At 50.1% G+C, this 127,765-nt stretch overlaps 3 protein-coding genes and 1 long non-coding RNA gene across 7 annotated transcripts in view; 1 reads left to right on the forward strand and 3 right to left on the reverse strand.

The window, feature by feature from the left end:
* Positions 1 to 38,846: 38,846 nt before the first annotated feature.
* LOC119927242 lies at positions 38,847 to 41,047 on the reverse strand. The gene is made up of 3 exons (XR_005450394.1): positions 40,335 to 41,047; positions 39,921 to 40,064; positions 38,847 to 39,615 (listed from the first exon to the last, which is right to left on the reverse strand). It is a non-coding gene; the product is annotated as an uncharacterized LOC119927242 (long non-coding RNA).
* A 15,415-nt stretch (positions 41,048 to 56,462) lies between these two features.
* On the forward strand, positions 56,463 to 98,519 carry FBXO41 (F-box protein 41). 4 transcript variants are annotated; one of them, XM_038745303.1, is made up of 12 exons: positions 56,463 to 57,211; positions 58,300 to 58,510; positions 60,016 to 60,092; positions 61,378 to 61,730; positions 67,901 to 68,142; positions 70,367 to 70,482; positions 73,479 to 73,631; positions 77,947 to 78,042; positions 82,690 to 82,808; positions 93,657 to 93,815; positions 93,994 to 94,109; positions 98,154 to 98,519. In XM_038745303.1, the coding sequence occupies exons 1-12, from the start codon at positions 56,463 to 56,465 to the stop codon at positions 98,214 to 98,216; spliced, it is 2,454 nt and encodes an 817-aa protein (XP_038601231.1). In that variant the 3' UTR covers positions 98,217 to 98,519. The 4 variants fall into 4 exon arrangements, with proteins under 4 accessions (XP_038601231.1, XP_038601234.1, XP_038601232.1 ...); XM_038745306.1 differs by having other exon boundaries at positions 93,680 to 93,815; XM_038745304.1 differs by having other exon boundaries at positions 70,421 to 70,482.
* Positions 98,520 to 104,829: 6,310 nt separating this feature from the next.
* Positions 104,830 to 118,765, reverse strand: CCT7 (chaperonin containing TCP1 subunit 7). The gene is made up of 12 exons (XM_038744950.1): positions 118,660 to 118,765; positions 112,892 to 113,045; positions 112,678 to 112,784; positions 111,143 to 111,268; positions 110,613 to 110,665; positions 110,336 to 110,507; positions 110,090 to 110,254; positions 109,808 to 109,996; positions 108,248 to 108,345; positions 107,985 to 108,117; positions 105,339 to 105,545; positions 104,830 to 105,168 (listed from the first exon to the last, which is right to left on the reverse strand). The coding sequence occupies exons 1-12, from the start codon at positions 118,663 to 118,665 to the stop codon at positions 104,950 to 104,952; spliced, it is 1,629 nt and encodes a 542-aa protein (XP_038600878.1). The 5' UTR covers positions 118,666 to 118,765; the 3' UTR covers positions 104,830 to 104,949.
* A 4,554-nt stretch (positions 118,766 to 123,319) lies between these two features.
* Positions 123,320 to 127,765, reverse strand: part of LOC119927206 (proline-rich protein 36-like) — a 4,555-nt gene continuing 109 nt past the window's right edge. The window contains exons 1-3 of the mRNA XM_038745731.1: positions 126,911 to 127,765; positions 124,220 to 126,822; positions 123,320 to 124,090 (exon numbers count right to left, since the gene is read on the reverse strand). The exon at positions 126,911 to 127,765 is cut by the window's right edge and continues 109 nt beyond it. Of these exons, the coding sequence (XP_038601659.1) occupies positions 123,320 to 124,090; positions 124,220 to 126,822; positions 126,911 to 127,765 (4,229 nt within the window). The remainder of the gene's footprint in view (positions 124,091 to 124,219; positions 126,823 to 126,910) is intronic.

A 127,765-nucleotide genomic window follows, 5' to 3' on the forward strand; every position in this document is an offset into this window, starting at 1 on the left:
AGGTTGCTGAGGCGCAGAGAAGTGAAGTGACTTGCCCAAGGTCACACAGCAGACATGTGGCGGAGCCGGGATTAGAACCCATGACCTCGGACTCCCAAGCCCGGGCGCTTGCCGCTGAGCCAAGCTGCTTCTAACAATTATTAATCCTGGAGTTATTCCCAATCCTAACCTTAGTCCAGGAGAGACCCCAATTCCTAACCCTGGATCCTAACCAGAGTCCCAGAGCAACCCCCAATCCCACCCCCTGATCCCAACCCTACGTCCCAGAGCGACCCCTGATAATAATAATGGCATTTATTAGGCGCTTACTGTGTGCGAAGCACTGTTCTAAGCGCTGGGGAGGTTACAAGGTGATCAGATTTTCCCACGGGGGGGCTCACAATCTTCATTCCCATTTTTCAGATGAGGGAACTGAGGCCCAGAGAAGTGAAATGACTTGCCCAAAGTCACACAGCCGACAAGTGGCAGAGTTGGGATACAAGGTGATGAGGTTGTCCCACGGGGGGCCCGACCTCTGATCCTAACCCTAGCCCTGAAACAGCTCCTAATCCTAACCTTTGACCCTAATCCTAGTCCTGGAGCAAATCCTGATTCATTCATTCATTCATTCAACCGCATTTATTGAGTGCTTACTGTGTGTAGAGCACTGTACTAAGCGCTTGGGAAGTACAAGTCGGCAACATATAGAGACGGTCGCTACCCGACAACGGGCTCACAGTCTAGAAGGGGGAGACAGACAACAAAACATGTGGACAGGTGTCAAGTCGTCAGAACAAATGGAATTAAAGCTAAATGCACATCGTTAACAAAAGAAATAGAATAGTAAATATGTACAAGTAAAATAAACAGGGTAATAAATCAGTAGAAACATCTATACAGGTGTCGTGGGGAGGTAGGGCCGGGGGGATGGGGAGGAGGAGAGGAAAAGGGGGGCTCAGTTTGGGAAGGCCTCCTGGAGGAGGTGAACTCTCAGTAGCGCTTTGAAGGGAGGAAGAGAGCAAGTGTGAGCCCCGCGTGGGACAACCTGATTACCCTGTATCTCCCCCAGTGCTTAGAACAGTGCTTGGCACATAGCAAGCGCTTAACAAATACCATAATAATAACAATAAACAAATACCATCATTGGTATTATTACCCCAGCAGCCTCCGGGGCAGCAGGACCAAGCTCCGCGGGCAGGAAATCCACATTCATTCATTCATTCAATCGTATTTATTGAGCGCTTACTGTGTGCAGAGCACTGTACTGAGCGCTTGGGAAGTACAAGTTGGCAACATCATCATCAATCGTGTTTATTGAGCGCTTACTGCGTGCAGAGCACTGTACTGAGCGCTTGGGAAGTCCAAGTTGGCAATATATGGAGACGGTCCCTACCCAACAACGGGCTCACAGGCTAGAAGGGGGAGACAGACAACAAAACATGTGGACAGGTGTCAAGGCGTCAGAACAAATAGAATTAAAGCTCAATGCACGTCATTAACAAAAGAAATTGAATAGTAAATAGGTACAAGTAAAATAAAAATGGTGATAAATTTGTACAAGCATATATACAGGTGCTGTGGGGAGGGGAAGGAGGTAGGGCGGGGGGGGAGAGGGAAAAGGGGGCTCAATCTGGGAAGGCCTCCTGGAGGAGGTGAGCGCTCAGAAGGGCTTTGAAGGGAGGAAGAGAGCTAGTTTGGCGGATGTGCGGAGGGAGGGAATTCCCGGCCAGGGGGAGGACGTGGGCTGGGAGTCGACGGCGGGATAAGTGAGAACGAGGTACAGTGAGGAGGTGAGCGACAGAGGAGCGGACTGGACTGACCCTAATCCTAGTCCTGGCACAACCCCCGATCCCAACACTAATCCGGTCCACCCCGATCCTAATCTTTGTCCTGGAGCCCCCCCTTATCCCAACCCCTGATCCTGAACTTTAAACCTGAAGCAACTCCTAATCCTAACCCCTGCTCCTAGGAAGCATCGCCTAGCCCCAACCCCCTGATCCTAACCCAAATCCTGAAGTTGCCAACTTGTACTTCCCAAGCGCTTAGTACAGTGTTCTGCACACAGTAAGCGCTCAATAAATACGATTGATGATGATGATGATGATGATGAAGTGACCCCAGATCCCAATCTGGAGCGGCCCCTAATCCTAACCTTCGATCTTCACCCTAGTCCTGGAGTGATCTAGTCAGAACAGTGCTCGGCACAGAGTAAGCGCTTAACAAATACCATTATTATTACTATTATATCCCTTATCACAAACCCTGATCCGAGTAGAACTAGATGCCAAAGTACATCACTTATTTTGATCTGCTTTTCACGTGGATTCAGTGCTCAGTATTGTATTTTCAAAGTGCGTTTTTTTTTCCCCTCAACGACTCCCAGTACATTATTCCAGTTTTACCAATGAAAAGAACTGAGTTACAGAGAGGTTGTGACTCCGGGCTGCCGACTTTTCATTTTAACATTGGGGAAAACATTGCGGGAGGAGGGAAGGGGGGAAACTAGCATGGAAAGAGAAGATGCTTCTCCTCCATCACTGTTCCTTGCTGAGGGTGGGTGGGTTGAGGGAGAAAGGGTGAAAGGACAGCACTCCCCGACCACCCTACCACGAGCCTTCTTGACTGTGAGCCCGCTGTTGGGTAGGGACCGTCTCTATATGTTGCCAACTTGTACTTCCCAAGCGCTTAGTACAGTGCTCTGCACACAGTAAGTGCTCAATAAATACGACTGAATGAATGAATGAATGAACTTTAGCCTGATCCCAATCCCCTGACCCTAACTCTACTCCCGGCAGAAATCCTGATCCTAACGCTAATCCTGGAGTGATCCCTGATCCCAACCCCTGCTCCCGAACCTTAATCCTTAATCAGAGAAGCAGAGTGGCTCAGTGGAAAGAGCCCGGGCTTTGGAGTCGGAGGTCATGGGTTCAAATCCCAGCTCCGCCAATTGTCAGCTGTGTAACTTTGGGAAAGTCACTTGACTTCTCCGGGCCTCAGTGACCTCATCCGTAAAATGGGGATTAAGACTGTGAGCCCCTCATGGGACAACCTGATCACCTTGTAACCTCCCCAGTGCTTAGAACAGTGCTTTGCACCTAGTAAGTGCTTAATAAATGCCATTATTATTATTATTATTATATTTTAGACTGTGAGCCCACTGTTGGGTAGGGACTGTCTCTATATGTTGCCAACTTGTACTTCCCAAGCACTTAGTACAGTGCTGTGCACACAGTAAGCGCTCAATAAATATGATTGATTGATTGATTATTATTATTAATCCCGGAGTAATTCCTAATCCTAACCCCTGCTCCTAAGAAGCGTCCCCTAACCCCAACCCCTGACCCTAACCCTAATCCTGAAGCGACCCCAGATAATAATAATAATGTTGGTATTTGTTAAGTGCTTACTATGTGCTGAGCACTGTCCTAAGTGCTGGGGAGGCTATAAGGTGATAGGGTTGTCCCATGTGGGGCTCACAATCTTAATCCCCATTTTTTACAGATGAGGTCACTGAGGCACAGAGAAGTTAAGTGACTTGCCCAAAGTCACACAGCTGACAAGCAGCAGATCCTAACCCTAATCCTGGAGTGACCCCTGACCCCATCCCCTGACCCCAACCCTAGCCCTGGAGCAGTTCCTAATCCTAACCTACTCGGAGAAGCAGCATGGCTCAGTGTCAAGAGCCCGGGCTTAGGAGTCAGAGGTCATGGGTTCTAATCCTGCCTCTGCCACTTAGCTGTGTGACCTTGAGCAAGTCACTTCACTTCTCTGTGCCTCAGTGACCTCCTCTGTCAAATGGGGATGAAGACTGTGAGCCCCACCTGGGACAACCTGATGACCTTGTATCTCCCCCAGTGCTTAGAACGGTGCTTGGCACATAGTAAGCGCTTAACAGTCACCAACATTATTAACCCCTGATCCTAACCTTAGCCCTAATCCTGAACCCTGACCCTAATCCTACAGGGAACCCTAATAGTTGACCTTTGATCAAAGGTTAATCTTTGATCTTTGACCCTAACCCTAGCCTACAGTGAACCATAATTCTGCCCCTGAAGCCTACCCCTAGCTTGAACTCATATCTTGGAATGAATGAATCCAAATCCTGGTACTTGATAATAATAAGTATAATAATTATATTATAATAATAATTATTATTTTATTATATTATAATTATAGTATTTGTTAAGTGCTTACTGTGTGCCGGGCACTGTGCTAAGCGCTGGGGTTGGGCACAGTCCCTGTCCCACATGGAACTCACTGTCTCGATCCCCATTTAATAGATGAGCCTGACTGTGACTTAGAGCCTGATTTAGACTGTGAGCCCACTGTTGGGTAGGGACTGTCTCTATATGTTACCAACTTGTACTTCCCAAGTGCTTAGTACAGTGCTCTGCACACAGTAAGCGCTCAATAAATACGATCGATTGATTGATTGATTGATGAGACCCAGAGAAGTGACACGACTTGCCTAAGGTCACACAGCAAATAAGTGGCGGAGCCGGGATTAGAAACCTACCTTGCCCCTAAACCCTTTAGAGAATCCTATTCCTGACTCCTTATCCCAATCCTAGAGCCAACCCTAATCCTTCCCTTTATTTTTTAAATCGTATTTATTGAGCGCTTACTGTTTGCAGAGCCCTTGACCCAAAAGTGAACCCTAACCTGCCCCTGGATCCTAAAACTGGCATGAACCCAATCCTAAAGCAAACTCTAATCCTGACCTCTGACCCTACCCCTAGAACAAAACCTGATCTGACCCTAACCCTAGAGCAAACCCTAATCCTGACCTTTCATTCATTCAATCGTATTTAATGAGCGCTTACTGTATGGAGAGCGCTGTTATAATAATAATAATAATGGCATTTGTTAAGCGGCGCTTACTATGTGCTGGACACTATTAAGCACCTGGGAGAGTAATAATAATAATAATAATAATGGTGTTTGTTAAGCGGCGCTTACTGTGTGCCGGTCACTGTATTAAGCTCCTGGGAGAGTACAATACAACAAGAAACAGACACAATCCCAGCCCTCAATGAGCTTACAGTCTAGATGGGGCGACAGGCATTAATGTAAATAAATTACCGTTACGGACAGGAGGAATCTCCGTTCTAATCCCAAGCTCTGCCGCTTGTCGCCGTGTGACTTTGAGTGAGTCACTTAACCACTCTGTGCCTCAATTTCCCCATCTGTAAATCGGGGTTAAGACACCTGCTTTCCCTATCTATGAGATCTGTTAGTTCATTCAATGGTCTTTGTTCAGCATTTACTGTGTGCAGAGCACTGTACTAAGCGCTGGGGAAAAGTACAACAATAACCCCAACCCTAGAGCAAACCCTTATCCCTGACCTCTGACCCTAACCCTAGAGGGAACCCTAACCCTAACCCTTGACCCCTGGAAAAAGACCCATTCTTGACCCTTGACGTTAATCATCGAGTGACCTCTCACACCCTTCTGGAGTTTTGACCCTGACTTTTGTCTCCTGGTTGCTTTGGCACCCTGCCCCTGTGGGATCTACTGGGTTTGGGATATAGGATGTTGGGGAGAAATTGGAGCCGGAAGTTCTGGGACAGGAAGCGGGAAGATGGGAGAGGGCGGGAGTGACAGAAAGCATCCGTCTAGTTAGCACAGATCAACCCCCTTCGCCTAATCAGGCAACAGGGAGAGTGAAATTCAATCAATCAATCAATCATATTTATGGAGTTCTTACTGTGTGCAGGACACTGTACTAAGCACTTGGGAGAGGACAGCACAACAACATAACAGACACATTCCCTGCCCACAACGAGCTTACAATCTAGAGGGGGAGACAGACATTAATATAAATCAATTAATTATGGATAAGGGCTGTGCGGCTGGGGGGGGATGAAGAAAGGGAGCGAGTCAGGGCAACGAAGAAGGGAGTGGAAGGAAAGGAAAAATGGGGCTTAGTCAGGGAAGATCTCTTGGAGGAGATGGGCTTTGAATAATAATAATAATGATGATGGCATTTATTAAGCACTTACTATGTGCAAAGCACTGTTCTAAGCGCTGGGAAGGTTACAAGATGATCAGGTTAGACTGTGAGCCCACTGTTGGGTAGGGACTATCTCTATATGTTGCCAACTTGTACTTCCCAAGCGCTTAGTACAGTGCTCTGCACACAGTAAGCGCTCAATAAATACGACTGATTGATTGATTGATCAGGTTGTCCCACAGGTGACACTTTGTATCCTCCCCAGCGCTTAAAACAGTGCTTTGCACATAGCAAGCACTTATCAAACACCAACACTATTATTATTATTATTATGCAGTGGCAGATGGGCAACCATTGGAGGTTCTTGAGTATGGGAAACACGGACAGAACGTTTTTGTGGAAAAATGATACAGGCAGCAGAGTTAAGTACGGACCGGAGTTGGGAGAGACAGGAGGCTGATGCAGTAATCCAGGCGGGATAGGATGAGTGCTTGAATTAACGTGATAGCAGTTTGGAGGGAGAGGAAAGGACGGATTTTAGTGATGTCGTGAGGGTTGAACTGACAGGAGTTAGTGATGGACTGAGTACGTGGGTTGAATGAGAGAAAGGCGTCAACGGTAATGTCAAACTTATGGGTTTGTGAGGCAGGAAGGATGGCAGTGCCATCTACAGTGATGGGAAAGTCAAGGAGAGGACAGGGTTTGGGTGGGAAGACAAGGAGCTCCGGTTTGGACAGGTTAAGCTTGAGGTGACGGGAGGACATCCAAGTAGAGATGCCTTGAAGGCAGGAGGAGATGCGAGCCTGGAGAAAGGGAGGGAGAGCAGGGCTGGAGGTGGAGATTTGGGAATCATCCACCCAGAGGTGGTAGTTGAAGCCGTGGGAGCGAATGAGTTCTCCAAGGGAGTGGGTGGGACCTTGAGGGACCCCCACAGTCAGGGGATGGGAGGCGGAGGAGGAGCCCCCGAGGGAGAATGAGAATGAACAGCCGGAGAGATAAGAGGAGAACCAGGAGAGGACGGTGTCAGTGAAGCCAAGGTTGGAGAATATTTCCAGGAGAAGGGGTGGTCGAATCAATCAATCAATCAATCGTATTTATTGAGTGCTTACTGTGTGCAGAGCACCGTACTAAGCACTTGGGAAGTACAAGTTGGCAACATATAGAGACAGTCCCTACCCAACAGTGGGCTCACAGTCTAGAAGGGGGAGACAGAGAACAAAAGCAAACATATTAACAAAATAAAATGAATAGAAATGGAGAGAGAGAAACAGAGAGGGGGCAGAGAAACAGAGAGACAGAGAAAGAGAGGAAGAAATAGAGAAATGGAGAGAAAGAGAGAGAAACAGAGAGGGGGCAGAGAAACAGAGAAAGAAAGAGAGGAAGAAATAGAGAAATGGAGAGAGAGAGGGCAGAGAAGCAGAGACAGAGAGACAAACAGGCAGAGACAGAAAGAGAAAGAGACAAACAGGGAAACAGAGACAGTGTTGGAAGCAGCCGAGAAGTCAAGGAGGATTAGGATGGAGTAGAGGCCGTTGGATTCGGCAAGAAGGAGGTCGTCGGTGACCGCTGAGAGGGTGGTTTCTGTGGAGTGAAGGGGATAAAAGCCAGATTGGAGGGGGGAAAGGAGAGAATTGGAGAAGAGGAACCTGAGACAGTTGTAGATGACTCTCTCCAGGAGTTTGGAAAGGAAAGGTACGAGGGAGATGGGGCGATAACTGGGGGAGCTGTGAGGTCAAGGAAGGGGTTTTTTTAGGATAGGGGAGACGTGGGTGTGTTTGGAAGCAGCGGGGAAGAAGCCATCGGAGAGCGAACGGTTGAAGACGGCAGCCAGGGAGGGGGCGAGTGTTTTGATAAGGGGTGAAGGAATGGGGTGGGATGTGCAGGGGGAGTGGGGGAATTTTGAGGGAAGGCAGGAGATCTCCTCTAGGGATTCTGCTGGGAAGGATGGCAGAGTTGAAGAAAGAGCAGGAGGAGGGAGGGCCTGGGGAGATTTTAGGGAGAGGTGACGAGAAACGTTCCCCTGGGGGAAACTGCCCCTATTTCAGAAAATGGGAGTGGGAGGATAGAGTGAGGTGGCAAGAGGGAGGCCGCCTGGCCTGGTGGAAAGAGCATAAGCCTGCAAATCAGAGGCTCCAGTCCTGGTTCCAGCTGCGTGACCCTGGGCAAGTCACTTCACTTCTCTGGGCCTCGGTTCCCTCAATTGCAAAATAATAACAATAATGATGATGGCATTTGTTTAAGCGCTTACTATGTGCAAAGCACTGCTCTAAGCGCTGGTGGGGGGGTACAAGGTGATCAGGTTGTCCCACTGGGGGCTCACAGTCTTTATCCCCATTTTCCAGATGAGGAAACTGAGGTTCAGAGAAGTGAAGTGACTTGCCCCAAGTCACACAGCTGACAAGCGGCGGAGCCGGGATTAGAACCCACGACCTCTGACTCCAAAGCCCGGGCTCTTTCCACTGAGCCACGCTGCTTCTCTATGGGGATTCAATACCTGTCACACTTAATTACTTAGACTGTGAGCTCCACGCGGGACCTCATTATCTCGAATCTACCCCAGCGCTTAGTACGGTGCCTGGCTCCATAATAAACGCTTAAATACCACAGTTATTCGCAATTATCATCATCGTCACAGTCATGGATGTCAGAGGTCATGGACGTCAGATAGCTTGATAAATGCTATCATTATTATTATTATTATTAGCTTGTATCTACCCCCATACTCAGAACGGTGCTTGGCACAAAGTAAGCACTTAAATATCACAATTATTATTATTAGGTGATGGCAAAGGCACTCGGCCCTACCCTCTCGGGATCGGCTCCGACCCAGGCGGGCTGGGAAACCCCAGGGCACCCACAGTTCCCACATAATAATCATAATTAATAATAATTACGGTATTTGTTAAGCGCTTACTACGTGCCAGGCATTGCATACAAGCAAAGCGGGTTGAATAGTAATATTAATAATAATAATAATGTTGGTATTTGTTAAGCGCTTACTATGTGCCAAGCACTGTTCTAAGCGCTGGGGGAGATACAAGGTTATCAGGTTGTCCCCCGTGGGGCTCACAGTCTTCATCATTCATAGGAAGCAGCATGGCTCAATGGAAAGAGCCCGGGCTTGGGAGGCAAAAGGTCACGGGTTCAAATCCCAGCTCTGCCAATTGTCTGCTGTGTGACCTTGGGCAAGTCACTCAACTTCTCTGTGCCTCAGTTCCCTCATCTGTTAAATGGGGATGAAGTCTGTGAGCCCCACGTGGGACAACCTGATCACCCTGTATCCTCCCCAGTGCTTAGAACAGTGCTTGGCACATAGTAAGCGCTTAACAAATACCATCATTATTACTATTATTATTAACTTCTCTGTGCCTCAGTTCCCTCATCTGTTAAATGGGGATGAAGACTGTGAGCCCCACGTGGGACAACCTGATCACCTTGTATCCTCCCCAGCGCTCCTAACAGTGCTTTGCACATAGTAAGTGTTTAATAAATACTGTTATTATTATTATTATTGCAGGGGTGAAGACTGTGAGCCCCACGTGGGACAACCTGATCACCTTGTGTCCTCCCCAGTGCTTAGAACAGTGCTTGGCACATAGTAAGTGCTTAACAAATACCATCATTATTACTATTATTATTAACTTCTCTGGGCCTCAGTTCCCTCATCTATTAAATGGGGATGAAGACTGTGAGCCCCACGTGGGACAACCTGATCACCTTGTATCCTCCCCAGTGCTTAGAACAGTGCTTGGAACATAGTAAGTGCTTAACAAATACCATCATTATTACTACTATTATTAACTTCTCTGGGCCTCAATTCCCTCATCTGTTAAATGGGGACGAAGACTGTGAGCCCCACGTGGGACAACCCGATCACCTTGTATCCTCCCCAGCGCTTAGAACAGTGCTTGGCACAATTAAGCACTTAACAAATACCATCATTATTACTATTATTACTAACTTCTCTGGGCCTCAGTTCCCTCATCTGTTAAATGGGGATGGAGACTGTGAGCCCCACGTGGGACAACCTGATCACCTTGTATCCACCCCAGCACTTCTAACAGTGCTTTGCACGTAGTAAGTGCTTAATAAATACCGTTATTATTATTATTATTACGGGGGTGAAGACTGTGAGCCCCATGTGGGACAACCCGATCACCTTGTATCCTCCCCAGGCTTAGAACAGTGCTTGGCACAAGTAAGCGCTTAACAAATGCCATCATTATTACTATTATTATTAACTTCTCTGGGCCTCAGTTCCCTCATCTGTTAAATGGGGATGAAGACTGTGAGCCCCACGTGGGACAACCTGATCCCCTTGTATCCTCCCCAGTGCTTAGAACAGTGCTTTGCACATAGTAAGTGCTTAATAAATACCGTTATTATTATTATTATTACGGGGGTGAAGACTGTGAGCCCCACATGGGACAACCCGATCACCTTGTATCCTCCCCAGCGCTTAGAACAGCGCTTGACACATAGTAAGCGCTTAACAAATACCATCATTATTACTATTATTATTAACTTCTCTGGGCCTCAGTTCCCTTATCTGTTAAATGGGGATGAAGACTGTGAGCCCCACGTGGGACAACCTGATCACCTTGTATCCTCCCCAGCGCTTCTAACAGTGCTTTGCACATAGTAAGTGCTTAATAAATACCGTTATTATTATTATTATTACGGGGGTGAAGACTGTGAGCCCCATGTGGGACAACCTGATCACCTTGTATCCTCCCCAGCGCTTAGAACAGCGCTTGGCACATAGTAAGCACTTAACAAATACCATCATCATCATTATTATTATCCCCTTTTATAGATGAGGTCACTGAGGCCCAGAGACATGACTTGTCCAAGTCACACAACTGACAGGTGGCGGAGCCGGGATTAGAACCCAAGACCCTCTGGCTCCCATGCCCAGGCTCTACCCACTAGGCCTCACTGCTTCGCTGGTCCCCAGAGTGGCTTTCTCTGGGCTCCATCCCCGTCATGGTCTGCCTCTCTGTTTCTCTCTGACCGCTTTTTCTTTCCATTTCTGTAGCCATCTCTCCTCCCGTGGGTCTCCCCTCTTATTTATCTTACTCGTACATATCTATTCTATTTATTTTATTTTGTTGATCTGTTTGGTTTTGTTCTCTGTCTCCCCCTTCTAGACTGTGAACCCGCTATTGGGTAGGGACCGTCTCCTTAAGTTGCCGACTTGGACTTCCCGAGCGCTTAGTACAGTGCTCTGCACACAGTAAGCCCTCAATAAATACGATTGAGTGATTGATTGATTGATTGATTCTCTCCCTCTCCTTCGCCCCATCTCTCTCCGGGGCGGATTCAGTTGAGCATTTTTAGAGCCGCCGTTCCCATAACAACCAAGCGAGAGCCTTAGAGTTGCCAGTAACCTTATGTTGGTATAAAGCACACACCCACACGCATGTAAGTGTGTGCTTTCACAGAAATGTACCGTCTTAATAAATAATAATAATAACCATGGCATTTACTAAGCGCCTACTCTGTGCCGGTCACTGTTGTTACAAGGCGATCAGGTTGGCCCACGGGGGGCTCACAGTCTTCATCCCCATTTTCCAGATGAGGAAACTGAGGCCCAGAGAAGTGACTTGTCCAAAGTCACCCAGCTGACAAGTGGCAGAGCCGGGATTTGAACCCACGACCTCTGACTCCCAAGCCCGGGCTCTTTCCACGGAGCCACGCTGCTTCTCTAAGCCAGAGGTAGTTCCACATACATGCACACAAACCTGTATATATGTTTCTACAGATTTATTACCCTATTTATTTATTTTACTTGTACATATTTACTATTCTATTTATTTTGTTAACGATGTGCATTAAAGCTTTTAGCTTTAATTCTATTTGTTCTGACGACTTGACACGCGTCCACATGTTTTGTTTTGTTGTCTGTCTCCCCCTTCTAGACTGTGAGCCCGCTGTCGGGTAGGGACAGTCTCTATATGTTGCCAACTTGGACTTCCCAAGTGCTTAGTACAGTGCTCTGCACACAGTAAGCGCTCAATAAATGCGATTGAATAAATGAATGAATATGGGCCAAATCCTGTTCTAAGCACTGAAGATGATAATAATAATAATAATAATTCTGGTATTTCTTAAGTGCTTAGAACAGTGCTTTGCACATAGTAAGCGCTTAATAAATGCCATCATCATTATTATTAAGTGTTTATTATTGGCCAAGCGCTGGGATAGATGATAATAATAGTAATAGTAATAATTGTATTTGTTAAGCGCTTACCATGGATGAATGAATAAATGAATCCCCATTTTACAGATGAGGAAACTGAGGCATAGAGAAGTGAAGTGACTTGCCCAAGGCCAAACAGCTGACAAGAGGTGGAGGCGGGATTCAAACCCACATCCTTGGACTCCCAAGCCCGTGCCTTTCCATTAAGACACACTGCAGGGCTCACTGTGCGCCAAGCACTGTTTTAATGTGAGTCCGTTGTCGGGTAGGGACCGTCTCTGTATGTTGCCAACTTGTACTTCCCAAGCACTTAGTACAGTGCTCTGCACACAGTAAGCGCTCAATAAATACGATTGAATGAATGAATGGATGAGACTGTGAGCCCACTGTTGGGTAGGGACCGTCTCCGTATGTTGCCAACTTGGACTTCCCAAGCGCTTAGTACAGTGCTCTGTGCACAGTAAGCACTCAGTAAATACGATTGAATAAATGAATGAATATGGGCCAAATCCTGTTCTAAGCACTGAAGATGATAATAATTCTGGTATTTCTTAAGTGCTTAGAACAGTGCGTTGCACATAGTAAGTGTTTAATAAATGCCATCATTATTATTCTTAAGAGCTTATTGTTGGCCAAGCGCTGGGATAGAGGATAATGATAGTAATAATAATAATTGTATTTGTTAAGCGCTTACCATGGATGAATGAATAAATGAATCCCCATTTTAAAGATGAGAAAACTGAGGCATAGAGGAGTGAAGTGACTTGCCCAAGGCCAAACAGCTGACAAGAGGTGGAGGCGGGATTCGAACCCACATCCTTGGACACCCAAGCCCGTGCCTTTCCATTAAGACACACTGCAGGGCTCACTGTGTGCCAAGCACTGTTCTAATGTGAGCCCGTTGTCGGGTAGGGACCGTCTCTGTATGTTGCCAACTTGGACTTCCCAAGCGCTTAGTACAGTGCTCTGCACACAGTAAGCGCTCAATAAATACGATTGAATGAATGAATGAAGACACACTGCAGGGCTCACTGTGTGCCAAGCACTGTGCTAAACCTTGGGTGCAACCAGTTCCACTTAGAGGAGCGGCGTAGCATAGTGGGCAGAGCCCAGGTCTGGAAGTGAGAAGGACCTGGGTTCTAATCCCGGCCTTGGCACTTAATAATAATAATAATAATACTAATAATGGTATTTGTTAAGCGCTTACTATGTGCAAAGCACTGTTCTAAGTGCTGGGGAGGTTACAAGGTCATCTGCTGTGACGCCTTGGGACAGCCACTTAACAGAATAATAATTGTGTATATAGAATAAGAGAATAATAACTAGAGAAGCAGCGTGGCTCAGTGGAAAGAGCCCGGGCTTTGGAGTCGGAGGTCGTGGGTTTGAATCCCCGCTCCGCCGCTTGGCAGCTGGGTGACTTTGGGCAAGTCACTTCACTTCTCTGGGCCTCAGTGACCTCATCTGTAAAATGGGGATGAAGACTGTGAGCTCCCCGTGGGACAACCGGATAACCTAGTAACCTCCCCAGTGCTTAGAACGGTGCTTGGCACGTAGTAAGCGCTTAACAAGTACCATCATTATTATTCTTCTCTGTGCCTCAGTGACCTCATCTGTAAAATGGGGATGAAGACTGTGACCCCCCATGGGACAACCGGATCACCTAGTAACCTCCCCAGTGCTTAGAACGGTGCTTGGCATGTACTAAGCGCTTAACAAGTACCATCATTATTCTTCTTCTCTGTGCCTCAGTGACCTCATCTGTAAAATGGGGATGAAGACTGTAAGCCCCCCGAGGGACAACCTGATCACCTAGTAACCTCCCCAGTGCTTAGAACGGTGCTTGGCACATAGTAAGCGCTTAATACTAATACCATTACTATTAATTGCGGTATTTGTTAAGCCCTTTCAATGTGCCAGACACTGTACTGAGCGCTGGGGCTGAGACAAGCAAACTGGGGCTCCCAGTCACAATCCCCATTTTCCAGATGAGGGAACTGAGGCTCAGAGAAGTGAAGTGACTTGCCCAAGGTCACGCAGCCGACAAGCGGAGCAGCCGGGATTAGAACCCAGGCCCGGGCTCTATTCACCCATTCATTCAATCATATTTATTGGGCGCTTACTGTGCGCAGAGCACTGTACTCACCACATCCCTCCCAACGGAGCCCACTGTTGGGTGGGGATGGTCTCTATCCCAAGCGCTTAGTCCAGTGCTCCACACACAGTCAGCGCTCAATAATCAATCAATCAATCAATCGTATTTATTGAGCGCTTACTGTGTGCAGAGCACTGCACTAAGCGCTTGGGAAGTACAAGTTGAAATATGAATGAATGAACAAGTGACCCGTGAAAATCCTCCCACCCCACCCCGAGCCCGTCAGTCAGCCAATTATACTTATTGAGCACTTACTGTGTGCAGAGCACTGGACTAAGCGCTTGGGAGAGGATGATACACCAATAAACAGACACGTTCGCAGCCCACAACGAGCTGACGGCCTAGAGAGAGGGACAGATATGGATATAATAATAATAATAATAATAATAATAATAATAATAATATGAATGGTATTTATTAAGCACTTACGTTTGCAGCCCACAACTAGCTGACGGCCTAGAGAGAGGGACAGATATGGATATAATAATAATAATAATAATAATATGAATGGTATTTATTAAGCACTTACGTTTGCAGCCCACAATGAGCTGACGGCCTAGAGAGAGGGACAGATATGGATATAATAATAATAATAATAATAATAATGGTATTTATTGAGCACTTACGTTCGCAGCCCACAACGAGCTGACGGCCTAGAGAGAGGGACAGATATGGATATAATAATAATAATAATAATAATAATAATAATACGAATGGTATTTATTAAGCACTTACGTTCGCAGGCCACAACGAGCTGATGGCCTAGAGAGAGGGACAAATATGGATATAATAATGATAATAATAATAATAATAAAGACAAATGGTATTTATTAAGCACTTACGTTCGCAGCCCACAACGAGCTGACGGCCTAGAGAGAGGGACAGATATGGATATAATAATAATAATAATAAGACGAATGGTATTTATTAAGCACTTTTACGTTCGCAGCCCACAATGAGCTGACGGCCTAGAGAAAGGGACAGATATGGATATAATAAAAATAATAATAATAATAATACGAATGGTATTTATTGAGCACTTACGTTCGCAGCCCACAACGAGCTGACGGCCTAGAGAGAGGGACAGATATGGATATAATAATAATAATAACAATAATAATAATAAAGATAAATGGTATTTATTAAGCACTTACGTTTGCAGCCCACAACGAGCTGACGGCCTAGAGAGAGGGACAGATATGGATATAATAATAATAATAAGACGAATGGTATTTATTAAGCACTTTTACGTTCGCAGCCCACAATGAGCTGATGGCCTAGAGAGAGGGACAGATATGGATATAATAATAATAATAATAATAATAATAATAATACGAATGGTATTTATTAAGCACTTATGTTCGCAGGCCACAACGAGCTGACGGCCTAGAGAGAGGGACAAATATGGATATAATAATAATAATAATAATAATAATAATAATGACAAATGGTATTTATTAAGCACTTACGTTCACAGCCCACAACGAGCTGACGGCCTAGAGAGAGGGACAGATATGGATATTATAATAATAATAATAATAATAATAATAATACAAATGATATTTATTAAGCACTTTTACGTTCGCAGCCCACAATGAGCTGACGGCCTAGAGAGAGGGACAGATATGGATATAATAATAATAATAATAATAATAATAATAAGACGAATGGTATTTATTAAGCACTTTTACGTTCGCAGCCCACAATGAGCTGACGGCCTAGAGAGAGGGACAGATATGGATATAATAATAATAATAATAATAATACAAATGGTATTTATTAAGCACTTACGTTCGCAGCCCACAATGAGCTGACGGCCTAGAGAGAGGGACAGATATGGATATAATAATAATAATAATAATAATAATAATAATAATAAAAGACAAATGGTATTTATTAAGCACTTATGTTCACAGCCCACAACGAGCTGACGGCCTAGAGAGAGGGACAGATATGGATATAATAATAAGAAGAAGCAGAAGAATGGTATTTATTAAGCACTTACTACGTGCGAGGCTGGGGAGGATACAAGCAAATTGGATTGGACACATTCCCCGCCCCATGTGGGGCTCACAATTCCAATCCCCTTTGTCCAGATGAGGGAACTGAGGCCCAGAGAAGTGAAGTGACTTACCCAAGGTCACACAGCAGATAAAGGGCGGAGCCGAGGGCTGGGAAGGGGGATGAATAAAAGGAGGAAGATACCAACAGCAGGCCATGCAGAAGAGTAGAGCGTGGTTGAACAGTAATAATAATGATAATAATGACGTTACTAAGCGCTTACTATGTGCCAGACACTGTACTAAGCAGCAACAAAGGCGGGGAGTGGGGCGTATAAACCTTGGCTGAAGGGGAAGGGAGCAGGGGGTAGGAATCAAGGCCCCAGGTACCAAGCCAAAGGGCATTTTGAGTCAGTCAATCGTATTTATTGAGCAATTACTGTGTGCAGAGCACTGTACTAAGCGCTTGGGAAGTACAAATCGGCAACACATAGCGTCCGTCCCTACTCAACTGAGCGCTTACTGTGTGCAGAGCACTGTACTAAACACTTGGGAGAGGACAATAACCCACTGTTGGGTAGGGACCGTCTCTATATGTTGCCAGCTTTTACTTCCCAAGCGCTTAGTACAGTGCTCTGCACACAGTAAGCGCTCAATAAATACGATTGATTGATTGACAATATAACAGCACAAACGACATTCATTCAATCGTACTTACTGAGCGCTTAATGTGTGCTGTCTGCTAGACTGTGAGCCCACTGTTGGGTAGGGACTGTCTCTATATGTTGCCAGCTTGTACTTCCCAGGCGCTTAGTACAGTGCTCTGCACACAGTAAGCGCTCAATAAATACGATTGATTGATTGATTGATTGCTGTACTGAGCATTTGGGAGAGGACAATATGACAATAAAGAGACACACTCCCTTCCCACAGTGAGCTTACAGTCTAGAGCATCTGGTCCCTGGCTTCTCCTTTTTTTCTTAGTGTTTGTAAAACACTTACTATGTGCCCGGCACTGTACTAAGCGCTGGGGTCGATACAAGCTAATCGGATTGGACACCGTCCCTATTTTACATGGGCCTCACATTGTACTTCCCAAGCGCTTAGTAGAGTGCTCTGCACACAGTAAGTGCTCAATAAATACGATGGAATGAATGAATGAATAAGAAGAAGAAGAAGAAGTCTTCATGCCCATTTTTTACAGATGAGGGAACTGAGGCCCAGAGAAGTGAAGTGACTTGTCCAAGGTCACGGAGCAGACGAGTGGAGGAGCTGGGATTTGAACCCATGACCATGAGAAGCAGCGTGACTTAGTGGAAAGAGCCCGGGCTTGGGAGTCAGAGGTCGTGGATTCTAATCCCGGCTCCGCTACTGCTCAGCTGGGTGACCTTGGGCACGTCACTTCACTTCTCCGTGCCTCAGTGGCCTCATCTGTCAAATGGGGATGAAGACTGTGAGCCCCATGTGGGACAACCTGATCACCTAGTAACCTCCCCAGCTCTTAGAACAGTGCTTGGCACATAGTAAGCGCTTAACAAATACCACAATTATCATTATCACTATTATCCTGGCTCTCGCCAATTGCCAGCTGTGTGACTTTGGGTGAGTCACTTAACTTCTCTGTGCCTCAGTGACCTCATCTGTAAAATGGGGATTAAGACTGTGAGCCCCACTTGGGACAACCTGATCACCTTGTAACCTCCCCAGTGCTTAGAACAGTGCTTTGCACACAGTAAGCGCTTAATAAATGCCATTATTATTATTAATATTATTACCCCAGCGATTGGAGAAATGCTTGGCACACAGTAAGCCCATGATAATAATAATAATAATGATGGAATTTGTTAAGCACTTACTATGGGCCAAACATTGTTCTAAGCACTGGAGTAGATACTAATAATAATAATAATAATAAAAATAATAATAGTGGCATTTGTTATCTACCCCGTCGCTTAGAACAATGCTTGGCCGATAGTAAGCCCTAAAATACCGCAATTATTATAATCTACCCCAGCGTTTAGAACAGTGCTTGGCCTATAGTACGTGCTTAAAAAATACCACAGTGTCCAGCGCTTAGAACAGTGCTTTGCACATAGTAAGCGCTTAATAAATGCCATCATTATTATTATTATTATTTACCCCAGTGCTCAGAACAATGTTTGGCCCATAGATAGTGCTTAACAAATACAGTGATTATTATTACTATCATCATCAATTCCAGTGCTTGGCCAATAATAAGCGCTTGAGAAATACCAGGATTATTATTATTATTGTTGTTGTTATCTTCTTCAGTGCTTAGAACAGGAATTAGCCCATGGTAAGTGCTTAACAAATACCACAATTATTATTATCATTATTATTATTATCTACCTCAGTGCTTACAACAATGCTGGGCACATAGTAAGTTCTTAACAAATACAATTCTTCTTCTTCTTATTCATTCATTCATTCCATCGTATTTACTGAGCGCTTACTGTGTGCAGAGCACTGTACTAAGCGCTTGGGAAGTCCAAGTTGGCAACATATAGAGACGGTCCCTACCCAACAGCGGGCTCACAGTCTAGAAGGGGGAGCTTCTAGAATAAGCGCTAAAATACCACAATTATTATTATCTGCCCCAGAGCTTAGAACAGTGCTTGGCACATAGTAAGTGCTTAACAAATACCACATTTATTGTTATTAACATTACTATTATTATTATTATCTACCCCAGGACTTAGAACAAAGCTTGGCCCATAGTAAGTGCTTAACAAATACCACATTTATTGTTATTAAAATGACTATTATTATTATTATCTACCCCAGGACTTACAACAAAACTTGGTACATAGTAAGTGCTTAACAAATACAATTGTTATTATTATTATTATCTGCCCCAGTGCTTAGAACAGTGCTTGGCCCATAATAAGCACTTAACAAATACCACACATTATTATTATCATTATCTACTTCCAGAGTTTACAATAGTGCTTAGTCCATAGTAGGTGCATAACAAATGCCACAATTATTATTCTTGTTATCTACCCCAGAACTTAGAACAGTGCTTGGGGCATAGTAAGCGCTTATTATTTTACTTTTACATATTTATTCTATTTATTCTGTTAGTATGTTTGGTTTTGTTCTCTGTCACCCCCTTCTAGACTGTGAGCCCACTGTTGGGTAGGGACCGTCTCTATATGTTGCCAACTTGTACTTCCCAAGCGCTTAGTACAGTGCTCTGCACACAGTAAGCGCTCAGTAAATACGATTGATTGATTGATCGATTAACAAATACCCAATTACTATTATTATCATCATCTACATTATTGCTTAGAATGCTTGGCACATAGTAAGCGATTAACAAATACCACTATTACTATTATCATTATGTTTATTATCTACCCCAGCACTTAGAACAGTGCAGGCCCGTAGTATGCGCTTAAGAAATATTACTATTATTATTATTATTATCTACCCCAGAGCTTAGAACAATGCTTGCCCCATAATAAGCAATTAAATACAATTATTATTAGTAGTAGTAGTAGTATTACCTACCCCAGTGCTTAGGACAGTGCTTGGCCCATGGTAAGCACTTAAATATATGTTTGTACATATTTATTACTCTATTTATTTTACTTGTACATATCTATTCTATTTATTTTATTTTGTTAGTATGTTCGGTTTTGTTCTCTGTCTCCCCCTTTTAGACTGTGAGCCCACTGCTGGGTAGGGACTGTCTCTGTATGTTGCCAACTTGTGCTTCCAAAGCGCTTAGTACAGTGCTCTGCACACAGTAAGCGCTCAATAAATACGATTGATGATGATGATGATTATTATTATTATTGTTATTATTATCATCTACCCTAGCGCTTACCCTAGCTTACTTAAAACTTGTACTTCCCAAGCGATTAGTACAGTGCTCTGCACAGAGTAAGCGCTCCCCCCTCCTAGGCTGTGAGCCCGCTGTTGGGTAGGGACTGTCTCTATATGTTGCCAACTTGTCCTTCCCAAGCGCTTAGTACAGTGCTCTGCACACAGTAAGCGCTCAATAAATATGATTGAATGAATGAATACGATTGATTGATTGATTGATTACTTAAGGGCCCACAGTAAGCCCTTAACCAATACCACAATTATTATTATCTGCCCCAGTGCTTAGAGCAGTGCTCGGCCCTTATAGTAAGCGCTTAAATATCACAATTATTATTATTATTATCATCTACCTCAGTGCTTAAAACAGTGCTTGGCCCATAGTAAGCACTTCAATAGCACAATTTATTATTATTATTATTATTATTATTATTATTATTATTATCTACCCCACTTCCAACAGTGCTTGCCCCAGAGTAAGCGCTTAACAAATACCACAATTATTATTATTATCATTTATTATTATTATCTACCCCAGCACTTCCAACAGTGCTTAACAACTTACCACAATTATTATTATCCACCCCAGTGCTTAGAACAGTGCTTGGTCCATAGTAAATGCTTAATACAATTATTATTATCATCATCCATTCCAGGGCTTAAATCCAATTATGATTATCTATCCCAGTGATGATGATGATGGTGGTGGTGGTAATTTTTAGGCACTTAACTATGTGCCAAGCACTGTTCTAAGCGCTGGGTTAGGTTGTCCCCCATGGGGCTCTCAGTCTTCATCCCCATTTGACAGAGGAGGTCACTGAGGCCCAGAGAAGTACCTTGCCCAAAGACACACAGCTGAGAAGCGCTGAGGACAGTGCTTACGACAGTCCTTGTCCCATAGTAAGCGCGAAACAAATCCAATTATTATTATTATACCCACCCCAACTTTTAACAAATCCAATAATTATTATCATTATTATTATATCTACCCTAACTTTAAACAAATCCAATTATTATCATTATTGCATCTCCCCAACTTATAACAAATCCAATTATCATTATTATTATAATCCAATTATTATTATTATACCTACCCCAACTTTTAACAAATCCAATTATCATTATCATTACATCTTTCCCAACATTTAACAAACCCAATTATCATTATATCTACCCCAACTTTTAACAAACCCAATTATTATTATTATACCTACCCCAACTTTTAACAAATCCAATTATCATTATTATTACAATCCAATTATTATTATTATTATACCTACCCCAACTTTAAACAAATCCAATTATCATTATTATTACATCTTTCCCAACTTTTAACAAACCCAATTATTATTATTCTATCTACCCCAACTTTTAACAAATCCAATTATTATTATCATTATTACATCTCCCCCAACCTAACAAATCCAATTATTATTATTCTATCTACCCCAACTTTAAACAAATCCAATTATTATTATCATTATTACATCTCCCCCAATTTTAACAAATCCAATTATTATTAGTATTATTCTATCTCCCCCAACTTTTAAAAAATCCAATTATCATTAGCATTATTACATCTATCTCAACTTTAAAATAAATCCTATTATTATTATTATTATATCTACCCCAACCTTTAAAAAATCCAATTATCATTATTATATCTTTCCCAATTTTTAACAAATCCAATAATCATTATTATCATTATATCTACCCCAACTTTTAATAAATCCAATTATCATTATTATTACATCTTTCCCAATTTTTAACAAATCCAATAATCATTATTATTATATCTACCCCAACTTTCAACAAATCCAATTATCATTATTATTCCATCTACCCCAACTTTTAACAAATCCAATAATCATCATTATTACATCTCCCCAAACTTTTAACAAATCCAATTATCAGCAGCATGGCTCAGTGGCAAGAGCCAGGGTGTGGGAATCAGAGGTCGTGGGTTCTAATCCTGCTCTGCAACCTGTCAGCTGTGTGACCTTGGGCCAGTTACTTCACTTCTCTGTGCCTTAGTTCCCTCATCTGTAAAATGGGGATAAAGACTGTGAGCCCCACCTGGGACAACCTGATCACCTTATATCTCCCCCAACGCTTCTAACAGTGCTTTGCACATAGTAAGTGCTTAATAAATACCGTTATTATTATTATTATGGAGGTGAAGACTGTGAGCCCCACGTGGGACAACCTGATGACCCTGTATCTCCCCCAGCGCTTAGAACAGTGCTTGGCACATAGTAAGCGCTTAACAAATGCCATTATTATTATTATCATTATTATTATTATTATTATTATCATGGGGATGAAGACTGTGAGCCCCACGTGGGACAACCTGATCACCTTGTATCTCCCCTAGCGCTTAGAACAGTGCTTCACACATAGTAAGCACTTAACAAATATCATTATTATTATTATTATATCTCCCCCAACTTTAAACAAATCTAATCATCACTATCATTATTTAATATGTCCCCCAACTTTTAACCCATCCAATCATCACTATCATTATTTAATATCTCCCCCAACTTTTTTAACCAATCCAATCATCACTATCATTATTTAAAATCTCTCCCAACTTTTAACAAATCCAATTATCATTATTATTTAATATCTCCCCAACTTTTAACCCAGCCAGTCACTATTATTATTTAATTTCTCCCCTAACTTTTAACAAATCCAATCATCACTATTTATTCAATATCACCCCCATCTTTTAACAAATCCAATCATCACTATCATTATTTAATATCTCCCCCAGCTTTTAACCAATCCGATCATCACTATCATTATTTAATATCTCCCCCAGCTTTTAACCAATCCAGTCATCACTATCATTATTTAATACCTCCCCAACTTTTAACAAATCCAATTATCATTATTATTTAATATCTCCCCAACTTTTAACCCATCCGGTCACTATTATTATTTGATATCTCCCCCAACTTTTAACAAGTCCAATCAGCACTATTTATTCAATATCTCCCCCAACTTTTAACAAATCCAATCATCACTAACATTATTTAATATCTCCCCCAACTTTTAACACATCCAATCATCACTGTCATTATTTAATATCTTCCCCAACTTTTAACCAATCCAATCATCACTGTCATTATTTATCTCCCCCGCCTTTTAACATATCCAATTATCGTTATTATTTAATATCTCCCCAACTTTTAACCCAGCCAGTCACTATTATTATTTAATATCTCTCCCAACTTTTAACAAATCCAATCATCACCATTTATTCAATATCACCCCCATCTTTTAACAATTCCAATCATCACTGTCATTATTTAATATCTCCCCCAACTTTTAACAAATCCAATCGTCACTATGAGTATTTAATATCTCCCCCAACTTTTAACAAATCCAACCATCACTATCATTATTTAATACCTCCCTGAGCTTTTAACAAACCCAATCATCACTATGATTGTTTAATATCTCCCCCAACTTTAAACAAATCCAATCATCACTATCAGTATTTAATATCTCCCCCAACTTTTAACAAATCCCATCGTCACTATGATCATTTAATAGCTCCCCCAACTTTGAACGAATCCCATCATCACTATGATCGTTTAATATCACCCCCAACTTTAAACGAATCCCATCATCACTATGATCGTTTACTATCACCCCCAACTTTAAACAAATCCAATCATCACTACGATCATTTAATAGCTCCCCCAACTTTTCACCGATCCAGTCCTCACTACGATCATTTAATATCTCCCCCAACTTTGAACAAATCCTATTATTCTTTAATATCTCCCCCAACTTTGAACCAGTCCAACGACGATGGTGCTGATTTCTGCATCCCTCCGAGGCCTGCCCATCATAGGCCCGTTAACAACGGGTACCATTTATTCATTCATTCATTCATTCATTCATTCATTCATTCCACCCATCATATACGTTGCGCTCTTACTGTGGGCAGAGCACTGTACTAAGCGCTTGGGAAGGACAAATTGGCCACGGAGAGAGACGGTCCCTGCCCAACAGCGGGCTCGCAGCCTAGATGCCTATCATTTTTATTATTATTGATGATGATGATCAGAGCTATTCTGCTCTCCCCCCACCCTTCAGTCTAGACGATTCTCGTTTTTATTATTATTTATGATGATGATCAGAGTTATTCTGCTCTCCCCCCCCCTTCCTGAGGCCTCAGTTTCCCCGTGTGTCCGGCCCGTCCGTTTATTTGGGGGGGCCCAGGGGTCACCAAAGGTCACCTCCTCCCCCGGCTGCAGGGAGGGAGCGGGCCTGGAATGCGGAAAGCCACCCCTCCTTTCTCCTCCCGGAGGTGCGAAGCCCTGCGCTGAGCGCTGGGGAGGGGACAATGCCACCCGCCCCCTCCCCTCAATTGCAGGGACCGGGTGGGGTTTTCCACCAGGCCCCCCCAAACGTCCAGCCTGTCCTCCCCCCTTTCCCCGGGACCCCCTCCCCCAAAAAAGGGGGGGAAAAGAGAGGGGGCAGGGGGGCATCGGGATGAGAGGGGGGGTCCTGGCATCCAGGGGAGGGGGGTGGTAAAGTGAGGAAGGGGCTGGGAGTTTGGGGACGGTCCCTAAGGCGGGGATGGGGAGGGGGCTTGGGGAAGGAGGAGCCAGGCCAGCACAGCCAGCCTGGGCAGCCCCCCTCCCCTCCTGGCAGCCCCCCACAAATCCCCTCCAGCCCGGGCAAGGAGCTGGCCAGGGAGCTGGGGAGGGGTCTCCTGCAGGTGATGCTTTTTTTGGGGGGGGGGGCGGGGCTGGGGGGAGTGGACTGAGCGCCCCTAGACTCCTCCTCCCCACTGGCTAGGCCTCCCCCCCCCCCCAAACCCACCATCCAGGCCTGACACTGAGGCTGGGAGCAGGGGGGAGGGGAATTGGGGACCCCCCCACACCCCTCCCCTGATCCCAGGGAGGGGGCTAGCCCCCCCCCCCCCCAAGCCCCTCGGCCTCTTGGAGAAGGAGCAGGAATCCGGGGCAGGTAAGGAAAAAGGGGGGATGGGGCACTGGGTGGGGGGCGGGGGGCAGGAAAAGGGAGGATTCGGGCCTGCTGGCAGAGGGGACCCCCGCCCCAATTCCGCCAGCCTCTGCTTCCTCCCCCAGGGTGGGGGGCCCGCTGGCCGGTGGCCTGCCAGCTGCCAGGCCCGGTGGCCCCCCAAAGCCATCCCCGGCCGGGCCCTCGGGCACTGAGCCCGGGGAAGGGGCCCCAGCCATGGGGAGGGAGGGACGGAGGGAAGGAGGGAGGGAAGACGGAATGCGTGTGTGCATGTGGCTGGCTAGGTGTGGGTACCGACGTGTGCATGGGTGGGTATTTGTGGGGATATGTGGGCATATGTGGGCATATGCGGATCTAAGTGGGTGGATGTGTGCATATGTGGGGATATGTGGATCTAAGTGGGTGGATGGGTGCATGTGTGGATAGAGGTGTGCATGTGTGGATGTGGGTGGGTATGTGTGCACACGGGTGGGTATATGTGTGCATATGTGGGTATATGTGGGTATGTGTGTGCATATGGGGGTATATGTGGACATATGTGGGTATATGTGTGTGGGGGGGGTGGGTATATCTACATATATGGATATATGATGTGGGTATATGTGTGCATGTGTGGGTATATCTGCATATATGGATATATGTGGGTATATGTGTGCATATGTGGGGTATGTGTGCATGTGTGCATATGTGGGTATATGTGGACATACATGTGGGTATATGTGTGCATGTGTGGTTATACGTGCATATGTGGATATATGTGTGCATGTGCGGCTATGTGCGGGTATATGTGGATATGTGTGGGTATGCATGTACATGTGGGTATATGTGGATGTATGTGTGCATATGTGGATATATGTAGGTATGTGTGCGCATATGTGGGTATATGTGCATATGTAGCTATATGTGGATATATGTGTGCATATGTGGATATGTGGATTAGAGAAGCAGCGTGGCTCAGTGGAAAGAGCCCGGGCTTTGGAGTCAGAGGTCATAGGTTCAAATCCCCGCTCCACCAACTGTCAGCTGTGTGACTTTGGGCAAGTCACTTCACTTCTCTGGGCCTCAGTTTCCTCATCTGTAAAATAGGGATTAAGACTGTGAGCCCCCCCGCGGGACAACCTGATCACCTTGTAACCTCCCCAGCGCTTAGAACAGGGCTTTGTACATAGTAAGCGCTTAGCAAATACCATCATTATGATTATTATATGTGGGTGTATGTGTGCATATCTGGGTATAGGTGGGTATCTGGGTACATTTGTGGGTATATGTGTGCAGAGAAGCAGCGTGGCTCAGTGGAAAGAGCCCGGGCTTTGGAGGCAGAGGTCATGGGTTCAAATCCTGGCTCCGCCACTTGTCAGCTGGGTGACTTTGGGCAAGCCACTTCACTTCTCTGTGCCTCAGTGACCTCAACTGTAAAATGGGGATTAAGACTGTGAGCCCCCCGGGGGACAACCTACTCACCTTGTAACCTCCCCAGCGCTTAGAACAGTGCTTTGCACATAGTAAGTGCTTAATAAATGCCATTATTATTATTATATGTGGATACATGTGGGTATCTGTGCGCTTATATGGGTATCTATCTGTGCGCATATGTGGGTATCTGTGCGCCTATGTGGATATGTGTGGGTATATGTGTGTGGGGGTGTACCCCTAGTAGTCTAGAAACTCCCTCCCTAGTGGGCTTGGAAGGCGGACACTCACCTCCGGCATGCGTGCGTGCACACACACGCTTCATTCTTTAAGTCGTATTTATTGAGCGCTTACTGTGTGCAAAGCACTGGATTCATCCCTTGAGGGTATCTGGGAGTCAGAAGGACCTGGGTTCTAATCCCGGCTCCACCGTGTGTCTGCTGCGTGCCCTTGGGCGAGTCACTTCTCTGGGCCTCAGTTAGCTCATCTGGAAAATGGGGATGAAGACTGTGCACCCCATGCTGGGGGGGAGGGACTGTGTCCAACCTGATTACCTTGTGTGTAACGCAGCGCTTAGAACAGTGCCTGGCACATAGTAAGCGCTTAGCAAGTACCATGGAGATGCAGCGTGGCTTAGTGGAAAGAGCCCGGGTTTAGGAGTCAGAAGACCTGGGTTCTAATCCCGGCTCCACCATTTATCTGCTGTGTGACCTTGGGGAAGTCACTTCACTTCTCTGGGCCTCAGTTCCCTCCTCTGTAAAGTGGGGATGAAGACTGTGAGCCCCACGTGGGACAACCTGATGAAACTGTGTCCACCCCAGCGCTTAGAACAGTGCTCGGCACATAGTAAGCGCTTAACAAATACCATGATTATTATTATTATTATCTGGGGTGGATTTTGTCAGCTGACCCAGATGCAGGGGGATGCCTGAGATGCCAAGGGGGTTCACGCTAAACACGTAGATAATAATAATTATGGTACTTGTTCTAAGCGATGGGGTGGATAATAATAATAATAATAATTGTGGTACTTGGTGAGCGCCTACTATGTGCCAAACACTATTCTAAGCACTGAAGTAGATGCAAGTTAATCAGGTTGGACACAGCCCCTTTGCCAGGTGGGGCTCACAGTCTTAATGCCCATTTTCCAGATGAGGTCACTGAGGCCCAGGGAAGTGAAGTGACTTGCCCAAGGTAACACGGGAAACATGTGACGGAGTGGGGATTAGAACCCAGGTCCTTCTGACCCCCAGGCCCGGGCTCTCTCCACTTAACAGAGCAGAGCCCCAGGAAACCTTGGGTAGGGACTGTCTCCATATGTTGCCAACTTGTACTTCCCAAGCGCTTAGTACAGTGCTCTGCACACAGTAAGTGCTCAATAAATACGATTGATTGATTGATTGACTGGGGGAAGGGGCTTCCTATACCCAGAATCGGGGTCTCCCCCACCCCATGACAAGCAGGGGCCACCAGTCATGAGTAGAGAAGACAGAACTTAATAATAATAATAATTATTATTATTATAATAACAATAATAAATAATAATAATAGTATTAAGCACTTACTATGTGCCAAGCACTGTACTAAGCGCTGAGGTAGATCCAAGGTCATCAGGTTGTCCCACATGGGACTCACAGTCTCAATCCCCATTTTACAGATGGGGTCACTGAGGCCCAGAGGAGTTAATAATAACAATAGCGGTATTTGTTTAGCGCTTACCATATGCCCAGCACTCTTCTAAGCGCTGCCGTAGATACAGCGTCATCAGGTTGTCCCACGTGGGACTCACAGTCTTTATCCCCATTTTACAGACGAGGAAACTGGGGCCCAGAGAAGTTAATAATAATAGTAATAATGATGGTATTTGTTAAGCGCTTACTATGTGCCAAGCACCACTCTAAGCGCTGGGATAGATACAAGGTAATCAGGTTATCCCACGTGGGGCTCACAGTCTTCATCCCCATTTTACAGATGAGGGAACTGAGGCCTAGAGAAGTTAATAATAATAGTAATAATGATGGTATTGTTAAGCGCTTACTATGTGCCAAGCACCGCTCTAAGCACTGGGGGAGATACAAGGTGATCAGGTTGTCCCACGTGGGACTCACAGTCTTCATCCCCATTTTACAGATGAGGTCACGGAAGCACAGAGAAATTAAGTGACTTGATAATTATGGAGTTTGTTAGGCGCTTACTAGATGCCAAACACTGTTCATTCATTCATTCATTCATTCAATCATGTTTATTGAGCGCTTACTGTGTGCAGAGCACTGTACTAAGCGCTTGGGAAGTACAAGTCGGCAACATCGCGAGACGGTCCCTACCCAACAACGGGCTCACAGCCTAGAAGGCAGAGACGGACAACAAGACATGTGGACAGGTGTCCAGTCATCAGAATAAATAGAAATAAAGCTAGATGCACATCATTAACAAAATAAATAGAATAGTAAATGTGTACAATTAAAATAAATAAGAGTAATAAATCTGTACAAACATATATACAGGTGCTGTGGGGAAGGGAAGGAGGTAGGGATGAAGAAAGTGAGCCCCACGGGGGACAGGGACTGTGTCCAACCCGATGACCTTGTAGCTACCCCGGTGCTTAGAACAGTGTTTGGCACATAGTAAGCGCTTAACAAGTCCCAGAACTATTATGATTATTTTTAGATCTGTCTTCCGCTTTCACTGATGACCACACGTAGACGAAAGACAATCAGAAATCTGCTCAGGGTCAACGCGTACAGAACTTCTGCCACCAAATCCAACTTCCTGGCACAGCGAGATCAGATAAGGCGTCTCATGATCCATCAGTTATTTATTTATTAAGGGGCAGCACTGGGTGGAGGATAGAGCCCGGGAATCGGAAGGTCCTGGGTTCTAATCCCGGCTCCACCACTTGTCTGCTGTGTGGCCTTGGGCAAATCACTTCACTTCTTTGTTCCTTAGTTCCCTCATCTGGAAAATGGGGATTGAGACCGTGAGCCCCACGTGGGACAACCTGATCACCTTGTATCCGCCCCAGTGCTTAGAACAATGCTTGGCACATAGTAAGCGCTTAACAAATACCATCATTATTATTATTATTAACAACTTCTCTGGGCCTCAGTTACCTCATCTGTACAATGAGGATCGAGAGGAACTGAGGCCCGGAGAAGTTAATAATAACGATACTAATGATATTTGTTAAACGCTTACTATGTGCCAAGCATTGTTCTAAGCACAAGTGTAGGTACGAGGGAATCCCCCCGTGGGGCTCAAAGCCTTCATCCCCATTTTACAGATGAGGTCACAGAGGCCCAGAGAAATTGACTTGATAACTATGGAATTTGTTAGGCGCTTACTAGATGCCAAAAACTGTCCTAAGCATTTGATGGGGATGAAGAAAGGGAGCCCCACGTGGGACAGGGACTGTGTCCAACCTGATTAACTTCTATCCGCCCCAGTGCTTAGAACAATGCTTGGCACATAGTAAGTGCTTAACAAATACCATTATTATTATTATTATTATTATTATTAACTACTTCTCTGGGCCTCAGTTACCTCATCTGTACAATGAGGATCGAGAAGAACTGAAGCCCGGAGTAGTTAATAATAACGATACTAATGATATTTGTTAAACGCTTACTATGTGCCAAGCATTGTTCTAAGCACTAGTGTAGGTACGTGGGAATCCCCCCGTGGGGCTCAAAGCCTTCATCCCCATTTTACAGATGAGGTCACAGAGGCCCAGAGAAATTAAGTGACTTGATCATTATGGAATTTGTTAGGCGCTTACTAGATGCCAAAAGCTGTCCTAAGCATTTGGTGGGGATGAAGAAAGGGAGCCCCATGGGGGACAGGGACTGTGTCCAACCTGATTAACTTCCATCTGCCCCAGTGCTTAGAATAATGCTTGGCACATAGTAAGCGATTAACAAATACCATTATTATTATTATTATTATTATTGTTATTATTAACAACTTCTCTGGGCCTCAGTTACCTCATCTGTAGAATGAGGATCGAGAGGAACTGAGGCCCGGAGAAGTTAATAATAATGATACTAATGATATTTGTTAAACGCTTACTATGTGCCAAGCATTGTTCTAAGCACTAGTGTAGGTACGAGGGAATCCCCCCTTGGGGCTCAAAGCCTTCATCCCCATTTCACAGATGAGGTCACAGAGGCCCAGAGAAATTAAGTGACTTGATAATTATGGAATTTGTTAGGCGCTTACTAGATGCCAAAAACTGCCCTAAGCATTTGATGGGGATGAAGAAAGTGAGCCCTATGAAGAATGTGAGCTTGGCACACAGTAAGCGCTTAACAAATACCATTATTATTATTATTATTATTATTAACAACAACAACAACAAGGAGATTAACTTCTATCTGCCCCAGCGCTTAGAACAATGCTTGGTACCTTCTCGCTGGGCCTCATTCTCGCCTGTCCCGCCGTCCTACCTCTGGCCCGGAATGCCCTCCCTCCTCACATCCGCCAAACTAGCTCTTTTCCTCCCTTCAAAGCCCTACCGAGAGCTCACCTCCTCCAGGAGGCCTTCCCAGTCTGAGCCCCCCCCTTTTCTCAGCTCCCCCTCCCCATCACCCCGACTCCTTCCCTCCGCTCTACCCCCCCCGCCCCACAGCCCTTGTGTAGAGATGTTCATATTTATTATTCTATTTCTATATATTAACGTGTATTTATAATTCTATGTATTGATATTGATCCTACCGATGCCTGTTTAGTTGTTTTCATTCATTCATTCAATCGTATTTATGGAGCGCTTACTGTGTGCAGAGCACTGTACTAAGCGCTTGGGAAGTCCAAGTTGGCAACATCTAGAGGCGGGCCCTACCCAGCAGCAGGCTCACAGTCTAGAAGGGGGAGACAGACAACAAAACAAAACATGTGGACAGGTGTCAAGTTGTCAGAACAAATAGAATTAAAGCGACTATGTGCAAAGCACTGCTCTAAGCGCTGGGGAGGTTACAGGGTGATCCAGTTGTCCCATGGGAGGCTCACAGTCTTCGTCCCCATTTTAAGATGAGGGAACTGAGGCCCAGAGAAGTGAAGTGACTTGCCCAAAGTCACACAGCTGACCATTGGCAGAGCCGCAATTTGAACCCATGACCTCTGACTCCAAAGTCTGGGCTCTTTCCACTGAGCCATGCTGCTAGGAGATTCATTCATTCATTCATTCATTCAATCGTATTTATTGAGCGCTTACAGTGTGCAGAGCACTGTACTAAGCGCTTGGGAAGTACAAGGTTGCAACATATAGAGACGGTCCCTACCCAACAGGGGGCTCACAGTCTAGAAGGGGGAGACAGACAACAAAACAAAACATATTAACAAAATAAAATAGAATAAATATGTACAAATAAAATAGAGTAATAAATACATACAAACATATATACATATTTACAGGTGCTGTGGGGAGGGGAAGGAGGTAAGATGCAGGGTATGGAGAAGGGGACGAGGGGGAGAGGAAGGAGGGGGCTCAGTCTGGGAAGGCCTCCTAATTTGATGAGAATTACTAGGATTACTAGAATTAATAGAAGGCTTCCTGTTTTGATGCCCATCTCCCCCCTTTTAGGCTGTGAGCCCACTGTGGGCAGGGATTGTTTCTCTTTATTGCTGATTTGTACTTTCCAAGAGCTTAGTACAGTGCTCTGCACACAGTAAGCGCTCCATAAATACGACTGACTCAATGAATGACCCTTAGTAAGCGCTTAAATACCATAATTATTATTTTTATAGAGCACTGTATTAAATGCCTGGGAGAGGCCCATATAGCAGAGTTGGTAGATACATTCCCTGGCTACAGTCTAGAAGATTATTAATAATTAATAAAGATTCCTGTTAATAATAGAATTAAGATCTCTTCCTGCTCCTCCCCGAGATCCGTACAACGTCCCAGAGTCGTTAATCGTTATCGTCATAAGCCTTGTGGTATTTGTTAAAGGCTTATTCGTTCCATTGTACTTATTGAGCCCTTATGGTGTGCAGAGCACTGTACTAAGCGCTTGGAATGGGCAATTTGGCAACAGATAGAGACAATCCCTACTCTGTGCAAAGCCCTCTACTAGGCGCTGGGGCAGACACAAGATAATCGGGTCTCACCCAGGGTGAGAGGGAGAAGGGATCCCGACTTCCCATTTTGCAGGCGAGGAGACAGAATTACGGAGAAGGAAAACGACTCACCCAAGGTCACACAGTAGATAAGCGGTGGAGCCAGGATTAGAACCCAAGTCCTCTGACGCTCAGGCCCGTGACCTATTCCACGAGGGCATGCGGCTTTTCCCTCTTCTCCCCTCTTCTCATTCATCTCCCCATTTGTAGAGAGATTCCCTCCAGAGTCCAAAGTTGGGGGAACTGGGGGTGTTTATTAAAAAATAATAATAATGGTATTTAAGCGCTTTCTACGTGCCAGGCACTGTACTAAGCGCTGGGGTGGATACAAGCAAATTGGCCACAGGTCCTGTCCCACGTGAGGCTCGCAGTCTCCATCCCCATTTTCCAGATGAGGGAACTGGGGCCCAGAGAAGTGAAGAGACTCGCCCCAGGTCACACAACAGTCGAGTGGCGGAGCAGGGATTAGAACCCAGGACCTCCCGACTCCCGGCTGTAGCCACTAGGCCATGCTGTCAAGCCTGGAGCAGATTGAGGCGGGGATCACAAATTCATTCCATCTTATTGATAATTTACAGCGTGCAGAACACTGTACTAAGCGCTTGGGAGCCAGCAGGTCATTGGTTCTCATCCTTGTCTGCTGTGTGACCCTAGGCAAGTCATTTCACTTCTCTGGGCCTCAGTTACCTCATCTACAAAATGGGGATTGAGGCTGTGAGCCCCACGTGGGACAGGGACTGTGTCCAACTCCATTTGCTTATAATAATAATGACGGCATTTGTTAAGCACTTACTATGTGCAAAACACTGTTCTAAGCACTGCTGAGGTTACAAGGTGATCAGGTTGTCCCACGGGGGGCTCACAGTCTTCATCCCCATTTTACAGATGAGGGAACTGAGGCTCAGAGAAGTTAGGTGACTTGCCCAAGCTCACCCAGCAGACACGTGGCAGAGCCGGGATTAGAACCCATGACCACTGACTCCAAAGCCCGGGCTCTTTCCACTGAGCCACACTGCTTCTCACCCCCTTGCTTAGTACCACGCCTGGTACGTAGTAAACGCTAAATATTTTTGTTTTTATTTTTTAAAACAATATATCAAGACACATTCCCGGCCCCCAACGGTCTGCAGAGCAATTTGAGGAGGACATTGATTGGCACCTCAAATTGTGGAATTTATTAGACTCTAACTTCATAATAATAATAATAATGGTGTTTGCTAAGTGCTTACTATATTCCAAGCACTGTTCTAAGCACTGGAACACCGTTCTAAGCGTTGGCAATAATGATGGCATTTGTTAAGCGCTTACTATGTGCCAAGCCCTGTTCTAAGCACTGGAACACTTTTCTAAGCGCTGGCAATAATGATGGCATTTGTTAAGCGCTTACTATGTGCCAAGCCCTGTTCTAAGCGCTGGGGTAGATACTAGGTCATCAGGTTGTCCCACGTGGGGCTCTCAGTGGGCAAGGGATATGCCTACCGACTCTGTTACACTGTGCTCTCGCAAGCGCTTAGTACAGTGCTCGGCGCTCAGTAAATACCACCGATGGATTAGCAGACACCAACAGCCACAGGAAAGTCTTGGGTGGGAGCAAAGGAGATCATCCCCTTGATCTGGTCTCAGATTTTTTTTTTTTATGTCATTTATTAAGCTCTTACTGTGTGCAAAGCACTCTTCTAAGCGCTGGGGAGGTTACAAGATGATCAGGTTGTCCCACGGGGGGCTCACAGTCTTCATCCCCATTTTACAGATGAAGTTAACTGAGGCCCAGAGAAGTGAAGTGACTTGCCCAAAGTCACACAGCAGACCAGAGAAGCAGTGTGGCACAGTGGAAAGAGCTCGGGCTTTGGAGTCAGAGGTCATGGGTTCAAATCCCAGCTCCACCAATTGTCAGCTGTGTGACTTCGGGCAAGTCACTTCACTTCTCTGGGCCTCAGTGACCACATCTGTAAAATGGGGATGAAAACTGTGAGCCCCCACCATGGGACAACCTGATCACCTTGTAACCTCCCCAGCGCTTAGTACAGTGCTTTGCACATAGTAAGCACTTAATAAATGCCATCATTATGATTATTATTATTACGTGGCGGGGCCGGGATTAGAACCCCTGACCTCTGACTCCAAAGCCCAGGCTCTTTCCACTGAGCCACGCTGCTTCTCTAATCTCATGCAGATTCATCCCCAACTTGGGGTCAGTGGGTGTTGGAAAAAGTCCAGGCTGCTTCTCCAGTAAGCTAATGGCTTCTTGCCCACATCCTGGAATATTCATTCATTCGATCGTATTTATTGAGCGCTTTCTGTGTGCAGAGCACTGTACTAAGCGCTTGGAAGGTACAGTTCGGCAACAGAATAAGACTTATACCCTGGTGAAGAGCCCGGGCTTGGGAGTCAGAGGTCATGGGTTCTCATCCCGGCTCCACCGCTTGTCAGCTGTGTGACCTTGGGCAAATCACTTCACTTCTCTGGGCCTCAGTGACCTCATCTGGAAAATGGGGGTGAAGACTGTGAGCCCCACGTGGGACAACCTGATTGCCTTGTATCTCCCCCAGGGCTTAGAACAGTGCTTGGCACATAGGAAGCGCTTAATACAAGCATTATTATTATTATGTCACTGACACTTGTTTTAATTTGGACCCCAAAGGGGACACTAAAACTGTGAATTGTCACAAGGTCCGTTTTTAGTATTTTCCCATATTTGCTAAGCCTCGACTATGCGCCACACACTGTTGTCTCTATATGTTGCCAACTTGCACTTCCCAAGCGCTTAGTACAGTGCTCTGCACACAGTAAGCGCTCAATAAATATGATTGATTGATTGTAAGCGCTGGAGTAGATGCACGTTTTATCATGTTGGACACAGTCCCTGTCCCACGTGGGGCTCCCACTCTAAGTCAGAGGAAATAAGATTGAGTCCAGTGCTCCGCACGCAGTAAACGCTCAATAAATACGATTGATTGAATGAATGAACGGAGTCCCCGTTTTACAGTTGAGGAATCTGAGGTAAGATGTTAGTTTTGTCATGATTAGAACCCAGGACTTCCGACCCCCAGACCCCTCCCCTTTCCACTAGGCCACGCTGCTTCTCTGTTTGGCCTGAAAGTTGCCCTTTCGAGGATGGTGGGCAGGAGGAATTAAGGGATCAGGCTGCGAAGGAGCGTGGGCTAGTGGAATAATAATAATAATGATAGCATTTATTAAGCGCTTACTCTGTGCAAGGCTCTGTTCTAAGCGCTGGGGAGGTTACAAGGTGATCAGGTTGTCCCACAGGGGGCTCACAATCTTAATTCCCGTTTTACAGATGAGGGAACTGAGGCCCAGAGAAGTGACTTGCCCAAAGTCACCCAGCTGACAATTGGCGGAGCCAGGATTTGAACCCACGACCTCTGACTCCAAAGCCCGGGCTCTTTCCACTGAGCCACGCTGCTTCTCTAAATCAATCATATTAATTTATTGAGCACTTACTGTATGCAGAGCACTGTACTAAGCGCTTAGGAAGTACAAGAGGCAGGGCCTGCGAATCAGAGGACCTGGGTTCTAATTCCCGCCCCGCCACTCGCCTGCTGGGTGAGCTTGGCCTGGTCATTTGACTTTTCTGCGTGCTTTGGTTTCCTCATCTGTAAAATGGGGATGGAGCCTCTGAGCCCCACATGGGGCAGGGACTGTGTCCAACTCTATTTAAATCCACCCCACCGCTTAGTATAGTGCCTGCCAGATACTAAGTTCTTAAATACCATTGTTATTAAGTCTTCTAATTATTAATAAGAATAATAAAATGGGGATTCAATACCTGTCCCCCCTCCATCTTCTACCGTGAGTTCATTCATTCAATCGTAAATAAATAGAATAATAAATATGTACAAGCATCTCCTCCAAGCAGCATGGCTCAGTGGAAAGAGCCCGGGCTTTGGAGTCAGAGGTCATGGGTTCAAATCCCAGCTCAGCCAATTGTCAGCTGGGTGACTTTGGGCAAGTCGCTTCACTTCTCTGGGCCTTAGTTCCCTCATCTGTAAAATGGGGATTGACTCTAAGCCCTCTGTGGGACAACCTGCTCACCTTGTAACCTCCCCAGCGCTTTGCACATAGTAAGCGCTTAACAAATGCCATTATTATTATTATTACAAGTAAAATAGAGTAATAAATCTGTACAAACATATATACAGGTGCTGTGGGGAGGGGAAGGAGGTAGGGCAGGGGGGATGGGGAGGAGAGGAAAAAGGGGGCTTAGTCTGGGAAGGCCTCTTGGAGGAGGTGAGCTCTCAATAGGGCTTTGAAGGGAAGAAGAGAGCTAGCTTGCAAGATGAGTTTTGTTTATGATGTGCATCTAGCTTTAATTCTATTTGTTCTGACTTGACCCCTGTCCACATGTTTTGTTTTGTTGTCTGTCTCCCCCTTCTAGACTGTGAGCCCGTTGTCGGGTTGGGACCGTCCCTATATGTTGCCGACTTGAACTTCCCAAGCACTTAGTACAGTGCTCTGCACACAGTAAGTTCTCAATAAATACGATTGAATGAACGTGAGTGCTTACTGTGTGCACAGCACTGTACTAAGCACGTGGGAAAGTACAAATGACATTCCCCACCCCACAGTCTAGAAGGTGGGGAGGGAGACATCAATATAAATAAAATTTCACATGTGGACAAAAGCGGTGTGGGGGAAGAGCCAAGGGAGCAAGTCAGGGCGACGCAGAAGAGAGGGGGAGATGAGGAAGAGCGGGGATTAGTCTGGGAAGGCCTCTTGGAGGAGACGGGGCTTCAGTAAAGGTTTAGAAGGTGGGGGAGAGTCATTGTTGGTCAGATTTGAGGAGGGAGGCAGGGCCCGGGCTAGGGGCCAGTGAGAAGGTTAGCACTAGAGAAGCCAAGTCTGCGGGCCAGGTGGGAGAAGGAGAAAAGGGAGGTGAAGTTGGAGGGGGAAAAGTCGATGGACAGCTGTCAAACCAATGCTGAGTAGTTTGATGCCAAGGTGGATGGGTAACACTGGAGTTTTGGGGAGGGGGGTGGGCCGGTGACACATCCTGAACCTTTCTGTAGAAAAATGATGCGGGCAGCAGAGAAGAGGGAGACGTAGGAGGCTGGGAGGACGCAAAGAGGCCAATGCAGTAATCCAGGTGGGAGAGAACGAGTGGTCGTATTAACGTGGGAGCAGTTCGGATGGACAGGAAAGGGGGGCTTTTCAGCGATGTCGTGAAGGTAGGACTGACGGGATTTGGTGACTGAGTGAGTGTGGGTTGAATGACGGAGGGGAGTCGAGGATGGCACCAAGGTTGAGACGGGAAGGATGGGGATGCCGTCTGGGAAAGTCAGGGCCAGGAGGGGGTTTGGGTGGGAAGAGAAGGCGGATACGGGATTGATATACCTGGCCCTTACCGAGCACTTCATACCACAGTTACTGTGACGATTATTGTTAGAAAAGGGGGAGAACACAGAGAGCCAGAGAGATTGAGGGCCACCCTTAAGGTCACGTAGTATGGCCTTGGGGATGAAGAATAGACCCAGGATCCAGAGCATCATGGGTTCTCATCCCTTATCTGCTGTGTGACCTTGGGCAAGTCACTTCATTGCTCTGGGCCTCAGTTCCCTGGTCTGTACATGGGGGCTAGGGAGTGTGTCCAACCTATCTTGTTTCTACCCCAGTGCTTAGAACAGTGCCCGCCACGTAGTCGGATTTAATAATTAGGATATTTGAAGTGCTTACCAATTGACTCACCTGGCATAAGTTCTAGTCTGAGCCACTGCCTCTTCTGAACGGGGGCTGCCCCTTCCCTGTCTCTTGGGCCTAGAGGGTCCTCCCTCCCACCACAGCCTGCCAAACTTTATAAGGGCAGGGAGAAATCTGAAGCTCTCTGGCCAAATGGGAGCCCCATGATTCTGGGCCATTCCTCTGGAGACCCTCGGGTGGGGTAGGGGGGAGATGGAAGGAGAAAAAGGGAATGTCATTACCCCATCCCTTTGTACTCTGAAGACTCCAGACCCCTTACCCTAACTGGGGGAGGCTGAAGGAATGAGATGTGGGTGGTAGGAGGGAGGGTACTAGATTGTCAATGTACAAGTTACAAGCCAGTGGCAACGGTCCTGCTTTGAGAACACAGCTGGGGCCCCCAAATTATAACCCTCCTGTGGGCCAGAGGCACCTGCCAGGGGCTCAAGGAGTTGCAGGAACCATGAAGACTGTATACATTTTATTCCACACAGATGCATTTGGCCTTACAGAGCCCAGGCAGGGGAGGGGACAGTAGGGAAGGGGCCCAGACTGTGCCATTTCCATTGGTAGGGTGGGGGAATATACCACTTTGCATCTTCCCACTCTAGGATTTGTTGTTAGTCCTGTCCCCCCATCATTCTGCTCGTCCAGGAGGGATGGAGGACATAGGGGAGTCACACAAGCATACAGATAGACACATACACACGCCCCCGACTGCACCTGTCCCTGTACCCCGCTCCCCCAGGGGCACCCCCCTCGGCCGGGAAAGGGAGTCTGTACTCTTGAAGCCAGAGTAGGCCCGAAAACTCCCAGCGGACCCGGGCAGGCTGAAGTCGCACTGTCTACAGAATTAAGGGCCCCGGCACGACTTCACACCTGCGCCTAAGATCCACGGAGTACAGACCCCAACTCTAGACCCCTGTTTCCAGAACCCTTTACCCGTCCAAAGAGGGGCGGCCCCCTGACCCTGCTCTGGTCCCGGCCCTCGCACTCACACAAGAAACAGACACACACCTCCATCACCTCCTGGAGTTGCAAGAGACCGGTTTGGCACCCATGATGCAGTGTTTGACCCTTGCCCCCCAAAGGAAATGGCATCGTCTGGAGGGAGGGGATACAGTTGTGGGCTGGGGGGCGGCCAGGGGGCAGCAGGCTGGTGGGAAACGGCCCCAGTCCAGCATCCGTGGTATTTCTGGAGGGGCTGGTCAGTCCTCCGTTATCCGTGGGGTCGGCTGGTCCGGGCTGTGCTGGGGCTTCCTGGGGAGGGATGGGACCCTTGGTTGGCTGATGAGGTCTATCCCGGCCCGCCCAGAGGGAGACAGCTAAAGAATTGGGGGTGGGAAGGCTTGGATGGATCTCCCGTGGGGAGCCAATTCCTCCAGCCCGGGAGCAGGACATTGGATGTTGGGTAGGAGCCCGCTCAGGGGGCACTAGTGGGACACGTGGGATTTGGTCCCTGCTCTCATTTGTCGGCTGCAAGTTGTGTGTAGATGTAGCAGAGGAGAAGGATCCCTTTGCTCTACTCTCTCAACCGCTCAGTATAGTGCCCTAGACCTAAGTACCTGATAAATACCGTCGATTCCTCCCACTTGTGCTGGAGTTAGGGCGTGACACTGTCCGCACCACGATGTCCTCGGGAAGACAGGGATGGACCAGGGGGCCGGGTCTCTCACGCTGCATCTGAGGCTCAGGCTCGTTCCTTGGCCCTAAGGAGACACCACATCAGGTCTCAGGGTAGCCCCGCTCTTCCCCCCTGATTGGGTCAGGGGGTGCTGGGGCCTGGGCCCACCCCCACCCATGCCCCCACCCCTGCAGCCTCACTCAGGCCAGAAGGGAGAGAGCAAGAAAGACAGACACAGGACGGAGCAGGTGCCACTCACACGCCCTGTAGGGAAAGCTCTGGCTAAACAAAGCAGGGAACCCCAACAAAGTCTTAGCCCCTCCAGCTCTCCCCATCCAATTCCCCAGGATCTTACCTCTGAGCTGAATTGTCTGGGAGTCTTCTCCAGTGGTGCAGAAAGAAGCTGGGCCTTTTCTCCTCCTGCAGCTGAGGCCCTAAACCCTTACCTTGTGGCAGTTGTCTGGGAAACTTCTCCAGGGGAGCAGAAAGAAGCTGGGCCTTTTCCCCTTCTGCAGCCGTGGCCCTAAACACTTACCTTGTGGCAGTTGTCTGGGAGACTTCTCCAGGGGCGCAGAAAGAAGCTGGGCCTTTTCTTCTCCTGCATCCACAGCCCTAAACACTTACCCCGGGCCAGTCTGTTTCTTCACCCCTACCCCTCCTCATTCATTCATTCAATCGTATTTATTGAGCACTGACTGGGTGCAGAGCACTATACTAAGCGCTTGGGAAGTAGAAGTTGGCAATATACCTGTCCTCCCCCTCTCCCCAACAAGAAAGCCAGATGAGGACCTCTGCGCTCCGTTTCGCCTGATTTGAGCGAGACCACACCCCCTAAAAAGCACCCTCTTTGGCAAGTTGGGTGGAGGAGACAGTCGCTGCCCCCTGGGAGCTTACAATCTAAGTCAGTCAGTCGGTCCATCATATTGTGATGATAGTGAGGTCATATTGTGACCTCATATTGTGTGCAAAGCACCGTACTAAGCCCTTGGCAGAGTAAACCAGAACAGGGTAGCAGACACATTCCCTGTTCACGACAAGCTTATAGTCAAGGAGGGCGAAGCAGCAGCTTTGGAATAAGTTGGTACAAATGCTTCAAAGAATTCAACAAGGCCTAGCACGCATGGCCCCTGTTGGAGAGGTTTCCAGTTTTCCGCGAGACATTAGAATTGAGTTACACAAGGTTAGAATGGCATATACAAAGTCAGTACATGAAGCTGTACTCTGTAAATACACAGTAAACTTGAATCGGCAGTACAAGTAGGTAAAAAAACAGCAAATCGGTAAATCGAGCAAAGACAGCAGTTGTGTTCATTGAACGCTGATGGAGCACTGTATTAAGAGCAGTATGGGAGGAGAGGCCTCAATTGCTAAGGATACCCGTTTTCAGTTAATCGTATTTAGCCAGCACAGATTTTAGGCAGAGCGCGCTATAACCGTCGACAGATTCCATGTTCACTGGGAGTTTACAGTCTAGAGGGGGATACCCGTTTTCAGTTAACCGTATTTATCCAGCACATATTTTAGGCAGAGCACACTACAACCGATCAACCGATTCCCTGTTCAATAGGAGCTTACAGTCTAGATGGGGAGACAGACCTTCACAGCAATAAGTTACACCCATTTAACTAGGAGCCATGATGAGTCGGAGGAGAAGTCACCTGGAAATATTCTGCAGGCTGAGTTCCAGCTCAAGGAGAGATTTGCACTTGGTACCTCAGTCTCTCAGGTGTTCAATACTCTGTTCCACACTTTAGTACTCAGGAAGGTACCGTTGGTGACCATTTCTGCTGCTAAAACCGGGTTTGTGGTGCTCTAATAATGATTGTATTAAGTGCACTGTGCCAAGCACTGGGAGAGATACAAGGTAATCAGGTTGTCCCCCGTGGGGCTCACAGTCTACATCCCCGTTTTACAGATGAGGGAACTGAAGCCCAGAGAAGTCAAGTGACTTGTCCAAAGTCACCCAGCAGACAAGTGGCAGAGTGGGGATTAGAACCCCAAGCCTGGGTTCTTTCCACTAAGCCACACTGCTTCTCTGTTCTGCTTCTGGCAGGTGTATTTACCGAGCACAGAGCACCGTAATAAGCATTTGGGAGAGCGCAATATAACCACCGGGGCATTCTGTGCCCACAGTGAGTTTATCGTCGACTCCACACAGTTGGGGCTGCTGAACCCCAACTCAAGGCTGGGGTTTTGGGAGCTCCACGCAGGTCCAGTGGAGACTTGTATCTTGGGGTACAGGAATTGGGAAGCCCAAAAGCTGGCGCAATCCTGCCCCAAAGGGCTTCCAGTTTAAGAGCCCTTGATGGGCACACGACGGAACTGCCACCCCATCCCACCTCTCCCCCAAATTGGCAGGGCTCAGTTACAACGCACCATCCAATGAGGATGGCGAAAGGCAGGGTGGACGTTTCCTGCAGATGAGGCCTGGAGGGGACCCCCTTTCTGGATTATTTGGGGGCGCAGGGGGCATGAGCCTGGCAGAGGCAGCCCCTCACCTGCCAGCACATTTGGGGTGCAAGGACGCGTGTTGAGGCTGTGGAAAGTCGCTGGACTTTGGTGACTTTATGGTTTAGGGGGAAAAGAACTGGATAATTGGGGGCTGGCCAGAACACAAAGAGAAGAAGGACACAATGACACAGACAGACAAACACTTACAGTGAACATGCACCCCCATGCACCCCATTGATTTTGTCCCATCCCTTTCCCCTCATCTCTGGCTCCAGAGCAGCAATCATCCCTCATGGCATCAAAACCTTTCCCCTTCAGAATTATTTTTTTATACCAAGCAGACACTTCCCTCCCTGCATCCCAGCCAGCAAAAAACCAAAACCTGGGCAGCATGGGCACACTAGGGCCAAACCAGAGACTGGGCTACAAACGCTGTTAACCACACACATCGGTGGCCACTCCGGCTATCTCCTATCTTCCCCCACCCTCGTCACAATGCTTCACACATAATAAACACTTAAATACCATCATCAAAGCAGTATGGACAAGCCAATATCATGAAACACATTCCCCAAGAGACCCTCAACCCTCCCCCAAGCCCACCCTCCATTAATACAGTCAGCAATGATTAGCCAACCCCAGTATCCACCCCAACTTTTCCCCCCTCCCTGCATAAATTGGTAAGTAGATACTGATTATCCCCACCCTAGATTATCAACCCAAGTCATTGATATTAAAACTCAAGCAATCATATTTACCAAGTACTTAGTAAAGGCAGGGCGTGGGTGAGCACAATTTAACTCCCACCTGCGGTCCCCCACAGGGTCACTAATTATCCCAGACTTAGAACTCTCCTCCACCCCACCCTCCACTTTAAACCCTCAAAGCCTGCCCATTTCTCAACTCCCTCAATTATCCTAATCCTCTAGTTTGGGAGCTCCTAGGGGGGCAGGGATTGTCTCTTCTCCAGCGCTTAGTACAGCGCTCTGCACACAGTAAGCACTCAATGGAATGATTAATAAAGTCACCAAGTATCCCAACCCTAAGCACCCCCATAAACCAAACCCCACGCACTAAAGTCATTTAGAGCCACCCATCTAAAGCCGACTGCTCCCCCAAGCCACCTTATCACCCCTGTAGTCAAAATATCAAGCGCTTAATACAGTTCTCAGCACACAGTAAGCGCTCAATACGATTAAAAGAAATGAAAACCAATTAGCCCAGCCTAAAATTACCTAAAAGCATCAACTCAAGGGCCCCCTGAGCCTCCAAAACCAACCGGCATCAACCATCACAGCTTAACAAAAGATAAGATAACCAAGGGGACAATAAAGGCCCCACTTACCTCACCCCAAGAGGGGCCAGCTCTGTCTCCTATACACAGCCTGAAGCAAAAAGTGAGCCCGGGCCCTTTATTTTATAGACCAGAGAAAATCCCAAAGGCCTCTGGGGCTTTAAAGGGGGGCAGTGCCACTTACCCCATTGGAGGAAACCTCGTGGAGAAACTGGATTTCTCGTGGGTTGGGCTGGAAGGTGAGGGAAGAGGCTATTAAGGAGAAGGGGATTTGCAGCTGCCCATCGTTAAAAGGATCTGGAAAAAAAAAATCCTTAATTAGAGACACCTGCAGCCCACTCACCGACTCCACGAGGAAAGGGTCTAATGAATAATAGTGATGATGATGGCATTTATAAAGCGCTTACTATGTGCAAAGCACTGTTCTAAGCACTGGGGAATTTACAAGGTGATCAGGTCCAGGGCTTTCCCAGCGCCTAGTACAGTGCTTTGCACCCAGGAGGAGGGTCAATAAATAAGAATGAATGAGAGAATGAATAAATGAACGAATCAGTCCCCACTGTCCCCTTCACTCTGTCTCTCCTTTTTAATGGTATTTGTTAAGTGCTTTCTGTGTGCCAAGCACTGGGCTGGACGCCACTGTGGATACCATTCATTCATTCATTCAATCGTATTTATTGAGTGCTTACTGTGTGCAGAGCACTGTACTAAGTGCTTAGGTAGAACAAGTTGGGAACACAGAGAGACGGTCCCTACCCAACAGCGGGCTCACAGTCTAGAAGGGGGAGACAGACAACAAAACATATTAACAAAATAAAATAAATAGAATAAATATGTACAAGTAAAATAAGAGTAATACGTACAATTCAATCGCATTTATTGAGGGCTTACTGTGTGCAGGGCACTGTACTAAGCGCTTGGGTAGTACTAGTTGGCAACACAGAGAGACGGTCCCTACCCAACACAGGGCTCACAGCCTAGAAGGGGGAGACAGACAACAAAACAAAACATATTAACAAAATAAAATAAATAGAATAAATATGCAAATAAAATAGAGTAATAAATACGAACAATTCATTCATTCAACTGCATTTATTCATTCATTCGTATTTATTGAGCGCTTACTGTGTGCAGAGCACTGCACTAAGCGCTTGGGAAGTACAAGTTGGCAACATATAGAGACGGTCCCTACCCAACCGTGGGCTCACAGTCTAGAAGGGGGAGACAGAGAACAAAACCAAACATATTAACAAAATAAAATAAATAGAATAAACATGTACAAATAAAATAGAGTAATAAATACATACAAACATCTATACATATATACAGGTGCTGTGGGGAGGGGAAGGAAGTAAGGCAGGGGAGATGGGGGGAGAGGAAGGAAGTCAGTCAGTCAGTCGTATTTACTGAGTGCTTACTGTGTGCAGAGCACTGCACTAAGCGCTTGGGAAGTACAAGTTCAAGTAGGTTGGACAAGGTCTCTGTCCCATGTGGGGTTCACACTCTTGTTCCTCCATTTTGTAGATGAAATGACTGAGGCCCAGAGAAGTGAAGCGACTTGCCCAGGGTCGCACAGCAGGCGGGGTTTGGAACCCAGGTCCTCTGACTCCCACGCTGTCTCTGCTAGGCTGCGCTGCTTCTCTCCTCCCTGCTTCTGTTCCTTTCAATCAATCAATCGTATTTATTGAGCGCTTACTGTGTGCAGAGCACTGTACTAAGCGCTTGGAAAGTACAACTTGGCAACATATAGAGACAGCCCCTACCCAACAGTGGGTTCACAGTCTAAAAGGGGGAGACAGAGAACAAGACCAAGCGTACTAACAAAATAAAATAAATAGAATAGATATGTACAAGTAAAAGAAATAAATAAATAGCGTAATAAATACGTACAAACATATACACATATATACAGGTGCTGTGGGGAAGGGAAGGAGGTAAGATGGGGGGGATGGAGAGGGGGACGAGGGGGAGAGGAGGGGAAGGACTGTTGGTGTAAGAAATAATTAGAGGAGGCCAGGTTTGGGGGGGCTCTTAATCCAAGACCCTGGGGAGAGTGGAGGGAAAAGGCAGGGAAGGTGAAAAGGACAGGAAAGAAGGGCGTTAGGGTTGCCGTGATGGCCCTTGCAGATCTTGGACCGTCAGATAATAATAATGGTATTTGTTCATAATAATAATAATAATAATGGCATTTGTTAAGCGCTTATTATGTGCAAAGCACTGTTCTAAGCGCTGGGGGGGCATACAAGGCGATCAGGTTGTCCCATGTGGGGCTCACAGTCTTCATCCCCCTTTTACAGACGAGGGAACTGAGGCTCAGAGAAGTGAAGTGACTTGCCCAAGGTCACACAGCAGACATGTGGTGGGGCTGGGATTCGAACCCCTGGCCTCCGACTCCAAAGCCCCTGCTCTTTCTACTGAGCCACGCTGCTTCTCTAAGCGCTTACTTGGTAGCCAACACTGCACTAAGCCCCGTTGCCCAGGGTGTCACGCGTCTCATGGAACACTTTTTTTTAATGCTATTTAATAATAATAATGATGATGATGGTATTTGTTAAGTGCTTACTATGTGCAAAGCACTGTTCTAAGCGCTGGGGGGATACAAGGAAGCGCTAGCTGTGGGTTCGACACTGCTCTAAGCGCCGGGGTAGGTACGAGTGAATTAGGCCAGACAGTTCCTGTCCCATATGGGGCTCACAGTCTGAGTAGGAGGAAAACCGAGGCCCAGAGAAGTGAATCCTCTTGCCCAAGGTCACACAGCAGGTGGAGCCGGGATTAGAACCCAGGTCCTCGAACTCTAGCCACTAGCCCACGCCGCTTCCCCGGCATCTACCCCAAGGCCTCAGGACCCCGCTGGTATAATAATGATGGTATTTGTTAAGCGCTTACTATGTGCCAACCACTGTACTAAGCACTGAATCATGGGGTGCACAGTTTTCCCAGGGATTGAAGCCCCCTGGGTAGGGACTGTCTCTATCTGTTGCCGAATTGTACTGTCCAAACGCTTAGTACAGTATCAAGCGCTTAGTACAGTGCTCTGCACACAGTAAGTGCTCAATAAATACGATTGATTGATTGATTGATTGGAGGAAACCTCGTGGAGAGACTGGATTTCTCGTGGGTTGGGCTGGAAAGTGAGGGAAGAGGCAGAAGGCTGGTAAGGAGAAGGGGATTTGCAGCTGCCCATCGTTAAAAGGATCTGGAAAAAAAACCCTTAATTAGAGACACCTGCAACCCACTCACCGACTCCACGAGGAAAGGGTCTAATTAATAATAGTGATGATGATGGCATTTATAAAGCGCTTACTATGTGCAAAGCACTGTTCTAAGCGCTGGGGAATTTACAAGGTGATCAGGTCCAGGGCTTTCCCAGCACCTAGTACAGTGCTTTGCACCCAGGAGGAGGGTCAATAAATAAGAATGAATGAGAGAATGAATAAATGAACGAATCAGTCCCCACTGTCCCCTTCACTCTGTCTCTCCTTTTTAATGGTATTTGTTAAGCGCTTTCTGTATGCCAGGCACTGGGCTGGGCGCCACTGTGGATACCATTCATTCGTTCAATCGTATTTTTTGAGCGCTTACTGTGTGCAGAGCAATGTACTAAGCGCTTGGGAAGTACAAGTTGGCAACATGGAGAGACGCTCCCTACCCAACAGTGGGCTCACAGTCTAGAAGGGGGAGACAGAGAACAAAACCAAACATACTAACAAAATAGAATAAATAGAATAAATATGCAAATAAAATAGAGTAATAAATACGTACAATTCATTCATTCATTCAATTGTATTTATTCATTCATTCGTATTTATTGAGCGCTTAGTACAAGCGCTTGGGAAGTACAAGTTGGCAACATATAGAGACGGTCCCTACCCAACCATGGGCTCACAGTCTAGAAGGGGGAGACAGAGAACAAAACCAAACATATTAACAAAATCAAATAAATAGAATAAACGTACAAATAAAATAGAGTAATAAATACGTACAAACATCTTTACATATATACAGGTGCTGTGGGGAGGGGAAGGAGGTAAGGCGGGGGGGATGGGGAGGGGGGAAGAGGAAGGAAGTCAGTCAGTCGTATTTACTGAGCGCTTACTGTGTGCAGAGCACTGTACTAAGCGCTTGGGAAGTACAAGTTCAAGTAGGTTGGGCAGGGTCTCTGTCCCACGTGGGGCTCACACTCTTGTTCCTCCATTTTGTAGATGAGATGACTGAGGCCCAGAGAAGTGAAGCGACTTGCCCAGGGTCGCACAGCAGACGGGGTTTGGAACCCAGGTCCTCTGACTCCCACGCTGTCTCTGCTAGGCCGTGCTGCTTCTCTCCTCCCTGCTTCTGTTCCTTTCAATCAATCAATCATATTTATTGAGCGCTTACTGTGTGCAGAGCACTGTACTAAGCGCTTGGGAAGTACAAGTCGGCAACATCTAGAGACAGTCCCTACCCAACAGTGGGTTCACAGTCTAAAAGGGGGAGACAGACAACAAAACAAAACATATGAACAAAATAAAATAAATAGAATAGATATATACAAGTAAAATAAATAAATAGAGTAATAAATATGTACAAACATGTACACATATATACAGGTGCTGTGGGGAAGGGAAGGAGGTAAGATGGGGGGATGGAGAAGGGGACGAGGGGGAGAGGAGGGGAAGGACTGTTGGTGTAAGAAATAATTAGAGGAGGCCAGGTTTGGGGGGGCTCTTAATCCAAGACCCTGGGGAGAGTGGAGGGAAAAGGCAGGGAAGGTGGAAAAAGACAGGAAGGAAGGGCGTTAGGGTGGCCGCGATGGCCCTTGCAGATCTTGGACTGTCAGATAATAATAATAATGTTATTTGTTAATAATAATAATAATGATGGCATTTGTTAAGTGCTTACTATGTGCAAAGCACTGTTCTACGCGCTGGGGGGGGACATACAAGGCGATCAGGTTGTCCCATGTGGGGCTCACAGTCTTCATCCCCCTTTTACAGACGAGGGAACTGAGGCTCAGAGAAGTGAAGTGACTTGCCCAAGGTCACACAGCAGACATGTGGCGGGTCTGGGATTCGAACCCATGGCCTCCGACTCCAAAGCCCCTGCTCTTTCCACTGAGCCACGCTGCTTCTCTAAGCGCTTACTTGGTAGCCGACACTGCATTAAACCCCGTTGCCCAGGGTGTCACACGTCTCACGGAACACTTTTTTTTAATGCTATTTAATAATAATAATGATGATGATGGTATTTGTTAAGCGCTTACTATGTGCAAAGCACTGTTCTAAGCGCTGAGGGGATACAAGGAAGCGCTAGCTGTGGGTTCGACACTGTTCTAAGCGCCGGGGTAGATACGAATGAATTAGGCCAGACAGTTCCTGTCCCATATGGGGCTCACAGTTTGAGTAGGAGGGAGAACCAAGGCCCAGAGAAGTGAATCCTCTTGCCCCAGGTCACACAGCAGGTGGAGCCGGGATTAGAACCCAGGTCCTCGAACTCTAGCCACTAGCCCACGCCGCTTCCCCAGCATCTACCCAAAGGCCTCAGGCCCCCGCTGGTATAATAATGATGGTATTTGTTAAGCGCTTACTATGTGCCAACCACTGTACTAAGCGCTGAATCATGGGGTGCACAGTTTTCCAGGGATTGAAGCCCCCTGGGTAGGGACTGTCTCTATCTGTAGCCAAATTGTACTTTCCCAACGCTTATTACAGTATCAAGCGCTTAGTACAGTGCTCTGCACACAGTAAGCACTCAATAAATACAACTGATTGATTGATTGACTGGAGGAAACCTCGTGGAGAGACTGGATTTCTCGTGGGTTGGGCTGGAAGGTGAGGGAAGAGGCAGAAGGCTGGTAAGGAGAAGGGGATTTGCAGCTGCCCATCGTTAAAAGGATCTGGAAAAAAACATCCTTAATTAGAGACACCTGCAGCCCACTCACCGACTCCACGAGGAAAGGGTCTAATGAATAATAGTGATGATGATGGCATTTATAAAGCGCTTACTATGTGCAAAGCACTGTTCTAAGCACTGGGGAATTTACAAGGTGATCAGGTCCAGGGCTTTCCCAGCGCCTAGTACAGTGCTTTGCACCCAGGAGGAGGGTCAATAAATAAGAATGAATGAGAGAATGAATAAATGAACGAATCAGTCCCCACTGTCCCCTTCACTCTGTCTCTCCTTTTTAATGGTATTTGTTAAGCCCTTTCTGCGTGCCAGGCACTGGGCTGGGCGCCACTGTGGATGCCATTCATTCATTCAGTCGTATTTATTGAGTGCTTACTGTGTGCAGAACACTGTAACACTGTACTAAGTGCTTGTGTAGTACATGTTGGCAACAGAGAGAGACGGTCCCTACCCAACAGCAGGCTCCCAGTCTAGAAGGGGGAGACAAACAACAAAACATATTAACAAAATAAAATAAATAGAATAAATATGTACAAGTAAAATAGAGTAATAGGTACAATTCAATCGCATTTATTGAGCGCTTACTGTGTGCAGAGCACTGTACTAAGCACTTGGGTAGTACAAGTTGGCAACATATAGAGACGGTCCCTACCCAACAGTGGGCTCACAGTCTAGAAGGGGGAGACGGACAACAAAACAAAGCATATTAACAAAATAAAATAAATAGAATCAATATGCAAATAAAATAGAGTAATCATCATCATCAATCGTATTTCTTGAGCACTTACTGTGTGCAGAGCACTGTACTAAGCGCTTGGGAAGTCCAAGTTGGCAACATATAGAGACAGACCCTACCCAACAGTGGGCTCACAGTCTAAAAGGTGGGAGTCCTGCTTTCCCCTCCCGGGAAGCCCCCCCAACCTCTTCTCTTCTTGGTGGGATTTATTAAGCGCTTGCTCTGGGCCAAGCACTGTATTAAGTGCCCGCTTTGTGACCCATTTGGGGCTCACAGGCTAAGCGGGAGAGAGAACGGGCAGTTCTTATTCATTCATTCATTCAATCGTATTTATTGAGCGCTTACTTTTTTTTAATGGCATTTATTAAACGTTTACTATGTGCAAAGCACTGTTCTAAGCGCTGGGGAGGTTACAAGGTGATCAGGTTGTCCCACCGGGGGCTCACAGTCTTCATCCCCATTTTACAGATGAGCTAACTGAGGCCCAGAGAACTGAAGTGACTTGCCCAAAGTCACACAGCTGACAATTGGCAGAGCTGGGATTTGAACCCTTGACCTCTGACTCCAAAGCCCGGGCTCTTTCCACTGAGCCACGCTGCGTACTGTGTGCAGAGCACTGTACTAAGCGCTTGGGAAGCCGAATTTGGCAACACATAGAGACGGTCCCTACCCAACAGCGGGCTCACAGGCTAGAAGGGGGAGACAGAGAACAAAACCAAACATACTAACAAAATAAAATAGAATATGTACAAATAAAATAAATAGAGTAATAAATATGTACAAACATATATACAGGTGGTGTGGGGAGGGGAAGGAGGTAAGGGGTCCGCCCCCCAAGAAAATATCTGGTTCCCCCTTTTCCTGGTGCGCTGGACTGAACGTGATCCGTGGTGGTCCATGGGGAGACCCCCAGCCACGGGTCTGGTGGATGGGAGAGATTTCAAAGGGTTCCCTAACCTAGGTAATAATAATAATAATAATAATAATAATGGCATTTATTAAGCGCTTACTATGTGCAAAGCACTGTACTAAGTGCTGGACTAGGTGTGCTAGGTGTGCTCTATGCTGTGCCGAACACCTCCGTCCAGCATTTCCCATGGAACAGCGTGGCTCAGTGGCTAGAGCCCGGGCCTGGGAGTGAGAATGAGCTGGGTTCTAATCCCGGCTCTGCCCTGGGTGTGACCTCGAGCAAGTCACTTCACTTCTCTGGGCCTCAGTTTCTTCATCCGGAAAATGGGGATTAAAAGTGTGAGCCCCACGTGGGACAACCCGATTACCCTGTATCCACCCCAGCCCTTAGAACAGTGCCGGGCACATAGTAAGTGCTTGCAAATACCATCATTATTATTATTATTATTATTAATCCCGGCTCTGCCACATGTCCGCTGTGTGACCTTGGACAAGTCACTTCACTTCTCTGGGCCTCAGTTTCCTCATCCGGAAAATGGGGATTAAAAGTGTGAGCCCCACGTGGGACAACCCGATTACCTTCTCTCCACCCCAGCCCTTAGAACAGTGCCGGGCACATAGTAAGCGCTTAGCAAATACCATCATTATTATTATTATTATTAATCCCGACTCTGCCACATGTCCGCTGTGTGACCTTGGGCAAGTTACTTCACTTCTCTGGGCCTCAGTTTCCTCATCCGGAAAATGGGGATTAAAAGTGTGAGCCCCACGTGGGACGACCCGATAACCCTGTATCCACCCCAGCCCTTAGAACAGTGCCGGGCACATAGTAAGCGCTTAGCAAATACCATCATTATTATTATTATTAATCCCGGCTCTGCCACATGTCTGCTGTGTGACCTTGGGCAAGTCACTTCACTTCTCTGGGCCTCAGTTCCCTCATCTGTAAAGTGGGGATGAAAACTGTGAGCCCCACGTGGGACAACCTGATCACCCTGTATCCACCCCAGCACTTAGAAAGTGCTCGGCACATCTCCCCCTTCTAGACTGTGAGCCCGCCGTTGGGTAGGGACCGTCTCTAGATGTTGCCAACTTGGACTTCCCAAGCGCTTAGTACAGTGCTCTGCACACAGTAAGCGCTCAATAAATACGATTGAATGAATGAATGAATAGTAAGCGCTTAACAAATACCATCATTATTATTATTAATCCCAGCTCTACCACATGTCTGTTGTGTGACCTTGGGCAAGTCACTCCACTTGTAAATCTATATACCTAACAAGATGTCTGCTTGTTTTGTTGTCTGTCTCCCCCTTCTAGACTGTGATCCCACTGTTTCGTAGGGACCGCCTCTATTTGTTGCCGACTTGTACTTCCCAAGCGCTTAGTACAGTGCTCTGCACACAGTAAGCGCTCAATAAATACAATTGAATGAATGAATGAATGAACTTGTCTGGGCCTCCGTTATCGCGTCTATAAAATGGGGACTGAGACTGTGAGCCCCACGTGGGACAGGGACTGTGTCCAACCTGATTCACTTTTAACTTGTATCCCCCCCCCCACCAGCACTTAGAACAGAGCTTGGCACATAGTATGCGCTTAACAAGTACCATTATTATTATTATTACTATTTTTATTATTGTTGCTATTAACTCACACGCCCCCAAATGTCGAGTCCAGTAACAAAATCAAGTCACAGGAGCACAGGGCTTATTATCGCAAAACTAATACAGAGAAGCAGTGCGGCTCAGCGGAAAGAGCCCGGGCTTCGGGGTCAGAGGTCGTGAGTTCTAATCCCGGCTCCGCCACTTGTCAGCTGGGTGACTTTGGGCAAGTCACTTCACTGTGCCTCAGTTGCCTGTAATAATAATAATAACAATAATGGCATCTATTAAGCGCTTACTATGTGCAAAGCACTGTTCTAAGTGCTGGGGAGTTTACAAAGTGATCAGGTTGTCCCACGGGGGGCTCACGGTCTTCATCCCCATTTTACAGATGAGGGAACTGAGGCCCAGAGAAGTGAAGTGTGCAATGGGGATGAAGACTGTGAGCCCCACGTGGGACAACCTGATGAACTTGTATCTCCCCCAGCGCTTAGAACAGTGCTTGGCACACAGTAAGCGCTTAACAGATACCATCATTATTAATACAGAGCTGTGTGGTGGAGGACAGATAATGTCCATTGCCCCCAAACGGCGCTCAGACTCATGGGAGTCAGAGGTCATGGGTTCAAATTCCGGCTCCGCCAATTGTCAGCTGGTGACTTTGGGCAAGTCACTTCACTTCTCTAGGCCTCAGTTCCCTCATCTGGAAAATGGGGATGAAGACTGTGAGCCCCACGTGGGACAACCTGATCACTTTGTATCCCCCCAGCGCTTAGAACAGTGCTTTGCACATAGTAAGCGCTTAACAAATGCCGTAATTATTATTATTATTATCCCAAAAGGTGGGCGACGGAGCCAGCGATTGTCCGAGTTGGATGTGAGGTTCTTTCGCACCGACCACAGAATCCAATAACAATTATGGTATTTGTTAAGCGCTTTACACAATCCCTTACCCCTGTGGGGCTCACATCTCAATCCCCATTTTACAGCTGAGGTAACTGAGGCCCAGAAAAGGGAAGTGGCTTGCCCAAGGTCCCACAAGCAGACAAGCGGAGGAGCCGGGATTGGCTCCAGTTTTCTTAACCGGCGACAGGACGGGGCAGAAACTGGTGGCAGGGGACCGGCGTGGCTAGAGCGTGATTTAGGAAAATCAATCAATCAATCAATCGTATTTATTGAGCGCTTACTGTGTGCAGAGCACTGGACTAAGCGCTTGGGAAGTACAAGTAGATTCCCGCAAAATGGAGGCCGAAAACAAAATGGAGTCCGACCGGTTAAGAGTTAGTCTCCACACCCCGTCGGACTCGCCGCCCGAGAGGGAGGGAGGTCGGGTCTTTCATCCCGGTTTTACCGGAAAGGAAACTGAGGCACGGAGCCGTTAAGGGGACAAGCGGTAAAGCCAAGATCAGAGTCAGGAGTGGGAAGAGCGCGGGCCTGGGTTCTAATCCCATTGATTGACTGATTGGACAAGTAAGTGATTCTGAGAGGTCCAAGGGACCCTAGTTTAATAAGTGTAGTGGCATTCATTAAGCGCTTATTACATGTCAAGCACCGTACTAAGCCCTGGAATAGAAGCATGATCGCCAGGTCCAACATGGGGTTCACATTCTAGACGGTGAGCCCGTTGCTGGTAGGGAATGTCTCCATCTGTTGCCGAATTGTACTTCCCAAGCGCTCAGTCCAGTGTTGTGCACACAGTAAGCGCTCAATAAATACGATTGAATGAATGAATGCTGGGTTTTTTGACTCCCAGGGCTGTGTTCTTTCTGCCAGGCCACCCTGTTTTCTGCGTTTGTGTTTTAAATGGTATTCGTTAAGCGCTTACTCTGTGCCGGGGTAGAGCTGAGCCAGTCAGGTTGGACACAGTCCCTGTCATTCATTCATTCAATCGTATTTACTGAGCGCTTCCTGTGTGCAGAGCACTGGACTAAGCGCTTGGAAAGTACAGTTCGGCAGCAGACGGAGACGATCCCTACCCAGCAATGGGGTCACGGTCTAGAAACCCCATGGGTCTACCAACCTTCATCCCCGTTTGACAGATGAGGTCACGGAGGCCCAGAGAAGTGAAGCGACTTGCCCAAGGTCACACAGCAGACAAGGGGCGGAGCCGGGAGGAGAACCCAGGTCCTTCTGGATCCCGGGCCCGGGCTCTCTCCGGGCCACGCTCTCGAGAGAGACGGGATTGAAGGGAGGGGAAGGAAAGGGACCGTTGCCAAAGAATTCAGTCGTATTTATTGAGCGCCTACTGTGTGAGGAGCACCATACTAAGCGCTTGGAAAGTACGATTCGGCAACGGATAGAGACAATCCCTTCCCAACAACGGGCTCGCGGTCTAGACGGGGGGAGACAGAAAACTAAACAAAACCAGTAGACAGGCCTCAGTAGCGTCAAAATAGAGAAATAATATTATAGACCTATAATAATAATAATAATGACGGGATTTGTTAAGCGCTTACTGTGTGCCAAGCCCTGTTCTAAGCACTGGAGGGGGATACAAGGTGATCCGGTTGTCCCACGCGGGGCTCACAGTCTTCATCCCCATTTTCCAGACGAGGGAACCGAGGGCGAGAGAAGCGAAGTGACTTGCCCCAAGTCCCACGGCTGACCGGTGGCGGAGCCGGGATTAGAACCCACGACCTCCGACTCCCAAGCCCGGGATCTTTCCACTGAGCCGCGCTGCTTCTCGATATACGATGTAATAATAATAACGATGGCATTTATGAAGCGCTTACTACGTGCAAAGCACTGCTCTAAGCGCTGGGGAGGATACAGGGTGATCAGGGTGTCCCACGGGGGGCTCCCAGTCTTCATCCCCATTTTCCAGATGAGGTGACTGAGGCACAGAGTTGGGACTTGCCCAAGGTCACGCAGCAGACACGTGGGGGAGCCGGGATTTGAACCCACGACCTCCGACCCCCAAGCCCGGGCTCTTTCCACCGAGCCACGCTGACCATCATCATCAATCGTATTTATTGAGCGCTTACTGTGTGCAGAGCACTGTACTAAGCGCTTGGGAAGTACAAGTTGGCAACATATAGAGGCGGTCCCTACCCAACGGTGGGCTCACGGTCTAAAGGACCAACGGCGGAGCCGGGATTAGAACCCACGACCTCCGACTCCCGAGCCCGGGATCTCCCCACCGAGCCGCGCCGCTTCTCGATACGCGGCGCGGGTAGGCGAGAAGCCGCGTGGCTCGGTGGGAAGAGCCCGGGCTCGGGCGTCCGCGGCGGTGGGTTCGAGTCCCGGCTCCGCCAGCGGTCAGCTGGGTGACCCTGGGCCGGTCGCTTCACTTCTCCGGGCCTCGGTCCCCTCATCCGGAAAACGGGGGTGACGACTGATCAGCCGGTGGCCTCCCCAGCGCTTGGAGCGGTGCCCGGCGCAGGGTGAGCGCGTAGTAAACGCCACCATCGTGATCGTTGACGGTATACACTGTGGCTGTCTATCTTGTCTTCCAGGGATCCGCCCGTGCTCGTCGGGGGGCCGGGCCCCCGCCATGAAGGCCGGCCCCGGCCGGCCCCCGGCCGCGTCCCCCTCGGGGCCCCCAAGGGCCGGGCGGTCCCGGGGCTGAGCCGGGGGGCGGTGGGGGGCCGGGCCGGGTGGGGGGCCATGGCCTCGCTGGACCTCCCCTACCGCTGCCCCCGCTGCGGGGAGAACAAGCGCTTCCGGAGCCTGTCCTCCCTGCGGGCCCACCTGGAGTACAACCACACGTACGAGACGCTGTACATCCTGTCGAAGACCAACAGCGTCTGCAACGCGGCCGTGTTCCCCCTGGGCCCGGAGCCGGCGGCCCTGCTGGCCCCCGCCGGCCGGCGCGACGTCTTCGAGAGCACCTCTTTCCGGGGCAAGGAGCAGCCGGCCCCGCGCTTCCCGGGGGACCTGGTGCCCGCCTGCGAGGAGCTGGGGGACCCCGGGGGGCCCGCCCGCTACGCCCTGCGGGAGCTCGAGGTGCCCCTCGGGGAGCTCTTCGCCCGCAAGGCCATGGGCTCCGCCCCGCCCGCCCCGTCCTCCTCCCCGCCGCCCGCCGCCTCCGGGGACGCGGCCTACGAGGAGGGCCTGGCCCGGCTGAAGATCCGGGCCCTGGAGAAGCTGGAGGTGGACAGGCGGCTGGAGAAGCTGACCGAGGAAGTGGAGCAGAAGATCGCCGCCCAGGTGGGCCGGCTGCAGGCCGAGCTGGAGCGCAAGAGCGCCGAGCTGGAGAAGGCCAAGCAGGAGAGCCTGCGGCTCAGCCGGGAGAAGGAGGAGCTCGAGGACCGGGCCACGGAGCTCTCCCACCAGGTGGACGTCAGCGTGGAGATGCTCGCCTCCCTCAAGCAGGATCTGGTGCAGAAGGAGCAGGAGCTCAGCAGGAAGCAACAGTGAGTCCGCCGCCGGCCGGGCCGGGCCGCTCGCTCGGATCTGGTGGGCGCTGCTTCCCGCGGGGCCGGGCGCCGGGGCGACGGGTCCGACGGGACGGACGGCGAGCCTGCGGCCCGGAGCGGGGAGGCGGACCCGTTCCCGGCCCACGGCGAGCTGACGGTCTAATGACAATGTGCAGAGCACTGTCCTGAGCGCTGGGGAGGCGACGAGGTGATCGGGTTGGCCCACGCGGGGCTCACAGTCTTCCTCCCCATTTGACAGATGAGGGTACTGAGGCCCAGAGAGGTGCCCAAAGTCACCCGGCTGACAGTTGGCGGAGCCGGGATTTGAACCCCTGACCTCTGACTCCAAAGCCCGGGCTCTTTCCACTGAGCCACGCTGCTTCTCTAGAGGAGGGGGGGGCCCGCTTACAGTCTAGAAGGGGGCGTACGGCGTAGAGGAGGGGGGTGCGTACGGTCTAGAAGGGACCGTACGGTCTAGAGGGCCCGGAGGCAGAGGGATGGATGAGATAATAATGCTGGTATTTGTTAAGCGCTTACCGAGTGCTGAGCGCCGGGCGGGATACAAGGTAATCAAGGTTGTCCCACCTGGGGCTCACGGTCTTCGTCCCCATTTGCCAGGTGAGGGAACTGAGGCTCAGAGAAGCAAAGTGACTTGCCCAAAGTCCCACAGCTAGGTGGGGGAATCGGGATTAGAACCCACGACCCCCGACTCCAAAGGCCGGGCTCTCGCCACCGAGCCGCGCTGCTTCCCGGCCCCTCCGAACTCGGACGTCGGCGCGGGCCGGGTCTGGGGGCTCCCCGCCCTGGGGCAGGATGGGCAGAAGTCCCGGCCAGCGGTCGGGATGAGGGGGCGGTTATGGGGGATGATAAGGATAATAAGTACGGTGTTCGTCAAGCGTGCGCGCTCACTACGTGCCGCCGGGGTGGACACAAGGTCCCCGTCCCAATCCCCGTTTTCCAGACGAGGCCCGAGGTCCGCGATGGGAAGCCACGCCACCGCCCCGCCGGGCCCCGGGGAGGGAGGGCGCGTTCCCCGCTCGCCGTGACCCCCTTCCCTGACCCCCCCTGTCCCGCCGGCGGCTCAGGGAGGTGGTGCAGATCGACCGGTTCCTGAAGGAGACGGCCGCCCGCGAGGCCCAGGCCAAGGTGAGGCTGCAGCAGTTCATCGAAGAGCTCCTGGACCGGGCCGATCGGGCCGAGAAGCAGCTGCAGATCATCAGCAGCAGCTGCGAGACGACGCCCAACGGCAGCCTCGGCAAGGCCAGCCTCCCCGGGGCCAAGGCCCCCGGCCGGACGGTCAGTCGGCCCGCGCGGCCCGTTCATCCAGCCCCGACCGGGTGCAGAGCTCCGTACTGAGCGCCGGGGAGGGTTCGATACGACGGTGAACAGAAACGTCCCCGGCCCGCAGCGAGCTGACGGCCTAGAGGGGGAGGCAGGCCCAGAATATAAATAAATAGATAATAATAACGGCATTTATGAGGCGCTTACTATGTGCCAAGCACTGTCCTGAGCGCCGGGGAGGTTACACAGGTGATCAGGTCGTCCCACGGGGGGCTCACAGCCTTCAACCCCATTTTCCAGGTGAGGGAACTGAGGCGCAGAGAAGTGACTTGCCCAAAGTCACACAGCTGACGAGTGGCAGAGTCGGGATTTGAACCCATGACCTCTGGCTCCAAAGCCCGGGCTCTTGCCACTGAGTCACATTGCTTCTCTTCTCCGTACTGAGCGCCGGGGAGGGTTCGATATGACGGTGAACAGAAACGTCCCCTGCCCGCAGCGAGCTGATGGCCTGGAGGGGAAGGCAGGCTGAGAATGTAAATAAATAGATAGTAATAATGGCATTTATGAAGCGCTTACTATGTGCCAAGCACTGTCCTGAGCGCCGGGGAGGTTACAAGGTGATCAGGTTGTCCCACGGGGGGCTCACAGTCTTCATCCCCATTTTCCAGATGAGGGAACTGAGGCACAGAGAAGTGACTTGCCCAAAGTCACGCAGCTGACGAGTGGCGGAGTCAGGATTTGAACCCGTGACCTCTGGCTCCAAAGCCCGGGCTCTTGCCACTGAGCCACGCTGCTTCTCTTCTCCGTACTGAGTGCCGGGGAGGGTCCGATACGACAGTGAACAGAAACGTCCCCTGCCCGCAGCGAGCTGACGGCCTAGAGGGGGAGGCAGGCCCAAAATATAAATAAAGAGATGACAGATGGGTACGTTCGGTGCGGTCTGTCGTTATATAGTACGCTCCCAAGCGCTCAGTACGGTGCTTGGGCACGGTTCCGAGCACCGGGGTAGATACAAGTTCATGGGCCACGTTCCCACCCTTAATCCCCATTTTACGGATGAGGTCGGCGAGGCCCAGAGGAGTCAAGCGTCACACGGCAGGCACGTGGCAGAGCCGGGATTAGAACCCAGCCCCCGCCGGGGCCCCGCATTTCGGTCAAACGACGCTCGAGCGATAGTATTTATCTGCAGTGGGCTGAGCGCTTGGGAGAGCGTAACGCGGGAGAAACAGCGGACATGTTCCCTGCCCACGGGATTCACGGTCCAGGTGGGGGACGGGCTAGAGTTAGAATCAATCAATCAGTCATATTTATTGAGCGCTTACTGTGTGCAGAGCACTGTACTAAGCGCTTGGGAAGTCCAAGTTGGCAACATCTAGAGACGGTCCCTACCCAACAGTGGGCTTACAGTCGGGAAGCCAGGAGTCCTGCTTGGGCAGGCCGGTGGGATCCAGGGGGGCGGGGGAGAGGGGACGGGAGAGCTCACGGGCCTCTGTCCCCCCCATTCCTCGCCCCTCGGACAGCGAGATCGGCACGCGGGCCCAGTCGTCGCTCACAACACCTACGCCGTGTCCGTCCACCGATCCTCCTCCAGCACGGGGTAAGCTCTGACCGCCCCCGACCGTCTCTCCCGACGGCTCCCCGCTCCTCGGGTCCATCCTCCGCAGGGGGGACGGTGTCCCCCCGCTCCCCGGTTGCGGGGGCGACGCCACCGGTCCTCCGTCTCGCCTCAGACGTCGGGCCGGACCCCCATCCTCGCTCCCGCGGGGTCTCCGACCGAGGCCGAGACCGGAGAAACTCCCAGATCGGGCCTGTCCACTCCTTCCCCTCTCTCGTTTCTCCCCATCCTTTCATTCATTCATTCGGTCAGTCGGATCCATCGAGCGTCCACGGTGTGCGGAGCGCTCAAGTGTGCGAGTACAATCAATCAATCGTATTTATTGAGCGCTTACTGTGTGCAGAGCACTGTACTAAGCGCTTGGGAAGTCCAAGTTGGCAACATCTAGAGACCGTCCCTACCCAACAGTGGGCTCACAGTCTAGAAGTACAATAAACATTCCCCGCCCCCAACGAGCTTACGGTCCAGAGAAGCGGCGTGGCCTAGTGGATCGAGCCCGGGCCCGGGCGTCGGGAATGCCGGCTCGGCCGCCGGGCCGCTGTGTGTCCTCGGGCGAGTCGCTCCGCCTCTCTGGGCCTCTGTTCCCTCGTCTGTAAATTGGGGATGAAGAACGTGAGCCCCACAGGGGACACAGCCTGCGTCCACCACCGCGGAAGGAGAGCGGGGTGTTCTGGGAGCGATGGGTCGGAAGTGACTCGACAGCGTAAGGAAAGACTGCAGTGCTTGCACATCATAATAATAATAACGGTATTTGTTAAGCGTTTACTATGTGCCAAGCGCTGTTCTAAGCGCCGGGGAGGTTACAAGGCCATCAGGTTGTCCCACGGGGGGGGGGGGGGGGGCTCCTGGTTTTAATCCCCGTTTTCCAGATGAGGGAACTGAGGCCCAGTGGAGTGAAGTGACTGGCCCCAAGTCACACAGCTGACAGGTGGAGGAGCCGGAATTTGAACCCGTGACCTCTGACTCCAAAGCCCGGGCTCTTTCCGCTGAGCCACGCTGCTTCTCCGAGAAACGAGCACCATAATCCTCTGGCCTGTAAGCGGGATCGTGGGCGGGGAATGGCTCTTTAGTGGTTGTATCGGCCTCTCCTGAGCTCTTGGCCCGGTGCTCAGCGCACGGTAAGCGCTCGATAGGATTGACTGAACAGCGGGGTCTCTCCGGAATTGGGCGGTGGGAGAGGGATCCCTCCGGCCTGTCCCCTTCTCCTTCCCCCTCGGGCCCCTGGCTGGCCAGCCTCGTGTCTCCCCGCTTTGCCCCCCACGTCCAGGGCATCCAGCCGGCTGAAGACGGCCTCTCAGAGCTCCGGCGGCTACGACAGCGACAGCGCGGAGCCGTTCCCCTCGGAGGAGGCCGGCGGGACCCCCTACCCCGGGGGTCCGGGCCGGGCGGAGGGGGGCTTCGAGCGGCCCCCGGCCCCGCACAGTTCGGGGCTGAGGCGCCAGGCCATCCAGAACTGGCACCGCAGGCCTTACCGCCACAGCACCGAGGGCGAGGAGGGGGACGTGTCCGACGTGGGGTCCCGCACCACCGAGTCGGAGGCCGAGGGCTGGGAGCAGGACGTCTCGGCCGAGGCCCGGACCCCCGGCCCGGTCCGGGACTTCGGCGGCTGCCGGCTGTCGGGTGAGACCCCCGTCCGGGGGCTGGTCTGGGCGGGGGGCGGCGGGCGACCGCGTCTCCCAGCTGGGCCGATCCGTCCCCGGTGACCCGGAGGCTGTCCGGTTCTGGGGGCCTTCCCGGACCCCGGGGGGGAGCGGATTAAAGCCCCCGGAACAGGTGAGGAGCGTCCCGTCCCCAGGCTGTCCCCCCAAAACCGCCGCCCCCGCCGCGTCTCTGACCGGACTGGGTTGGAAAGACCCAAAATCGGGTCTGTTCGCCCCGTTGGCCTTGGACGACCCGCCTCCAATCCCTTCCACATCACCCCGCACTGATTTGGGGTGCAAGGGCCTCGTTAGCCGTCTCCGGCCCACGGGAGCCCCGTCCTAAGGGGAGAGTTGAGGTTTAATCAGTCAATCGGATTTATTGAGCGCTTACTGTGTGCAGAGCACTGTACTGAGCGCTTGGGAAGTACAAGTTGGCAACATAGAGAGACCGTCCCTACCCAACAGTGGGCTCACAGTCTAGAGGACTTCAATGATTTACCTCCGGGGAGGGGCGGGGTGCGTCTTTAAGTGTGCGCACCAGCTTCTGCCACTTCGGGGACCCTCCTCTGGCCGACCGAACCCCCGAGGAACTGCAGTGGGCCGGACGGCTTCATCTCATTCATTCATCGTTCGTTCGTTCGGATTTATTGAGCGCTTGCTGTTCGCAAGGCACTGTAATAATAATAATAATAATTTTGGTATTTGTTAAGCGCTTACTATGTGCAGAGCACCGTTCCAAGCACTGGGGAGGATACAAAGTGATCAGGTTGGCCCATGTGGGGCTCACAATCTTAATCCCCACTTTACAGATGAGGGAACTGAGGCACAGAGAAGTGAAGTGGCTTGCCCAAAGTCCCACAGCTGACAAGCGGAGGAGCTGGGATTTGAACCCATGACCTCTGACTCCCAAGCCCATGTTCTTTCCACTGAGCCACGCTACTGTACTAAGCGTCTGGGAGAGGACGACAGAACAATGAACAGATACATTCCCCGTCCGCAATGAGCTCCCCCCAACCGGGACTCCCGATTTTCCAGGCTGTGCATTAGCTGGTCCCCTGGGCCACCGTGTTCACCTCCCACAGCCAACAATAATAATAATAATAATGGTATTTGTTAAGTGCTTACTATGTGCAAAGCACTGTTCTAAGCGCTGGGGGATACAAGGTGATGAGATTGTCCCACATGGGGCTCACAGTTTTAATCCCCATTTTACAGATGAGGTAATTGGGGCACAGAGAAATTAAGTAGCTTGCCCAAGGTCACACAGCTGACAGGTGGCGGGGTCGGGATTCAAAACTGTGACCTCTGACTCCCAAGCCCAAGCTCTTTCCACTGACTAGGAGAAAGGGGGAAGCAAAGGGAGTCATGTGGCTCCGAGACGGGGCTGGCCAGTGGGCCTGGGGCAAGCTCTGGGCTCGGAAGGAGTTGGTCAGTCGTATTCATTGAATGCGCTTACTGTGTGCAGAGCACTGTACTAAGCGCTTGGGAGAATCAGTCAGTCGTATTTATCGAGGGCTTACGGTGTGCCGAGCACTGGACTAAGCGCTTGGAAGAATCAGTCGTATTTATTTAGCGCTTACTGTGTGCAGAGCACTGGACTAAGCCCTTGGGAGAATCAGTCAGTCGTATTTATCGAGGGCTTACGGTGTGCTGAGCACTGTACTAAGCGCTTGGGAGAATCAGTCAGTTGTATTTATTTAGCGCTTACTGTGTGCAGAGCACTGGACTAAGCCCATGGGAGAATCAGTCAGTCGTATTTATCGAGGGCTTACTGTGTGCCAAGCACTGGACTAAGCGCTTGGGAGAATCAGTCAGTCGTATTTATTTAGCGCTTACTGTGAGCAGAGCACTGGACTAAGCCCTTGGGAGAATCAGTCAGTTGTATTTATCGAGGGCTTACTGTGTGCCGAGCACTGAACTAAGCGCTTGGGAGAATCAGTCAGTCGTATTTATTTAGCACTTACTGTGTGCAGAGCCCTGGACTAAACGCTTGGGAGAATCAGTCAGTCGTATTTATCGAGGGCTTACTGTGTGCAGACCACTGGGCTAAACGCTTGGGAGAATCAGTCATATTTATCGAGGAGCGCATACTTTGTGCAAAGCACCGTACTAAGCGCTCGGGAGAGAACAACAGACACATTTTTTGCCCACTACAAGCTTGCAGTCTAGAAGGGGAGGCGGACGTGAATGTAAATCAGTAAATGACGGATCCGGACGTAAGTGGTGTGGGGCTGAGGGGGGGGGAATCATCATCATCAATCGTATTTATTGATGATGAAGAAAGGGAGCAAGTCGGGGCGACACAGGAGGGAGGGGGAGAAGGGGAAAAGAGGGCGCAGTCAGGGAAGGCCTCCTGGAGGAGATGGGCCTTCAGAAAGGCTTTAAAGAGAGCGAGAGTCGTCGTCTGTCAGATTTGAGGAGGGAGGGCGGTCCAGGCCAGAGGCGGGACGTGGGTGGGGGGTTGGCGATGAGATGGACGAGATGGAGGCCCAGCGAGGAGGTTGGCGTTAGAAGAGCAGAGTGTGGGGTGGGGGCTAAGTTATAGTAGGAGAGCAGAGGGCAAGGTGATGGACCGCTTTAAAGCCAATGGTGAGGAGCTTTTGTTTAATACAGAGGTGGGTGGGCAACAACTGGAGGAGCTTGAGGAGTGGGGAGACATGGCCTGAACATTTTTGAAGAAAAATGATGCGGGCAGCCGAGTGAAGTCGGGACTGGAGTGGGGAGAGACGGGAGGCAGGGAGGTCGGCAAGGAGGCTGATACCGTGATCTAGGCGGGAGAGGGTGAGTGATTGGATTAACGTGGGGTCGGTTTGGATGGAGAGGAAAGGACGGATTTTAGCGATGTCATGAAGGTCGAACTGACAGGATTGAGTGATGGATTGAGCATGTGGGTTGAATGGGAGGAGTCAAGGATAACGCCCAGGTCACGGGCTCGTGAGACAGGAAGGATGGGAAAGTTGGGAAGGATGGGGTTCGCGTCGGAAGACGAGCTCTGTTTTGGACAGGTTAACTTCGAGGTGACGGGAGGACACCCAAGTGGAGATGTCTTGAAGGCAGGATCTCTGGAGGGAGCCGTGAGGTCAAGGGAGGGTTTTTTTAGGATACGGGAGACGTGGGCGTGTTTGAAAGCAGCGGGGAAGAAGCCATCGGAGAGCAAACGGTTGAAGATGTCGGGAAGAAGGGAGGGGGCGAGTGTTTTGATAAGGGGTGAAGGAATGGGGTCGGATGTGCAGGTGGAGGGGGCGGATTTTGAGGGAAGGCAGGAGATCTCCTCTAGAGATTCTGCTGGGAAGGATGGGAGAGTTAAGAAGGGGCTGGATGGGGGAGGGACTGGGGAAACTTTAGGGAGATCACACCTGATGGCGTCAATTTTCTCGACTAGATGGTCATTAGGGGGAGGGATGGGGCGGGGAGAGGCGAGGCAGGGGGCCTGAGGAGGGAGTTAAGCAACAGGAGGGCATGGGGGGCAGTAAGGATGGAGAAATCATTTTTCCTGGCAAACTCGAAGTGGGCAAAGGCGGCCTGATATTTAGATTTCCGCCAGCAGCCCTGGGCCGCTGGAGCACGGGGCCGAAGGAGGCGGATTGCGCGGGCGATCCGGGGCTGTGGGTACGAGATGGCCGAAGGATAGGGGGGCGAGTGAGTCGAGTGCGGTGGAGCGGGTGGCGTTGAGAGCATCCGTCTGGTCATCGAGGGTGGGTAGTTTGGGGGTGGAGGCCCAGCGGGGCGTGAAAACCGGATGGAGGTCGGAGGTCTCTGTCGGGGAACGGCACGGATTTAAGGGGAGGAGGTGTGAGGGAGAGGAGACAAGTGAGGAGGGTGAGGCCGGATGGGGGGATTTCAGAGTGGGCCAGGGGAGAGGTGGTGCAGTGGTTAGAGATCGCGTGCGTGCCCCAAGTTGGTGAGTGGGCGAGGAGGAGTTCGTACAGTAGGGCAGTGGCAGTGAGGAGTGACAGAAGGCGGGCAACAGAAGGGTCGTCGGGAATAGCTACGTGAAAGATGTCGAAGTCGATCATTTCTCTGCCGTGTGTCCCTGGGCCGGTCACTTAATACTAATAATGATGGCATTGGTAAGCGCTTACTATGTGCGAAGCACCCTTCTAAGCGCCGGGGGAGGTTACAGGGTGATGAGGTTGTCCCACGGGGGGGGCTCCCAGTCTTCATCCCCATTTGACAGATGAGGGAACTGAGGCCCAGAGAAGTGAAGTGACTCGCCCAAAGCCACCCAGCTGACAATTGGCGGAGTTGGGATTTGAACCCACGACCACGGACTCCAAAGCCCGGGCTCTTTCCATGGAGCCATGCTGCTTCTCTGGGCTTCGGTTTCCTCATCTGTCAAAGGCTGCGGGCCCCACGCGGGACAACCTCATCACTTTGTAACCTCCTCCGGCACTTAGAACAGTGCTTTGCACATAGTAAGCTCTTAACAATCATCATCATCAATCGTATTTATTGAGCGCTTAAGAGCACTGTACTAAGCGCTTGGGAAGTACAAGTTGGCAACATATAGAGACAGTCCCTACCCAATAGTGGGCTCACAGTCTAAAAGATGCCATCCACCCCAGCGCTTAGTACAGTGCCTGGCACACAGTAAGCGCTTAACCAATACCACAGTCATTACTATTATCATTCATTCGTTTATTCATTCAATCAGATGGATTGAGTGCTTACTATGTGCAGAGCACTGTACTAAGCGGTTGGGAGAGTACGATACAACAACAGACACATTCTCTGCCCCCGACGAGTTCACAGTCTACTCCCCAAGGATCAATCAGCTTGGCTCAGTGGAAAGAGCCCGGGCTTGGGAGTCAGAGGACGTGGGTTCTAATCCCGGCCCTGCCACTTGTCTGCTGAGTGACCTTGGGCAAGCCACTTCACTTCTCTGGGCCTCAGTTACCTCTTCTGTAAAATGGGGTTGAAGACCGTGAGCCCCCCGTGGGACAACCTGCTGGCCTTGTATCCTCCCCAGCTCTCAGAACGGTGCTCAGCACATAGTAAATGCTTAAAAATCCCATCAGTCACCATCATCATGGGGATTGTGAGCCCCACATGGGACAACCTGGTCGCCTTGCATCCTTCCCAGTGCTTAGAACGGTGCTCAGCACATAGTAAGCGCTTAACAAATCTCATCAATCACCATCATCATGGGGATTGTGAGCCCCGCATGGGACAACCTGGTCACCTTGCATCTTTCCCAGCCCTTAGAACGGTGCTCAGCACATAGTAAGCACTTAACAAATCTCATCAATCACCATCATCGTGGGGATTGTGAGCCCCGCATGGGACAAACTGGTCACCTTGCATCCTCCCCAGTGCTTAGAACGGTGCTCAGCACATAGTAAGCGCTTAAAAATCTCATCATTCACCATCATCATGGGGATTGTGAGCCCTGCATGGGACACCTTGCATCCTCCCCAGCGCTTAGAACGGTGCTCAGCACATAGTAAGCGCTTAACAAATCTCATCAGTCACCATCATCGTGGGGATTGTGAGCCCTGCATGGGACAACCTGGTCACCTTGTATCCTCCCCAGTGCTTAGAACGGTGCTCAGCACATAGTAAGTGCTTAACAAATCTCATCAGTCACCATCATCATGGGGATTGTGAGCCCTGCATGGGACACCTTGCATCCTCCCCAGCGCTTAGAATGGTGCTCAGCACATAGTAAGCGCTTAACAAATCTCATCAATCACCATCATCATGGGGATTGTGAGCCCTGCATGGGACAACCTGGTCACTTTGTATCCTCCCCAGCGCTTAGAACGGTGCTCAGCACATCGTAAGCGCTTAAAAATCTCATCATTCACCATCATCATGGGGATTGTGATCCCTGCATGGGACACCTTGCATCGTCCCCAGTGCTTAGAACGGTGCTCAGCACATAGTAAGCGCTTAACAAATCTTATCAATCACTATCATCATGGGGATTGTGAGCCCTGCATGGGACAATCTGGTCACCTTGCATCCTCCCCAGCGCTTAGAATGGTGCTCAGCACATAGTAAGCGCTTAAATACCAAAGTTATTATTATTATTATTGTTACCATCAATCCTTCACTCTCCCCGGAGGCTGCCCGAACCTCCCTCTCCAGCCCTGTCCCACACCCCGCCGGTCCTTCCCTCCCCCCGGACTGACCGTGCCCGTCCCGCAGCCCGCTCGGACGGGGGCAGCTCCAGGGGCCCGCGGCCGGAGTGGGGCGGCCCGTCGCCGTCCAGCGAGGTGATCAGCCCCGAGATCCTCAAGATGCGGGCCGCCCTGTTCTGCATCTTCACCTACCTCGACACCCGGACGCTGCTGCGGGCCGCCCAGGTGTGCAAAGACTGGAAGTTCGTCGCCCGGCACCCGGCCGTCTGGACCCGCGTCCTGCTGGAGAATGCCCGCGTCTCCTCCAAGGTGCCACCTCCTCTTCCTCCTCCTCCTCCTCCTCGTCCTCCTCCTCCTCCTCCTCCCTGGGACCGGGGCTGGGGGAAGAGACGGGGACCTCCGCCCGAATCCCCTCCCCGGCCGCCCTCCGTCTTCCTGTGGGACTGGCCGCCGCCGGGCCCCGGGGTGGGCACTGGTGGAGGGAGGGAAGGAGGAGAAGATGTGGTCCTTTCATTCAATCAATCAATCAATCAATCGTATTTATAGAGTGCTTACGGTGTGCAGAGCCCTGGACTAAGCGCTTGGGAAGCACAAGTTGGCAACATATAGAGGCGGTCAATCAATCAATCATATTTATTGAGCGCTGACTGGGCAGAGCACTGGACTAAGCGCTTGGGAAGTACAAGTTGGCAACATATAGAGACGGTTAATCAATCAATCAATCGTATTTATTGAGCACTGACTGTGTGCAGAGCACTGGACTAAGCGCTTGGGAAGCACAAGTTGGCAACATATAGAGGCGGTCAATCAATCAATCATATTTATTGAGCGCTGACTGGGCAGAGCACCGGACTAAGCGCTTGGGAAGCACAAGTTGGCACCATATAGAGACGGTCTATCAATCAATCAATCCTATTTATTGAGCGCTGACTGTGGGCAGAGCACTGGACTAAGCGCTTGGGAAGTACAAGTTGGCAACATATAGAGACGTTCAATGAGTCAATCGTATTTATTGAGCGCTGACTGTGGGCAGAGCGCTGGACTAAGCGCTTGGGAAGCACAAGTTGGCAACATATAGAGACGTTCAATCAATCAATCGTATTTATTGAGCACTGACTGTGGGCAGAGCACTGGACTAAGCGCTTGGGAAGCACAAGTTGGCAACATAGAGAGACGGTCCCTACCCAACGGTGGGCTCAGCCCTCCAATTTGATGGGAAAGGAAGGGGACTCACAAACGCACAGACACACACGCTTCATCCTCCACCCCCAGGAGGGAGAGACAATGGGACGGAAGAGGAGAATAATAAATAATAATAATAATAATAATAATGGTTGTGAGCCCACTGTTGGGTAGGGACTGTCTCTCTATGTTGCCAACTTGTACTTCCCAAGCACTTAGTACAGTGCTCTGCACACAGTAAGCGCTCAATAAATATGATTGAATGAATGAATTTATTAAGCGCTTACTACGTGCAAAGCACCGTTCTAAGCGCCGGGGAGGTTACAAGGTGATCAGGTTGGCCTTCGTGGGGCTCACAGTCGTCATCCACATTTTACAGATGAGGGAACTGAGGGACAGAGAAGTGAAGTGACTTCCCATTTTCCAGATGAGGTCACTGAGGCCCAGAGAAGTGAAGTGACTTGCCCAAAGTCACGCAGCTGACAACCGGCGGGGCCGGGATTTGAACCCACGACCTCTGACTCCAAAGCCCGGGCACTTTCCCCTGAGCCACGCTGCTTCTCTACAAATGAGAAGCCTCGGTGTCTCTCCTCCGTGAGCTGCCCGTTGGATGGGAGAGACAGGACACTGTTTGTGTTTACCGTGAGCCCACTCTTGGGTAGGGACCATCTCTATATGTTGCCAACTTGGGCTTTCCAAGCGCTTAGTACAGTGCTCTGCACACAGTAAGCGCTCAATAAATACAATTGAATGAATGAATGAATGAAGGAAGGACACAAACACAATCTCCGAAGTTGTGGCTCGGGGAGGGACAGAGGGAGGAGGCAGAGCCCCCCGTCTTCGAGGGGCGGCCGGTCCGTTAGGGGAGACGGCGGCCTGGCCTAGTGGCCCCCGGGCTTGGGAGTCAGAGGTCGTGGGTTCAAATCCCGGCACCGCCACTTGTCAGCTGGGTGACTTGGGGCCAGTCACTTCACTTCTCTCGGTGACCTCATCTGTCAAATGGGGGTGAAGACTGGGAGCCCCCCGTGGGCCAACCTGATCACCTTGGAACCTCCCCGGCTCTTAGAACGGGTGCTTTGCACATAGCGGGCGCTTAATAAATGCCATCGTTACTATTTGCACAGTGCTTAGGACAGTGCTGGGCACATAGTGAGCGCTTAACGAAGGCCATCGTTATTATTATTTTGCATTCACACACATACGCTGGGCGCCGGGCGAGTGGGAGGGAAGCGGAGGCCTGGACCCTGCCCTCCGGGGGCCGGAGTCCAGCGGGGGCGTCTCCCACGCACAAAGACTCACAGACACAAACGCACACACACACACACACACACACACACACACCCTCTCCCAGTTCCTGTCGATGCTGGCGCAATGGTGTACACAGGCCCACTCGCTGACCCTCCAGAACCTGAAGCCGCGGCAACGGGGGAGGAAGGAGAGCAAGGAGGACTACCTGAAGAGCACCAGGTAGGGGGGGAAGGAGTACGCGCCACTCTGCGCTGACTCCTGTGCGGCCGCCGGGCGGGGGGCCCCGCCGGACTGGGGAGCCCGGGGAGGGCTGGGGGCTAACTGGGTTGCGGCAGGAGGGCTTCCAGGAGGAGGGGAAATCATTCAATCGGATCTTCTAGACTGTGAGCCCACTGTTGGGTAGGGACCGTCTCTCTATGTTGCCAGCTTGGACTTCCCAAGCGCTTAGTACAGTGCCCTGCACCCAGTAAGCGCTCAATAAATACGATTGAATGAATGAATGAATGAATGAGCCCACTGTTGGGTAGGGACCGTCTCTATATGTTGCCAGCTTGGACTTCCCAAGCGCTTAGTACGGTGCTCTGCACACAGTAAGCGCTCAATAAATACGATTGAATGAATGAATGAGCCCACTGTTGGGCAGGGACCGTCTCTATATGTTGCCAGCTTGGACTTCCCAAGCGCTTAGTACAGTGCCCGGCACCCAGTAAGCGCTCAATAAATGCGATTGGATGAATGAATGAATGAGCCCACTGTTCGGCAGGGACCGTCTCTATATGTTGCCAGCTTGGACTTCCCAAGCACTTAGTACAGTGCCCTGCACCCAGTAAGTGCTCAATAAATATGATTGAATGAATGAATGAGCCCACTGTTGGGTAGGGACCCTCTCTATGCGTTGCCAACTTGGACTTCCCAAGCGCTTAGTACAGTGCTCTGCACCCAGTAAGTGCTCAACAAATACGATTGAATGAATGAATGAATTTATTGAGCGCTTACTGTGTGCAGAGCACTGTACTAAGCGCTTGGGAAGTACAAGTTGGCAACATAGAGAGACGGTCCCGACCCAACAGCGGGCTCACTAATGATGGTGTTTGTTAAGCGCTTACTATGTGCCAAGCACTGTTCTAAGCACTGGGGGGATACAAGGCGATCAGGTTGTCCCCCGTGGGGCTCACAGTCTTTATCCCCATTTTCCAGATGAGGGAACTGAGACCCAGAGAAGTGAAGTGACTTGCCCAAAGTCACCCGGCTGACAATTGGCCCTGATCACCCTGTATCCCCTCCAGCGCTTAGAAGTGCTTTGCACATAGTAAGCGCTTAACAAATATCATTATTATTCTTCTTCTTATTATTATTATTATTAATTGGCAGAGCCGGGATTTGAACCCATGGCCTCTGACTCCAAAGCCCGGGCTCTTTCCACTGAGCCACGCCGCTTCTCTAATAATAATGATGGCATTTATTAAGCGCTTACGATGTGCCGAGCACTGTTCCAAGCGCTGGGGAGGATACAAGATTATCAGGTTGTCCCACATGGGGCTCACAGTCATCATCCTCATTTCCCAGATGAGGTCACTGAGGCCCAGAGAAGTCAAGTGGCTTGCCCAAGGTCACACAGCTGACAAGTGACGGAGCCAGGATTAGAACCCACGACCTCTGACTCCCAAGCCCGGGCTCTTTTCACTGAGCCATGCTGCTTCTAATGAAGACTGGGAGCCCCAAATTGTACTTTCCAAGCGCTTAGTCCAGTGCTCTGCACCCAGTAAGCGCTCAATAAATATGATTGAATGAATGAATGAATTTATTGAGCGCTTACTGGGTGCAGAGCACTGTACTAAGCGCTTGGGAAATACAATTTGGACAAATACCATTGTTATTATTATTCTCTGGGCCTCAGTTCCCTCATCTGTCAACTGGGGATGAAAACTGAGCCCCAGGTGGGACAACCTCATCACCTTGTAGCCCAACTCCAGCGCTTCGAACGGTTCTGGGCACCTAGTAAGTGCTTAACATTCATTCATTCAATCATATTGAGCGCTTACTGTGTGCAGAGCACTGTACTAAGCGCTTGGGAAGTAGAATTTGGACATCGTTATTAGTATTCTCTGGGCCTCAGTTCCCTCAACTGTCAACTGGGGATGAAAACTGTGAGCCCCACGTGGGACCACCTCATCACCTTGTATCCCAACTCCAGCGCTTCGAACAGTGCTGGGCACCTAGTAAGTGCTTAACAAATACCATCATTATTATTATTCTCTGGGCCTCAGTTCCCTCATCTGTCAAATGGGGATGAAAATGTGAGCCCCAGGTGGGACAACCTCATCACCTTGTATCCCAACTTCAACGCTTCGAATGGTGCTGGGCACATAGTAAGCGCTTAACATTCATTCATTCAATCGTATTTATTGAGCGTTTACTGTGTGCAGGGCACTGTACCAAGCGCTTGGGAAGTACAATTTGGACAGATACCATTGCTATTAGTATTCTCTGGGCCTCAGTTCCCTCATCTGTCAACTGGGGATGAAAATGTGAGCCCCAGGTGGGACAACCTCATCACCTTGTATCCCAACTCCAGTGCTTCCAACGGTGCTGGGCACCTAGTAAGCGCTCAGCATTCATTCATTCAATCGTATTTATTGAGCGTTTACTGTGTGCAGAGCACTGTACTAAGCGCTTGGGAAGTACAATTTGGACAAATACCATCGTTATTAGTATTCTCTGAGCCTCAGTTCCCTCATCTGTCAACTGGGGATGAAAACTGCGAACCCCCCGTGGGACCACCTCATCACCTCGTACCCCAACTCCAGCGCTTTGAACGGTGCTGGGCACCTAGTAAGCGCTCAACATTCATTCATTCATTCAATCACATTTATTGAGCGCTTACTGTGTGCAGAGCACTGTACTAAGCGCTTGGGAAGTACAGTTTGGCAAACACCATCGCTATTAGTATTCTCTGGGCCTCAGTTCCCTCATCTGTCAACTGGGGATGAAAATGTGAGCCCCAGGTGGGACCACCTCATCACCTGGTACCCCAACTCCAGCGCTTCGAATGGTGCTGGGCACCTAGTGAGCGCCTAACGAATGCCATCTTGGTTATCACAGAGCGCAGAGGGGGGCGGAGGGGGGCGCGGAGGGGGCGAGGCGGGGTGGGGACGGAGGCGGGGGGCCCGAGGCAGCGCTGACTGGGGCCCCGGCCCCCTGGGTCCCCCCGGCAGGGGCTGTTTGGAGGCCGGACTGGAATCCCTGCTGAAGGCCACGGGACGCAACCTGTTGATCCTTCACATCTCTCACTGCCCCAACGTCCTCACTGACCGCTCCCTCTGGCTGGCCAGCTGCTACTGTCGCGCCCTGCAAGCCGTCACCTACCGGTACGCCTTGGTGGCCGCCCGTGGGGGGGTCTAGCCCCCATCCCTCCCGCTGCAGTCTTCGGGGCCCGAGCCCGGGGTGGGGAGTCGGAGCAGTCACTGTGCTAAACGCAGAGGACGGCGCTCCGCACGCAGTGGGCGCTCAGGAAATACGACTGAACCGACGGCTACGGGCAAGGCGCCTCGCGGCCCCGGGCCTCAGTCACCCCATCTGGAAAATGGGGATCGAGACCGTGAGCCCCACGTGGGACGGGGTTGGGTCCAACTTGATCTGCTTGTACCCGCCCCGGCGCTTAGTACAGTCCCTGGCACGGTGCCTCGGTTCCCTCATCCGTAACATGGGGGTGAGACTGTGAACCCCACGTGGGACGGGGTTGGGTGCAACTTGCTCTGCTTGTACCCGCCCCGGCGCTTAGTACAGTCCCTGGCACGGTGCCTCGGTTTCCTCATCCGTAACATGGGGTTGCGACTGTGAACCCCACGTGGGATGACCTGATGACCTCGTATCTACCCCAGCGCTTAAAACAGAGCTCGGCACCTAGTGAGCGCTTAACAAATACCATCATTATTCGGCCCTTAGAACAATGTTCGGCACCTAGTGAGCGCATAACTAATACCATCTTTATTCAGCGCTTAAAACAGAGCTCGGCACCTAGTAAGCGCTTAACAAATACCAACATTATTCAGCCCTTAGAACAATGCTCGGCACCTAGTAAGCGCATAACAAATACCAACATTATTCAGCGCTTAAAACAGAGCTCAGCACCTGGTAAGCGCTTAACAAATACCATCATTATTCAGTGCTTAAAACAGAGCTCGGCACCTAGTGAGTGTATAACTACTACCATAATCATTCAGCGCTTAAAACAGAGCTGGGCACCTAGTAAGCATTTAACAAATACCATCATTATTCAGTGCTTGAAACAGAGCTCGGCACCTAGTAAGCGCTTAACAAATACCATCATTATTCAGTGCTTAAAACAGAGCTCGGCACCTAGTGAGAGTATAACTAATACCATTATTATTCAGCGCTTAAAACAGAGCTCGGCACCTAGTGAGCGCATAACTAATACCATCTTTATTCAGCGCTTAACACAGAGCTCAGCACCTAGTAAGCGCTTAATAAATACCATCATTATTCAGCGCTTAGAACAGAGCTCAGCACCTAGTGAGCACATAACAACTACCATCATTATTCAGCGCTTAAAACAGACCTTGGGCACCTAGTAAGTGCTTAACAAATACCATCATTATTCAGCGTTTAAAACAGAGCTCAGCACCCAGTGAGTGCATAACTAATACTATCATTATTCAGCGCTTAAAACAGAGCTCGGCACCTAGTAGCGCTTAACAAATACCATCATTATTCAGCCCTTAGAACAATGCTTGGCACCTAGTGAGTGCATAACAAATACCATCTTTATTCAGCGCTTAAAACAGAGCTCGGCACCTAGTAAGCGCTTAACAAATAGCATCATTATTCGGCCCTTAGAACAATGCTTGGCACCTAGTGAGTGCATAACTACTACCATCTTTATTCAGCGCTTAAAACAGAGCTCGGCACCTAGTAAGCGCTTAACAAATACCATCATTATTCGGCCCTTAGAACAGTGCTCGGCACCTAGTGAGCGCATAACTAATGCCATCTTTATTCAGCGCTTAAAACAGAGCTTGGCACCTAGTAAGCGCTTAACAAATACCATCATTATTCGGCCCTTAGAACAATGCTTGGCACCTAGTGAGCGCATAACTAATACCATCTTTATTCAGCGCTTAAAACAGAGCTCGGCACCTAGTAAGCGCTTAATACCATCATTATTCAGCCCTTAGAACAATGCTTGGCACCTAGTGAGCGCATAACTAATACCATCTTTATTCAGCGCTTAAAACAGAGCTCGGCACCTAGTAAGCGCTTAATACCATCATTATTCAGCCCTTAGAACAATGCTTGGCACCTAGTGAGCGCATAACTAATACCATCTTTATTCAGCGCTTAAAACAGAGCTTGGGCACCTAGTAAGCGCTTAACAAATACCATCATTATTCAGCGCTTAAAACAGAGCTCAGCACCTAGTGAGCGCATAACTAATACCATCTTTATTCAGCGCTTAAAACAGAGCTCGGCACCTAGTAAGCGCTTAACAAATACCATCATTATTCAGCCCCTAGGACAATGCTTGGCACCTACTAAGTGCTTAACAAATCCCATCATTATTCAGCCCTTAAAACAGAGCTTGGCACCTAGTAAGCGCTTAACAAATACCAACATTATTCAGCCCTTAGAACAATGCTCAGCACCTAGTAAGCGCTTAACGACTACCATCATTATTCAGCGCTAAGAACAGTGCTCGGCACCTAGTGAGCGCACAACACCATCTTTATTCAGCGCTTAAAACAGAGCTCGGCACCTAGTAAGCGCTTAACAAATACCATCATTATTCAGTGCTTAGAACAGTGCTCGGCACCTAGTAAGCGCTTAACAAATACCATCATTTTTCAGCGCTTAAAACAGAGCTCGGCACCTATCAATCGCTTAACAAATACCATCTTTATTCAGCGCTTAAAACAGAGCTCGGCACCTAGTGAGCGCTTAACAAATACGATCATTATTCAGCGCTTAGAACAGTGCTAGGCACCTAGTAATCGCTTAGCAAATACCATCTTTATTCAGCCCTTAAAACAGAGCTCTAAGCACATAACAAATACCAACATTATTCAGCGCTTAAAACAGAGCTCGGCACCTAGTGAGCACATAATTAATACCATCTTTCAGCGCTTAAAACAGAGCTCGGCACCTAGTAAGCGCTTAACAAATACCATCATTATTCAGCGCTTAAAACAGAGCTCAGCACTTAGTGAGCGCATAATACCATCTTTATTCAGCGCTTAAAACAGAGCTCGGCACCTAGTAAGCCCTTAACAAATATGATCAGAGCTCGGCACCTAGTGAGCGCAAAAATAATACCATCTTTATTCAGCGCTTAAAACAGAGCTCGGCACCTGGTAAGCGCTTAACAAATACCATAATTATTCAGCCCTTAGAACAATGCTCGGCACCTCGTGAGCGCTTAATACGATCATTATTCAGCGCTTAAAACAGAGCTCGGCCTCTAGTGAGCGCATAACAAATACCATCTTTATTCAGTGCTTAAAACAGAGCTCGGCACCTAGTAAGCGCTTAACAAATACCATCATTATTCATTGCCTAGAACAGTGCTTGGCACCTAGTGAGCACCTTGAGCACATAGTGAGCGCTCAACAAATACCATCATTATTATTCCACACCCACCCTCAGCAGATCTCCCTTGCTTGAGGATATCAATCAATCATATTTATTGAGTGCTTACTGTGTGCAGAGCACTGTACTAGGCGCTTGGGAAGTCCAAGTTGGCAACATCTAGAGACGGTCCCTACCCGACAGCGGGCTCACAGTCTAGAAGGGGAAGACAGACAACAAAACAAAACATATTAACCAAATAATATCCGTCCAAACCAATCAATCAATCGTATTTATTGAGCGCTTACTGTGTGCAGAGCACTGTACTAAGTGCTTGGGAAGTCCAAGTTGGCAACATCTAGAGACGGTCCGTACCCGACAGCGGGCTCACAGTCTAAAAGGGGGAGACAGACAACAAAACCAAACATACTAACAAAATAAAATAAATAGAATAGATATGGACAAGTAAAATAAATAAATAGAGTAATAAATATGTACAAACATATGTACATATATACAGGTGCTGTGGGGAAGGGAAGGAGGTAAGATGATCAATCAATCAATCATATTTATTGAGCGCTTACTGTGTGCAGAGCACTGTACTGAGCACTTGCGAAGTCCAAGTTGGCAACATCTAGAGACAGTCCCTACCCGACAGCGGGCTCACAGTCTAGAAGGGGGAGACGGACAACAAAACATATTAACCAAATAATATCCGTCCAAACCAACCAATCAGCCGTATTTATTGAGCACTTACTGTGTGCGGAGCACTGTACTAAGCACTTGGGAAGTCTAAGTCGGCAACATCTAGAGACGGTCCCTACCCAACAGTGGGCTCACAGTCCAATCAATCAATCAATCAGTCTAGAACCAGCCCCTCGCCCCCTTGGCAAAGTCTGCCCGGCACCCCCTTCTCCTCCCCGGGTCCTGGATTCGGATCCTGCCCCGATCTTTCTCCCTACCCAACTATGAGGGGTGGAAATGAGGTGGCCGCCCCTGGATTATTGGGGAGCACCAGGCGTGGTTTGGGTTCGGGTGGAGACGGCTGCCCTACGGGCACGGAGGCGGGCAGCGGGCTCACGGAGCTTCTCTCACCCTCAGGAGTGCCACCGACCCGGTCGGCCACGAAGTCATCTGGGCGCTGGGCGCGGGCTGTAGGGATATCATTTCCCTCCAAGTTGCCCCCCTGCACCCGTGGTAAGCCCACCCGGGGGCGGCGGGCACGGGGCCGGGGGGTGGGGGCAGAGGGCGACTCCGGGGGGAAACCGAGGAACTCGCTCTAGGCCCCATCGTCCTAGCGCGTGCACGTCTTTAAATGATGCCCTGATCTTAAAATGAAATATACAGACTACATAAATGATGGAGCTACGATATATAAATTGTACATTAGAAGCAGCGTGGCTCTAGGACTCATCGTCCTAGCACGTGCACGTCTTTAAATGACGCCCTGATCTTAAAATGATATATACAGACTACATAAATGATGTAGCTATGATATATAAATTGTACATTAGAAGCAGCGTGGCTCTAGGCCCCATCGTCGTAGCACGTGCGTGTCTTTACATTTCGCCCTGATCTTAAAATGATATATACAGACGACATAAATGATGTAGCTACGATATATAAATTGTACATTAGAAGCAGCGTGGCTCTCGGCCCCATCGTCGTAGCACTTGCGTGTCTAAATTACGCCCTGATCTTAAAATGATATATACAGACTACATAAATGATGGAGCTACGATATATAAATTGTACATTAGAAGCAGCATGGCTCTAGGCCCCATCGTCGTAGCACATGCATGTCTTTAAATGACGCCCTGATCTTAAAATGATATATACAGACTACATAAATGATGTAGCTACAATATATAAATTGTACATTAGAAGCAGCGTGGCTCTCGGCCCCATCGTCGTAGCACGTGCGTGTCTTTAAATTACACCCTGATCTTAAAATATTTACAGACTACGATTTAGCTACAATAAATGATATATACAGGCTACATAAATGATGTAGCTACGATATATAAATTGTACATTAGAAGCAGCGTGGCTCTCGGCCCCATCGTCGTAGCACGTGCGTGTCCTTAAATTACACCCTGATCTTAAAATATTTACAGACTACGATTTAGCTACAATAAATGATATATATAGGCTACATAAATGATGTAGCTACGATATATAAATTGTACATTAGAAGCAGCGTGGCTCTAGGCCCCATCGTCGTAGCACGTGCGTGTCTAAATTACGTCCTGATCTTAAAATGATATATACAGACTACATAAATGATATAGCTACGATATATAAATTGTACATTAGAAGCAGCATGGCTCTAGGCCCGATCGTCGTAGCATGTGCGTGTCTTTAAATGACGCCCTGATCTTAAAATGATATATACAGACGACATAAATGATGTAGCTACGATATATAAATTGTACATTAGAAGCAGCGTGGCTCTAGGCCTCATCATGCTAGCACGTGCATGTCTAAATTACGCCCTGATCTTAAAATGATATATACAGACTACATAAATGATGGAGCTACGATATACAAATTGTACATTAGAAGCAGCGTGGCTCTAGGCCCCATCGTCATAGCACGTGTGAGTCTTTAAATTACGCCCTGATCTTAAAATGATATATACAGGCTACATAAATGATGTAGCTACGATATATAAATTGTACATTAGAAGCAGCGTGGCTCTAGGCCCCATCGTCGTAGCACGTGCGTGTCTTTAAATTACACCCTGATCTTAAAATATTTACAGACTATGATTTAGCTACAATAAATGATATATACAGGCTACATAAATGATGTAGCTACGATATATAAATTGTACATTAGAAGCAGCGTGGCTCTAGGCCCCATCGTCGTAGCACGTGCGTGTCTAAATTACGTCCTGATCTTAAAATGATATATACAGACTACATAAATGATATAACTACGATATATAAATTGTACATTAGAAGCAGCATGGCTCTAGGCCCCATCGTCGTAGCATGTGCGTGTCTTTAAATGACGCCCTGATCTTAAAATGATATATACAGACGACATAAATGATGGAGCTACGATATATAAACTGTACATTACAAGCAGCGTGGCTCTAGGCCTCATCGTCGTAGCACGTGCGTGTCTTTAAATGACGCCCTGATCTTAAAATGATATATACAGACGACATAAATGATGTAGCTATGATATATAAATTGTACATTAGAAGCAGCGTGGCTCTCGGCCCCATCGTTGTAGCACATGCGTGTCTTTACATTATGCCCTGATCTTAAAATATTTACAGACTACGATGTAGCTACAATAAATGATATACACAGACTACATAAATGATGTAGCTACGATATATAAATTGTACATTAGAAGCAGTGTGGCTCTAGGCCCCATCGTCGTAGCACGTGCGTGTCTAAATTACGCCCTGATCTTAAAATGATATATACAGACTACATAAATGATGGAGCTACGATATATAAATTGTACATTAGAAGCAGCGTGGCTCTAGGCCCCATCGTCGTAGCATGTGCGTGTCTGTAAATTACACCCTGATCTTAAAATGATATATACAGACTACATAAATGATGGAGCTACGATATATAAATTGTACATTAGAAGCAGCGTGGCTCTAGGCCCCATCGTCCTAGCACGTGCGTGTCTTTAAATTACACCCTGATCTTAAAATGATATATACAGACTACATAAATAATGGAGCTACGATATATAAATTGTACATTAGAAGCAGCATGGCTGTAGGCCCCATCATCATAGCACGTGCGAGTCTTTAAATTACGCCCTGATCTTAAGATGATATATACAGACGACATAAATGATGTAGCTACGATATATAAATTGTACATTAGAAGCAGTGTGGCTCTAGGCCCCATCGTCGTACCACGTGTGTGTCTTTAAATTATGCCCTGATCCTAAAATGATATATACAGGCTACATAAATGATGGAGCTACGATATATAAATTGTACATTAGAAGCAGCGTGGCTCTAGGCCCCATCGTCGTAGCACGTGCGGGTCTTTAAATTATGCCCAGATCTTAAAATTATATATACAGACGACATAAATGATGTAGCTGCAATATATAAATTGTACATTAGAAGCAGCGTGGCTCACTGGGAAAGAGCCCGGGCTTTGGGGGTCAGAGGTCACGGTTCTGATCATTGTCAGCTGGGTGACTTTGGGCAAGTCGCTTCACTTCTCTGGGCCTCGGTTCCCTCGTCTGGAAAATGGGGGTGAAGACTGGGAGCCCCCCGTGGGACAACCAGATCACCTTGTAACCCCCCCAGCGCTTAGAACAGCACATAGTAAGCGCTGAACAAATACCATCATTATTATTATTATTATTGTAACCTTCCTGGCGCTTAGAACAGTGCCTTGCACATAGTAAGCGCTTAATAAATGCCATCATTTTTATTATTATTCTTATATAGACTGTATAAATTATGTAGATACAATATATAAGTTGTATATTATATAACTGAGGCACTAATGGGCCTGAGAGTCAGAAGGACCTGGGTTCTAATCCTGGCTCCGGCACTTGTCTGCCGGGTGACCTTGGGTAAGTCACTTCACCTCTCCGGGCCTCAGTTCCCTCATGGGGAAAATAATAATAATGATAGTTATGATGGCATTTATTAAGTGCTTACTATGTGCATAGCACTGTTCTAAGCGCTGGGGAGGTTACAAGGTGATCAGGTTGTCCCACTTGGGGCTCACAATCTTAATCCCCATTTTACAGATGAGGTAACTGAGGCCCAGAGAAGTTAAGTGACTTGCCCAAATAATAATAATAATAATAATGGCATTTATTAAGTGCTTACTATGTGCAAAGCACTGTTCTAAGCGCTGGGGAGGTTACAAGGTGATCAGGTTGTCCCACTTGGGGCTCACAACCTTAATCCCCATTTTACAGATGAGGGAACTGAGGCCCAGAGAAGTTAAGTGACTTGCCCAAACAATAATAATAATGATGGCATTTATTAAGTGCTTACTATGTGCAAAGCAGTGTTCTAAGCGCTGGGGAGGCTACAAGGTGATCAAATTGTCCCACGGGGGGCTCACAGTCTTAATCCCCATTTTACAGATGAGGGAACTGAGGCCCAGAGAAGTTAAGTGACTTGCCCAAATAATAATAATAACGATGGCATTTATTAAGCGCTTACTATGTGCAAAGCACTGTTCTAAGCGCTGGGGAGGTTACAAGGTGATGAGGTTGTCCCACGGGGGGCTCACAGTCTTCATCCCCATTTTCCAGATGAGGGAACCGAGGCCCAGAGCAGTGAAGTGACTGTCCCAAAGTCGCCCAGCTGACAAGGGATTTGAACCCGTGACCTCCGACTCCAAAGCCCGGGCTCTTCCCACTGAGCCACGCTGCCTCCCCAAATGGGGGGGCGGTGACTCTCTCCGACCCGATTCACCTGTCTCCACCCCAGCGCTCGGCACGTAGTAAGCGCCCTACCCCTAGAGAAGCAGCGTGGCTCAGTGGAAAGAGCCCGGGCTTTGGAGTCGGAGGTCATGGGTTCCAATCCCGGCCCCGCCACGTGTCTGCTGGGTGACCTCGGGCAAGTCACTTCGCTTCTCTGGGCTTCAGTAAAATGGGGATGAAGACTGTGAGCCCCCCGTGGGACAAGCTGATCCCCCCCGGCGCTTAGAACGGTGCTTTGCACATGGTAAGCGCTTAACAAATGACATTATTATTATTATTATTATTACCCCAGCGGGGTAGGCCTCCGAGTGACCTTGGAGGAGTCATTTCCGGGCCCAGGTGAGCGACGGATTGGGAGGGCGGTGGGAGGCCGCGGGGTTGTGGTGATGGGACCCCTCTTTTCTCTAGCCAGCAGCCCACCCGCTTCAGCAACCGCTGCCTGCAGATGATCGGTCGCTGCTGGCCGCTCCTGAGGGCCCTGGGGGTCGGCGGCGCGGGCTGCGGAGTCCAAGGCCTGGCATCCCTCGGTGAGTCTCCCCCAGCCCCCCGCGCCGGGAGAGGAGCCCAATCAATACAGGACCCGCGTCTCCCTCCCCGGGCAGGTCGCCCCTCTGGGCCTTGGCTGACCTGTGATGATGGTGATGATGATGGTGGTGGTATCAGTTGAGCGCTTACTATGTGAATCAATCATCAGTCAGTCGTATTTACTGAGCGCTTACGGTGTGCAGAGCACTGGACTGAGTGCTTGGGAAGCACAGATTGGCAACACTAGAGGCGGTCCCTACCCAACAGTGGCCTCACAGTCTGGACTATTATTATTATTACAGAGAAGTGGGTTGCCCAAGGTCACACAGCTGACCTGTGATGATGGTGGTGGTATCTGTTAAGCGCTTACTCTGTGAATCAATCGTACTTATTGAGCGCTTACTGTGTGCAGAGCACTGGACTGAGCGCTTGGGAAGCACAGGTTGGCAACACATAGAGGCAGTCCCTACCCAACAGTGGGCTCACAGTCTAGACTATTATTATTATCACAGAGAAGTTAAGTGGCTTGCCCAAGGTCACACAGCTGACCTGTGATGATGATGATGATGGTGGTGGTGGTGGTATCTGTTAAGCGCTTACTATGTGAATCAATCATCAATCAATCGTATTTATTGAGCACTTACTGTGTGCAGAGCACTGTATTAAGCGCTTGGGAAGTACAAGTTGGGAACATATAGAGACGGTCTCTACCCAACAGTGGGCTCACAGTCTCATCCATTCATTCGTATTTATTGAGCGCTTACTGTGTGCAGAGCACTGTACTATGCACTTGGGAAGCACAGGTTGGGGACATATAGAGACAGTCCCTACCCAACAGTGGGCTCACAGTCTCATCCATTCATTCATTCATTCATTCATATTTATTGAGCGCTTCCTGTGGGCAGAGCACTGTACTAAGCGCTTGGGAAGTACAAGTTGGGAACATATAGAGACGGTCCCTACCCAACAGTGGGCTCACAGTCTAGAAGTCTAGAAAAGCACTGTTCTAAGCGCTGGTGGGGGGGGCGGCTACAAGGTGATCAGGTTGTCCCACTTGGGGCTCACGGTCTTAATCCCCATTTTACAGATGAGGTCACTGAGGCACAGAGAAGCAGCGTGGCTCAGTGGAAAAGAGCGCTTAGAACAGTGCTTTGCACATAGTAAGCGCTTAATAAATGCCATCATCATTATTATTACTAAAAGAGCCCGGGCTTTGGAGTCAGAGGTCATGGGTTCAAATCCCGGCTCCGCCCATTGTCAGCTGTGTGACTTTGGACAAGTCATTTCACTTCTCCATGCCTCAGTTACCTCATCTGTAAAATGGCGATGAAGACTGTGAGCCCCACGTGGGACAACCTGATCACCTTGTAACCTCCCCAGCGCTTAGAACAGTGCTTTGCACATAGTAAGCGCTTAATAAATGCCATCATTATTATTATTATTATTACAGAGAAGTTAAGTGGCTTGCCCAAGGTCACACAGCTGACCTATGTTGCCAGCTTGTCCTTCCCAAGCACTTAGTCCAGTGCTCTGCACACAGTAAGTGCTCAATAAATACGATTGAATGAATGAATGAATGACAAGTGTCAGAGCTGGGATTCGAACCCTTGACCTCGGACTCCCAAGCCCTCACTCTTTCCACTGAGCCACGCTGCTTCCCTGTGCCTGGCACCTACTAAGCGCTTAACGAGTACCAGAAAGAAGGAAAAGTTGAGGCAGCTATTTACTGAACACCTCCTGTGACAGTCATCAGGAGAGACAGATGATCCCTGCCCTCAGAGGGATTACGATTAATTGGCACGGGCCCTCTCTCTGATAATCAGGCAGGTTTGCCATAATAATAATAATAATAATAATAATAATAATGGCATTTATTAAGCGCTTACTATGTGCAAAGCACCGTTCTAAGCGCTGGGGAGGTTACAAGGTTATCAGGTTGGCCCACAGGGGGCTCACAGTCTTAATCCCCATTTTACAGATGGGGGTAACTGAGGCACAGAGAAGTTAAGTGACTTGCCCAAAATCCCACAGCTGACAATTGGCAGAGCTGGGATTTTCAGGCAGGTTCGCCATAATAATAATAATAATAATGGCAGTTATTAAGCTCTTACTATGTGCAAAGCACTGTTCTAAGCACCGGGGAGGTTACAAGGTGATCAGGTTGTCCCACGGGGGGCTCACAGTCTTAATCCCCATTTGACAGATGAGGTCACTGAGGCCCAGAGAAGTGAAGTGACTTGCCCAAAGTCACACAGCTGACAATTGGCAGAGCTGGGATTTTCAGGCAGGTTCGCCATAATAATAATAATAATGGCATTTATTAAGCGCTTACTATGTGCAGAGCACTGTTCTAAGCGCTGGGGAGGTTACAAGGTGATCAGGTTGGCCCACGGGGGGCTCACAGTCTTAATCCCCATTTGACAGATGGGGTCACTGAGGCACAGAGAAGTTAAGTGACTTGCCCAAAGTCACACAGCTGACAATTGGCAGAGCTGGGATTTCCAGGCAGGTTCGCCATAATAATAATAATAATGGCATTTATTAAGCGCTTACTATGTGCAAAGCACTGTTCTAAGCACCGGGGAGGTTACAAGGTGATCAGGTTGGCCCACAGGGGGTTCACAGTCTTAATCCCCATTTGACAGGTGAGGGAACTGAGGCCCAGAGAAGCTGACTGGCCCAAAGTCACACAGCTGACAAGTGGCAGAGCCGGGATTCGAACCCATGACCTCTGACTCCAAAACCCGGGCTCTTTCCACTGAGCCAGCCTGATGGCCTCGTGTCTACCCCGGCGCTTAGAACAGCGCTCGGCATGTAGTAAGCGCTTAACCGCTACCCCGGTTATCATTATTAATATTAGGGGGACGCTCTTGGGAAGAGAGGGTGAAGACAGAAGTGAGGATGGGACCCGGCTGGGCGGGTGGAACGAGGTTGGGATGGGAAAGCGTCCACCAACTCCGTTGCAAGCGCTTAGTACAGTGCACGTCATAAGCAACCGGACACCCTGATATCTCCCCCGGCGCTCAGAACAGTGCCCGCCACATAGTAAGCGCTCAACAACTACCACAATTATAATAATGGCATTTTATTAAGCGCTTACTACGCGCAAAGCACTGTTCTAAGCGCTGGGGAGGTTACAAGGTGATCAGGTTGTCCCACGGGAGGCTCCCAGTCTTCATCCCCATTTTACAGGTGAGGGAACTGAGGCACAGGGAAGTGAAGTGACTTGCCCAGAGTCACACAGCTGACAATGGGCGGAGCTGGGATTTGAACCCATGACCTTTGACTCCAAAGCCCGGGCTCTTTCCACTGAGCCACGCTGCTTCCCAATCGATTAATATAATTATGCTACTTATAAACGTTTGGATTTATTATTATTATTAATTATAAGTGCTTGATTCTAGCCAGTAAAGCCTGTGCTCTTTCCATTGAGTCACGCTGCTTCCCCAGTAATATTATACATTATAATATAGATGTTATATATATAAAACATATTATATATCATATATCATATTATAATATATAATAAAATAGTATGTTATATATAAAATATATTATATATCATAGACTATATTATAATATATAATAAAATATGTTAGATAGAAAACATATTATCTATCATATATTAGGATATATAGTGAAGTATTATGTTATATATAAAATATATTATCTATCATATACTATATTATGATATATAATGAAATATTATGTTATATATAAAATATATTATATGTCATATACCATATACAATATATAATGAAATATTGTTATATATAAAATATATTATGTCATATACCATATTAGAATATATAATAAAATGTTATGTTATATAGAAAACATATTATATATCATATAATATATTGATATATAACAAAAAATATGTTATATATAAAATATATTATGTATCATATACTATATTATGATATATGATAATATATTATGTTATATATATAATATATTAAATGTCATGTGCCCTATTATAATATATAATAAAATATCATGTTACACATAAAATATATTATATATCATATACTATATTATAATATATAATAAAATATTGTGTAATATGTAATGTATATCATATGCTATATTATAATGTAACAAAGTATTATGTCATATATATAATATATCATATATCATATACTATACTATAATATATAATAAAGTATTATGTCATATGCAAAATTCATGATATATAATATACCATATTATAATATATAATAAAGTATTATGTTATGTATAAAATATATTATATATCATGTACTACATTATAATATATAAAGTATTATGTTATACGTAAAATATATTATATATCACATACTATATCATAATGTATAATAAAGTATGTTATATATAAAATATAGTATATATCATATACTATATTATGCTATATAATAAAGTATTGTGTTATATATAAACTATGTTATATATCACATAATATATGATAAAATAGTACATGTGATATTAATTATATATTAATAATATGTAGTATGTCATATATAGTAATTATTATTATAAACACGCAATAAATACTACTGAAGATGGAAATGGGGCGAAGCTGGAAAGTGGGTGGGAAAATTGGGGATTCCGTTTCCTGGCCAGCTGGGGGGGCAGCGGGGTATAGTAGCTAGCGCCCGGGCTTGGGAATCGGAAGGTCGTGGGTTCGAATCCCAGATCCGCCACCCGTCCGCCGTGTGGCCTTGGGCGAGTCGCTTCACTTCTCAGGGCCTCGGCGACCTCATCTGTCAAATGGGGATGAAGACCTGCAAGGTGGCAAATGGGGATTAAGGGAAGCAGCGGGGCTCAGTGGAAAGAGCGCGGCCTTGGGAGTCAGAGGTCGTGGGTTCGAATCCCGGCTCTGCCACTTGTCGGCTGGGTGACTTTGGGCCGGTCACTTCACTTCTCTGAGTCTCAGTTCCCTCATCTGTCAAATGGGGATGAAGACCGTGAGCCCCACGTGGGACAACCTGATCACCTTGCATCTCCCCCAGCACACAGAACAGTGCTTCGCACATAGTAAGCGCTTAACAAATACTATCATTAATTAATTAAGACTGTGAGCCCCCCGTGGGGACAACCTGATCACCTTCTATCCCCCCCAGTGCTTAGAACAGTGCATCGCACAGAGTAAGCGCTTAACAAATACTAGCGTGGCTCAGTGGAAAGAGCAGGGGCTTTAGAGTCAGAGGTCATGGCTTCCAATCCCGGCCCTGCCAACTGTCAGCTGTGTGACTTTGGGCACTTCACTTCTCTGTGCCTCAGTTCCCTCATCTGTAAAATGGGGATTAAAACTGTGAGCCCCCCGTGGGACAACCTGATCACCTTGTAACCTCCCCAGCACTTAGAACAGTGCTTTGCACATAGTAAGCACTTAATACTATTATTAATTAATTAATTTAAGACCATGAGCTCCACGTGGGACAACCTGATTACCTTTTATCCCCCCAGCGCTTAGAACAGTGCTTCGCCCATAGTAAGCGCTTAACAAATACTATTAATTAGTTAATTAAGACCACAAGCCCCACGTGGGACAACCCCACAACCTTGTATCCCCCCCCCAGCGCTTAGAACAGTGCATCGCCCATAGTAAATGCTTAACAAATACTATTATTAATTAATTAAGACCATGAGCCCCACGTGGGACAACCTGATCACCTTGTATGCTCCCCAGTGCTTAGAACAGTGCATCGCCCATAGTAAACGCTTAAACAGATACTATTATTAATTAATAACATGAGCCCCATGTGGGACAACCTGATCACCTTGTATCCCCCCAGCGCTTAGAACAGTGCATCGCCCATAGTAAACGCTTAACAGATACTATTATTAATTAATTAAGACCATGAGCCCCACGTGGGACAACCTGATCACCTTGTATCCCCCGCAGCGCTTAGAACAGTGCATCGCCCATAGTAAATGCTTAACAAATACTATTATTAATTAATAACATGAGCCCCATGTGGGACAACCTGATCACCTTGTATCCCCCCGCAGCGCTTAGAACTGTGCATGGCCCATAGTAAACGCTTAACAAATAGTATTATTAATTAATTAAGACCATGAGCCCCACGTGGGACAACCTGATCACCTTGTATCCCCCCGCAGTGCTTCGAACAGTGCATCGCCCATAGTAAACGCTTAACAGATACTATTATTAATTAATTAATTAAGACCATGAGCCCCATGTGGGACAACCTGATCACCTTGTATCCCCCCCCAGCGCTTAGAACAGTGCATCGCCCATAGTAAATGCTTAACAAATACTATTATTAATTAATTAAGACCATGAGCCCCACGTGGGACAACCTGATCACCTTGTATCCCCCCCCAGCGCTTAGAACAGTGCATCGCCCATAGTAAATGCTTAACAAATACTATTATTAATTAATTAAGACCATGAGCCCCACGTGGGACAACCTGATCACCTTGTATCCCCCCCCAGTGCTTAGAACAGTGCATCGCCCATAGTAAACGCTTAACAGATACTATTATTAATTAATTAAGACCATGAGCCCCACGTGTGACAACCTGATCACCCTGTATCCCCGCTGGAGATTAGAACAGTGCATCGCCCATAGTAAACGCTTAACAAGTACTATTATTAATTAAGACCATGAGCCCCACGTGGGACAACCTGATCACCTTGTATCCCCTGCAGCGCTTAGAACAGTGCATCGCCCATAGTAAACGCTTAACAAATACTATTATTAATTAATAATATGAGCTCCATGTGGGACAACCAGATCACCTTGTATCCCCCGCAGCGCTTAGAACAGTGCATCGCCCATAGTAAACGCTTAACAGATACTATTATTAATTAATTAATTAATTAAGACCATGAGCCCCACGTGGGACAACCTAATCACCCTGTATCCCCGCCGGCGCTTAGAACAGTGCATCGCCCATAGTAAACGCTTAACAAATACTATTATTAATTAAGAATATGAGCCCCACGTGGGACAACCCGATCACCCTGTATCCCCCCCAGCGCTTGGAACAGTGCATTGCCCATAGTAAACGCTTAACAGATACTATTATTAATTAATTAAGACCATGAGCCCCACGCAGGACAACCCGATCACCTTGTATCCCCCCCAGCGCTTAGAACAGTGCATCGCCCATAGTAAACGCTTAACAAATACTATTATTAATTAGAGAAGCAGTGTGGCTCAGTGGAAAGAGCCCGGGCTTTGGAGTCAGGGGTACTTCCCAAGCGCTTAGTACAGTGCTCTGCCGACAGTAAGCACTCAATAAATATGATTGATTGATTGATAATACCATAACTATGTACAAGTAAAATAGAGTAATACGTACAAACATATATACATGTATACATATATATACATGTACATATGTTGCCAACTTGTACTTCCCAAGCGCTCAGTACAGCGCTCTGCACACAGTAAGCGCTCAATAAATACGATTGATTGATTGATTGATTGATTGATAATAGCATAACTATGCACAAGTAAAATAAATAGAGTAATAAATACGTACAAACATGTATACATATATGTTGCCAACTTACTTCCCAAGTGCTTAGTACAGTAAGTGCTGAATAAATATGATTGATTGATTGATAATAGCATAACTATGTACAAGTAAAATAAATAGAGTAATAAATATGTACTTCCCAAGCGCTCAGTCCAGCGCTCTGCACCCAGTAAGCGCTCAATAAATACGATTGATTGATAATAGCATAACTATGCACAAGTAAAATAGAGTAACAAATACGTACAAACATGTATACATATATATATATATGTTGCCAACTTGTACTTCCTAAGCACTTAGTACAGTAAGTGCTCAATAAATACGATTGACTGATTGTTAATAGCATAACTATGTACAAGTAAAATAGAGTAATAAATACGTACAAACATGTATACATATATGTTGCCAACTTGTCCTTCCCAAGCGCTCAGTCCAGCACTCTGCACCCAGTAAATGCTCAATAAATATGATTGATTGATTGATAATAGCATAACTATGTACAAGTAAAATAAATAGAGTAATAAATATGTACTTCCCAAGCGCTCAGTCCAGCGCTGTGCACACAGTAGGCGCTCAATAAATACGATTGATTGATTGATTGATTGATAATAGCATAACTATGTACAAGTAAAATAAATAGAGTAATAAATACGTACTTCCCAAGCGCTTGGTCCAGCGCTCTGCACACAGTAGGTGCTCAATAAATATGACATTGATTGATTGATAATAGCATAACCATGTACAAGTAAAATAGAGTGATAAATATGTACAAACATGTATACATATATGTTGCCAACTTGTACTTCCCAAGTGCTTAGTACAGTAAGCGCTCAATAAATACGATTGATTGATTGATCGATTGATAATAGCATCACTATGTACAAGTAAAATAAATAGAGTAATAAATATGTCCTCCCAAGTGCTCAGTCCAGCGCTCTGCACACAGTAGGCGCTCAATAAATATGATTGATTGATTGATTGATTGATAATAGCATAACTATGTACAAGTAAAATAAATAGAGTAATAAATTCGTACAAATATGTATACATATATGTTGCCAACTTGTACTTCCCAAGCGCTCAGTCCAACGATCTGCACACAATAAATATGATTGATTGAATGATAATAGCATAACTATGTACAAGTAGAGTAATAAATATGTACAAACATATATACATATATATATATATATGTTGCCAACTTGTACTTCCCAAATGCTTAGTACAGTAAGTGCTCAATAAATACGATTGATTGATTGATCAATTGATAATAGCATAACTATGTACAAGTAAAATAGAGTAATAAATTCGTCCTTCCCAAGCGCTCAGTCCAGCACTCTGCACCCAGTAAGCGCTCAATAAATATGACTGATTGATTGATCAATTAATAATAGCATAACTATGTACAAGTAAAATAGAGTAATAAATATGTCCTTCCCAAGCGCTCCATCCAGCGCTCTGCACCCAGTAAACGCTCAATAAATACGATTGATTGATTGATAATAGCATAACTATGTACAAGTAAAACAGAGTAATAAATACGTCCTTCCCAAGCACTCAGTCCAGCACTCTGCACCCAGTAAGTGCTCAATAAATACGATTGATTGATTGATTGATAATAGCATAACTATGTACAAGTAAAATAAATAAGAGTAGTAAATACGTACTTCCCAAGCGCTCAGTCCAGTGGTCTGCACCCAGTAAGCGTTCAATAAATATGATTGATTGATTGATAATAGCATAACTATGTATAAGTAAAATAAATAGAGTAATAAATACGTCCTTCCTAAGCGCTCAGTCCAGCGCTCTGCACCCAGTAGGTGCTCAATAAATACGATTGATTGATTGATAATAGCATAACAATGTATAAGTAAAATAAAGAGTAATAAATACGTCCTTCCTAAGCGCTCAGTCCAGCGCTCTGCACCCAGTAGGTGCTCAATAAATACAATTGATTGATTGATAATAGCATAGCTATGTACAAGTAAAATAGAGTAATAAATACGTCCTTCCCAAGCGCTCAGTCCAGCGCTCTGCACACAGTAAGTGCTCAATAAATACGATTGATTGATAATAGCATAACTCTGTACAAGTAAAATAGAGTAACAAATATGTCCTTTCTAAGCGCTCAGTCCAGTGCTCTGCACCCAGTAAGTGCTTAATAAATACAACTGAATGATTGATCGATTGATAATAGCATAACTGTATACAAGTAAAATAAGAATAATAAATACGTACTTCCCAAGCGCTCAGTCCAGTGCTCTGCATCCAGTAAGCGCTCAATAAATACAATTGATTGATTGATAATAGCGTAACTATGTACAAGTAAAAGAAATAGAGTAATAAATACGTCCTTCCCAAGCGTGCAGTCCAGTGCTCTGCAACCTGTAAGCGCTCAACAAATACGATTGATTGATAATAGCATAACTATGTACAAGTAAAATAGAGTGATAAATATGTACAAACATGTATACATATATGTTGCCAACTTGTACTTCCCACGTGCTTAGTACAGTAAGCGCTCAATAAATACGATTGATTGATTGATTGATTGATAATAGCATAACGATGTACAAGTAAAATAAATAGAGTAATAAATACGTCCTTCCCAAGCGCTCGGTCCAGCGCTCTGCACCCAGTAAGCGCTCAATAAATACAACTGATTGATTGATCGGTTGATAATAGCATAGCTATGTACAAGTAAAATAGAGTAATAAATACGTCCTTCCCAAACGCTCAGTCCAGCGCTCTGCACCCAGTAAGCACTCAACAAATACGATTGATTGATAATAGCATAACTATGTACAAGTAAAATAGAGTAATACGTACTTCCCAAGTGCTCAGTCCAGCGCTGTGCACCCAGTAAGCGCTCAATACGATTGATTGATTGATTGATTGATAATAGCATAACTATGTACAAGTACAATAGAGTAATAAATATGTACTTCCCAAGTGCTCAGTCCAGCACTCTTCACCCAGTAAGTGCTCAATAAATACGATTGATTGATTGATAATAGCGTAACTATGTACAAGTAAAATAGAGTAATGAATTCGTCCTTCCCAAGTACTCAGTCCAGTGCTCTGCACCCAGTAAGCGCTCAATAAATACGATTGATTGATTGATTGATAATAGCATAACTACGTACAAGTAAAATAGAGTAATAAATACGTCCTTCTCAAGCGCTCAGTCCAGCGCTGTGCACCCAGCAGGCGCTCAATAAATAGGATTGATTGATGGATCGGTTGATATAGGTATTACCAGGCAGGTCAGGGGTCCCCGGCAGCGCTTCCGGGCCGGGCGGGGGTCCCCGGGGGGTCGGACTGACGGTGTCCCCGTGTCCGCCCCCCCGCCCCAGCCCGCAACTGCATGCGGCTACAGGTCCTGGAGCTGGACCACCTGGGCGAGATGACCCAAGAAGCGGCGGCGGAGGTGTGTCGCGAGGGGCTCCGCGGCCTCGAGATGCTCGTGCTCACCGCCACCCCTGTCACCCCCAGGGCCCTGCTGCACTTCAACAGTGAGAGCCGGGGACAGCGGGGGGGGGGCCAAGCGGGCGGCGGGCACGGGGGGCCGGGGGCCGGGGGCCGGGGTGAGGAACCGGGCAGCCGTCGCCACGCCGACCCGGGCCGGGCCCGGCCGTCGGGATGAGGGCCAGTGGGATGAGGGCTCGGGGCCTCCCTCTCTCTCCTCGCCAGGCGTCTGCCGGAATCTGCGGTCCATCGTGGTCCAGGTGGGCATCGGGGACTACTTCAAGGACCCGGGCGGCGCCGAAGCCAGGAAACTGTTTGAGGAAACCGTGACCAAACTACAGGTAACGACAACAAAGATGATGGTGGTGGTGGTATTTGGTAAGCGCTTACAGGTAACGATAAGAAAAATGATGGTGGTGGTGGTGGTGGTGGTGGTGGTGGTATTTGGTAAGTGCTTACTGTGCGCAATAGCACTGTTCAGTCATTCAGTCGTATTTCTGGAGCGCTTACTGTGTGCACGGCGCTGGACTAAGCCCTTGGGAAGGACAAGTTGGCGACATAGAGAGACGGTCGCTACCCGACAGTGGGCTCATTCATTCATTCAATCGTATTTATTGAGCGCTTACTGTGTGCAGGGCGCTGGACTAAGCGCTTGGGAAGGACAAGTTGGCGACATAGAGAGATGGTCCCTACCCAACAGTGGGCTCATTCATTCATTCATTCATTCAATCGTATTTATTGAGCGCTTACTGTGTGCAGAGCGCTGGACTAAGCGCTTGGGAAGGACAAGTTGGCGACATAGAGAGACGGTCCCTACCCAACAGTGGGCTCATTCATTCATTCGTTCATTCATTCAATAGTATTTATTGAGCGCTTACTGTGTGCAGAGCGCTAGACTAAGCGCTTGGGAAGGACAAGTTTGCGGCTTGGAGAGACGGTCCCTACCCAACAGTGGGCTCATTCATTCATTCATTCATTCATTCAGTCGTATTTCTGGAGCGCTTACTACTACTACTAATAATAATGGTACTTGTTAAGCGCTTACTATGTGCAAAGCACTGTTCATTCATTCAGTCGTATTTCTGGAGCGCTTACTACTACTAATAATAATAACGGTACTTGTTAAGCACTTACTATGTGCAAAGCACTGCTCATTCATTCAGTCGTATTTCTGAAGCGCTTACTACTACTACTAAGAATAATGGTACTTGTTAAGTGCTTACTATGTGCAAAGAAGTGTTCATTCATTCAGGCGTACTTCTGGAGCGCTTACTACTACTCCTAATAATAATGGTACTTGTTAAGCGCTTACTATGTGCAAAGCACTGTTCATTCATTCAGTCATATTTCTGGAGCGTTTACTACTAGTACTAATAATAACGGTATTTGTTAAGCGCTATGTGCAAAGCACTGGGGGGATACAAGGCGATCAGGTTGTCAATCAATCAATGAATCGTATTTATTGAGCGCTTACTGTGTGCAGAGCACTGTGCTAAGCACTTGGGAAGTACAAGTTGGCAACCTATAGAGACAGTCAGTCCCTACCCAACAGTGGGCTCACGGGGGGCTGACAGTCTTCATCCCCATTTTACAGATGAGGGAACTGAGGCCCAGAGAAGCAAAGTGACTCGCCCAAAGTCACACAGCTGACAATTGGCGGAGCCTGGATTCGAACCCATGACCTCTGACTCCAAAGCCCGGGCTCTTTCCACTGAGCCACGCCACTTCTCTAACTTACTGCTTACTGTGTGCAGAGCACTGGACTAAGCGCTTAGAAGAGCGCATCGTCCATAGTAAACGCTTAACAGATACTATTATTAATTAGAGAAGCAGCGTGGCTCAGTGGAAAGAGCCCGGGCTTGGGAGTCAGAGGTCATGGGTTCGAATCCCGCTTCTGCCACTTGTTAGCTGTGTGACTTTGGGCAAGTCACTTCATTTCTCTGGGCCTCACTTACCTCATCTGTAAAATGGGGATGAAGACTGGGAGCCCCCCGTGGGCATAACCTGACCACCTTGTATTCCCCCCCCCCAGCGCTTAGAACAGTGCTTTGCACATAGTAAGCGCTTAACAAATGCCATCATGATTATACTTCTAGACTGTGAGCCCACTGTTGGGTAGGGACCGTCTATGTTGCCAACTTGGACTTTCCAAGTGCTTAGTACAGTGCTCTGCACACAGTAAGCGCTCAAGAAATACGACTGAATGAATGAATGAATGAGCCCACTGTTGGGTAGGGACCGTCTCTATATGTCGCCAACTTGGACTTCCCAAGCGCTTAGTACAGTGCTCTGCACACAGTAAGTGCTCAAAAAATACGATTGAATGAATGAATGAATGAATGAGCCCACTGTTGGGTAGGGACCGTCTCTATACGTTGCCAACTTGGACTTCCCAAGGGCTTAGTCCAGTGCTCTGCACACAGTAAGTGCTCAAAAAATACGATTGACTGACTGAATGAATGAATGAGCCCACTGTTGGGTAGGGACGGACCGTCTCTATATGTTGCCAACCTGTACTTCCCAAGTGCTTAGTCCAGTGCTCTGCACACAGTAAGCGCTCAAGAAATACGATTGAATGAATGAATGAATGAATGAGCCCACTGTTGGGTAGGGACCGTCTCTATACGTTGCCAACTGGTACCTCCCAAGCGCTTAGTACAGTGCTCTGCACACAGTAAGCGCTCAATAAATACAACTGAATTGAATGAATGAATCAGGTTGGCCCACGGGGGGCTCCCAGGTCATGGGTTCAAACCCCGGCTCTGCCAATTGTCAGCTGTGTGACTTTGGGCCAGTCACTTAACTTCTCTGTGCCTCAGTTCCCTCATCTGTAAAATGGAGATTAAGACTGTGAGCCCCCTGTGGGGCAACCTGATCACCTTGTAACCTTTCCAGCGCTTAGAACAGTGCTTTGCCATAGTAAGCGCTTAATAAATACCATCATTATTATTATTATTATTATTATTATTATCCCCATTTTACAGATGAGGGAACTGAGGCCCAGAGAAGTGAAGCGACTTGCCCAAAGTCACCCAGCTGACAAGTGGCAGGGCCGGGATTTGAACCCAGGACCTCTGACTCCAGAGCCCAGGCTCTTTTCACTGAGCCACGAGGCGTCTCCCCCACCCCAGCCTGTACTGACTCCCTCTGGGTGGCTGGAAGAGTGAAGCCCTGGGGCTTCTCTGTTGTTTGTTCATATTTATTGAGCACTCACCGTGTGCAGAGCACTGTACTAAGCGCTTGGGAGAGGATTCTATTCATTCGGGCGTATTGATGGAGCACTGACTGTGCAGAGCACTGCACTGAGCGCTTGGGGGAGGATTAAATTCATTCGAGCATATTGATGGGGCGCTGACTGTGGTGTGCAAAGCACTGTACTGAATGCCTGGGAAAGGATTCTACTCATTCGAGCATATTGATGGAGCGCTGACTGTGCGCAGAGCACTGTACTGAGCGCTTGGGGGAGGATTATATTCATTCAAGTGTATTGATGGAGTGCTGTGTGCAGAGCACTGTACTGAGCGCTTGGGAGAGGATTCTATTCATTTGAGCGTATTTATGGAGCGCTGACTGTGTGCAGAGCACTGTACTGAACGCTTGGGAGAGGATTCTATTCATTTGAGTGTATTGATGGAGCGCTGACTGTGTGCAGAGTACTGTATTGAGCACTTGGCAAAGGATTCTATTCATTCGAGTGAATTGATGGAGCGCTGCGTGCAGAGCACTGTACTGAGCGCTTGGGAGGGAATTATATTCATTCAAGCGTATTGATGGAGCGCTGACTGTGTGCAGAGCATTGTACTGAGCGCTTGGGAAAGGATTCTATTCATTCGGGAATATTGATGGAGCGCTGTGTGCGGAGCACTGTACTGAGCACTTGGGAGGGAATTATATTCATTCAAGCGTATTGATGGAGCGCTGACTGTGCAGAGCACTGTACTGAGCGCTTGGGGGAGGATTCTATTCATTCAAGTGTATTGATGGAGCGCTGCATGCAGAGCACTGTACTGAGCGCTTGGGGGAGGATTCTATTCATTTGGGAATATTGATGGAGCGCTGACTGTGTGCAGAGCACTGTACTGAGCGCTTGGGAGGGAATTATATTCATTCAAGCGTCTTGATGGAGCGCTGACTGTGCAGAGCACTGTACTGAGCGCTTGGGGGAGGATTCTGTTCATTCGGGTGTATTGATGGAGCGCTGACTGTGTGCACAGCACTGTACTGAGCGCTTGGGAGAGGACAATATAACCATCAACGGCCCGCGACAACGGGCCGCTGTCCCGGAATCCCCTGCGGGGGAGGGCGTCTCCCCCAGCCCCCCGGCGCCCCCCCCCCTCGCGGCCCCCCAGAGGCTCACGGGGCGCTCCCTACCTTCCCTTCCGTAGGCGCTGAGGCGGCGGCCCGGCTTCTCCAAGATCCTACACGTCAAGGTCGAAGGGGGCTGTTAGGTTTGGGGGCTCGGCTCGGACCCCGTCGGAGAGGACGGCTGCGGGGGACCCACCGGCGGGCCGGGGCGCTGTACTGGACGCCGCGCCCCTCAAGCTGAGCCGGGCTCGGAGGCCCGGGTTGGGGCCCCCCGGACCCAGACGCCAACCCCGGCGGGTGCCACGCGGTGACTGGCGAGGGAACCAGGCCCGGCGGCCCCGGGGACGCGGGCGGGCCTCCCTGGACGGTGCCGAGGCCTCCACATTCACTCATTCCTTCAGACGTACTTATTGAGCGCTCACTGTGTGCGGAGCGCTGGACTAAGCGCTTGGGAAGTCCGAGTTGGCGACGTATAGACGGTCCCGACCCAACAGCGGGCTCATTCATTCATTCAATCGTAGTTATTGAGCGCTTACTGCGTGCAGAGCACTGGACTAAGCGCTTGGGAAGTACAAGTTGATAACATATAGATTGTTCTGATCCAACAGCGGGCTCATTCACATTCATTCATTCATTCAATCATATTTATTGAGCACTTACTGCGTGCAGAGCACTGGACTAAGCGCTTGGGAAGTCCAAGTTGGCGACATAGAGAGATGGTCCCTACCCAACAGTGGGCTCATTCATTCATTCATTCATTCAATCATATTTATTGAGCGCAGAGCACCGTACTAAGCACTTGGGAAGTCCAAGTTGGCAACATACAGAGACGGTCCCTACCCAACAGCGGGCTCACTCATTCATTCATTCATTCAATCATATTTATTGAGCGCTTACTGTGTGCAGAGCACTGGACTAAGCGCTTGGGAAGTACAAGTTGGCAACATACAGAGACGGTCCCGACCCAACAGCAGGCTCATTCATTCATTCACTCATTCAATCATATTTATTAAGCACTTACTGTGTGCAGAGCACTGGACTAAGCGCTTGGGAAGTCCAAGTTGGCAACATGTAGAGACGGTCCCTCCCCAACAGTGGGCTCACTCATTCATTCAGTCAGTCATATTTATTGAGCGCTTACTGTGTGCGGAGCACTGGACTAAGCGCTTGGGAAGTCCAAGTTGGCAACATATAGATGGTCCCACCCCAACAGTGGGCTCATTCATTCATTCATTCAATCGTATTTACTGAGCACTTACTGTGTGCAGAGCACTGGACTAAGCGCTTGGGAAGTCCAAGCTGGCAACATAGAGAGGCGGTCCCTACCCAGCAGTGGGTTCACAGTCCACAGAGGCGACCCACCGAGGAACACGTGGCTCCTTCATTCAATCATATTTATTGAGCCCTTACTGTGTGCACAGCACCGTACTAATCAATCAATCAATCGTATTTATTGAGCGCTTACTGTGGGCAGAGCACTGTACTAAGCGCTTGGGAAGTCCAAGTTGGTGACATATAGAGACGGTCCCTACCCGACAGCGGGCCCTCGCCCCCCTCCCATCGCCCCATCCTGCCCCGGGGGGTTGCCAGGACGCCCACCCCCGGCCTCCCTCTCCTCCGAGGGGGTCTCGTGGCCCTCCATGGCACTTCCTCCGCAATCCTCCGACCTGAGACTCGCCCCCGAAGAGCGGACACTGAGCTCCGCCGCTTACAATCGCATTTACTGAGCGCTCGCTGTGTGCGAAGCACCGTACTGAGCGCTCGGGAGAGTACGCAATGGCAGCAAACAAGACACATCCCTGCCCACGAAGAGCTCGCTCGACTGCTGGGTGACCTTGGACAAGTCACTTCACTTCTCTGGGCCTCGGTGACCTCGTCTGTAAAATGGGGATGGGGACTGTGAGCCCCACGGAGGACCATGTCCAAAACACGGGCCTGGGAATCACACGGTCCCGAGTTCTAATCGCAGCTCCGCCGCTTTCAATCGTATTTACTGAGCGCTCGCTGTGCGCGAAGCACCGTACTGAGCGCTCGGGAGAGGACGCAATGGCAGCAAACAAGACGCATCCCTGCCCACGACGAGCTCGCTCGACTGCTGGGTGACCTTGGGCAAGTCACTTCACTTCTCTGGGCCTCGGTGACCTCGTCTGTAAAATGGGGATGGGGACTGTGGGAGGACCGTGTCCATCCCAATTTGCTTGGATGCCCCCCGGCGCTCAGTACAGTGCCCGGCACATAGTAAGCGCTTAACATGGGCTGCCTGCTGCCTCAATTGCCCCCCGTCTTGTTGTATCGTTCTCTCCCAAGCGTTCAGTACAGTGCTCCGCACACAGTAAGCGCTCATTAAATACGATCGACCGCCTGACTCCCCAAACCATCACGGGCCGGGCCCGTCTCCGGGTCTCCCGCTCCGAGCCCTCACCCCGGCTTCAAACCCGCGGCCGTGGCCTCGTCCGGACAGGGCGGACGCAAACCACACTCTTAATCCGGCGCTTAGAACAGTGCCTCGCGCGTACTGAGCGCTTAGCAAACGCCCTCCCGATTAAACCGAGCGAGAGGGTGGGGAAGGGAAGGGGAAACGGCGCGGCTTGGTAGAAAGCGCCAAATCGCGGCCCTAATTGCCACACCGTTTCCCCCGCTGAGTGACCTTGGGCAAGTCGCTTCGGTTCTCTGCCTCGGTTTCCTCATCTGTAAAACGGGGGTTCGATGCCCGTAATCGTCCCCACTTAGACCGAGGGCCCCGTGTGAGACGGGAACTGCGTCTGGCCGGATCTGGCCATCCACCCCAGTGCTTCGCACAGTGCCTGGCGCACAGGAAGCACTGATGCGATATCCCGATTATTATTACGATTAGGAGGGGTCCCGTTAACCGCTCTGGGGTCAGATTCCCCGCCGAGGGAGGGGTTACCTGTCCTTCTCGCCTTCGCTCTCCTCGTTCCGGTCACAGGCGGTCTTTCTCGGGCGGGCGGCAAGTGGGTCTTGGGGGAGACGCCCCCGCCGCCCACGTTCCCTTAGCAACGGGCCTTGGCGGAGACGCAGGGGGATCCTGGTCTGTCTGTCCATCCGTCTCGGGAGCCGCAGGGTGGAGAGGGGGACGCTCCACACTGGAGGTCGAAGGTCAGACAGATGGAGGCCCATCTGCCCCGTCCGGGGGCCAATCAATCAATCAATCGTATTTATTGAGCGCTTACCGTGGGCCGAGCACTGCGCTAAGCGCTTGGGAAGTACAAGTTGGCAACATATAGAGACGGTCCCTACCCAACAGTGGGGTCAAATAGAGGCCGCGTTATTCCCACCCCAACAACCCAAGACCCTGGTGGTCGAGGAAGCGTGGATGGCGGGATTTAGATCCCGACAATCAACTGGAAGGGAGGCCCTCTCCACCCTCTGCCCACCCCCGGGATGCCCAGGGAAGGGGGCACCCCTCCCGCTTCCCCAGGTGGGGTCCGGGGAAGCGGGAAGGCGAACGGAGAGGGAAACCGCCACCGTCCTCCGACGGAGGGAAGGGCGCGGATGCCCGACTTGCGCCCCAAGCCCCAGTGCCCGCCTGTCGCCCGCCGCCACACAGAAAGCACAGAGTCCGGGCAGCCCGGCTGAAGCCCCCCGACCCCCGATCCACCCCTCCACGTGGGGCAGGAAGGGGTTTCCATTTTGTTATTTAAGAGATGCCTGCGCTTGCCGGTGCCAAGTCGGGGCAGGGGGGGACCTCCCCAGTGCCACGGCTCCCCTTCCCCATCGCCCCCGGCCGCGCCGCCATCTCAGCACTTTTGGTCCGTGTCACCTGTAGATGCACTTTTGGTGTTGTTGCTTTCTGACTTTTGCCGAATGTATCCTGAACGTGTACCGTATTTAAAGAGAATCTAACGCGGGTGTCAGAGATATTTTACGACTCGGTGTCCAATAAAGATTCTTAAAACTGACCCCTCTCTCCCCCTGCCCGCCGTGGGCGTCCACGGGGTCGGGGGGAAAAACCACCGGGAAGCGGCCTGGCGTAGCAGGCCCAGATCCCGGCTGCATGGCCCTGGGCAAGTCACTGCACTTTTCCGTGCCTCAGTTACCTCGTCGGTCAATCAGGAAGACCGTGAGCCCCATGTGCGATGAAGGAATGCACCCAACCCGATTACCCGCTATCCACCCTGGCGCTTAGTACGGTGCCTGACACTTAAACACCATTATTATTATTATTATAGGATTCAGTCTCTGGCAGATTCTGGGGGGGCAGATAGTAGGGCTCACCCCAATAAATCAGGGGTAAAGGATATTCAAAACGATTCACTTCCTGGTCTACTAATTCTTTGAAATCCAGCCCGTCTCCTACTCAATCCCCCGCCGCACACTGAATCGATCGACTCCCGATCCCTCCTCCGCCAAGGCCACTCCACTTCTGTGCCTCGACTGCCTCAACTAGAAAACGGGGGGCTCGATCTCCGTTCTCCCGCCTACTTTGGCTGAGAGCCCCCACGCGGGAAAGTGCTTGGCACATAGTGAGCGCTTAACAGACACCATCGTCGTCGTCATCTTGTATGGAGTCCAGGGCTTAGAACGGTGCCTGACTCGTATTAAGCGCTTAACAAATGCCATTAACGAAAAAGAGGCCGGGAAAAGCCCCATTGTTCGAATCCAAAAACCTCCAACGACCCACAACCACCCCTGTCTGCACAAAGGCAAGGGGACAGTGCTTGGCACATAGTGAGTGCTTAACACCATCGTCGTCATCTTGTTTGGAGTCCAGGGCTTAGAACGGTGCCTGACTCATATTAAGCGCTTAACAAATGCCATTAACGAAAAAAAGAGGTTGGGAAAAGCCCCATTGTTAGCATCCAAAAACCTCCAATGACCCACAACCACCCCCATCTGCACAAAGGCAAGGGGATAGTGCTTGGCACATAGTGAGAACTTGACAGATATCATCGTCGTCATCATCTTGTATGGAGTCCAGGGCTTAGAATGGGGCCTGACTCGTATTAAGCGCTTAACAAACGCCATTAACGAAGAAGAGAGGCCGGGAAAAGCCCCGTTGTTACCATCCAAAAACCTCCAACGACCCCCATCTGCACAAAGGCAAGGGGGGTCCCCACTAACTGTGCTATTTGCTGAGTGCTTACCACATTTCCAGGCACCGGCGTGGATACAAGCAAATCGGGTTGGACACGGTCCCCGTCCCACCTGGGGCTCAGTCTTAACCCCCATTTTGCAGCCTGGGGAGCAGAGGCACGGAAAAGCGGAACGACTCATCCAAAGTCACAGGGCGGACGAGAAGCGGATCCGGGATTAGAACCCAGGTCCCTCTGCGTCTCGGCAACCTTGGGCATTGCTCAGCTCCCGGCCTAGACGCTTTGCTGCTCTCCAATTCGGCCGACGGCAGGCCCTGGGCTCTCCGAAAATCAGCCCGGGCCCTTCTGCCTGCTTTCTTCCCGACACGGGGTCCCCTCCCGGTGGGATGTGGGGACCCCCCTTGGGTCTCAGCTCCGGCCCCCTGCGCCGGGCAGTGCCCAGGGAAGCGACGGTGGGCAAGCCTGGCGGGCGCACCCGGCAGCAGGAAGGGCACGGCTTGAGAGTTTCTAATCCCGGCTCCCGCGTCAACTCGGGCGAGTCGCTTTCACTTCTCCAAAACGGGGGTCGAGACCGTGAGCCCCACGCGAGACAACCTGCTTACCCTGCTATCAACCCCGGCACTTCAGAACGGTGCTTGGCACATAGTGAGCGCTCAACAAATACCACCATTACCGTTATTACCCACCCTGGCCGCACGCACCGGGGTACGGGACGCAGGGGAATCGTGGGCTGGATACTGGCACGCAGGATGGTCATTTTGGGGGGAGATCGAGAGATGGGCGCCAAGCCCCTCAATCACCTTTCATTCATTCATTCACTCAATCATATTTACTGAGCGCTTACTGGGTGCAGCACACTGTACTAAGCGCTTGGGAGGTACAAGTTGGCAACACAGAGAGACGGTCCTTTCTGCGGCAGCCAGGGACCCTGGCCCTGAGGAAACGCCTTCCCTTCACTTAGCTCTGGAGAGGGAGCTAAGATGATGATGATGTTACCTGGGAAGCGCTTACTATGTGCCATGTGCTGCAGTGGATACAAGGTGATCGGGTTGTCCCCCGTGGGGCTCACAGTCTTCATCCCCATTTTCCAGATGAGGGAACCGAGGCCTAGAGAAGCGAAGTGACTTGCCCGAAGCCACCCGGCTGACGAGCGGCGGAGCCGGGATTAGAACCCATGACCTCTGACTCCCGAGCCCGGGCTCATTCCGCTGAGCCCGGGAGGAAGGTGGGGGGGGATTCGTTTGGTCGTGTTTATCGTGTGCAGGGCACTGTACTGAGCGCTTGGATGAGAGGGAGCAGGTGGAAAGAGGGGTGCTCTGTGCACGGCAAGCGCTCAGCACGCCCGAATGACGGACCGAACAACTGACGGGTAGGTACGGAGAGCTGCCCTGTTAACTTATTTTCACGTCAGCCTCCCCCGCAACTAGACTTGTGAGCCCGCTGTTGGGTGGGGACCGTCTCTGTCGTCGTGTTGTATTTTCCAAGCGCTCAGTACAGTGCCCCGCACACGGTAAGCGCTGAAGGAATCCGACTAAGTGAGGCGAGGCCGGTCCGGGGGATGCCCGCCCCAGGGACCGCATGGGACTGGACCGGGCCCCCGGGTATGTCGGTGTGTCTAGGGAGGGAGGGAGACCAACTCCCCTAGGCGTCCACAAAACTGGCTGTCCCGGGTGTGCGGCGCAGAGTTGAAGCCCACGCCCGGGGCGGCTCTGACGGGAATTTATTTAAATAAAACCGTACCGCCCGGGAGGCCCAGGGCCGGGAAGAGCCCGGCGGGGCCCAGGCGCCCGGCAGAACCCACCGCCAACCCCCCGGCGGCTCCTCAGCGGGGTCGGCCCCGGCCCCGGCCCCGGCCGGCGGGGGGCCCGTCTACCGTGGAGCGGGGGTTCTTGATGGTCTCGTCCACGGACACGATGAGGCAGGCGGCCTCGGAGGCGGCCGTCAGCGCATTGATGCGGACCACGGCGGGCTCCCAGACGAAGGCCTCGAAGTTGTCGGCGATGTCCTCGTTGTTGACGTCCACGCCGAACCACGTGCCCCCCTGCCCGGGGCGCAACGGAAAGCGGGGCGGGGCGTCGGCGGGGGACGGCCCGCTCCGAGCCCACCCCGCTTGGCACAGCGCCGCGGGCCCGGAATTGCGTTATCCGGGGGACCCCCACGAGCGAGGGAACGACCCCGGAGACCCCTCCGGGGCGCGGGGTGGGCGCCTACCTGGGCGTGCCTGGCCCGCAGCTTGTTGAGGATGTTGGTGGCGTCGAAGCCGGCGTTGTCGCACAGCTGGCGGGGGATGATCTCCAGGGCTTTGGCGTAGGCGCCGATCAGCAGCTGCTGCTTGCCGGGGATGGTGCGCGAATAGTCGCGCAGGTACTTGGAGAGCTCCATCTCGATGGCCCCGCCGCCGGCCACTACGGAGTCGTTCTGCGGGGGGACGGGGGGGCGGGGGACGGAAGAGGAGCCCGTGTCGGGGGGCGAGGAAGCGATGCCCACGCGCCGGTCGGCTCAGGCCTCCCCCCTGCGTCGCTCATCGGATTAACCGGGCGCTTACCGCGTACAGAGCGCTGTACTAGGCGCTTGGGAGAGGGCAAGGTAGCAATAAACGGACACGTTCCCTTACTCCATCGACCTCGCCCGGATGGACAACCGTAATCACGGCAGGGTCTGTCAAGCGCTTACGCTGCGCCGGGGTGGACGCGAGCGAATCGGGTTGGCCGCGGTCCCCGCCCCACGTGGGTCTCACGGTCTCCATCCCCGTCTGGCGGATGAGGAAACTGAGGCCCGGAGGATCAATTAATCGCATTTATTGAGCGCTTACTGTGGGCAGAGCACTGTACTAAGCGCTTAAGTGAGAAGTGAAGTGACCGGCCCGGGGTCACACGGCGGACAGGCGGCGGAGCCGGGACTGGAACCCACCACCTTCTGAGATCCAGGCCCGGCGCTTTAGAGAAGCAGCGTGGCTCAGTGGAAAGAGCCCGGGCTTTGGAGGGTTCAAATGTCAGCTGTGTGGCTTTGGGCAAGTCATAACTTCTCTGTGCCTCAGTTCCCTCATCTTTAAAATGGGGATGGAGACTGTGAGCCCCCCGTGGGACAACCTGATCACCTTGTAACAGTGCTTTACATAATAAGCGCTTAATGAATACCATTATTATTATTATTGTAACCTCCCCAGTGCTTAGAACAGTGCTTTGCACATAGTAAGCGCTTAATGAATGCCATCATTATTATCGTAACCTCCCCAGCGCTTAGAGCAGTGCTTTGCACATAGTAAGCGCTTAATGAATACATTATTATTATAACCTCCCCAGCGCTTAGAACAGTGCTTTGCACATAGTAAGCGCTTAATGAATGCCATTACTATTATCGTAACCTCCCCAGCACTTAGAACAGTGCTTTGCACATAATAAGCGCTTAATGAATATCCTTATTATTATTGTAACTTCCCCAGCACTTAAAACAGTGCTTTGCACATAGTAAGTGCTTAATGAATGCCATTATTACTGTAACCTCCCCAGCGCTTAAACAGTGCTTTGCACATAGTAAGCGCTTAATGAAAGCCGTTATCGTGACCTCCCCAGCGCTTAGAACAGTGCTTTGCACATAGTAAGCGCTTAATGAATGCCGTTATTATCGTGACCTCCCCAGCGCTTAGAACAGTGCTTTGCACATAGTAAGCACTTAATGAATGCCATTATTATCGTGACCTCCCCAGCACTTAAAACAGTGCTTTGCACATAGTAAGCGCTTAATGAATGCCATTATTATCGTGACCTCCCCAGTGCTTAGAACAGTGCTTTGCACATAGTAAGTACTTAATGAATACCATTATTATTGTAACTTCCCCAGCGCTTAAAACAGTGCTTTGCACATCGTAAGCGCTTAATGAATGCCATTATTATTATCGTAACCTCCCCAGCGCTTAGAACAGTGCTTTGCATATAGTAAGCACTTAATGAATGCCATTATTATTATAACCTCCCCAGCACTTAAAACAGTGCTTTGCACATAGTAAGCGCTTAATGAATGCCATTATTATCGTAACCTCGCCAGCACTTAGAACAGTGCTTTGCACATAGTAAGCGCTTAATGAATACCGTTGTTATTATTGTAACCTCCCCAGCGCTTAAAAGTGCTTTGCACATAGTAAGCGCTTAATGAATGCCATTGTTATCGTGACCTCCCCAGTGCTTAGAACGGTGCTTTGCATATAGTTAGTGCTTAATGAATACCATTATTATTATTGTAACCTCCCCAGCGCTTAAAACAGTGCTTTGCACATAGTAAGCGCTTAATGAATGCCATTATTATCGTAACCTGCCCAACGCTTAGAACAGTGCTTTGCACATAGTAAGCGCTTAATGAATGCCATTATTATCGTAACCTCCCCAACGCTTAGAACAGTGCTTTGCACATCGTAAGCGCTTAATGAAGGCCATTATTATTATTGTAACCTCCCCAGCGCTTAGAACAGTGCTTTGCACATAGTAAGCGCTAAATGAATCCCATTATTATCGTGACCTCCCCAGCACTTAAAACAGTGCTTTGCACATAGCGCTTAATGAATGCCATTACTATCGTAACCTCCCCAGCGCTCAGAACAGTGCTTTGCACATCATAAGCGCTTAATGAATACCATTATTATTGTATCTTCCCCAGCGATTAGAACAATGCTTTGCACATAGTAAGCGCTTAATGAACACCATTATTATTATTATTGTAACCTCCCCAGCGCTTAAAACAGTGCTTTGCACATAGTAAGTGCTTAATGAATGCCATTCTTATCATCGTGACCTCCCCAGCGCTCAGGACAGTGCTTTGCACATCGTAAGCGCTTAATAAGCGCCGTTATTATCATCAATTTACCTTGATGGCCCTGCGGACGATCATGATGGCGTCGTGGAGGGAGCGCTCCGTCTCCTCCATGAACTGCTCGGCGCCTCCTCGCAGGATGATGGTGCACGTCTTGGCTTTGGGGCAGCCGGTGAACAGGTTGTACCTGCCGAGGCCAGAGCCGGCCCGGGGGTCAGCGGCCCGGCCTCCCCGGGGGGCTGGGAGAGACCCCCCCCGCCCGAGACGGAGCGGCCGGCAGGGAGTCCTTCCCGCTCCGAGCCGGCCGCGGGACTCACCTCTCCCCGCCGATCTGGGATTCTTCAAACAGCTGGCAGCTGCCCAGGACGTCGCCCGTCAGGGAATTCACGCTGGTCTGAATCGAGCCACCGCAGGCCTGCGACGGCACACCCATTCCCGGGGTCGGCAAACCGGGCTACCCACCTCGGGGCCCGGGATCCGCCCCGGCGCTCAGCACAGTGCCCGGCACACGGTCGGCGCTTAACCGACGATAATGATGGTACTTGTAAAGCGCTTACTATGTGCCAAGCACCGTTCTAAGCGCTGGAGGGGGGGATACAAGGCGATCGGGTCGCTCCACGTGGGGCTCACAGTCTTAATAACTTGTACTTCCCAAGCGCTTAGTACGGTGCTCTGCACACAGTAAGCGCTGAATAAATACGATCGATTGATTGATTAATCCCCATTTGACAGATGAGGGAACTGAGGCACGGAGAAGCGACTTTCCCCAAGTCACCCGGCTGACAATTGGCAGAGCCGGGATTTGAACCCGAGCCCCGGCTCTTTCTGCAAGCACCGTTCATTTATTATTCCTAGAGGTCGCGGGGTCTAATCCCGGCTCCGCCGCTTAGCCGCGTGACCTTGGGCGAGTCACCTCTCTAGGCCCCGTCACCTCTCTAGGCCCCGGTTCCCTCATCCGTAAGCCTGTGAGCCCCACGTGGGATGACCTGATTACCTTGTATCTACCCCAGCGCTTAGAACAGTGCTTAGCACCATCGTTATCTTTGAAGCAGGTAAAGACCCAGTCCCCACAGCTTTCCTCCGGGCCCAGATGCCTAGGAAACCTACAATAATAATATATCCCCTTCCAGACTGTGAGCCCACTGCTGGGTAGGGACCGTCTCTATATGTTGCCAACTTGTTCTTCCCAGTGCTTAGTACAGTGCTCTGCACACAGTAAGCACTCAATAAATATGATTGAATGAATGAATGTTACTGGTGCGCTTGAGTCTGTACTCTCTGAGCACTCTGCTACTCACTGCGCTCAATAAATACGATTGATTGATTGATTGGACTTCCCAGCGCTTAGTACAGTGCTCTGCACACAGTAAGCGCTCAATACGACTGAATGAATGAATAATAATAATGATGGCATTTATTAGGCCCTTATGAAGTGCAAAGCACCGTTCGAACCGCTGGGGAGACTACAAGGTGATCAGGTTGTCCCACGGGGGGCTCACAGTCCTCACCCCCACTTTACAGATGAGGGAACTGAGGCCCAGAGAAGTGACGCGACTCGCCCCCAGTCACCCAGCTGACAGTTGGCGGAGCCGGGATCTGAACCCGTGACCTCTGCCTCCACTTTCCGTGGAGCCCCGCTGCTTCTGTAACCCATGACGTAAAACGACCACGACCCGGGCTAAACCCTTTCTGGCGGCTGGAGGCCGGACTAGACGCCAGGTTAGGATGACAATTAAGTAGCCTTATTATTGCGAGCTTACTAGGCGCCAAGCACCGCTCTGAGCGCCACAACTTAATCGGGCCGGACGCGATTCCCGCGCTTAACGAATGCCACCGTTATTATCAAGCGGCCGGGCCGAGGGGGCGAGGGGGGCTACCATCATGGTCCTCTTCAGATCCTCTTCCGGGACGCGGCCGGCGCAGAACATGTCCCGGTCGGCGAAGTACTGCGTGGCCACGTCGCCGATGGGCAGCTTGGACAGGACCACCTTGGCCCCCGACTCGTGGATCTTCTCCAGCTTGTCGTAGAGGATGCTCCACTCCGCGTCCACGATGGCCTGATAGTCCTGGGCGACGAGTGGCCGGTGAGCGGGGCGGGGACCCGCCCGACGCCCACCCCGTCCCTCCGCGGCTCCCGCCCGCTCCCCCCCCCCCGTCACCTGGACCGTGTGGACCCGGACTTCGGCGTTATCCTTCTCCGCCTTGAGCTCCAGCTCGACGTTGAGGAGGGCGATCTTGGGCGACTCGTACTTTTTGGGCTGCATCTCGAACCCGGCGTAGGAGAAGGTCTTCTTGAAGGCCACCCCGGCCACCAGCTGAGACTCCTGGGGCGGGACGGTGCCTGGCGTTTGAATTTGAAGCCCCGATGCCAAGGGCCCAGCCCCCCCAGCCGAGCCCGCTCTCACCTCCAGGGCCCCGCCCTGGACTTTCTTGATCCCGATCATCTTCAGCTGCAGGAGGTCGTCCAGCATAGTGACGGCGTCCACCACCATCTTGGCAAAGAAGGCCTTCTGCTGGGAAATCAGCTTGGAGCTCAGGGCGGTCACGGCGCACTTCTCGAGGAGGCGGCGCTGCTCCCTGCGGCCGGAAGCGGGGGGCACGTCGGCCGGGGGATGGGGGTGATGCCCCTTCCCGGAGGCCCCCCCCACCAACCCAACCGCCGGGACGGGAAAGCCCACTTACGCTTTGTCTTCCTTCTTCACCGTCACGGCGATCTCCTTGATCTTACCGACCGCCTGCCGTGGCAGAAGAAAGCGCTCGGTACAGTGCTTCGCCCAGGGGAGGCACTCAATAAATACGATTCGATGAACACAAGGGCCCCACGGTACCCGGCCGCACCATCCCACGGGGGCTCACGGGCGCGGACCCCCTCGGATCGGAACTCGGGGCCTCTGGCGGTCAGGCCCGGGCTCTCGTCACTAGGCCGAGCCGCTTCCCAGCCTGGGCTCGTCACCGTAATAATCGGGGACGTCCTTTGCGCCTGGCACCGTACTAAGCGCCGGGCGGGTCAAGTTGGGCGCAGTCCCTGACCCCCGGGGTGCTCGATCCCCAGCCGAAGGAGGAAGCCCAGAGAAGCGGACTCGTCCAAGGCCACGCGGCGGAGCCGGGACTGGAACCCGGTACCTTCCGAGCTCCAGGCCTTGCCGATTTTCCGTTATTCGTCCCCGGGGCCACCCGGATGCCCCGGGGGCCTCCCAGGCGTGCCCACGTACCAGCTGGGTGGCGGTGCGGAAGGCCCGGATGATGATCTGGGGGTGGAGCCCCTCTTCCACGTAGGACTTCACTTGCTTCAGGAACTCGGCGGCCAGCAGGGTCACGGAGGTGGTCCCGTCCCCGACCTGCAACGGGCCCCGCCGGTCGATTTCCGTGCCCGGGCAACCGCCGAGGGGCCGGGTTACCCATGGTGGGCATGGGCCCACCCCCTCCTTAGGCCGCGGGCCGGGAACGGGTCCATTTATTGGCCTGTTGGACTCTCCGAAGCGCTCAGTGCCCTGCGCTCCGTGAGTGCTCAATCAACGCGACAGTGAACAAACGCACCCTACGCATTCATAAAGCAGCAGCTCGAGGGGCTTTGGAGTCAAAGGGCACGGGTTCCAATCCCACTTGTCGGCTGTGCGACTTTGGGCAAGTCACTTCTCTGGGCCTCAGTGACCTCATCTGTCAAATGGGGACGAAGACTGTGAGCCCCCCGCCATGGGACAACCTTGTAACCTACCCGGCGCTTAGAACGCTGCTTAATAAATGCCACCGTTAATTAATTAATTACACAATCCAACAGGACGCTTCGGAGTCTTCGAAGCCCAAATAGCCGTTTCGGTCGTTCCATGTTATCGTTATTGTTGTGTTTAATAATCGCGATACTTGTTAGGCGCTCACTCTGTGCACTGTTTTAAGTGCTGGGGGTGGATGATAATAACGACGGTACGCAGTAAGTGCTCCGTATGTGCCAGGCACTGTACTATGCGCTACAGGCTAGTCTGGCTGGACGGTCTATGTATCTGTGGAGCGCTTCCTACATGCCCAGTGCCGCTCTAAGCGCCGGGATGGATACAATAGTAATAATAATAATGATGATTGCATTTGTTAAGCGCTTACTATGTGCAAAGCACTGTTCTAAGCGCTGGGGGGGATACAAGGTGATCAGGTTGTCCCATGGGGGCTCACTGTCGTAATCCCCATTTTACAGATGAGGGAACAGGCTCAGAGAAGTGACTTGCCCAAGGTCACACAGCAGACGTGGCGGAGCAGTCTTCATCCCCATTTTCCAGATGAGGTCACGGAGGCCCAGAGGAGTGTAGTGACTTGCCCAAAGTCAAATAGCACTTATTAAGTGCTTACTATGTGCAAAGCACTGTTCTAAGCGCTGGAGAGGTTACGAGGTGATCAGGTTGTCCCATGGGGGGCTTACAATCTTAATCCCCATTTTCCAGATGAGGTCACTGAGGCCCAGAGGAGTGAAGTGACTTGCCCAAAGCCAAATAGCATTTATTAAGCGCTTACTATGTGCAAAGCACTGTTCTAAGCGCTGGGGAGGTGATCGGGTTGTCCCAGTCTTAATCCCCATTTTCCAGGTGAGGTCACTGAGGCCCAGAGGGGCGAAGCGACTTGCCCCGAGCCACCCAGCCGGCAACTGGAGGGGCCGGGATTCGAACCCGTGACCTCCGACTCCAAAGCCCGGCCGCTTCTCCGCAAATTCCCCGCGAACGTGACCAAACGAGGGGTCCCGGCCCGCCCCCCCGGCCCGGACCTCCGCGTCTTGGGACTTGGCGATGTCCACCAGGGTCTTGGCCGCCGGGTGGACGACGTCGAGGAGCTTGAGGATGGTGGCCCCGTCGTTGGAGATGGTGGCTTTGCCTGCGGGCGGGGGGGGGGGAGAAAAGCGGGCGGGAGGAGGCCGGTTAGGCGGCCGCCGGGCTCCCGGCGCGGGGGGGCTAGCGTGGCCACCGCGCCCGCGGCCCCACCTCGGCCGTCGACGATGAGCTTGTCCATCCCGCGGGGTCCCAGGGTGGTGCGGACGGCCTCGGCGATCACCTGGCAGGCGCTGATGTTGCTGACCAGCTGGGGCACCCCCTGGGAGCTGTCCGTGCCCTCCTTCAGCAGGATGACCGGGGTGGGCTGAGGAGACAACGAGGTGAGGCCGGGGCTGGGACACCAGCGCCCACCTGCCCGCCCGCCCCCTTTCCTGACTCAGTTTCCCCCAGCGGGGCCAACTGGGTCCCCGGCGGCGGGGTCGGCTCGGCTCCGGGCGCCTCCGCCGAGCCGGGTGACGACAACTCATTCGATCGGACTTGCTGAGCGCTGCGTGCGGACTGTACTGCATTTGTCCGCTGTGTGACCTTGGGTGGGTCACTTCACTCCTCTGTGAGGGGGAAGCACCAGCGCTTAGAACAGTGCTTTGCACATAGTAAGCGCTTAATAAGGTCTAAGATCTCGCGGGAGCAGTGGGGTGGGCCAAGGCTCTGGGGCGGCCTCCCCACCCTCACCTCCTTCCCCTCCCCACAGCACCCGTATATATGCTTGTACGGATTTATTACTCTATTTTATTTGTACGTATTTATTTTATTTTGTTAATATAATAATAATAATAATGGCATTTACTAAGCACTTACTAGGTGAAAAGCACCATTCTAAGCGCTGGGGAGGTTACGAGGGGACCAGGTTGTCCCACGGGGGGCTCACAGTCTTCATCCCCATTTTCCAGATGACTGAACTGAGGCCCAGAGAAGTGAAGTGACTTGCCCCAAGTCACACAGCTGACAATGGGCGGAGCCAGGATTTGAACCCAGGACCTCTGACTCCAAAGCCCGGGCTCTTTCCACTGAGCCACACTGCTTCCCTATGTTTTGTTTTGTTCTCTGTCTCTCCCTTCTAGACTGTGAGCCCGCTGTTGGGTAGGGACTGTCTCTATCTATTGCCAACTTGTACTTCCCAAGCGCTTAGTACAGTGCTCTGCGCACAGTAAGCGCTCAATAAATACGACTGAATGAATACCCCAGTGCTTAGAACAGTGCTCAGCACACAGTAAGCGCTTAACAAATACCATCATTATTATTATTGTCCTTTCCCAAGCTCTTACTATGCCCAGTGCTCTGCACACAATAAGCGCTCACTAAATAAGACAGAATCTACCTCAGTGCTTAGAACAGTGCTTGGCACATAGTAAGCGCTTAACAAATGCCATCATGATTATTTTTATTATTACGGTCCTTTCCCAAGCGCTCTGCACACAGTAAGCACTGAATAAATATGAAGTACAAATGCCATCATGATTATTTTTATTATTATTGTCCTTTCCCAAGCGCTCTGCACACAGTACGCACTGAATAAATATAATGGCTTCTACCTCAGCACTTAGAAGAGTGCTTGGCACATAGTAAGCGCTTAACAAATACCATTATTATTATTATTGCCCTTTCCCAAAAGCTTAGTCCAGTGCTCTGCAGACAGTAAGCGCTGAGTAAATACGATGGAGTCTACCGCAGCGCTTAGAAGACTGTGAGCCCACTGTCGGGTAGGGACCGTCTCTATATGTTGCCAACTTGGACTTCCCAAGTGCTTAGTACAGTGCTCTGCACACAGTAAGCGCTCAATAAATACGATTGAATGAATGACTGAATGAATGCTTGGCACATAGTAAGCACTTAACAAATACCGTTATCATTATTATTGTCCTTTCCCAAACGCTTAGTCCAGTGCTCTGCAGACAGTTAACGCTGAATAAATACAATGGAGTCTACCTCAGTGCTTAGAAGAGTGCTTGGCACATAGTAAGCGCTTAACAAATACCATTCTTATTATTATTATTGTCCTTTCCCAAACGCTTAGTCCAGTGCTCTGCAGACAGTAAGCGCTGAATAAATACGATGGAGTCTACCTCAGCGCTTAGAAGAGTGCTTGGCACATAGTAAGCGCTTAACAAATACTATTATTATTATTATTATTATTGTTGTCCTTTCCCAAACGCTTAGTCCAGTGCTCTGCATCAATCGTATTTATTGAGCGCTTACTATGTGCAGAGCACTGTACTAAGCGCTTAACAAATACCATCATTATTATTATTGTCCTCTGCAGACAGTAAGCGCTGAATAAATACGATGGAGTCTACCTCAGCGCTTAGATGAGTGCTTGGCACATAGTAAGCGCTTAACAAATACCATTATTATTATTGTCCTTTCCAAAACGCTTAGTCCAGTGCTCTGCACACAGTAAACGCTGAATAAACACGATGGAGTCTACCTCAGCGCTTAGAAGAGTGCTTGACACATAGTAAGTGCTTAACAAATACCATTATTATTATTATTATTATTATTGTCCTTTCCAAAACGCTTAGTCCAGTGCTCTGCAGACAGTAAGCGCTGAATAAATACGATGGAGTCTACCTCAGCGCTTAGAAGAGTGCTTGGCACATAGTAAGCGCTTAACAAATACCATTATTGTCCTTTCCCAAACACTTAGTCCAGTGCTCTGCACACAGTAAGCGCTGAATAAATACAATGGGGTCTATCACAACGCTTAGAAGAGTGCTTGGCACATAGTAAGCACTTAACAAATACCATCATTATTATTATTATTATTATTGTCCTTTCCCAAACACTTAGTCCAATCAATCAGTCAATCGTATTTATTGAGCGCTTACTGTGTACAGAGCACTGGACTAAGCGCTTGAGTAGTCCAGTACTCTGCAGACAGTAAGCACTGAATAAATATGATGAGGTCTACCTCAGCACTTAGAAAAGTGCTTGGCACATAGTAAGTGCTTAACAAACACCATTACTATTAACCTATCCCAAGCATTTAGCCCAGTGCTCTGCATACAGTAAGTGCTGAATATGATATTTACAATAGTATGATAAAATATTTATTTTACTTGTACATATTTATTCTATTTATTTCATTTTGTTAATATGTCTTGTTTTGTTCTCTGTCTCCCCCTTCTAGACTGTGAGCCCGCTGTTGTGTAGGGACCGTCTCTAGATGTTGCCAACTTGGACTTCCCAAGCGCTTAGTACAGTGCTCTGCACACAGTAAGCGCTCAATAAATACGATTGATTGATTGGAGTCTACCTCAGCGCTTAGAAGACTGCTTGGCACATAAATGCTTATCTAGAACCGTAATTATTTATTATTAAGGAAACCAAGCACTATCGAACTGGCCCACTGCGGCTTCTCCGGGCCTCAGTGACCTCATCTGGAAAATGGGGATGAAGCCTGGGAGCCCCCCGTGGGACAACCTGATCACCTTGTATCTCCCCCGGCGCTTAGAACAGTGCTGGGCACGTAGTAAGCGCTTAACAAATACCAACAGTATTATTATTATTATTCTTGGGGCCTCAGTTCCCTCATCTGGAAAATGGGGATGCAGACTGGGAGACCCCGTGGGACAACCTGATCACCTTGTATCTCCCTCGGTGCTTAGAACAGTGCTGGGCACGTACTAAGCGCTTAACAAATACCAACAGTATTATTATTATTATTCTTGGGGCCTCAGTTCCCTCATCTGGAAAATGGGGATGAAGCCTGGGAGACCCCGTGGGACAACCTGATCACCTTGTATCTCCCTCGGCGCTTAGAACAGTGCTGGGCACGTAGTAAGCGCTTAACAAATACCAACATTATTATTATTATTATCATTATTACCTCATCTGTAAAATGGGGATGAAGGCTGGGAGCCCCACGTGGGACAACCTAATGATCTTGTAGCCATCCCAGCGCTTAGAACAGTGCTGGGCATGTAGTAAGTGCTTAACAAATATCAACATTATTATTATTATTCTTCTTCTCTGGGCCTCAGTTCCCTCATCTGGAAAATGGGGATGAATACTGTGAGCCCCACGTGGGACAACCTGATGACCTCGTATCTCCCCCAGTGCTTAGAACAGTGTTGAACACATAGTGAGCGCTTAACAAGTACCAACATTATTATTATTCTCTGGGCCTCCCTGGGAGCCTCACGGGGGGGCAACCTCATTACTTTGTATCCATCCCAGCGCTTAGAACTGTGCTGGGCACATAGTAAGCGCTTAACAAATACCAACGTTATTATTACTATTCTCTGGGCCTTAGTTTTCTCATCTGTAAAATGGGGATGAAAACGGTGAGCCCCACGAGGGACAACCTAATGACCTTGTATCCACCCCGACGCTTAGAACAGTGCTGGGTACATAGTAAGCGCTTAACAAATGCCATTATTATTATTACCTCATCTGTAAAATGGGGATGAAGCCTGGGAGCCCCACGGGGGACAACCTCATTACTTTGTATCCATCCCAGCGCTTAGAACAGTGCTGGGCACATAGTAAGCGCTGAACAAATACCAACATTATTATTACTATTCTCTGGGCCTCACTTCCCTCATCTGGAAAATGGGGATGAAAACTGTGATGAAAACTCAATAAATAGGATTGAATGAATGAATGTGAGCCCCACGTGGGACAACCTAATGACCTTGTATCCACCCCAGCGCTTAGAACAGTGCTGGGCACATAGTAAGCGCTTAACAAATACCATTATTATTATTACCTCATCTGTAAAATGGGGATGAAGCCTGGGAGCCCCACGGGGGGCAACCTCATTACTTTGTATCCATCCCAGCGCTTAGAACAGTGCTGGGCACATAGTAAGCGCTGAACAAATACCAACATTATTATTACTATTCTCTGGGCCTCAGTTCCCTCATCTGGAAAATGGGGGTGAAAACTGTGATGAAAACTCAATAAATACGATTGAATGAATGAATGTGAGCCCCACGTGGGACAACCTAATGACCTTGTATCCACCCCAGCGCTTAGAACAGTGCTGGGCACATAGTAAGCGCGTAACAAATACCATTATTATTACTACCTCATCTGTAAAATGGGGGTGAAGCCTGGGAGCCCCACGGGGGGCAACCTCATTACTTTGTATCCATCCCAACGCTTAGAACAGTGCTGGGCACATAGTAAGCGCTTAACAAATACCAACATTATTATTCTTATTCTCTGGGCCTCAGTTTTCTCATCTGTAAAATGGGGCTGAAAACAGTGAGCCCCACGTGGGACAACCTAGTAACCTTGTATCCACCCCAGCGCTTAAAACAGTGCTGGGCACATAGTAAGCGCTTAACAAATACCACCATTATTACTATTATTACTTCGTCTGTAAAATGGGGGTGAAGCCTGGGAGCCCCACGGCTCATTACTTTGTGTCCATCCCAGCGCTTAGACCAGTGCTGGGCACATAGTAAGCGCTTAACACACACCATTATTATTATTAGGCAGGGACCGCCTTTATATGCTGCCAACTTGTTCTTCCCAAGCGCTTAGTACAGTGCCCTGCACGCAGCCAGCGCTCCATTAATAGGATTGAATGAATGAATAAAGGAGAGGGCGTTCCCGCAGGCGCGGACTACATCTCCCAGCATACCCCGCGCCCAGCACCCCGCCGCCCGCCAGGCACGGGGCGCCCCGGGGGATGCCGGGAGCTGTAGTCCCGGCCTAGGCCCCAACGGCTTCCCCTCAGCCTTTCGGCCCCCCATCCGCCCGCGAGGGCTTCGGCCACGACTAGGCCGCGACTAGGCCGCGGCGGGCGGGCCACGGCGGGCAGCCTCCCCCGCGGCCCATCGTCCCCCGAGGCGGCTCCCGGAGCCCGAGGCGGGCCCGCGGGGACGACGCCCGCCCTCCCGGAGGGGATCCCGGGGCGGATGGCGGTGGATGGCGACGGATGGTTCCCCCGCCCCCTCAGCCCCACTCACCATCATCTTGGAAGTCGGGTCGGGGAATCCGGCGGCACGCCTCCAGCGGCCCACAATGCACCGCGCGACGGGGCCCAGAACCTTCTGCGGGCGGCCACTCTATGGTTTCCGACCATAGAGAAGGGGCCCGAGGGAGAGAGCGCGCCCAGGGGACTTCCGGTCCCGGAGGGCGGGGCCACAGCGCCCCCTTGCGCCCGCCGGATTCTGAGTGGCAGCGCCACGGGGGGCGGAGGTGGGGCCAACCGCCTGCTCCTCTAAAATCATCATCATCATAATCATAATGACATTTATTAATCAATCAATCAATCGCATTTATTGAGCAATTACTGTGTGCAGAGCACTGTACTAAGCGCTTGGGAAGTCCAAGTTGGCAACATATAGAGACGGTCCCTACCCAACAGTGGGCTCACAGGCTAGAAGGGGGAGACAGGGAACAAAACAAAACATATTAACAAAATAAAATAAATAGAATAGATATGTACAAGTAAGTGCTTACTACGCGCAAAGCCCTGTTCTAAGCGCTGGGGAGGTTACAAAGTGATCAGGCTTCCCCTTATAGGGACCGTCTCTATATGTTGCCCACTTGTAATAATAATAATAACGGTATTTATTAACCCACTTATAACAATAATAATAATAATAATGACATTTATTAAGCGCTTACTACGTGCAAACCCCTGTTCTAAGCGCTGGGGAGGTTACAAGGTGATCAAGCTCCCCCTTCTAGGGACCGTCTCTATATATTGCCCTCTTGTAATAATAATAATAATAATGGCATTTATTAAGCGCTTACTACGTGCAAAGCCCCGTTCTAAGCGCTGGGGAGGTTACAAGGTGATCAGGCTCCCCCTTCTAGGGACCGTCACTATATGTTGCCCACCTGTAATAATAATAATAATAATAATGGTATTTATTAACCCACTTGTAATAATAATAATAATAATGACATTTATTGAGTGCTTACTACGTGCAAACCCCTGTTCTAAGCGCTGGGGAGGTTACAAGGTGATCAGGCTCCCCCTTCTAGGGACCGTCTCTATATGTTGCCCATTTGTAATAATAATGATGGCATTTATTCAATCTATCGTATTTATTGAGCGCTTACTGTGCGCAGAGCACTGTACTAAGCGATTGGGAAGTCCAAGTTGGCAACATATAGAGACGGCCCCTACCCAACAGCGGGCTCACAGTCGAAAGGGGGAGACAGACAACAAAACAAAACATATTAACAAAATAAAATAAATGGAATAGATATGTGCAAGTAAGCGCTTACTACGCGCAATGCCCTGTTCTAAGCGCTGGGGAGGTTACAAGGTGATCAGGCTCCCGCTTCTAGGGACCGTCTCTATATGTTGCCCACTTGTAATAATAATAATAATAATAATAATAATGGTATTTATTAACTCACTTGTAATAATAATAATAATGACATTTATTAAGCGCTTACTACGTGCAAACCCCTGTTCTAAGTGCTGGGGAGGTTACAAGGTGATCAGGCTCCCCCTTCTAGGGACCGTGCCTATATGTTGCCCACTTGTAATAATAATAATAAAATGATGGCATTTATTAAGCGCTTACTATGTGCAAATCCCCGTTCTAAGCGCTGGGGAGGTTACAAGGTGATCAGGCTCCCCCTTCTAGGGACCGTCTCTATATGTTGCCCACTTGTAATAATAATAATAATAATGGCATTTATTAAGCGCTTACTATGTGCAAAGCACTTTTCTAAGCACTGGGGAGGTTACAAGGTGATCAAGTTGTCCCACGAGGGCCTCACGGTCTTAATCTCCCATTTTCCAGATGAGGTCACTGAGGCCCAGAGAAGTGAGGTGACTTGCCCAAAGTCACACAGCTGACACTTGGCAGAGCCGGGATTTGAACCCATTACCTTTAACTCCAAAGCCCGGGCTCTTTCCACTGAGCCACGCTGCTTCCCAAGGGCTTAGTACAGTGCTCTGCACACAGCAAGCGCTCAATAGATACGATTGAATGAATGAATGAATCAGGCTGTCCCACAGGGCGTTCACAGTCTTCATTCCCATTTTATTCATTCATTCCATCGTATTTATTGAGCTCTTACCGTGTGCAGAGCACTGTACTAAGCGCTTGGGAAGGACAAGTGGGCAACATATGGAGACGGTCGCTACCCGACAACGGGCTCACAGTCTAGAAGGGGGAGACGGACAACAAAACATGTGGACAGGTGTCAAGTCATCAGAATAAATAGAAATAAAGCTAGATGCACACCATTAAGAAAAATGTTATAGTAAATATGTACAAGTACAATAAATAGAGTAATAATAATGATGGCATTTATTAAGCGCTTACTATGTGCCAAGCACTGTTCTAAGCGCTGGGGAGGTTACAAGGTGATCAGGTTGTCCCACGGGGGGCTCACAGTCTTCATCCTCATTTTACAGATGAGGTCACTGAGGCCCAGAGAATAATAATAATAATAATTTTGGTATTTGCTAAGCGCTTACTATGTGTTCTAAGCACTGGGGAGGATACAAGGTGATCAGGTTGTCCCACGTGGGGTTCACAGTCTTAATCCTCTGCACACAGTAAGCGCTCAATAAATACGATTGAATGAATGAATGAATGAATAGGGACCATCCCGGCTCCACCAATTGTCAGCTGTGTGACTCTGGGCAAGTCACTTCACTTATCTGGGCCTCAGTTCCCTCATCTGGAAAATGGGGATGAAGACTGTGAGCACCCCCCGTGGGACAACCTCATCACCTCGAAACTCCCCAGCGCTTAGAACAGTGCTTTGCACATAATAAGCGCTTAATAAATGCCATCATCATTATTATTATTAGGGACCGTCTCTGTCGCCGATTTGTAGAGTGCTCTGCACACAGTAAGCGATCAATAAATACGGTTGAATGAATGAATGAAAGGCACCGTACTAAGGTTGGGGAGGAGATAAGCAAACTGCATTGGGTAATAATAATAATGATGGTATTTGTTAGGACATCCCCATTTGACAGTTGGGGAAACTGAGGCCCAGAGAAGAGAAGTGCCTTACCCAAGGTCACACAGCGGATTAGAACCCAAGTCCTTCGGCCTCCAAGGCCTAGGGTCTACCCGCTAGGCCGCACTGCTTCTTCCCCTCCTCCCGCCTCCATTCCTGCCCGTTCGGGAAAGGAAAGGTGTCAGCTGCTTCTGACGGATGCTGCCTCCAGGCAGCCTGCCAATCCCACCCCCTCAGCCTTCCCGAAAAATCTCCTACCCGCCTACAAAATCGGAATTTAAAATGGGAATTTTGATGTGGATGGGCGGTTGCCATGGCGATGATGGTTCCCCCGCACATCCCATTTGGGAAGGCTTAGGCCCAGGCTGGGACGACGCGAACATGCTGTCTCCCAAGAATGACCTTATCCTTCAATGACTGACCCTTCATTATTACAATAATAATAAAAATAACAGTTCCCTCATCTGTAAAATGGGGATGAAGACTGTGAGCCCCCCCACCCGGGGACAACCTGATCACCTTGTAACCTCCCCAGCGCTTAGAACAGTGCTTTGCACTTAATAAATGCCATCATCATCATCATACAAGATATTTGGGTTGGACGCCATCCCTGTCCTCAGTTTTAATCCCCGTTTTCCAGATGAGGTAACTGAGGCTCAGAGAAGTGAAGTGACTCGCCCAAGGTCACACCAGACAAGTGGCACAGCCAGGATTAGAACCCATGACCTTCTGACTCCGAGGCCCGGGCTCTAGCCACTAGGCCGTATTGCTCCTTTACCCCAGGTTCATTCATTCAGTCGTACTTATTGGGCGCTTACTGTGTGCAGAGCACTGGACTAAGTGCTTGACACGGTAAGCGCTCAATAAATAGGACTGAATCGAGCATTCAACATGGGCTCCATTCCTCTCTGGGCCCTGAGGGAAATTACCGGATGTCCAGTAGGAAGTCTCTCCCTCTTGGAGACAGTGCGAGATATTCATTCATTCATTCATTCAATCGTATTGATTGAGCGCTTACTGTGTGCAGAGCACTGTACTAAGCGCTTGGGAGGTACAAGTCGGCAACCTATAGAGACGGTCCCTACCCAACAGCGGACTCGCAGTCTAGAAGGGGGAGACAGACAACAAAACCAAACATATTAACAAAATAAAATAAATAGAATAAATATGTACAAATAAAATAGAGTAATAAACATGTACAAACTTATATACATATATATGTATATAACTATACTATATACTATATGCATATAACTATATATATATGTGTATATAAAATACTGTAACCAACTTCAGTACTTTATATCTACCCAAGTTTACCACTTAACCAATCCTATTATACTATATGTATATACTATATGTATATAACTATATATATGTATATGATACTGTAACCGACTTGAGTACTTTATATCTACCCAAGCTTACCACTTAACCAATCCTATTATAGTTATTATATTAATAAAATTAATTCATATTATTGCATTATTTTATATTCTATTATAATGGTTTTATATGATGCTATATTCGTATATATCATCATATCATTGTATATTAATGTTATTAATGATTAATATCGATAATAATAATACGTAAGGTATTTGTTCAGCGCTTACTATGTGCCCAGCACTGTTCTGAGCGCCGGGGTGTGCGGGGGAGGTGGTGGAGCCGGGTCTGGGCCAATCAGATGGGGCGGGCTGGAGCCGTCGGCCAATGGGCGGGCTCGGGGGTGCTGACCAATGAGCTGGGGCGGGGCGGTTCGCGGGCCAATGGGAGGGCTCGGGTGCGCGGGCCAATGGGTGGGCTCGGGGGTGTGGACCAATGAGTTGGGGCGGGGCGGGACCGCGGGCCAATGGGCGGGCTCGGGGGCGTGGACCAATGAGCTGGGGCGGGGTCGGCCCGCTGGCCAATGAGCGGGCTCGGGGGTGCGGACCAATGAGCTGGAGCGGGGAGGGTCCGCGGGCCAATGGGCGGGCTCCGGGGTGCGGACCAATGAGCTGGGGCGGGGTGGGACCGCTGGCCAATGAGCGGGCTCGGGGGTGCGGACCAATGGGCTGGGGTGGGGCGGTCGGCGGGCCAATGGGAGGGCTCGGGGGCGCGGACCAATGAGCTGGGGCGGGGTCGGCCCGCGGGCCAATGGGCGGGCTCGGAGGTGCGGACCAATGAGCTGGGGCGGGGCGGACCGCGGGCCAATGGGAGGGCTCGGGGGCGTGGACCAATGAGCTGGGGCGGGCCCGTCCGCAGGCCAATGGGCGGGCTCGGGGGGCGTGGACCAATGAGCTGGGGCGGGGCGGGTCCGCGGGCCAATGGGCTGGCTTGGGGGCGTGGGCCAATGAGCTGGGGCGGGGCCGGCCCGCGGGCCAATGGACGGGCTCGGGGGCGGGGACCAATGAGCTGGGTCGGGGCGGTCCGCGGGCCAATGGGAGGGCTCGGGGGCGCGGGCCAATGGGCGGGCTAGGGAGTGTGGACCAATGAGCTGGGGCGGGGCGGGTCCGCGGGCCAATGGGCGGGCTCGGGGGCGTGGGCCTATGAGCTGGGGCTGGGTCGGCCCTTGGGCCAATGGGCGGGCTCGGGCGTGCGGACCAATGAGCTGGGGCGGGGCGGTCCGCGGGCCAATGGGAGGGCTCGGGGGCGCGGACCAATGAGCTGGGGCGGGGTCGGCCCTTGGGCCAATGGGCGGGCTCGGGCGTGCGGACCAATGAGCTGGAGCGGGGCGGTCCGCGGGCCAATTGGAGGGCTCGGGGGCGTGGACCAATGAGCTGGGGGGGCGTTCCGCGGGCCAATGGGCGGGCTCGGGGGCGTGGACCAATGAGCTGGGGCGGGGTGGCCCCGCTGGCCAATGAGCGGGCTCGGGGGTGTGGACCAATGAGTTGGGGCGGGGCGGGACCGCGGGCCAATGGGCGGGCTCGGGGGCGTGGACCAATGAGCTGGGGCGGGGTCGGCCCGCTGGCCAATGAGCGGGCTCGGGGATGCGGACCAATGAGCTGGGACGGGGTTGGCCCTTGGGCCAATGGGCGGGCTCGGAGGTGCGGACCAATGAGCTGGGGCGGGGCGGTCCGCGGGCCAATGAGAGGGCTCGGGGGCGCGGGCCAATGGGCGGGCTCGGAGGTGTGGACCAATGAGCTGGGGCGGGGCGGGTCCGCGGGCCAATGGGCGGGCTCGGGGGCGTGGGCCAATGAGCTGGGGCGGGGTCGGCCCGCGGGCCAATGGGCGGGCTCGGAGGTGCGGACCAATGAGCTGGGGCGGGGCGGTCCGCGGGCCAATGGGCGGGCTCGGGGGCGTGAACCAATGAGCAGGGGCGGGGCGGGTCCGCGGGCCAATGGGCGGGCTCGGGAGCGGGGACCAATGAGCTGGGGCGGGGCGTTCCGCGGGCCAATGGGCGGGCTCGGGGGTGCGGACCAATGAGCTGGGGCGGGGCGTTCCGCGGGCCAATGGGCGGGCTCGGGGGCGTGGACCAATGAGCTGGGGTGGGGCGCTCCGCGGGCCAATGGGCAGGCTCGGCGGCATAGACCAATGAGCTGGGGCGGGGTCGCCCCGCTGGCCAATGAGCGGGCTCGGGAGCGGGGACCAATGAGCTGGGGCGGGGCGGTCCGCGGGAAAATGGGGGGGGCGCGGGCCAATGGGTGGGCTCGGGGGTGTGGAGCAATGAGCTGGGGCGGGTCCGCGGGCCAATGGGCGGGCTCTGGGGTGTGGACCAATGAGCTGGGGTGGGGCGGGTCCGAGGGCCAAAGGGCGGGCTCGAGGGCGTGGACCAATGAGCTGGGGCGGAGTCGGCCCAAGGGCTAATGGGCGGGCTCGGGGGTGTGGACCAATGAGCCAGGGCGTGGCGTTCCGCGGGCCAATGGGTGGGCTCGGGGGCCTGGACCAATGAGGTGGGGCGGGGGGGCCCACTGGCCAATGGGTGAGCTCGGGGGCGGGGACCAATGAGCCGGGGTGGAGTCGGCCCGCTGGCCAATGGGAGGGGTCGGGGGTGCGGACCAATGAGCTGGGGCGGGGCGGTCCGCGGGCCAATGGGAGGGCTCGGGGACGCGGGCCAATGGGAGGGCTCAGGGGCGTGGACCAATGAGCTGGGGCGGGGTTGGCCCGCGGGCCATTTGGCGGGCTCGGGGGCGTGGACCAATGAGCTGGGGCGGAGTCGGCCCGCGGGCCAATGGGCGGGCTCGGGGGCGCGGACCAATGAGCTGGGGCGGGGTCGGCCCGCGGGCCAATGGGCGGGCTCGGGGGCGTGGGCCAATGAGCTGGGACGGGGTTGGCCCGCGGGCCAATGGGCGGGCTCGGAGGTGCGGACCAATGAGCTGGGGCGGGGTCGGCCCGCGGGCCAATGGCAGGGCTCGGGTCCGCGGGCCAATGGGCGGGCTCGGGGGCGTGGGCCAATGAGCTGGGGCGGGGCGGGTCCGCGGGCCAATGGGCGGGCTCGAGAGCGTGGACCAATGAACTGGGGCTGGAGCAGCCCGCGGGCCAATGGGCAGGCTTGGGGGCGTGGACCAATGAGCTGGGGCGGGGTCGCCCCGCGGACCAATGAGCGGGCTCGGGGGTGCGGACCAATGAGCTGGGGCGGGGCGGGTCCGCGGGCCAATGGGCGGGCTCGGAAGCGTGGACCAATGAGCTGGGGCGGGGTCGGCCCGCGGGCCAATGGGCGGGCTCGGGGGTCCGGACCAATGAGCTGGGGCGGGGCGGTCCGCGGGCCAAAGGGAGGGCTCGGGGGCGCGGGCCAATGAGTGGGCTCGGGGGTGTGGACCAATGAGCTGGGGCGGGGCGTTCCACGGGCCAATGGGCGGGCTCGGGGGCGTGGACCAATGAGCTGGGGCGGGGTCGGCCCGCGGGCCAATGGGCGGGCTCGGGCGTGCGGACCAATGAGCTGGGGCGGGGCGTTCCGCGGGCCAATGGGAGGGCTCGGGGGCGCGGGCCCATGGGTGGGCTCGGGAGTGTGGACCAATGAGCTGGGGCGGGGCGGGTCCGCGGGCCAATGGGCGGGCTCAGGGGCGTGGACCAATGAGCTGGGGCGGGGTCGGCCCGCGGGCCAATGGGCGGACCCGGGGGCGTGGACCAATGAGCTGGGGCGGGGCGGGTCCGCGGGCCAATGGGCGGGCTCGGGGGCGTGGGCCAATGAGCTGAGGTGGGGCGTTCCGCGGGCCAATGGGCGGGCTCGGGGGCGTAGTCCAATGAGCTAGGGCGGGGTCGCCCCGCTGGCCAATGAGCGGGCCCGGGGGTGCAGACCAATGAGTAGGGGAGGGGCGGGTCCGCGGGCCAATGGGCGGGCTCGGAGGTGCGGACCAATGAGCTGGGGCGGGGCGGTCCGCGGGCCAATGGGAGCGCTCGGGGGCGCGGGCCAATGGGTGGGCTCGGGGGTGTGGACCAATGAGCTGGGGCGGGGCGGGTCCGAGGGCCAAAGGGCGGGCTCGAGGGCGTGGACCAATGAGCTGGGGCGGAGTCGGCCCAAGGGCCAATGGGCGGGCTCGGGGGTGTGGGCCAATGAGCTGGGGCGGGGCGGTCCGCGGGCCAATGGGAGCGCTCGGGGGCGCGGGCCAATGGGTGGGCTCGGGGGTGTGGACCAATGAGCTGGGGCGGGGCGGGTCCGAGGGCCAAAGGGCGGGCTCGAGGGCGTGGACCAATGAGCTGGGGCGGAGTCGGCCCAAGGGCCAATGGGCGGGCTCGGGGGGTGTGGACCAATGAGCTGGGGCTGGGGCGTTCCGCGGGCCAATGGCCGGGCTAGGGGTTGTGGACCAATGAGCTTGGGCGGGGGCGGCCCACTGGTCAATGGGTGAGCTCGGGGGCGTGGACCAATGAGCTGGGGCGGAGTCGGCCCGCGGGCCAATGGGAGGGCTCGGGGGTGCGGACCAATGAGCTGGGGCGGGGCGGCCCGCGGGCCAATGGGCGGGCTCGGGGGCGTGGACCAATGAGCTGGGACGGGGTTGGCCCGCGGGCCAATGGGCGGGCTCAGGGGCGTGGACCAATGAGCTGGGGCGGGGTTGGCCCGCGGGCCAATGGGCGGGCTCAGGGGCGCGGACCAATGAGCTGGGGCGGGGCGGGTCCGCGGGCCAATGGGCGGGCTCGGGGGCGTGGACCAATGTGCTGGGGCGGGGTCGGCCCGCTGGCCAATGGGCGGGCTCGGGGGTGCGGACCAATGAG

The sequence above is a fragment of the Tachyglossus aculeatus genome, chromosome 4 (assembly GCF_015852505.1).
Source record: "Tachyglossus aculeatus isolate mTacAcu1 chromosome 4, mTacAcu1.pri, whole genome shotgun sequence".
Classification (NCBI taxonomy): Eukaryota; Metazoa; Chordata; class Mammalia; order Monotremata; family Tachyglossidae; genus Tachyglossus; species Tachyglossus aculeatus.

Excerpts from the sequence above, each read along its gene's own strand:
- CCT7 (XM_038744950.1), bottom strand. Across the intron at positions 111,269-112,677 it reads CCAAGTCCCAAGACGCGGAG|GTCGGGGACGGGACCACCTC; the intron begins GTCCGGGCCGGG and ends GGCCCGTTGCAG. Across the intron at positions 110,508-110,612 it reads GTGAAGAAGGAAGACAAAGC|GGAGCAGCGCCGCCTCCTCG; the intron begins GTAAGTGGGCTT and ends TTCCGGCCGCAG.
- FBXO41 (XM_038745303.1), top strand. The coding sequence starts at position 56,463 with ATGGCCTCGCTGGACCTCCCCTACCGCTGCCCCCGCTGCGGGGAGAAC. Across the intron at positions 57,212-58,299 it reads GAGCTCAGCAGGAAGCAACA|GGAGGTGGTGCAGATCGACC; the intron begins GTGAGTCCGCCG and ends CCGGCGGCTCAG. Across the intron at positions 61,731-67,900 it reads CGGCGGCTGCCGGCTGTCGG|CCCGCTCGGACGGGGGCAGC; the intron begins GTGAGACCCCCG and ends CCCGTCCCGCAG.